At 48.5% G+C, this 141,195-nt stretch overlaps 8 protein-coding genes across 22 annotated transcripts in view; 3 read left to right on the top strand and 5 right to left on the bottom strand.

The window, feature by feature from the left end:
• Window positions 1–9,156, top strand: part of LOC103184676 (formin-binding protein 1) — a 114,196-nt gene extending 105,040 nt beyond the window's left edge. For 8 of the 9 annotated variants that reach the window (XM_007902826.2, XM_042337192.1, XM_007902832.2 and 5 more), the window contains 4 exons: window positions 120–252; window positions 3,161–3,279; window positions 3,587–3,726; window positions 4,283–4,933. In XM_007902826.2, coding sequence (XP_007901017.1) covers window positions 120–252; window positions 3,161–3,279; window positions 3,587–3,726; window positions 4,283–4,461 — 571 coding nt within the window. In that variant the 3' untranslated portion in view covers window positions 4,462–4,933. Of the gene's footprint in view, window positions 1–119; window positions 253–3,160; window positions 3,280–3,586; window positions 3,727–4,282; window positions 4,934–8,522 lie in introns of those variants that run through there. The other variant, XM_007902825.2, reaches the window with a different exon arrangement.
• A 7,922-nt stretch (window positions 9,157–17,078) lies between these two features.
• Window positions 17,079–44,890, bottom strand: sh2d3ca (SH2 domain containing 3Ca). Of its 3 annotated transcripts, XM_042337189.1 has the most exons (12): window positions 44,767–44,890; window positions 38,407–38,992; window positions 33,503–33,542; window positions 22,719–22,847; window positions 21,655–22,103; window positions 21,151–21,275; window positions 19,904–20,454; window positions 19,631–19,746; window positions 18,934–19,105; window positions 18,124–18,235; window positions 17,664–17,870; window positions 17,079–17,381 (listed from the first exon to the last, which is right to left on the bottom strand). In XM_042337189.1, the coding sequence occupies exons 1-12, from the start codon at window positions 44,783–44,785 to the stop codon at window positions 17,206–17,208; spliced, it is 2,682 nt and encodes an 893-aa protein (XP_042193123.1). In that variant the 5' UTR covers window positions 44,786–44,890; the 3' UTR covers window positions 17,079–17,205. The 3 variants fall into 3 exon arrangements, with proteins under 3 accessions (XP_042193123.1, XP_042193124.1, XP_042193125.1); XM_042337190.1 differs by lacking the exons at window positions 38,407–38,992; window positions 44,767–44,890 and adding an exon at window positions 37,287–37,351; XM_042337191.1 differs by lacking the exons at window positions 33,503–33,542; window positions 38,407–38,992; window positions 44,767–44,890 and adding an exon at window positions 27,971–28,194.
• Window positions 44,891–49,093: 4,203 nt separating this feature from the next.
• On the top strand, window positions 49,094–55,412 carry cdk9 (cyclin-dependent kinase 9 (CDC2-related kinase)). Its single transcript, XM_042337197.1, has 7 exons — window positions 49,094–49,343; window positions 50,148–50,229; window positions 51,443–51,533; window positions 51,630–51,796; window positions 52,115–52,286; window positions 52,603–52,751; window positions 53,959–55,412. Exons 1-7 carry the CDS (start codon window positions 49,231–49,233, stop codon window positions 54,322–54,324), a joined length of 1,140 nt encoding a protein of 379 aa, XP_042193131.1. The 5' UTR covers window positions 49,094–49,230; the 3' UTR covers window positions 54,325–55,412.
• Window positions 55,413–56,854: 1,442 nt separating this feature from the next.
• On the top strand, window positions 56,855–67,781 carry fpgs (folylpolyglutamate synthase). 2 transcript variants are annotated; one of them, XM_042337193.1, is made up of 16 exons: window positions 56,855–57,022; window positions 58,376–58,510; window positions 59,460–59,513; window positions 60,417–60,481; window positions 61,746–61,860; window positions 61,978–62,055; window positions 62,182–62,243; window positions 62,750–62,852; window positions 63,106–63,183; window positions 63,358–63,496; window positions 63,713–63,814; window positions 64,915–65,012; window positions 65,120–65,172; window positions 65,475–65,550; window positions 66,229–66,295; window positions 66,511–67,781. In XM_042337193.1, exons 1-16 carry the CDS (start codon window positions 56,873–56,875, stop codon window positions 66,945–66,947), a joined length of 1,812 nt encoding a protein of 603 aa, XP_042193127.1. In that variant the 5' UTR covers window positions 56,855–56,872; the 3' UTR covers window positions 66,948–67,781. The 2 variants fall into 2 exon arrangements, with proteins under 2 accessions (XP_042193127.1, XP_042193128.1); XM_042337194.1 differs by lacking the exon at window positions 56,855–57,022 and adding an exon at window positions 57,672–57,790.
• Window positions 67,782–72,780: 4,999 nt separating this feature from the next.
• On the bottom strand, window positions 72,781–110,520 carry LOC103184679 (endoglin). 2 transcript variants are annotated; one of them, XM_007902836.2, is made up of 16 exons: window positions 110,428–110,520; window positions 108,131–108,358; window positions 95,484–95,662; window positions 92,762–92,878; window positions 88,059–88,236; window positions 87,090–87,258; window positions 86,367–86,514; window positions 85,043–85,199; window positions 83,729–83,847; window positions 83,337–83,477; window positions 82,604–82,645; window positions 81,527–81,676; window positions 80,873–81,142; window positions 80,247–80,319; window positions 74,471–74,584; window positions 72,781–73,817 (listed from the first exon to the last, which is right to left on the bottom strand). In XM_007902836.2, exons 2-16 carry the CDS (start codon window positions 108,186–108,188, stop codon window positions 73,699–73,701), a joined length of 2,034 nt encoding a protein of 677 aa, XP_007901027.2. In that variant the 5' UTR covers window positions 108,189–108,358; window positions 110,428–110,520; the 3' UTR covers window positions 72,781–73,698. The 2 variants fall into 2 exon arrangements, with proteins under 2 accessions (XP_007901027.2, XP_007901028.2); XM_007902837.2 differs by lacking the exon at window positions 110,428–110,520 and adding an exon at window positions 109,774–109,878.
• Window positions 110,521–115,046: 4,526 nt separating this feature from the next.
• cel.2 (carboxyl ester lipase, tandem duplicate 2) lies at window positions 115,047–124,318 on the bottom strand. Its single transcript, XM_007902904.2, is given in 12 exon segments — window positions 115,047–115,212; window positions 116,125–116,322; window positions 116,934–117,137; window positions 117,953–118,145; window positions 119,305–119,422; window positions 120,211–120,318; window positions 121,178–121,308; window positions 122,234–122,431; window positions 123,052–123,171; window positions 123,596–123,682; window positions 123,685–123,742; window positions 124,250–124,318. Coding segments are annotated over 12 exon segments (1,650 nt in total).
• A 3,492-nt stretch (window positions 124,319–127,810) lies between these two features.
• Window positions 127,811–136,263, bottom strand: gtf3c5 (general transcription factor IIIC, polypeptide 5). 2 transcript variants are annotated; one of them, XM_042337196.1, is made up of 11 exons: window positions 136,223–136,263; window positions 134,728–134,959; window positions 133,895–134,093; window positions 132,998–133,193; window positions 132,623–132,727; window positions 131,936–132,050; window positions 131,299–131,379; window positions 130,504–130,601; window positions 129,984–130,066; window positions 129,155–129,297; window positions 127,811–128,650 (listed from the first exon to the last, which is right to left on the bottom strand). In XM_042337196.1, the coding sequence occupies exons 3-11, from the start codon at window positions 134,089–134,091 to the stop codon at window positions 128,502–128,504; spliced, it is 1,167 nt and encodes a 388-aa protein (XP_042193130.1). In that variant the 5' UTR covers window positions 134,092–134,093; window positions 134,728–134,959; window positions 136,223–136,263; the 3' UTR covers window positions 127,811–128,501. The 2 variants fall into 2 exon arrangements, with proteins under 2 accessions (XP_042193130.1, XP_042193129.1); XM_042337195.1 differs by lacking the exon at window positions 136,223–136,263 and adding an exon at window positions 136,061–136,093.
• Window positions 136,264–138,349: 2,086 nt separating this feature from the next.
• The window catches only part of tsc1b (TSC complex subunit 1b), a 24,127-nt gene continuing 21,281 nt past the window's right edge, over window positions 138,350–141,195 (bottom strand). For both annotated transcript variants that reach the window (XM_042337187.1, XM_042337188.1), the window contains 2 exons: window positions 140,922–141,068; window positions 138,350–139,798 (listed from right to left, as the gene is read on the bottom strand). In XM_042337187.1, the coding sequence (XP_042193121.1) occupies window positions 139,318–139,798; window positions 140,922–141,068 (628 nt within the window). In that variant the 3' untranslated portion in view covers window positions 138,350–139,317. The remainder of the gene's footprint in view (window positions 139,799–140,921; window positions 141,069–141,195) is intronic.

The raw sequence follows: 141,195 nt of genomic DNA, 5'->3' as shown, positions 1-141,195 counted from the left end.
AATCAGCTTCTACTGTATTTTCACATATTAATATGTAAAGATTTATTTCACCTGTTCACTTCAAACTCAGTTAGAATTGGCACAGTATTTCCTCATTGTCGTCTGTTTGATATTCTCAGAGACGCTTTAACGAAAATGAAAGACGTCTACATAAAGAATCCTCAGATGGGGGATCCGAGCAGTGTGGATCCCAGACTGGCCGAAATCGGGCAAAACATTGAAAAACTACGACAGGAGAGTCAGAAATTTGAGGTAACCTTTATTAACGGGGGTGAGAAGCACCTTTGTAAATTTCATTTCTCCAAAGTAGCTCCAAAGTAGCTCCGAGGCAGATTTGTGCCAGACCTGTGACAGACAGCCACAGTACAACAACAACTTGCACTTATAAAGCGCCCTCCATACAGGACAGCTTCTCACATCGCTGCCCAGGCTGGTATAAGGATATTTATAGTCTCCGTTTATTCTGTCTCTCGCTGTTTGGCAACCCCTTACAGTTCTCTTTGTTTTGTGCTTTTCCTGCCAAGTTGACAATGGGATAAGAGAATTTGTAGCATTTCAGGTTGATAAGGGCCTTTTGGTATCAAGGCATTAAGTGAAGTCGTGCGTCAGAGTTCAGCACAAACTCATTCTATCCTCCCCCAGGCTGGCAGCAATCCCAGTGTTTGTTGCATGTTATCTAAATTGTTGAGTAGCCCTCAGTGATTCAATGATTACATGGCTGCAGCTACACATTGTGAATGGTACTGAGACCATCAACCGAGAGAGTCTTCATTCTCAGAGCAACTTTCTGCCCAGGTTAGAAACACTTTCTCCCGAAAATAGTACCAGTGAGGAGCAGTTCGTCCCCAGAGACAAATCAATGTCAGCCTCCTCAGCCGTGATCGACAGAATTATATGGCACGAGAACAGCCCAACTCATGTTTGTTTAGGGTGATCAAAACCTTGTTATCCCATTACAATGTCTAATATGTCTTAAAGAAATGATTTTTTTTAGATAATAGGATAGATATCACCACTTTTTGGACACCCTGTACATCACATGGGCCCCTCAACCCTCCTCATCCCCTCTATCCCTCTATTCCCTTCTCCCTCAAGTAAGCATCAAGTTTCCTGTTAAGGTGCTATATAAATGTTATTTGTTGTTGGCTCTTTTTGCTACAATAACAGCTTTCGGCAGTGAGTTCCACATTCTAACAACCCTTCACATGAAGAAGTTCCTTGTCAACTCTCTTTTAGATCTGTTACTGACTATCTTGTGTTTATACCTTTGTTTTGGACTCGCCAACAAGTTGGAAACAGCCTATTAACATCCAGCTTATCGAATCCTTGCGTAATCTTCAACACTCGTTCAGGTCCCCTCTCAATCTTTTCATCTCGAGCGAAAAACTCTGACCTGTCAAATCTTTCCTGATCGCTGTATCTCTTGTAAATCCATCCAATGTCCCAGTAGCTTCCTGTAGTGTAACGACGAGAACTGCACGCAGTACTTTGCCGTGCCCTCAGTGTGGGAAGCCTGTGGCGCATTTGAACTGTCTTATAAGCGAACCTTGTATTGAGTTTCTCTGAATATACCATTGGTCAACACCTTTGAAGTCTTCTCCATTTCCTCACTGCTCAAAGCTCCCTTTCCTCTCTATATAGACATTCATTTTATGTGCAAGGTGCTGTATCATTCACCTACAAATACACAACCAGTCACTAAATCCTGCGAAGCTCCTTGAGATGTTGTGATGGGGGCACTGTATCAAATAGAAGAATTATTACAAATGCAAGGTTATTATAATGGGAGATTAGAGAAACAGTGAGAGGCTGGAGGAACAACAATTTCAACAACAGCTTGCATTTATATAGCGCCCTTCACGCGGGGTAGCGTCCTGGAGCGCTCATCAAGGAGACTTGATGAGGACGAGATCATTCTAGCCACTAAGTGCCGGGTTAATACCAGGTTCCACTTATTTCTGTCAACTTTCCGATTGCTTGAAAGGAGAAACGGATTTTACCCTGAATCAAGCCAGAATATTATTTTGTATTGTTCCGCCACCTAGTGACTGAAAACTAAAAGGACATCTTTACAGATCCTGTAGCTCAGGGTGGCCAACCTTTTGGCTGCTGAGGGCCGGATGCTAGATTTGAGAAATGTCCGCGAGCCACATAAGCAATATTTTTGTGTTTCCCTTCCAGAAACGTAACCCGTGCGAATCATAGAAATCCTATGTTTTAAATTGTCTAACTATTATTTAATTGAACTGTATTTTAATAATAATAATCCTTGCATTTGATATAGTGGTTTATCACGTCTTTGAGACGTCTCAAAGCGCTTCACAGAATACACTGTCGAGTGAATTGACTCTATTTTGTGGGCAAAACGCAGCAGGAGAGAGAGAGACCCTTCTGCAATGATGGGCGTGTACTACTGACAGTTGCCACTAGAGGGAACCAAATGTCACACTTCTACATGTATAGCGTAGAAATGCGACAGAAGCTGCGACGGCTGCCACTGACATACAGTCTGAGTGTTTGGCACTAATAGTTCTTCCATTTGATTCAGCGCCTGATCACGTCTTGAAGACAGCCCAGAGCGCTCCACAGGATATATTGTAAAGTGCAGTGACTGTGTATTTTGTCGATGAACGCAGCAGCTAATTTGAGCACAGCAGCGTCCCACAAACAGCCTTGAAGGGAGTAACCAATTTTTATCTGGGGATTGTTGGACAGGACACTGGGAGAAACTCCCTTCTCTTTTCAACTAGTGCCGCGATATCTTTTAACATCCATCTGAAATAGCAGACGTTTAATGTCTCATCCAAAGGATGGCACCTCCAACATTCCCCAGCACAGCACTGGAGTGTCAGGTTAGACTGTGAGTTCAAAGTCCCAGCGTAGGGCTTGAATCTACAATCTTCTGAGTCTTGAGACTAGATAGCTCCCAAATGTGACACCTTCTATTATTTGCTTATTAAGAATAAAGACAACTGCGAATACTACAGCAGGAATCTTATTTTGTCTTCTAAAGGTGACCTACTTTTCTGTGTGTGCGCTCTCAATGTAAACTTTCCAGTTTAAGCAGACCTTGTTTTAGAATGCATTTGTTATCGCTTCAGAGAAATCAATATCCAACTTCAATATTAGCTGAACTGAGCTCTTGTCTTTCTTGCTGCAGGCATGGCTCGCTGAGGTAGAAGGCCGTTTACCCACCAGGCCTGAGCAACCGCGACGACAGAGTGAGATGTACGAGACACAGAGCACTGCCGTCAACAACTGCGCACAAGACAGAGAGAGGTACAGTGTCTGCTGACCAGGACAGGAGGCTGCGGGCTGTCTTGTTCCGTTTGGGGGTGGGGGTGAGGGGGCTGAGCCAACTCCGGCTGGGAGTTGCCACAACCTGACGCACGTTCCCAGGCTGCACGGTGCAACTTTGCTTGTATAATAACCCTAACCCTATGACGTATGTAAACTGTTGGGCTCGTTCCTCAGTGCTTCCGATAAATCTGACTTCTGATGTGCTGCTTGATTACTTTCATCTGGTGTCCTCTCCAGCAGTGGGTTCTGTTGCTCTAGTTATCACGTACCTTCCTTTTTTGAGCAGCCCTGATGGGAGTTACACCGAAGAGCAGAACCAGGAGCCACCGGTCAAAGTCGCAGCTCAGAACGAGTTTGATGATGAGTTTGACGATGAGGAACCTCTGCCAACAATCGGAACATGCAAAGCCGTCTACCCGTTTGAAGGTAAGAATTCCCCTGGTCCCGAGAGAGTATCGGGGGTGGGAGGGAGAATATCACCCCTTCACCTAGGGGAGAAAGTTTCCTATTGGTGGGCGAGGCTTCAGCCTCCCAACCTCTGGAACTCCATCCCACAGTCCCTCTGCCTCTCCCCTTCCCTTGCCTCCTTCAAGATCCATCTCAAAACCCTCCTCTTTGATCATGCCTTTGATCACCCTCCTACCCTCCCCGCCCTCCACCCCTCCTGATCCCAACCACCAGCTCAGATGTGGATCCCTGACTGTCCAGCGCCTTGGGATGTCCTCCTGACATGAAAGTCGCAATACACATGTAATTTGTTGTTGTTGCTCAGCTATTCACCCTTTTCTGGCTAAGGAAATTGTGTGCCAGGGAGCAGCCTGGAGGCAGACGGCTTGCTATCTGTCGGGGAATGGTATGAATGCAGAGAGGATGGTTTCATGCTTGCTTTGATTCTCCCCATACTCCTATCCTGCGGGAGGCGATGGGTTCCTGTGTGTCACACACCCGGCTGCCCCCAAACCAATCATTTGCTGTGATTCAGGTCACAATGAAGGAACGATTGCGATGGAGGAGGGGGAGACGCTGAATGTGATAGAGGAGGACAAAGGAGACGGCTGGACGCGAGTGCGGAGGAGCGAGGAGGAGGAGGGCTACGTGCCGACATCATATGTCGAAGTCTATTTGGACAGAAATGCCAAAGGTGCAATGACTTACATCTAGTTTAACGTCGGGAAGCAAATGTTTTGTCAGACAATAGCAGACAGAACCACTTTCTGTGTTACACACAGATCCGCAAGTGACAAAGTGCGGTGCACACTGCGCTCCTGTGAGCTCACTATTGTGCACTATAAAAACTATCAGACCTTACACGAGGGGGTGTGGGGGGATGATGTCGGGGAGGGAAAGTGCTCAGAGCTGAGAGTAATGAATGAGAGAGCATTTGGCAGGTCCTGGCATTGATAGCAATCTTTTGCTGTAACACTTTGGCCAATGTAACTGATTGCAGTTCCTGTACAAGGTCTGTATCTTAACTTATTTTTAATTGACTTGTGATCCAATGGAATAGGGTTAAATGGATCATGTCCTCAAAATAATCCATAATAATACTGCTGAGATCTTTGTTACATTTTACTGACACTGTATGTATACAGTTTTTAACATATTAAAGGGGCACTCCACGCTGTTTAATAAAACCACGTGGCAACAGTTACTCACCAGGTAGCCCTATGCCACTGAGCTCAGCTGACGTGTGTGTTTCACCGCCGAGGGTCTCTGGTCTGTCCGTCTGCTTCCTGTTCGTCACAGTCGGTCAGGGCCAGGTTACCTGTGAGAATAGAGGGAAGCCGTGCAGAGAGCTGGGTAAAATCCAGGGAGAATCTCGTGCTTTGAATAAGGAGCCTCTTTCTCTTTCCCGCTGGCGGTGTAACCATGTAACCATGCCAGAGGAAAGGAGGTTTTCCCCCACCCCACCCCCCACCCCAGTGAAATGGCAAACTACAATCTTTGGACAAAATTCTTCCTGTTAATTGTAGAGCTAATGAGGCTCTCCACCCCCTGGCTTGTGCTGGACGTCAGCTCACAGTGTTAATGTCTCTGTGATCAGCAAGGTGACACACGTCAGCCAGAGCTCCTGGTTTCAGCCTAAACACGTCAGACGTTTCTGGCCTCTTGTTTCTCTTTCACCGGCACTCGCACACTGGCAGTCAGCAACCATCCCCAGAAAACATGGACTGTATTTTAATTTGAATTTAAGGTAATATTCCTCTTTTAAAGTTTGATTCTTACTACATTATCTCACCCCAAGCTGTGGGTTTGCTGGATTCCGGTGCCTGTAACTGTACATTTTGATTCACTGTAAAAGCCCTCTCCAGAGGGTTTCAGATGTGATTGTTTTGATGAGGTCCAGCGTGGGCAGGGTCCCTGGTGTTGGCGGACTTGTTGTCCCCAGTATCACAGTGTTACAAGTTCTTGATGTGCTGACTGTGTGTTTGAGAGCACAGGAGCTCAGCGGTTGTCATCGAACACAGTAGTTTAGCAACATGCGGGCTGTGAGTGCGCAGTGTCGCTATGTGACATGGAGACCACTCAGCGGAGATGTCAAACTCAGCTCCAGTGTGCGACATTCACCCCGAGCGATTGGCCACACAACACAGTGTGCACCAGTCTATCTGACGGAGCTTGTTTCCCAGTATTAATCGAGATAAAGCTCTTAACCATTAACATAATATTATTTCCTATAATAAGGTTTCTCAGTCTTGGGAGGGAGAGAGTTTGAAACGCTAAATACTGTTAACTTTGTGAGTCGGTATTAGTTCGGACTTCAGTAGTGTCAACCTGTACATGTGGGACCCAGGTACGATCTGTTGATGGCAAGGAAATTAGTTTTGAATGACCTTAGTAAATTACGTCTGGTCGGAGAAAATAGAGAGGGTATTTTAGGGCAGTGTGGGGAGGGCAGCTAAGAGGAAGGTGGATGGGCAGAAGTTGAAGTGTAAGAAAAATATTATAATGATAATAGTAATAATAATTAGGTGAAGCCAATGAGAATGAGCTGAGAATTAACAGGAAAGGCACATTAATAGATTGTGAGAAAGGTTTAACCATTCCCCATTTTACCCAACTGCCTATTAAATAGTGTATTCAGTGAGAGAGTAGAATCATAATAACAGTGGGAACTAGCGAGGAACAGATTCCAACAAGTGCAGAGAGTGGTGTGCTGAATATTATTGCAGTATTTCTGTGTGGAGTCCCACGAGAGAGAGCGTCAAAGGAAGGCCTGTGGGGGCTTTGGTCGAATTGTATATTACTGGCCCAGGGATCTGAAACACTCGCGCTTCCTGATGATTATCAGATAGTTTTCGAAGGTGAGGGAGAGAGTGAGAGCGAAAGTGAGAAAAGGTGACGGGGTAAAGAGAGAGAGGAAAGAAAGTTTAAATTGGTTTAATTTGGATGGATTGTTTTCCAATGTGAATCCTGCCCAGTGACTGGTATCTCCAGTAATCCTGAAGTGAGTTCTCCCCATAATTTGCACTTTTATACAACAGCACCTTTCAGAGCGAGGACATCACAAAGTGCTTCCCACAGCTGTCTTGTTTGGGAGCCTTAGCTGGGAGAAGGGAGAAAGGTGGACAAAAGTGTAGTGGAAAAGATGTGTTTGAAAGCTGGGCAAGCCTGGGGAACTGCAGGATGGAGCTCTAAGTGGCAGTAGAAGTGGGGGAAGAATGGCATGGCAGCCTTCATGGCTCTGGGTTTCGATGCCCACCCTGTTAGTGGTAACGTTTGCCACTGACTGCTGTTCATGGCTGGTGTTAGTGGGTATAAAGGGGAGAAGCGGAGAATGGAAGAGACTTTTATTGGCACAGGATTGACTTTTATTGACTGACAGGAGCTCTGTGCGTTCCCACGACTGCCGCGACTTAGTGTGTGGATTAACGTGGTCCATGTCCTTCCCAAAACCTCTCTGTGTTTGCTGACAGATGTTTTTAAATGATTTCTGAAAATCCGAAAAATAAAATTGAAATCTGAACTCCCTGTTCTCTGGAGACCGGTTGAATGGTAGCACTCTGGGACACTACCCTGCCTGAGGGCCACTCTGTAAATGCAAGTTGCTGTTGTTGTTGAATGTAAGAGGCTGGTGTCAGTTTTGAGCTACTTATTGTTGGAGCTGGCGACAGATAGACTTATGCTGGTTTACATCAGGGTGTTAAAGATCACATTTCAGGTAAAAGAGAAGAACGTTTAAAATGTGTGAAGTTGAGTCGATGTTCAATGTAATAAGATTGTCTGAACGAGGCTTGTTTTCCCTTTGTGGGTTGTGTGATTGGCGTTTACTGTTTGTGCTGACTTTCTCTTGTCACTAACCCCTCTCTGGTTACACTAAAATCTGGCATCTCAGTCCAAGCCCAGTAAACATGGGATTGAGAAAATACATCACAATTGGTACTTAAATAAACACAGAGATGGGATAAAGTCTAAATATCGTTGAAAGTCACTGAGTGGTATTATTCATAATCCACGGGAGGAAATCTCCACCAATTTGTTCTGCTGGAAGAACGCACAATTCCATTCTTCCAGAATCTCTAGATTAAGAGACTTGAGGGACCCGACCTCGGCTCTACAACTGCTCTCAGTTACAGCGTCGCTCTGGCACCTAGTCTGAGGTATTACACAACACACAGAGCAGCAACATTTGAGAAACAATACATGTCATTTCCGAGCACTCGAGGCTGTGTAAATTAAACGGGAAGGTATGAGTGCTGCGTTGAAACCAAGCCAAAGGTTTTTGCAAGATCCAATTTATTATTTATCTGTAACCAGAGGACACAGATTTAAGATAATGGGCAAAAGAATCAAGGAGACTTGTTACGGTCTGAAATGCACCGCCCGAAAAGGTGGTGGAAGCAGATTCGATGATAGCTTTCAAAAGCGAATTGAATAGGAACTTAAAAAGGAAACATTTGCAGGACTCTGGGGTTAGAATGGGGAAGTGGGCCTAGTTGATAGCTCTTTCCAAGAGCCGGCACAGGCACAATGAGCTGAATGGCTTCCTATTCTGTAAATTTCTATGATTCTATTGAATTATTATTAGAGCCATGGAAGAGAATTACACAACGTTCTGTAGATCTGGATGGGAACTCAGTAATCACCCTTGGTTTAGGATCCTGTATGCCATTTCTTTTTCAAAGCAAAGTTATCACATTGGAATAATTCAATGGTGTCTCTTAACTCCGTTTCTTGTGTTGCTAACATGTGTCCCTTTCTCCTCTCTCTCTGGACTCTAGGTACCTAAGGTGGTGTGCTGGTCTGTCAGAATGGGCGAGCTGGTTTACAAGGACACCCTCTTCTGCTTATCAATTTTTAAAACGGAGGACTTACTGGATTATTGGCTTGGTTTGGTTTTAATGATCAAAAACAAAAAATGAACAAATGGTGCAAATGCTTGCTATTCATTTTATGGCATGCCACCTCTTGCTCTAACTAACTTGGCTACTTCTCCATTTTTTTAAAAAAAGTCATTTTCAAGATGCATGCCAAGGTCAAATCCCCTCCTCATTTTGAGACGAACAAAACCAAAAAAGAAAATCTTTAATTTCAAGAGCCACTTGTCAGATTTCAGGTACTTCGTGACCAACGCAATGGCTGCAACTGGTTGTAAGTAACCTTCATCCAAACACCAGAGCACATGGAGTTGACTTTGAGGACTGTTTTAAAGGGACTTGTCCAGGGTGATGGTGGGGAGAGAGACATTATAATTGCAATTAAAATCTCGTTGACCTTTCAATCATTTTGTTCTAATACGTTTCTGGAAAAAATCTGAGAATCCTGAACCCCGAATATTGCCAAACTAAAATGAAAGGATAAATTGGAACCACAATTGGAGTTTGTCTCTGAATAAAATCAAAATCGTGCAACTTGTTTTTGTAGCCAGAATGCTTTTGTCCTCAAAGTCTCAATTCCTTAACGCATACAGATGCCTCGGGCGTGATTTCACATTTTTAGTTTGTTTGCTGTGTTAATTTTATTTTTATAACTGGGGAGTTTCTCCTCACAGTAATATAGCGTTCATCAGAGCAGACCTGCTAACCTGCCACTTTTTGTCAGAATCCTTCCACGACCAACACCTTATCTCCTGACTATATTTGCTTTGGACTCTTTCTGGGTGCCATCCCTACTGAAAGGGAAGGTTATTGTCCGACAGACCTGTCCATCCCTCTGTCACTGGCTTCCAGGACCTCGATGATTCTCCCTCTGACTTCAACCTCCCTCCTGTGTGTGTGTGGATGTGTGTGTGTGTGTGCATGTGTGTGTGTGTGTCTGAGAGTGTGTGTGTGTGTGTCGGGAGTGTGTGTGTGGGTGGGGTGGAGGGGAAGACGGGGGAACCAGCCTTTGTCTAGCACGATACCAGAGCTGAGCAATGCCACATGTTGCCAGGAAACATCCCTCCGTTGGGCTCACTGGGTTTGGGTACTGTGAAGCCTGGTGATGGCTTTACCTTATGTACAAGAAACGTTTTACTGCCCCAAACAGTCATCTGACGAGCAATGCCACATGCTGCCCGCCTGCTGTACAAGGGGCACATAGTCTCACAACTCAAACTGGAACAGCGGGCACTCTACAGTCAGCTTAAACTTATTCTGACTGAACAGACCACCCAGACCACACCTTTGGGAGTTGACGGTTGATTTTAGGAAATATTTTACCCTGAAACTCACTTAAGAAACCACTGATTCATACCATGAAATTAACACAGCAGCAAGCGGAGTGGGAAATGATCTGCCAAGGCATCAGTATGCCCTCTCTTGGCCACCGGGTGCGTGTGACCGCAGGCTTTTTCCTGTGGTTCGTGGTCAGCTCCGGTCAGCGGTTTCTGGGATAGGGAGAGGTTACTCACAACGGCTTTGCTCCGTGCAGTTGTGGTCACACAGTACATTGTCTGTCTGCAGTTTCTCCATCATTCCGATGTCGGCAGTATTGCTGGCACCAAGCTCAGCTCAGCCTATGTTTTGCCTGCATGCTCGCTCGCCCTTGCTCTGCCTGCGCCCACCTTAACCAGGAGTCACTGTCCTGTGGCCAACAGCACATTTTTCCTTTTCTTTTGGTGTTTGGCTTTTCCAAGTAGATCTGCTGTTCGTGTGACACATCCTCTGCATGTGGCCCTGTGTGTGTGCGTGCGTGTGGAGGAGAAGCTGCTGAATAAAGCTGTCTTCAAGCTGCCGGCCGCTGAACTATTTCGGGCAAGGTTTCAGCTGTTGGGCCTTCTCCCTCCCCATCTGGGAGAAATCCCCTTTTGTTTACATTTACAGTACCTATAACCCACATTAAGGGGATCCGGTTATTGAGTGTGTGTGTGTGTACGAAGGGCTAATTTGGTTATCCTCTGATCAGTATATTGTTAAATCTATTGCCAATGTTTCTTCCTCCCTAAAGATGCCAGTTAGTCCCTCCAGGACCTCCCCAAGTGCCCAGGAACTCAGACCAGGGTGACCAGGGCTTTGGAAACCTGTAGTTTGATGCTATCACTTCCAGCAGTGGCAGCTGGCAGCTCCCCCCCACCCCCACCGACGCAGCAACAGTGAAAACGTAGCCCTGGGGTGGGAGCTGGTTCACACTTTCTCCCCACCCGTTCACCTGCCTCTCTTTCGTGGAGACCAGGGAACCAGTCGCTGCGTGACACAAGCTCATACACAGTACGTTAGAAAGCCCAGCCACCAATGTCAGGGCCCAGGTGTTCCCCAGTCACAGTGACACAGCCACAGGTTGCGGAGTGCAAGCCCTTTATCAAGTGATGCCCAGCATCACCTGGTCACTGCTACTGGCCGTTAAGGGTCTTTCGGTCTTTTTAGCTAAGCCACAAACTCACCCACAAAAGCTATTCCGATATAAATGTTGACTAAACGTGTAAGAAAAGATTCCAAATTATATTTTTCCATTGGAGAGAGGACTTGCAGAATTCAGCTGAAACCCTGCGTTTGCGTCTGTACGACAGATCCCAAAGCCCTGAATACCTCACTGATTGTTATAGACCAAAACCACAGCTCAATGTGAGATTCCTTTCCTTGTTCCAGCCCAGGATTTATTGTTTCACACTTGCGATCATTTCCACCTACTCAGTAAATTGATGGTAGTTCTATTCTATGTGATCGCTGCAGCCACCAGAGGGAGAGGGGAGGGGAGGGGAGGCAGGCCCAGTGCTGGACAGGAGCTTGTGGCAGACAGAATTTGTTGAATGATGTTTACCTCAGGAGGATGGTTTCATCAAGAATGGTTTCGGCCGTGCCCATAGTACAAAGACAGCCTTGGTCAACGTTACAATCGACATTCTGTCTATTTGTGACCAGGGCACTCTCGGTCTCCTCGTCCTTCTTGATCTCTCTATCGCCTTTGACACTGTCGACCACTCTATTCTTCTCCACCACCTCTCCTTTCTGCCCTAACCTCTGGAACGCCATCCCAGAGCCCCTCCGCCTCGCCCGCTCCCTTGCTTCCTTCAAGGTCCATTTCAAGACCTCTATTAATGCAATTTGTTATTGTTGAGCAGCTCCACGCATACAATAACACGATGGGTTTAGCTCATAGTTACAGAAATCAGGAAGGGAATGTGCCACAGGTTGATCATGACATCAGGTAGAATTATAACACGTCAGTCAAATCAAGTCACCCTCAAAATCCTCAGCAACCGAGAATTGGCCGAGCGGAACAGAGAGATCACTGCACCTGCTGTAAACACCTGGTCGTCTGCCTGTCTCACTCTGTGCTGCTCAGTTGTGTGTTTCCTGGTTAACTGTGTGTGTGTGTGGTTGGTGGGGAGGTGCTCTACTGAGATGTTGAAATTCACTCTGTCCAGAACCTTTTGGGTTTAAGAGTTCTGACTGATGTTCAGTTCAGCAGCACAGAGGCTGCTGGGCTCTGGGTGAGGACTCGCTTGGCTGGGAGCGCAGAAGCGTTTACCCACTGAATTCACACTCCACACTGTAATGGGCTGTGGTGTAAACCAAGATCAGGTGCAGTGACGTTTCATTACTGACCACCTAACATAGCCTTTACAACCGGTGGTGCAAGACAGCCAGAAGCAGCAAGAAAGCTAGAGAGAAGCCATTCTTTGCTATGATTTTTTTTTGGTCAGCCCGGTGTCTGACACATGGAAACCCATCACCATGCTTATGAGTATCCAAACCAGACCAAGAATGTGTGGGTGGGATGCAAGGAATTTCAGTTTGCTGTGGTCTAATGACTGACTGCCCATTAACACTGAAATCTGGTCTTATGTGTCAGACCCGACCCTCATGTCTGTGTTTGCCAACGTTTCCAGAGAAGCTTGCTGCTCCACAGTGAGTGTCTCCCGCACCGGGCTGGCACTGAGCCTTGGAATCTCGCTGCAAACTCTCTGAATTGTCAGGAAGATGAAACTTGAATCTGATTCTATAGATAAATCCGCTCAGCCCCGCACGAGTCATGTAACTGTTCATGTCCATGTTAAAGGCAGCAGGAGGTGAGGAGCAGAAATGGCAAGAGTGAGGAAGTCCCTGTTGCGTGTCTGAGGAGCGTCGCTCACTCTGGGATCAGACCAGGATTGTTCCCTCGGGCGGTTCCTTTTCCCTATCCTATAAATCCACTAGAACCGGGAATGTCGGGATCGAGTGTTGATCCCTTGTTGCTGTGTAAATATTTTAGAGCAGTTTTAACAAAACCTTTGAAAGTGAGCAAGAGTTCATTTGATTTTTAGTTATTCGTTGCTTCCACCTGAAATCCGTGTGTTTATAATGAAATCTTTTAGCCACTTTGATCTCCCGGGAGCTTTGCCTGTTCTCAACGCCGTGCACTTTTGTTTTGCCTTGTTTCCGAGCACTGAGTTTATTTGTTGAGATTGTTTTTTTTTTTACCCTGTGAAATGTGCCAACGTGAATGTCGCGATTTTATAAAGTGTAAATGTTGAGCTGCTTCTGTGCAGTGGGGAGGATGGGGGTGGGGAGGGAGGGCTTCGCAGTTCATCCTCCAGCTTCTCCAAAGAAAGTTACCGTGAGCAACGGGAGAGTATTGACAGTAGCTACCGACCGGGTGGACACTTACTGTTTGCCTCACCCGCTTCTATATAAAAACATTGTTTAGATTTGTACTAAGTTCCTTTCGTTATATATATATATATATGAGGACTTTATGCCACCACATATGTGTCCTGGGTGGCTCCCTCCCTCAGTGCATGCATGTGAGTCAGTGTGCGACTGCTTGCCTCCGTCCCTGCCCGGCTCACACATTGCCTCGCCTCGCCTCGCTGACATCAGCTGCCCTGCTCTAGGCTCAAGCCTGGCTTTGTCTCGGGCCAAATGGAGCAGTGCCTGAGGCGGTGCTGATGTTGCCCCTGCTTTCTTGGCTGCTTTTAGGAAGGCCAGACCACTCACTGGAGGCAGGGAATACTCCCACTTAGCTCCTGTTAACCCTTCAAACCAAAGCCCTAACGAGTAGGGTGATCCTAGCTGGACAAGCAGCGAGAAAGCTTGCCAGACAGTCCTTGCCATTGGTGTGTATGTGGGGGTGGGAGGGGGGTGGTATTTTACACCAGCCATGACGGGACGTAGGGTTTGGGACGGACAGACAGTGACCTGTGGGAACATCTGAGCCAAACCGAGCAGCTGGCAACCTGGCCTCACGCTCGCTCACTTGCAGGAGGCGAAATCAGGGAAAATGGGACAATAATTTTACGAGCCTGGTGATGAGTGGGTGGGGGGGAGCAGTACGGATACAACTAAGTTTTTAATATTTGAAATATCACTGTTTGCCGGAGCGCTGAGTGTGAGGCCGGCCTGAGCCGGGCAGTGAGTCCAGCCCAGCGACGCCGACTGTAACCCAGCCCCGTGCTGTCACCACAGAGCAGCGCTGTGATTAACGGAATCGTAGTTCTTTGTTATTAAAGCCAGTATTGCCAATCGTGAAAGAGTAAACACCACGGGAAATGCAAACCCGACTTTAATCTCCCTTTCTAAAGGACTAAAATCAGATCCTAGCTTGGAATAAACAACTTAAAAGCTTTAATTAAATGATCACTTTGAAAAGTGTAAACCTGGTTGTTTTGTGCTTTTTTTTTCCCTGTGTGCAAAAACATTGGTGGGGTGATGGCCTCTCCAGCCTGGAACTCGCCTCAAACACAGAGATAAAACAATTAATTAGGCAACACCCTCCCAGCGCTGCATTGGCGTGTCAGCTGAGACTGATTCCAAGTCCCGACGTGGGGCTTGAACCCACAAGCTGCTGACTCCGAGGCGAGAGAGCCACCACTGCGCAAGGCCTAACGCACACATATTTTAATAATTATAGTAAAAGACAATTTTGTGGTCGAAAATAGTGATTGATTTCCTTTTTTCTTGTGCGCTCTGGTTCTGATTTAGTGTAATGTGAGTGATTAAACCTTTTGTTGCCAGGAGGGGGCAGCAAGCAACCTGTATAGGATTACAGCTGCTCCGTGTGGGAGCGTGGGAACCTCATCACTCGTTTGAACATTGCTTTGGGACCAATGTTCCCTACTTCTTGTTAAAACGCATAGCATAGCGGTTAGTGCGTTTGCCTCACAAGCAAGCGGGTTCACTTCCCAAGCGGGGCGAAACCTTAGGCAAGTTTCCTTACTCCAAATGCCTCTGTTTACCCAGCGGTAATTAGGAATCTGGTTGTTAGTTGATTGACGGATTGCTTTCCAGGGGTAATGGGCTGCGTATCAGCCTGGCACTCTCACCTCTTAGTCAGAGGTTGTGGGTTCAAGCCCGACATCGGGACTTGGGAGTCAACTAGTCTAAGCTGACGCTCCAATGCAGCTTCATCAACGACGACGGCAGATTACATTTGCACAGCATCTCTCACGTCGGGAGGATGTCCCAAGGTCCTGGACAGTCAGGGATTTGGACCCGAGCAGTAAATTGGCTGCCACTTTTGACTACAAAATGACACAGTCACTCCACTTGTCACCCCAGTGTCTCTTGATTTACAGATTTATTTCAGTCTCGTCTCTTTTGTGACGTTCATTTTTTTTTCACACATTAAAAAAAACATTTGGTTTTGCCACCAGTTAACGCCAACAAGTGCTGACATTTGAAACGCTGATTTCATACACAATCTATTAATACAAATGGACACGTCACCATCAATGATCACACTCTGCAGGAAGCCGTGCAATTAGTCCTGTCACAGGAACATAAAATCTCTATTTACAGATCTCTATTTACATTGCACCAAACTCTTGGGGGGGGTTGGGCAACCACTCTGGACAGAGCCAGGACAGTTTTAACCCCCCCCCTCCCAACAGCACTGAGTCTCACAGGAATCCACTCCGATCACTCACATCAACACGGGGAGGCAGGAGAGAAAAAAAAATGAAATCCTGGACCCAGCAGTTAGATTAGGACAGGTCACTGGGTGTGGAGGAAAGAGTGAGGGAGGAGGAAGGGAAAAGCGAGGATGGAGTTCACCTCTGGACAGGTTAGATTTTATATTGAACAAATCGAAACATGGGGTGAGTGAGTGAGGCTGGGGATGAAGTGAAGGGAGGCCAGAGGAACCGCTCTAGGCTTTTCCGTTTCCAGAGTTGTCGAGGGCTGAGACTGGATTTCCTGCCGGTGCCTCTTCCCGCCCCCGCCCCAGCTCCCTCCCATTATTAATCCAGTGCTCACCTTGTCGTAGGTCAAGGAAGTTGTGCACTTAGTCCTGCAGAGCTTCGCCCCCCCTCCACCAGAAAACGCCACACTCTGTCACTCAGCTGAGTGTCTGAGCTGTGCTCGGGGCCGGGAGATCACACTCCACCCTCCTGATGTGTATTTCCTCTGGATGTAGATGTGGGCTGATTGCAGCCTGAGCCGAGATCTCACCTCAGGCCCCACTGTACAACACCCGCACACATTGACACCTTTCAGACCTTCACTTCAAAGGGAACAATCTCACACAGTAACTTACACTTTAATACTTTCATTCCAAGCCCTGGGAGGGAGGGAGGGAGGGGAGGACGACTAAAAGACTTTCTCAGAATGAAGAATCGTTAAATTTGGTCTCAACATAGAAGCTGTTATCCCTCCCCAAGGTCTTCAGAGAACCCACAGGAAAACAGCTTCAGAGTTGAGACTCAACTTAAGAATCAGTGAAACTCCGGCTTGTGTGAGAAGCTGGATTCAGGCTCTCTGCCCTGGTCCCTGCTCCACAGGTGTTAGACTCTCAGCTCTGTCGGTCCAGCTGCTTATTGCCATCTGCAGAGCTCAGCACACTGAGACGCTAACCTCTCTCCATCACTAATACTGTTTGGTTCATTATTTGTGTGTGTGAGTGAGTGTGACAGTGTGAGTGTCAGTGAGTGTGTGGAGAGGGGGGTGTGGGAGCAGGAATTCCTGAGTCTTTGAGGCCAACAAGCAACTCGCACACCTGCCCAGCCTCAAAATAAATATAAGCAATAATATTTGAAAGTAATAAATAATCCTCTCTCTGTCTCTCGCCGTCTCTCTCTTTCTCTGCCTCTCAGTCTCTCTGTCTCACTCTCTTTTCAGCTCTTGAATCAGTTAGCTGTCTTGTTCCCTCTCGAGTTTGCCAGCCCTGAGAATGGGCTGAGAACCCCATCTCCACAGAAACACTCCGAGCTCAGAGACATCTCATCGATCCCAGCCCAGGCATGGCCGGCCTGTGTGCTAACCATGTGCTAACCATGTGCTACCATCGGTGCTTCCAGTGTTAAACCCAGTACAGCTAGTGACACCGACAGCTTGAGAAGGCAGGCAAGGGTTAAACAGCGCTACACACTATTCCTGTTTCCAGCGCCTTGGGATGTCCTCCCGATGTGAAAGGGCGCTATACAAATGTACTTTTGTATTGTATTCTCTTCGAAGGGCGATTGATTTAAAAAATTTGGCCAAGATTAAACACAAAAAATTTAAGTTTCTGTTCAGAGATGATCCCCTTTAAAAGCCCCTTTTTCTTCAAAGAGGTATTTTTGCCCCCGCACTACAACTCGCTATGCCGGACTGTCGGCTCCAGCTTGTTGGATAGAGCGCTCAGCACTTTGTCGAACTTTTGGTAGCGCTCGGCCTGGCTGCCGCTCGCTCCTTTACACCCCCACAGCAACCGCATCTGGAACTCCGTCTGGAATATCTCCATGATCTGCTCGTTCTCCTGAAATCCTGGAGAGAAAAACGATAGAGGCTCAGCGACTCCGCGCTTACACCGTAACATGCCCTCTACGCTGTCCGTCAGGGTTAGAGGCACAGTAAAGCTTCCTCTACACTGTCCGTCCACACTCCCCGGTCAAGTGAAGCTGAGTTAGGAGTGGTCTTTGGACAGTTAACCCCATAACTCTGGATAACACCACCCAAGTGGGAGCACATAGGTAATAAGGAGGAGGGGGGAGGTGTGTGTGGGGGGAGGTGTGGACCCGGGGGGAGGGGGTTTGGGCTGATGCTGACCTTGCAGGCGGAGGTTGGCGTTGGTGCGGTACAGGCCACCGTGATGAGCCACCGTCCGGCCGGCCTCCAGATGCGCCATCACCACCTCCACGCCGCTCTCGCTGCTCTCCCACGGCTCTGGCCGCTGTCCAGTGGCCGCCCCGCGCTCCAGCAACGTCACCAGCGGCAGCACGTGGGGGAACGTGGTGTTGGTCAGCGGCGACAACTCTGTAACAGGAGGGACTCCGTCAGCCCTGAGCGGCCCCGCCCACCTTGGCCCCGCCCCAGCTACTCGGCTCGGCCCACCTTGGCCCAGCCACAGCCCCGCCCGCCTCAGCCCCGCCCCAGTCACTCAGCCCCGCCCCAGTCACTCAGCCCAGCCCCACCCTTCTAAGCCCAGCCCCCTCAGCCACAACCCCTCAGTCCCGCCAAGTCCCACTCGAGGGCTGAGACCCCCGGCGCCCCCTTTCCCGCTCTTTACCTTTCCCCTCGTTCAGGGTTTTCAGGAACGGTTTCAGTTTCTTCTCGTACAAAACCGCCCCCTCCGTGTGCCGCTGCCTCAGAGCCGCCCACGTCTGCTCCAACCGCGTGATCTGTGCCGGAACCAGAGCCAGAGTTACCCCCGGCCTCACACAGCCCCCAACACCCCCCACCTCCCCGCACAGAACCCCAACACCCCCCACCTCCCCGCACAGAACCCCAACACCCCCCACCTCCCCGCACAGAACCCCAACACCCCCCACCTCCCCGCACAGAACCCCAACACCCCCACCTCCCCGCACAGAACCCCAACACCCCCCACCTCCCCGCACAGAACCCCAACACCCCCCACCTCCCCGCACAGAACCCCCAACAGCCCCACCTCCCCGCACAGAACCCCCAACAGCCCCCACCTCCCCGCACAGAACCCCAACACCCCCACCTCCCCGCACAGAACCCCAACACCCCCACCTCCCCGCACAGAACCCCAACACCCCCCACCTCCCCGCACAGAACCCCCAACACCCCCCACCCCCCCACAGCAACTCCTACACAGAAACCCCTCACCCACACACACAGACTCACACATAGACACAAAGACCTCCCCCCACACACACACACACACAGACCCCCCCCCACACACACATAGACCCCCCCCCACACACACACACACACACAGACCCAACAGGAATTGAAGTGATGAGCACTGCGTTGTTATGATTTGAACCCCGCGTCGCCCTCGTCCCCCCCCCCCCCTCCCTCCCGCCCATCTCACCCCTTGACCCCCGTGCGCTGAGGCCCAAGCACTGACCTGGGGCATCTCCAGGGCTTTCATGATGGCTGCGAAGCCAAACAGGTTGCCCAAGTTACTCTTGAGCTCGGCGGCGAGTTGGATGGTTTTGTGCAGCAGCACAGCTCGCTCCTCAGTGCTGCCCGTACAGCCCAGAATATCCACCGTCATCGTGATAGCCATGGTGTTGAACCTGCAAACGTAGCAGCCAGACTGAGTCCACAACCCAGCACAGCCCAGCACAACCCAACACAGCATAGCCCAGCACAGCCCAGCACTACCCAACACAGCATAGCCCAGCACAACCCAACCCAGCACAGCCCAGCACAACCCAACCCAGCACAGCCCAGCACAACCCAACACAACACAGCCCAGCACAACCCAACCCAGCACAGCCCAGCACAACCCAACACAGCACAGCCCAGCACAACCCAACACAACCCAACACAGCACAGCCCAGCACAACCCAACACAGCACAGCCCAGCACAGCATAGCCCAGCACAGCACAACCCAGCACAGTATAGCACAGCACAGCTCAACAAAGCACAGCCCAGCACAACCCAACACAGCATAGCCCAGCACAGCACAACCCAGCACAGCATAGCCCAGCACAGCTCAACAAAGCGCAGCCCCTAGCACAGCGTTGCCCAATACAGCACAGCCCGGCCCGGCACAACCCCCTCCCCTTCCCCCCACCCCATCCCACGCTGCTCCTACCGTTCAATCAGGTCCAGGCGCAATTGGTGTCCGTGGGGGAGAGTCAGCAGCTCCAGACCAGATCCTACTCCCATCTGCTTCCTCATCTCTTTCGTCACTCCCAGGATCCTCGCCACCTGCAGAAGCAGCGGGAGAGACTTCAATCAATTGTCGCTCACAGTAATAACAGGCATTACTCTCTCTCTCACACAGTAATAACAGACCTCTCTCTCTCTCCTCTCCGCCATATGGCAGGGTCGTTGGGGTGAGTGGGGGAGGGGGCGAATGGCTTACCGTACAGTCCACTTTGGTGATGTGTTTGGCTATTGTTTTAGTGTCTTCCTTTGCCAGCAGCTCCTTGACTTTCTTCAGCACAGCCATCTCCAGAGGTTTGTTCTCCCAGGGGATGAGGAGCGAATGGAAGGCACTGGGCCTGAACGATGAGGTCAGCTCCACCACCGGGGGAGAGAACGTCAGCCGCTCGCCCTCCTTCCCGGGCACCGAGGGGAGATAGGTGTCGGCCTCCAGCCCGCTGCCCCCCACGCCAGGGCTCTCCTCCCCCCTCAGTCGTGCCACGTAGCTCTGGTGTCTCTCCCGCTCCGCGACCAACAGCGAGCTCAGCTGGCAGTATTGGCCGCCCTCTGGCTGCGAGGCGCTGAGCGAAGGGCTGGGGCCGGGGCTGGGGCAGTGCTGGGAGCTGGAGGATGGGGTGGGCCGCTCGGGGCAGGGGCCGGGGTCCTGGCTGCCGGGGCTCGGGCTGAGCTGAGGTTCGCTGGACCTGCGGAGCACTGGGGAGGACAAACCTGCCCGGCACGGCCGACCCAGGGAGCTGTTGTGCTTTAAACCTGGAGAGAAAATGAGACGCATCAGTTGCTCGTCCATCTTACTGTCTCTGTGTCCCCCTCACAATGGAGGCATTGAGGGAAACGAGACCGCTTTAAGCTTATAAAGCGCGTCTTTAGAATGGATTAAAGGTACAAGTGAGGGAGTGACTCGACTTAGCAGAGAAGGGGAATCTCTCTCAGCCGGTGTCGTGGCTAACAATCCCCACCCAGATAAAACGGGTCAGCGACGACATGGCTGTTTGCGGGACATTGCCATGTATAAACAGTGTGATGTGTGGAGTCCTGTAGCTCAGTGGTTAGAGCACTCGCTTTGCAAGCGAGAGACCTGAGTTCAGTTCCAGGCAGAGGGCGAAACCTTGGGCAAGTTTCCTTACTCCACATACCTAATAATAATCCCTCCAAAACCCAAAACAATAATAAATTGGTCATTTCAATCTACGACTGTTTGTGGGACATTGCTGTGCGCAATTGGCTGCCGCGTTCGCCCACAAATATGCAGTCAATTCACTTTACAGTATATTCTGTGAAGCGCTTTGGGACGTCTAAAAGACGTGAAAAGCGCTATATCAAATGCAAGGATTATTATTATTATTTATTAAGCGTCTTGAGACATTCCTCGCTATGTGAACGTCGCTGTATCAAACCCACGGGTTATTATTGAGCCGTGAGGGTGACCGGGGGCCGGACAGTACTCACTTGTGCTGTATTCTGGGGACAAGGCGACCTCATTGACTGGTGACATTGCCGAGTGCATATCCTTGATCTGATCCATGCTCAGAGCTACATTCCGCATCGCTTCCTTGTGGTGCGGGGATGGTGTGCTGGGGAGAGGGCAGCAGCGGGTCAGTGCCACCTTACCACAAGATGGTAATCGCAGACGCTTTATTGTGCTTCTCTCTCCCCATCTGTCTCGCCGACCGTGATGACCTCCGCACCCTCCTTCCCATCCTCGTTCCTCCACAAGTGCCGTGCATCGGGCATTGAGAGTCCGCAGATATTCACAGCCCAACCCTAACCCTCACCTGACTCCACACCCACCCCTCCCCACAATGAGGCATCCCTCGCCCCCCCATCATGGGGATTTCTCCCACAAACACAGCTTCCCCCACCCCCCTCCCCCCCCCACCACACACACACACAGCTCATCTCCCAAACTAGGAAAACCCTCCCCCACCCCCACCCCGGGAAAGCCTCGCTCACCTGTTGGAGGAGCCGTTGCTCTTGATAATCTTGTCTGAGGTCAACCCGTCAGTCATGGTCACACTGCGCCGCTTGATATAGCTGCCGCGTTGGGCGGGGGCCGAGGGGCTGGGGCCATGTTTGCTGCCGGACAGCCCGTAGCTGGCCTCCAGGTAGCGCAGCGGGAGGGTGCGATTGATGGGGGAGCAGATGATGGCTCCGCTCTGCTCGGACACAGGCTTGCGGTTGCCCACGTAGAAGCTGACCAGGGAGGGCACCGTGTGGAAGCTCTGGTTGTCCAGCAGGTACTGCACTCGGGTGTAGGCCACGCTGGGCTTCAGCAGTACTTTGCTGATGCGGAAATGCAGAGGGTCTCCCCGCCAGCGGCTGGTCAGCACGTAATCGCCCACGCTGGTCAGCGAGTCCCGGATCAGGAAGTCTCCGTTCTGCTGCACCAGGTTCTCGGACACCTGCTCCCGGGCCAGAATCAAGAGGGAAACCCAAGTCAATGGAAACCCAACTGCGGGGGAAGGGGGTAGTGTGTTGGGGGAGCAATGAGGTTTTGGGGGTAGTGTGTGGGAGTGGGGGTGGGGGCATTGTTAGTGGTATTTGCTAAAGGAAGGGAGCGGGCGGGTTGGTAGGTTTGAGGTGGTCGCAGAGTTAGGGAGGAGCAGCGCCATGGAGGGCTTTGAAGGCGAGGACGAGGATCTTGAACTGAATCCTCTGGGGGATGGGGAGCCAGTGGCTCCGGACGAGGGTGGGGGGTGATGGGGTCTTGGAGCCTGCAGGAGAAAATATGAGTTGCAGAGTTCTGGGGGGGTTGGGGGGATATTGGGGGACAGTGAGGAGGGGGGAAATGCAGAGGGGGAAGGAGGTGAGACAGTGTGGAGGGGGGAGGACTGTAATGTAGGTGGGGGGGGGGGAAGGACAGGGTGGAATGGGACAGTGTGGAGGGGAGAGGGGGACTGTGTGGAGGTGGGGAGGACAGTGTGGAGGTGGGGGGGACAGTGTGGAGGTGGGGAGGACAGTGTGGAGGTGGGGGGACAGTGTGGGTGGGGGGACAGTGTGGAGGGGGGTGAGCTGACCTCTCGGGGGATGTGGCCATGGTACCAGGCATGGCTCCGCACGTCATTGCTGCTCAGCTTCAGTTCCTCCTCCAGCTCCCACCGCAGCTTCTCTGGGCTCGAGTCCAGGATGTACTTGTCCTTCGAGAACTGCAACAACAGCACTGTCAACGCAGCAACCATCACAGCCCCCTCTCGCTCCCCACCCCACATAAACACAGCCCCACCCCCCAGAAAGGTCCCCCCCTCCCACCCCCCCATAAACAGCCCCCCTCGCCCCACCTTACACACACACTGTCCCCCATCCACACACACATAGACAGCCAACCCCCCCCACCCCCCCACGCACACACGGGTGTGGGTTATATATCGGACAGTACGGTAGCTGATTTGATGGGTTCCTGCAGTCTGAGCTCAGCCGCTGATGTCATGGTTTATTTTTATCACCGTTAAAAATGATTCCCCGCGGCTGCCAAACATCACAGAGAGAGAGAGGAGATAGAGGGGGAGGGAGAGATGGATGGGGGGGGGGGGGGGGCAAGATAGAGGGGGGGAGAGAAATAGTGGGGGAAAGAGATAGAGGGGAGAGTGAGATAGAATGGGGGAGAGAGAGATAGAGGGGGAGAGAGAGATAGAGGGGGAGAGAGAGCGGGGGGTGGGGGGAGAGAGGGAGGGAAGGGGAGAGAGAGCGGGGGGTGGGGGAAGAGAGAGAGAGGGAGGGGGAGAGAGACAGGGAGGGGGGGAGAGAGATGGGGGGGAGAGAGATGGGGGGGAGAGAGATGTGTGGGGGAGAGAGATGGGGGGAAAGAGATAGGGGGGAGAGAGATGGGGGAGAGAGAGATGGGGGGGGAGAAGATAGGGGGGGAGAGAGATAGGGGGGGAGAAAGAGGATAGAGGGGGGAGAGAGATAGCTCCACCATCCACAAAATCCAGTTAATCCAAAACTCCGCTGTCTGCGTACTGCCCGGCACTAAACTCCGTACCCCCATCGCCCCGGTTCTCGCCCAGGCTTGGCTCCACTGACTCCCCATCGCCAAACGGATCGATTTCAAGATCCTCACGTTCATCTTCAAATCCCTTCACGCCCTGGCACCTCCCTACCTCTCCCACCTGCTCACCCACCAAACCCACAACCCGCTGCCTCCGCTCGACACTGGGCTGCTTGTCCCCCGCGCCCTCTGTTCCACCAGCAGTGGCCGCGCTTTCAGACACTATGCCCCGAAACTTTGGAGCTCTCTTCCTCTATCCCTCAGCCTTGCCCCTTCCCTCCTTCCTTCCCTCCTTCCTTCCTTCCTTCCCCATCTTTATGTCTCGACCTGACATACACTGTGTGGGTGGCGCTGTGTGGTATATACACGGTGTGGCGAGCGTCAGGTACACAGGATTAAGTGAGAGAACAAACAGACTGCATTAAGTGGTTTGCTTCTGATTCCGATGCTTGTTTTACTAATAAGATTGTGATTTCTATCTCCCCCTCAAACATTCGGCGCTTTTAATAACCCGCCCGCAAACTCTCAGCCTTGCAATGTGTTTTCATTTCATTCAACTCTATTTTAGTAATAAATAATATATATTTTAGTCTGATCCATTCAGCTCCATCCCTGCCCTGATCGCTCTCCTCCTATTGATTAATGCCCCCATTAATGACCCTCCCGCAAACATTACCTAACCCAGTAATAAAGCTTCCCCTCTCCCCCACCCCACCCCCACCTCGCTCCCTCCCTCAGGAGACTCGCTCGCCTCCCTCCCCAGAGGGACTAGGCCGCGGGCTGGGCTGATGGAGGAGGCAGGGTCACCATAGCAACCGCATGATGAACTCCAGTCTGTAACCCGTGGCTCTGTGTCTCTGGAGCGGGATTTGCAGACCAGCATCTCAGTTGGTTACCACCAGCGCTTGCTCCAGCTCAGGAGAGGCATTCACAGCGAGCGTGTGCTCAGGGAACCCTCCCCCTCCCTCGGCCGGAAACGTCACCTCACAACAGGGATTGCGTCCCGAGTGCAAATCACATCACCCCACGTACATCATTCCATGTATGTCGCCATGTGTACTGTACCCTCAGGCACTCTGGGCAAACCTCTTTCAACAACAACTTGTGTTTATGTCTCGCCCCTCGCGCAGGCGAGTGTCCCAGAGCACTTGATTCCCTCCTTCAACCACTTTCAAACCTCATTCTCGTTCCCATTGCTCTCATTGTGATTTTGCTGTGAACAAATTGTCTTGATGCCTAATAAGTAACAATAATTCTTACATTTGATATAACGCCTTTCAAGTCAGGACGACATTTCAAGGCGCGTCACAGGATTCACTGTAAAGTGTAGTGACTTTGTATTTCTCAGCGAACTCAACAACAGCCCCACAAACAGCCATGGAGTGAGGGACCAATTTTATTTGGGGAATTATTGGCCAGGATACCGGGATAAACTTCTCTCTCTTTTGAATAGTGCCATTGGATCTTTGACGTCCACCTCAACAGGCAGACGGGACCTTGGTTTAATGGCTCATGTGAAGGACGGCACCTCCAACATTGGAACACCCCCCAGCACTGCATTGGAGTGTCAGCCTGGACCCTATGAGTTCCAACGTGGGTCTTGAACCCACAGTCTTCTGACTCAGAGGAGAGCCAGGCTGACACACAAGGATGCAAGGATTGATGAAGGAGGGAATTCAATACAGATCGCCCTGCAGTCCCAGAATCAGCTGCTCACACCCTCACAGCACAGAAACAACTGCAGTCGTGGCTTCAGAATTGAAGAAAATCCCTAAATCGAGTCTTAATTTGGAGATCAGATTTCCGCAGATCTTGAAAATCGAGCGGCTTCCAAATAGGCCACTAAATATAGGCTCGATCTCTAAACTATGCACCATCTTACACATCAAGACACAAATGATGGTTGGTCCTTTGCAACTGAGACTGGGTGGCGTTTCAATTTCTGGTGGTGAAAGTGTTAAAGCTGTTCCCCAGGTTGGAGCCTTCCCCTCCCCAACTGCATCATGCTTTTGGGTTGGCCAGAAATGAGCTCATCTCTCTCACAAAGCATTGGTCCCCAGCCTCTCTGTGCTGAAATGTCAGATTTCACACCTCACCGCCTCCCTGAGAGAGAATGGAGTGATAGAGAGAGTGAGGGAATAGAGTGACAGAGAGAGTAAGAGGATAGAGTGATGGAGTGAAAGATAAAGCAAGAGGTAAAGAGTGAGAGATATAGAGACTGCGTCGAGAGTACGTGTATAGTGATAGTGTTGCTGGAAAATCACCCTGTGTGTGTGTGTGTAGTGCTATTATCCTCCCGCAAAAATCATAATTTCATAAGACTTATAATCTTATTATAATCATAATAAGACTTATTAGACATTGTAATGGTATCACGACTTTTTGGTCACCCTGTATAATGCCTCTCTGTATATAACATCATCTCTATACAACTACCTCTCTCCATATATACACACACACATCATATACATATAAATAAAACACCCTATATATAGCCTCCCTCTTTCTATACACGTTAGATATAATATATATACTGAACATAAATATAAAGAGTTGCTTTATATTATAGTTAAAACTGTTCAAGTAACCACCCCTCCCCATTCAGCAATAACAATAATAATCCTTGCATTTAATATAGCGCTTTTCACGTCGGGAGGACGTCCCAAAGCGTCCTATATATAAAACACACTCTACATATAGCAGGGAGACAGAAGACACCCCTCTCTCTGTATATCTATTTAAAACAACAGCAAATTGCATTTATATAGCACCTTTCGCGCTAGGAGAACGTCCCAAGGTGCTGGAAACCCTTTCTCTCTGTAACATCTTTTCCATATATAATTCTCTGTCTCTAAAGGGGGTGGGGGGCAGTCGATGAGGCTGTGATGCTGAGCTGCGGTCTGGGTGCAGCTGCTAAGCTTGGTCTCTAGACTCTGGACACAGTGGGGAAGAGGCACGATGAAGTGAATGAAATCCTCGCCTACAAATTCCAGCCATTACATCATGGATAACCTGACTGCTTGGCATCATGAGCTGGCAATGAGCGTTACGTAGATCAAAATAAAACCCATGTACAATTACAGCGAGAGAGAGAGAGAGAGAGTGTATTACAGAAAAGAGTGTGAAGCGGAAAAAGAGAATATGTGTGAGAGCGTGTATGTGTGTGAGTGTGTGTGTGAGAATATGAGTGAGAGAGGTGTGAGAGAGAGCGAGTCGGTGTGTGTGCGAGTTGTGTGTGAGTGTGTATGAGATAGTGTGTATGAGACAGTGTATGTGTGACGGTGTGTGAGAATGTGAGTGAGTGTGTGTGAGTGCGTGTGTGTGTGTGAGAGAGTTGGTGTGTGTGTGTTTGTGTGTGAGTGTGTGTTTGCGTGTGAGTGTGTTTGCGCGTGTGAGAGAGAGCAAGAGAGAGAGAGTGTGTGTGTGACTGAGTGTGTTTGTGTGTGAGAGAGAGAGAGCAAATGTGTCCGACAGCTCAGGTCTACCTGTGCCATGGCTTTAGCTGTGTTGCTGTATCTTTGCTTTGTTTGTGTGTTTCTCTCTCTCTCTCCTTGTAATTCATTCTTTCTCCCACTCTGTCCTCCTCTACGTCTCTTTCCCATTCCTGGTCTCCCCTTTCCTCCCTATCTCTCCCCACTTCTCTCTCTCTCTCTCACTGTCTGTCTCTCCACAATCTCTCTCTCTCTCTCTTGCTCTCTCGGTGTCTGTCTCGATGCGGTGAGAGCTCACATCTCTGTCTCTGCACCACGCAGGCAATCTATCATTTTGTTGGTCAGCCGGGTGTGTCTGACACACGCGGAAACCCATCACCATGGAGTATCCAAACCAGGCTGAGATTTTCCATGCATCCCACCTACACATGGAAATCCCTATTGACTGGGTCTCGGTGCAGTCAGTCCTATCGCATCCCCCCCCACCCCGAGGAAATTCATTCAAGAAAAACCGCTGAAGGCTTTCCACGCGCTCTCGATCTTTAAGAACAAACTTACAGGAAAAACAATGGCCATTTACCCCCCAGCCCCCTGCGGCCCTGCCCTGACTCCCTGTGTCTGTCTCCCTGACTGTCCCTCTCTCCCTCCTTGTGTCTCCCTCCCTCCCTCCTTGCCTGTGTGTGACTGTGTGTCAAGCAGGTGCAGGCAATCCAGCTGATGGGCTTCCTCCAGCATCTCGAGGGCAGGTAAGGAGGGAGCGGGGCAGGTGGGGGCAATGAAGGGCAAGAAGGCAGCGGAGGGGCAAGGGGTGGTGGGGGGGGGGGAACAGCTCCCCTTCCCCAGACAGACTTACCTGAACCTGCATGAAGGAGCCGCGGTAGAAGCAGCAAGCGGCTGCCGAGATTGCGCTCCACAGACTGCATTTATCTGTCATCTTCTTCTCCCGTCGTCGTCGTCTCCTCTTCTTCTTCTTCTTCTTCTCAGATATATTTATACTTATAATAAAAACCACCAACAGCAGCAACAACAGCAGCAGCAACAACAACAACAAAGCCTCAGCTGTAGGTGGTGGCTGTAAATCCTGGGGATTTGGAGGGGGGGTGTGGGGGGGGGGGGGGGTTGTGTGTGGGGGGGTCTTGCTCCTGGGGTCTTCTCAAAGCTTCTCAGCCCCCAACTACCCCCATCACCAGCATCAGCTGCTCTTTTACCCCCAGAAACGCCTTTGCAACACAATAAAGATGCTCCGGAACGCCACCAGAGGCTGAGCTGCTGCTGCCTGAGGATGGAGTGAGTGTGTGAGTGAATGAGAGAGAGAGAGAGAGAGTGTGTGTGTGTGTGAGAGAGAGAGAGCTCATGAAAATTCAATCACATTTCTCTTGTCTACTGGCAATTGGAGAGACAGAGCCACAGTGGGTGTGTGTGCAGATCCCCCCCACCACCACCCCTCCTTTCTCTCTTTCTATCTCTCTCTCTCTCTCTCCTCCTCGTTCTCTCTTCTTCTGTCTCTCTCTCTCTCTCTCTCTTTGCTGTTCTCTCTTTCTATCTCAATCTCTCTCTCTCTCTCTTTCTCTCTCGTGTCTCTATTTTCTCTCTCTCCCCTTCTCTCTTTCTCTCCCCTTTTCTCTCCCTTTCTCTCTCTCTCTCCCCCCTTGTTTTCTCCCTCCCTCCCTCCCTCTCTGCCTCCCTCTCTGTTTCCCTCTCTCGTCTGTGCACACAATTTAAGAATTTTCCTAAAATTCTGCACGATTTACAATTGGAGGATAAAATGGTCCTGAAGCTGAGACCATGAGAGCTCTACGTGATGCTCCTGGTACCCACCAGCCTCCCCCCCCCCATCACCACCCCCCCCATCCCAACACACACACCCCCCCACTCCTCTAATCAATCAATGACTTTGACAGAGAATCTCTGACTGACAGAAACCTCCCCACCCCCCCCCCCCCCCCAGTGAAATACAGGAGGTGGGGACTTGCAGTCTCACTTTGATGGGATGGGATGTGGGGCGGGGGGTGTAACCCCCTCCGCTAGCCTCCCTTCCTCGCTCCCCCACCACCCCCCATCCACTCTCCAGAACGAGCAGCTGTGTAGCCAGCGGTGCAGTTTGGGGTGGAGGGGGCGGCGGTGATGGGCAGTGTCATTAGTGAGCAGTCTCCAGCCCGGTAATTAATGCGAGAAGAAACCAGCGTTAGCTCAGTGCAAGCAACGCACAGGCTCCCCTCCCCTCCCCTCCCCTCCCCTCGCTGGGCAGCCAGAGCCGCTGGAACAAAAGCAACCGGGTTTATGTCTTTTAACTGAACCAAAGTCTTAACTCGCTTTCCAAGAGACATCCCACCCCCCCCCCCCAACCCCCACCCCTCGCTCACTCACTCATTCACTCCCGCCAACCCCAGCCCTCACCCCATCACCCCACCGCCACCCCCCCAATATGGGTCATTTGGGTAACACTAGTGTCTCACGTGGGCCGAGTCATCACAGAGTGGCCAAGGTCTCTGATTCCATCCAACAACAACAACGTGCATTTATACAGCGCCCTTCACGCAGGGTGGCGTCCCAGAGGGTTTCGGGACAATCCTCCGCTCTGTGCTGAGTGACCGATCTCAGCCCAGAGTGGGTGGTGCAAAATTTGGGGATGAGTTTGAGGGACGAGGAGCAGGAGAAAGACTCAGCGAAGGCGGGGAAGGAGCTTTACACCCGCCTGAATCACAAGGCAGACGGGACCGAGGACAACACAATCAGGGGATAGGAACCGCTATCGTGAAAATCCTAAATTGTTCAGAACACAGAGCGTAACTGATGCAGCAGTTATAAGGAATCCACTGACGCTGCAGTTATAAATTACTTTCTGAGCGTTTTTGGGGGGCATTTAACGGCGACACGTTCCAAACAATGACAGACTGCCTTTAAATGTTATTGCAAATGACACCCCCTACCCTCCCTCCTTCCCCCATCACCCACCCACCCCATTCCGATATGAGCAGATCCAATGAGATGATGTCATGCGGAGAAAGCCTGGATGACATTCAGCTCACAAACATCAGAGGAACAGTCCATTCCTCAACAGGGTAGAAGCTGATCGAAGCAATTTTATTGTCACACACATTCACTCACCCCCCCCCCCCACACACACACACACACGCGCGCTCACGCACACAGCATTAAAGGGGATTGACGATATTCAGCGCATTCTCGCTGGCTGGTCGCTGACACGAGCCGGGTATCGGTTTCCTCACGCTATGACACATTATACAATGTCATTTTGCTGCTGTTGTCGTCGCTGTTGTTGGACAACACTTGAGAAAAGTGGTGGTGTCCGGGCCAACAATTTACCCCACGTAAATGGCTTATTTCCTTCATGAGTGTTCGCGCGCCTTTGCTGTGTGCAATAGACTGCTGCACAAACTGCACAGTCACTACACTTGACAGCAATTGCCTGTGAAGTACTTGGAACCATTTGAATGTTATAGGCTTTGAATCCTATCAGGGACTCGTATAGTATAGTTGGTATATGCAGTGTATGCGATGATACACACAGTATAGTAGATATGCTATTACAGTGGTCCAATCCTACCACACGTCTAAATTCTTCTCTTTAAAGCGCTGTCCTCTCAACCCATTCCACACTGGTAACAATCACAAATATAATCCTCACTGTTCTCGTTTCTTTTGAATTTACTGATCTGAGTCGGGTCAGCATTTGGACCATCAGAATTCATTCGAGTGAGAGAGAAATCGGTCAAGGTTCCCACTGCTTGTCACAATCCATAGACTATTCCCCCCTGGAAAGACAACAACTTGCATTTATACAGCCCCCTTCACGAGGGGTAGCATCCCGGAGCGCTTCACAGTGGCGGAGTCTGACCCCGAGCCCGGGGTAGAGGGAGGACGGGAGCTGACCGTAAGCACGGTCAAAAAGGAAGGTCTTTAGGTGGGACTCGAAGGTGGGGAGGGAGGAGGTAAGGATTGCAGGAGAGAATTACAGAGTTTCAGGGCGTAGTGGCTGAAGATGTGAGGGGCGAGGGTTTGGTGGGGTGGGGGTGAGGGTTTACCTTGGTGCCCCAGCCATGCTTATTATCTGTCAACCTAAAGATAATCTACATTCTCCTCTGGGTCACAAGATCATGGCTTCAAGTTTGTGTCAGGACTTTGAGCTCCCAGTCTATGCTGACGTTCCAGCGCTGTTCTAGGGGAGCTCTGTATTTTTGTGGGGCTGCCATCCTTTGGATGAGACATTAAACCGAGTTCCTGTCTGTCTGCTCGGGTTAAAGATCACACGCCACTCTTGGAGAGGAGAAGGGAGTTTCTCCCGGTGTACTGGCTGACAATCCTCCCTCATCCAAATAAAATAAGAATGTTTCCGTTCATCTGTTTCCGTGGATAATAATAATAATAATAATAATGCTTGCATATGATATAGTGCCTTTTCACGTGGTTGGGACATCTCAAAGAATATACTGTAAAGTGTAGTGACTGTTTTGTGGGTGTTTCGAATCGGTGCTGTGTCAAATACAAGTGTTATTGTACAGATTGATACCGCAAAGCCTGAAATTTCACCTAATCGCAGCTGCGAGAACGCTTGCCTTAAAATTAAAGATAGGAACAGAATAGTGAAGCGTTATCTTCAATTCGGTTGTAATTTGGGAGCCAGGTTGCCGCAGTTCTCAGTAAAAGCTTCCAGATTAAGACTGAATTTAATATATTCTGCATTGTTGTGTGTTTCCATCTTCAGCCTTAAGACCACGCACAGTATGTGTGGCCCGTGTCAGGAGACAAGGCAGAAAATTCAAGTGGAATTAAAAAAAAATAAAGAAGCTTTACTAAAAAATATAATCTAAAATCAACTCTCTCCCGGTGTCCTGGCCAACAATCCCCCCCCCCCCCCCCCCCCCCCCCCAGAGAAAATTGGTCACTCACCAATTTGGTTTGTGAGACATTGCTGTGTGTAATTGTCTGCCGGGTCTCGCCTACAAAAGACACAGTCACTCCACCTTACAGTATATTCTTTGAGAAGCGCTTTGGGGGACGTCTCAACGACTTGATAAGGCGCTATATCAAATGCAAGGGTTATTGTTATTATTATTATTATTATTATTATTGTATCTGCAGAGGCAGCGAGGGCTGGATGGGAAGCTGGGGAGAGTTAGATTTCAGCAGCGGTGATCCTCACTCCGACTGTGCCAAGGTTAACGCGGCGCTCTCTTTCTCTCTTTCCAGTTTATTCAGCATGTTCCGTCTGCACAACATCAAAAGCTGATCCAGCGGAACAAAAGACCCCCCGCCACACCCACCCACCCACCACCCACCCACCAACCTCCCCCCTGCGATGAGATGCTCAGCAGCTCTGCTCATTTAAAGGGGAAGCGATCAGAGAATGCAGAGTCTTTCGATGCTGAGGACAAAGGATATTAAAATAACAGAGAGGGAGAGAATGTGTTGAGGAGACCCCAGAGCTATCTTTGTCACGCTCCCGTCCTCCCCCACACACGTACACCTTCCTTCCTAAAACACTGTGACTCATTCTTGCCGTGTGCCTAATCTCCAATACCGGCAACTCGGGAACCACAGTCGTGCTCAATCTAATGAAATGCCACCCGCCCGCCCGCTTGTCAGTCTCCACCCCCACCCCAGCTGGCACAGATGAGGTACTAGTGACCCCTAGTGTCTGCCGTTAGATTGCTGTCAGCTCTGTCAGGCCACAAACGGCAGTAGGTTCTCCGCCCAGAGACGCCCTGACCATCACACCGAGTGAGGACAGGTGAGACACAGTGTCAGTTGAGTGCCTCCAGCGGGCAGTCTAATACAATTTACATTTATACAGCATCCTTCGTGTCAAGAGGACGTCTCAGAGCACTTATTGGGTGATGCAGGTTTTGGCCTGAAGGCTGACCACCTGATGGTAGAAAAAACATCCTCAATGCAAAGCGGAGTGTGGACGCGGTGGGACCAGGTGTTTTTTCTGGAGAAAAATGTGTTGTTTTTAATTGACTTTCCATCCAACCATGAGGAGGAGGAGCCAGGGGTGGGGCTGGGTATGGGGCTGGGTGTGGGGAAACCGAGGACGAGCTGTGTTTGGCACTTACTGTGGGGTACCAGCGTGGGTTGCCCTTTTAAGAGAATGCCAGTCACCTTGGCATTGGACCACTCTCACACAGGGCAACAGAGGGTCTCCTGCTGTCCTGTGTATGAGCGGCGGATAGAGTGCTCCAATCATCTCCGCTGTGTCCCAATCTTTTCACACACTCCCATATCTTCACCTCTCTGGGAAACTCGTACAAATACCTTCCCTTCTTCCCAGTGTCAAAGGAAAAGCAGATGTCTTCACTCGGAGACTGCAGAGAGTGGCTGGGCTCACACACTATACCCAATGCCCGCTCCAAATACCACTTACCTTGACATACTCCGATTTGGAATCCATGTTCTGCAGGTTGCTGGAGAGAGGGAGAGAGAGCGATCAGTGATTTACACAGAGAAGGGACGAGAGGGAATCAACAAGAAATCATAGGATCGATCAGATAAAAAAAGACCCTTCGGCACATCCAATTTCATCTCTGGAGAAAACCCAGTCTACCATCCCCCAAACACTGCATCGAGCTGCTTATTAAAGAGTCTGGTAGATTCCTGGCCTCAAACAGGTTACCATGAAACCACTTTTCCTGGTAACCTACGCCAGTTGTTAATTACCCTCTGAGTAAAGAATAACTTCCTGGTTTCTGTCCTGAAATTGCTCCATTTACAACTCTAGATCTGTATCCTCTTGTTCTATTCTCACGCTCGCCAATCGCAGGCCTCGCTCTCTAATTAAATGGTGTGTTTTACGGGTTACTCTGGTAAACTTCCCTCTTTATTTTCCTGTATCCTCTTTTCATTGCCAGTATGGCGTGATTCCCAGAGCTGGAGGTGGGGGGGACACTGATTACTAATCACCTGCCTGGGATTACAACTCACATCCGGCCATTCACACACTAATCTGGGAATGGAATCCAACCAACACTTTGGACCAAATCATTTCCTCCTGAGTTTCCTGGCCAAACATCTAGTGTGTGTGCACGGTTGGGGGGGGGCAGGGGGGAGGGAGTGGGGGGGAACCATCATTTAAAGGGCTATTGCTGTCTTACATTAATACAACAATCCTTAAATTTCTGAGAGCACCAATAATGTGGCAAAACACTTCACTGGTAATTCTGTCATCAATGCGAGGTCCTGCCTTCCACAGCAACGACCTGAATGACCAATTTTATTTGGGGGATTGTTTGGCCAACAGTGCAGAGGATCTGTGGAGTCCTGTAGCTCAGTGGTTAGAGCACTCGCTTTGCAAGTGAGAGACCTGAGTTCAATTCCAGGCAGGGCGAAACCTTGGGCAAGTTTCCTTACTCCACACAGAGCCTAATAATAATCCCTCCAAAAACCCCCAAAAAAACAATAATAAATTGGTCATTTTCAATCTACGATTGTTTGTGGGACATTGCTGTGCGCAATTGGCTGCCGCGTTCGCCCACAAATATACAGTCAATTCACTTTACAGTGTGTTCTGTGAAGCGCTTTGGGACGTCCTCCCGACGTGAAAAGCGCTATATCAAATGCAAGGATTATTATTATTATTATTATTATTATAAAGTCCACCTGAATAGACACAACAGATGGGACTTTGGTTTAAATGAATCATCCGAACGACAACACTTACAACATTGCAGCAACACCACCACCACCACCCACCCACCCACCCCCCAGCACTCCATTGGAGGCTTGAGGTGGTCTTGAACCCAGAACCTCCTGAGCCAGAGGCGAGAGTTGCCTGACTGGGTGACGCTGCTTTTATTGTGAGTTTTGTGAGTTTCGTAACGCTCTTCCTCTATCCCTTTGCCTTGCCCCTTCCTTCCCCATCTTCAGGCCACACCCGAAGACCTTCCTGTTCGACCGTGCCTACGGTCACCACACCCTCCCCCCCAAGATTGCCATCGTGCTCCGCCACTGTCAAGCGCTCTGGGTCGCCACCCTGCGTGAGGAGCGCTATATAAACACAAGTTGTTGTTGTTGTTGTTACTCTCTGCTCACTCGTCACGCATTATAATTTGTTTGGCATTGTTAACCTTGTGTTAGTTATACAGAATGGAGCGTTTGACCCAAACGTGTCCAAACATCCTCAAAAACGCCCTCCTTGTTCCGTCCAGGCTCTCAGATTACTCTCCCATCTCTAACCGGTCTTTCCTCTCCAAGGTACTGGAGCAAGTCATTGTTTTCCTCTTTCCTCTCCCTGCATCAACCACTGTAATTCTCCCTAACCCTAAGCGCTCTGAGACGTTACCCTGTGTGACGGGTGTTATATAAATGCAAGCTGTTGTCGTTTGGTTGTCTGTTTTTTGCACAGTCCTGACCGACTGCACCAACAACATTCTCTCCATTCTTGACCAGGGCTCTCTCTATCTCCTCGTTCTTCTTGGATCTCTCTGTCGCCTTCGTTACTGTCAACCATTCTATCCTTCTCCACCGCCTGACTTGCGCACGGTTGTGAGAAGGTGGATTCGGGGGTTGGGGGTTTCCAGGGAGGCTGTGTCACTGTATCGCTGGTTCCCCTCGGCCCCGGGACCTGTCAGCGGAGGACGTGGCTGTGTGTGACATCTGTTTCCGCTGTATGACATCTCCTTAAAGGCAGGAAGCAGGGAACGGACGGGCCATATGCATCCTCCCAGCCCAGCCCAGGGCCACTCCGCTCAGCCAGCTCACACAGCTTAACCCCTTCAGCCCTTCCCCGTGCTCTGCCACAGCCCTGCAGTCCCAAGCCTGTCAGACCATTTGCACAGAGCGACACAGCCACGCAAAGAGGCCGTAATAATAAATAATCCTTGCAAGTGACACAGCACCTTATCACGTCTTCGAGACGTCCCAAAGCGCTTCACGGAATATAGTGTAAAGTGAATTGACTCTATATTTTGTGGGCGAAACGCGGCAGCCAATTGCGCACAGCAGCGTCTCCACAAACAGTCGTGGATTGAAGTGACCAATTTTTTTTTGATGGAATTATTATGTCCTACGCCCACTTTACTTCCACCCTACCCTATGTCCACCCTATGTCCAACATCCTGGCCTAAACCACCTGTCCTGGTCATCTGTTCTAGTTGCCGATCCCTCACTGTCTAATTAAATACTTCCCGGTTTCTGTCCTAAACCTTTCCTCGCTAACACAGAGCGCTGTGAGGATGTGGAACCCTCGGCCCTAGAAAGCTGTTGAAGCAGATTTATTGGGAGGTTTAAAAAGAGGAACAGTGACTTAGCCAGCAGAGATATATCAAGGGATATGGGGAAAGGGGTGGGGCGCTGGGATTACGCGATCAACCAAAATCTAATATATGATGGAACAGGTTTGAAGCTGAATATAACAATAATAATCCTTGCATTTGATACAACGCCTTATCACATCTTCGAGAACGGCTCAAAGTGCTTCACCTAATAGACTGTGAAGTGAATTGACTATACTCTGAATGGCCTCCTTCTGTCTCGCTGCTGTAAATCTGAGCATATTGCCATGCATTTACTGCCTCGATCTCATGAAGTGCCTTACAGCAGGCACTCAGCCCAGACCGCCCGTGCTCCTGCTTTTCTAAATCACTGTTCATTCATTTTTATGAATACCACTGTTCAGCTCTCTCTGATGTGAAAGGCACCCTATCAAAGACAAGCAGTATTATTATTATAAGTGTTTCTGTCTCTCTCTAACTCCATCTCTCTCTCTGCTTCTGGTGCTGTCTGGCGCGGTCTCTCTCTCTCTCTCTCTCTCTCTCTCTCAGTTTCTCTCTCTATCTGTTTCTGTCTCTCTATCTGTCTATTCCTCTCTCTGTCTCTCTCTGTTTCTCTCTCCCTGTCTCTGTCTCTCTGTCTGTTTCTGTCTCTCTCTCTCTGTCTCTCTCTCTCTCTCACACACACACGCAGTGAATTGGGTCTTTGGCACCAGTACAATAGCTGAATTTTGCTGTTTTAAGATTTATTAAAACCCACCAAGGCTTGAAACTTCAACAAAAGTTCGGGGTTATGTCCAGGCAACTCATTTCGATGAGCAGAGCAGCTGAGTGCACACATCTGTCAGAGTAACACCTGGACCAGCCTCACTCTTGAGCAAACTGAGAAAAAAGGTGCAGAGAACGCGCACATAGGCACATATACACACACGCAATACATACCCGAGAGGCTGGTTCCACAGCACATAGGCTCTTCCCGTCATCTCAGCCCCGGCTCCCTCCCTCCCTCCCTCACTCACTCGCTGCTGCCGCTCACTGGGAATGTCGAGTGTCAGACTGTCACCAGTTCCTGAGCAGAGCAGCAACCGGCATTCCGAGCGAGCAGAGCAATCTCCAGGGGGAGGGGGGGGGGGAATGTAACAATTCCCAGCCAGAGTGACAGGCAAACTCCGCATCCTCTACAACAACAACAACAACTTGCGTTTATACAGCGCCCCTCACGCAGGGTAGCGCTCCAGAGCGCTTGCTCTGGGACGCAACACGGTCACCCCTCCCCAAGTGCCAGCCTCACTGCCCCTCGCCTCTCACTGTGCCCTCCCCTCACTGCCCCTTGCTTCTTGCTGTGCCCCCTCTCACTATCCCCCCTCACTGTCCGCTCCCCTCACTGCCCCTCGCCTCTCACTGTGCCTCCTCACTGTCCCACCCTCTCACTGCCCCACCTGTCACTGCCACCCCTTTCTGCCCCCCTCACTGCCCCTCACCGTTGAATACTGTAAAGACTGGATACTCAACACAGCTCAGCCTCTCAGCGAGAGACCAGTCCAGCAGTGGAGCTCGATGACAACGACAACAACAACAGCAACAGCAGCAACAACTTGCACTCATACAGCGACCTTCGTACAGCGCCTCTCGGAAAGCTCAAAGCCATGACGCCAGCCATGAGTGCTATCAACTGAGTCAAGCTTACAGAATGTCTCAATAATTAGTGTGTGTGTGTGTGTGTGTGTGGAGGGGGTGCAGGGGGCGGGAGTGGGGGTGGAGTTCGCTACCATAATGTCTCCTCAGTGATGGTTAGTGTAAAGTTGAGCCTCACAGTGTCTGGTCATATCAGTCGCTGATCTCAGCCGCGCTCTGTGCCGAGCGGCTGAGATCAGCGGCTGATCTCAGTCTCGCAGCTCTCACGGTCTCATCAGCAGCGCTCGTGTTCGAAGGTCACGGGTGACCGGCCTCTGGTGTAACATCTCCCAGCAACAAGTGAGCGCCCACAGGAGAGAATCCGCCCCCCCACCCACCAATAACAACACAACGTCCGAGGCGAGGCAATGGCTAGCCGGGTCTTTACCTGTCCATCGCCGTCTCCTCTTGGTGTCTGCTCGCGGGCGACCCCTCCTCTGCTCTGTCGCTGGGAGCAGCGACCTCATCCCCACCTCGGTGATCGCTTGCTGTGCCCGGCCCGTCCTGGTTTGGGGGTCCAACTGGTTGGGTTGGGGTGTGTTTGGGGGGGTTGGGGCTGGAGGGCTGAGCTGGACTGCCCACCCTGGGGTGGGTGTCTGGCTGTGCCGGAGCTGTCTGCTGGCTGGGAGGCTGGGGTGGCTGCTCACCGCTGTCCGATGGCAGTGGGGGCAGTGGGTTCTGCCGGACGTTACCCTGGTTTTGGCCATTGGGGGGCGCTTTGCCCAGTTTCTTTGCCCGGTTGGAGTTGCACCGAGGCATGGTGCCCATGTGTGTGTACATCTCGTCAGAGCGGGCGTAGCCTGGGCTCCGTGGCACCGTCTCCAGGTCGTCCATCGTTTCATTGTGAACCGACAGACACTCGGGCTCCCGGCCTCGCCCTCGCTTCCGGCCCTCGGTCGCACTGCTCGACGATCGCCGCAGAGACAGGCTCCGCGGGAGGTTGGTTAAGCTGCCAAAGTTAAACCGCAGGAACTCTGCAACAGGGAGACCAGAGACACAAACATCATCACAACCTCACAGTAATAACAACAACAACAATAGCAACAACAGCTAACGACACTTGTAATGTGGAGTCCTGTAGCTCAGTGGTTAGAGCACTCGCTTTGCAAGTGAGAGACCTGAGTTCAATTCCAGGCAGAGGGCGAAACCTTGGGCAAGTTTCCTTACTCCACACAGAGCCTAATAATAATCCCTCCAAAACCAAAAACAATAATAAATTGGTCATTTTCAATCCACGACTGTTTGTGGGACATTGCTGTGCGCAATTGGCTGCCGCGTTCGCCCACAAATATACAGTCAATTCACTTTACAGTGTGTTCTGTGAAGCGCTTTGGGATGTTCTCCTGACATGAAAAGCGCTATATCAAATGCAAGGATTATTATAATAGCGCCCTGCACATCAGAAAGACATCCCAGAGTGCTGGGCTGTCAGGGGTTTTTGGACCCTTCCCACCTCCTCCCCTCTCTTCTCCTCCCTTCCCCACTTCCTCTCCTCTTCTCCCCTTCCTGTCCTCCTCTCCTTCCCCCACCCCCTCCTCTCATCCCCACTTCCCCTCTCCTCTCCATCCTCCTCCCACCTTCTGTCCTCTCCTCCCCACCTCCTCGCCTTCCCTCCTCCTCTCCTCTCCCCCCCCATCTCCCTCCCCACCTCCTCTCTTCCCCTTCCCTCTCCTCCCCTCAGTTGGTTACTCTATTACAGGTGTTGCTATCTAGGATCACCAGTCACCTTGGAGGCTTATAGTCATTCACTGAGCTGTGGGGGCACCATTGTTGGCTAAGATGCTTAAGGTTGTACAGAATTGTGAAAATCCTTAAATCCACTTTAATCTGAAGCTGATTTCTATTTAAGAACGGCAGAAAATCGGCTTCCACACTAAGTCGGTGTTTAAGGACTTTTCACAATCTGTACGGTCTGAAGACGGATTGTGGGAGCGGGAGAAGCTTGGCTGTGATAGCCCAGGGACACTGAGGCTAGGAAAGCGCAGACTGGGGTGGGGGTGGTTCCTGACCTGCCACCACTTGAGCTGTGACTCTCCCCTCCCCTCCCCACCCCCGCCTCAACTCGCCCCAACCCCCCACCACCACCCCCACCCCCTCACAGCACCATTTTTAAAATGAGTCCAGCGTCCTGGCCTCGAGCACCTTTCCTGGCAACTCGTTCCAGTCTTTGATTCACTTCTAAGGACAGAAAACCTGGTGTCTGTCCTAAAATTGCCCCAATTACAACTAACTCTAAACCTGTGTCCTCTTGTGTTCTACTGTCTCGCTTCACCCTACAGTATCCATCTTGGTTTACTTTTTCAATCCCATTTCAAAAATGTATACACCTCTACGAGGTCCCCTCTGAATTATCTTCTCTCAAGACTGAAGAGCCCCAGTCTTGTCTAATCATTAATGAGAGCAATAATTTGCCTTTACATAGCGCCCTTCACGAGGGGTAGGTCCCGGAGCACTTCACAGTGGTGGAGTCTGACAACTGAATCACTAGAGGATATAGTTCATTCCTCTACCACTGGGGATGATCCTTTACACCACCTCTAAGGCCTGGGGAGCCCTTTATGTCACAGTGACCAGGACTGTACAGCCTGAGAATAACTTCTGGGGATCTGAAGGCACTTTCACTTGGGAAGCAAAAGTATCTGGCTGGCGTGTACTAGCGCATACCTTACCCTTTACTCTCGGTGCTCCCGGGGGAAATTGGTGGGGGGGGGGGTGCGGGGGGGAGAGAGGGAAAGGAAAAGCAAACATTCTCTGGGCGACAGCAGCTTTATGGGAACGGGGAAAAATGTAAACGTTCCCAGCTATTTCTGGCTCGCATTCCAAGCGAGCAATGTGGTGTTGATTATGGGATGCTCAGCGCAGTTTCACTCCAGCACGGCTGGGATACAGTGACAACTTACACTAACAAACAGTTGGGGGGTGGGGGGAGTGTGTGTGTATGTGGCGGGGGAGCCGTTTTGTTCTCTGGCTGACAGGGACTTTGCTGTATAACGTCTGTTTTTCCAGCAATTGGTAAATGTGATGGGGTCGGCCTGTTCCCAGCCCTGCAGACAGGAGCTCGGGGCAGACAGTGAGGGTATGAGGCGTCGTTCCCACACAGACTGGGGCAGGGAGTCAGTGGTCTGATCCCTGACAGACAGACACACTGACACACAGACAAACACACAGACACACAGATAGATAGATACACCAACACACAGACACACACTAACACACAGACAAACATACAGACACACAGATAGATAGATACACCAACACACAGACACACACTAACACACAGACACACTGACACACAGACAGACACAGAGATACACTGATCTACAGACAGACACACTGACACACAGAGAGACACACTAACACACCGGCACACAGACAGCCGGTGTCACAGTCTGGCTCAGCACCGGGCAGGAGGACGTTGCCTCTGAGCCGCAATTCTCCCCGTCTCAGCCGTTGTCTTTAAAGTTTAAGGTTGTGCGGAATTGTGAAAAATCCTTAAATCCCCTTTACTCTGAAGCTGATTTCTAGTTAAGAACGCCAGGAAATCGGCTTCCACGCTAAGCCGGCGCTGAAGCACTTTCCACAATCCGCACGGACTGAAGATGGATGGTGGGAGTGTGATAGCCCAGGGACACTGAGGTCAGGCACAGTGGGGGCCCGAACATTGACAATCACCTGCCATTCTCACTCCCCCCAGGGCGGCAGGTACAACGTCTCTCACTGGGGCAAGTGGGGGTGGATGGGTGAGCTGAGTGCGAGCGTCAGCAAGACTTCTCCTTCCCTTCCTCCTACGCTCTACAGGGTTCTAACCACTTGTTTAACCTCACAGCCCTCTGTGACTTCTCTCGACCTCTCTCTGCCTCTCGTGAAGTTCGTTTGTGTTCTGGTGCATTTTGTTTCTCAATAAATAAGACCTCACATCGACCGATCTCACTTCCTCACAGCCACATACGATAAGAGTGTGACTGACACACCCGGCCTGGCTGAGGCCTTTGCCCTCTTTGGTTAGTTGAGTCGGAAACATCTTGTCACATTCAGGAGGCCTGAAATAGCACCTTGCCTTGCGATGGCTGCCTCTCTCCCCGCCCTGGGAAGCCTGATCTCAGAGAACTTTGTGCAGAATCGTGGAAACTCTGTTTTAAAACCCGTTTTAATTTGGCAGCCCTTTTTCTGTATTTCTTGAATCATGATAACCCCTGCATTAGACACGGAGGCTTTTCACGTTGCAACGTCTCAAGGAATTTACTATAAAGTGCAGTGACTGGGTATTTTGTAAATGAACGCAGGAGCTAAGGTGAGCACAGCAGTGTTCCACAAACAGCCATGAGAGCGAGCGACCAATCTGATTGGATTCAAACGCAAATTACTGCAGATGCTGGAAAGCTGACTCACGTTCCTTTCTCCATAGATGCTGCCTGACCTGCTGAGTGTTCCCAGCGATCTCTGTTTTTGTTAGCTGCGAGATTGTCGGTCAGCACACCAAGAGAGAAAGAGAAAGAGAGAGAGCGAGAGAGAAACGTCCATCTCTTTTCGAATAGTGACATAGGATCTTTAACGTCCACCTGGACAGGCAGACAGTGCCTTTGAGATAGAAGACTGTGAATTCAAGTCAATTGTGCACGCTGGGGCAGCACTCAATATCGCACGTTCATTGTACGTCTCTATATTTAGATGCAGTGAGAAACCGATGCTTCTTGATTTGTGTGGAGTCCTGTAGCTCAGTGGTTAGAGCACTCGTTTTGCAAGCGAGAGACCTGAGTTCAATTCCAGGCAGAGGGCGAAACCTTGGGCAAGTTTCCTTACTCCACACAGAGCCTAATAATAATCCCTCCAAAACCAAAAACAATAATAAATTGGTCATTTTCAATCTACGACTGTTTGTGGGACATCGCTGTGTGCAATTGGCTGCCGCGTTCGCCCACAAATATACAGTCAATTCACTTTACAGTGTGTTCTGTAAAGCGCTTTGGGACGTCCTCCCGACGTGAAAAGCGCTATATCAAATGCAAGGATTATTATTATTATTATTGCAGACTCGGCAGCTCAGCAAACTCCTCTCCACTTCCCGTTGACCCTACCCCAAACCTCCCGCCCACCCCCACCCCACCCTTGCGAGCCTCACCCTCACCACATCCCACTGAGCATCAACTCCCAGGAACTGATACTCAGCTTGTTGACTGCACTTGCTTCACCCTGAGTTGGTGCCAGCACCCAGGTCCTGCTCAGTGCCTTATTCTCAGGGTTGGGGGGAGGGTGCAGACCACACTGTGGTGCAATCAAGGCTCTGAGATACACAGAGACAAGCTCCAGCGCTGGGAACATCAGTGTGATATTCCACATCCTAAACACTGGACCCTATCACACGACCACTAACTGCACACTCCCCCCACACACACACATACACTGAGCACAACCCCCATCAGGACAGGGAGCGTGAGAATGACTGTGAAGCAGGGGGTGGGGGTGGGTGGGGCATCCGAGAGGTAAACAGAGTGGTTGTGTTTGGATTTTGTTCAGTGCATCCTCATCCGTACACTCACACGCTCTCTCTTTCTCACACACACACTCACACACGTACAATCACTCACACTCACACAATCACTCACACACACTCACACGTACAATCACTCACACTCACACGTTAACACGAACAATCACTCACACTCACACGCTAACACGAACAATCACTCACACTCACACGCTAACACGAACAATCACTCACACTCACACGCTAACACGAACAATCACTCACACTCACACGCTAACACGAACAATCACTCACACTCACACGCTAACACGAACAATCACTCACACTCACACGCTAACACGAACAATCACTCACACTCACACGCTAACACGAACAATCACTCACACTCACACGCTAACACGAACAATCACTCACACTCACACGCTAACACGAATAATCACTAACATACATTCACTAATTCACATATCACGATCACTTGGATACACACACACACAAACCTACTTATTCACACACTCACTCATTCACTCACACTCATACATGGATCACACACACTCACGTAAATACACAGGTTCACACACCACATATACGCTCACACACATGCATGCTCAACACATATGTTCGCAAACTCAATCACTACACTTTACAGTAGTAAAGTACAATAGCTAAGCTCTCTGAGACGCCGTCCGGCGTGGAGGGCGCTATATAAATCCAAGTTGTTGTTGTTGTTACAGTGGCGCATTGACATGTGATAAGTTTCTATATCGAGAGTAAGGATTTTTCCTTTCCTCCATTACATACAGTGTTAAAGCTCCCTCTACATTGTCTGTCCACACTCCCAGATTAATGGCAGCAACATTTTAAACACAGAGTAAAGCTCCCTCTACACTCCCAGGTCAGTGACATTAATGAATGCATCACTGGGTATCACTTTAAATTGTGAGGTCTAATGCAGTCTGTCTGCAGGTTACAGCTGGAATGATGGGAGCAGAGAAAAAGAACAGAAAGCGAACATTTCTAAAATATCCATCCCTACCTCACGAGTGACTGAGAAGCCACTGATCATGTTAAGTCACATATCACATTAAAGTCACGGATTGACAGTGAACATGGCAGTGTGTGCTCTCAGTTCAAAAGTCACTGTTCCTTTAAATAGTTTGTGCAGTTTGATGTTCAGGGTCTTATGTCAGCCCAGGCTCCCTTTACACACTCCATAGCCCCCTCACCCGCCCGTTCCCCCCTTCTCCCCCACCCCATCAAACTTACTGAACTTCTTCAGGCTCATGGTCACCCCTCACGCTGACCCTGATGTGTCACCGGTGGTTGTTGAGCAGCTGGCGATGGAGAGAGAAAGAGAGAGAGAGAGCTAGATTCCCCGGCAGTCAGTCAGTCAGTCAGTCACATTAACCAGTGCAACCTTTCACATCAATAAATAGGACTTCCTGAAAGCTGTCATTTGCCTTCACGTCTGTGTCAATCTGTCAGTTCCATCGTACATCTCGTATGCTACAGGCGGTAGATGTCATCACACCTTCATCATATCAGCTCACTGGTTTGCTTCCTCGCAGAAAGCCACTTCCTCTGACAATTGCCCAAGACACATCTGCATTCATTTCACCACTTGGGCCAATTGCCCATTAACCCCATCAGACGCCGTGTCTCAGATGTACATGTTTCCGGGCTCAACAGAACCAGACGGCAACCTCTCCTGGTGCTGGCGAGGGTCACTGAGCTCCCCCACACCCGCACAGCAGTACCTCCCGCTGGACAGCCCACCCCCACACCCAATACCCTCACATTGAGATTAACACTTCACTCTGTCTCTTACCCATGCTGAACCTGAACCTGAGAGCGTAGAGAGACAGTGTAGATGGAAGGATCTGTCCTTGGTCCTCTCCTCTTTCGCATCTACGTGCTCCCGCTCGATGATGTCATCCAAAGCCCCCTTGCTCTATAAGTGCAAGTTGTTGTTGTTGCTGTGTAAATGCAATTTGCTGATGTTGGTACTCTGTCTCTAACCTGTGCTGTCACTGACCTGGGTGTGGACGAATAGTGTAGAAGGAGCTTTACTCTGTCTCTAATTCTGACCTGAGAGTGTGCATGTACAGTGCAGAGGGAGTTAGTAGTAGTTCATTTTGTAACTTTGCAAAAAGCACCTTATTGTTTGCGGTGACCTTGATTCGTATGTAAGTCTTACGGGCGTGTTGGCTGATTCCCTGGGACAGGGTTACACTGACCGTCCGGTAATCGCCCTCTATACAATGGCTCTCAGAGACCCTCACGTACACGAGCGATTATCCTGGATTAAGGCCGGTCTAAACCTAAGATTACATATTGATGGTGAATGAAGTTTTCTAATCAGTGACCAGACAAACAAAACCCAGAAAAATGACCGAGATCACACAAGTGTGAATCCACTTCCTTGTGCTCCATACGTGTGGTTTGTGTGTTAGTAACATGTGGACACGGTAGAGGCCAGTGTACACTACACAGCAAGCAGCTGGGAGCCGCAGGCAATGACTGCCATCCAGGGATGGTGCCAGCTCAGTGTGGGAGACAGCGAGGTGTAGTGACTGAGAACTTAAAGCGTTCTGAGACGCTGTCCGTCGTGGAGGGCGCTATATAAATCTAAGTTGTTGCTATTGTTGTCTGCCAAGGGACAGGCGGAACGCAGCAGTGTGTGTAAGACACAGTGAGTCGGTGTGTAAAACAGTGAACGGGTGTGTAAGACAGTGGGTGGGTGTGTAAGACAGTGGGTGGGTGTGTAAGACAGTGAGCGAGTGAGTGTGTAGACCCAGTGAGGCGAGTGAGACACAGTGAGCAAGTGTGTAAGACACAGTGAGTGGATGTAGGTGTCTGTGCAGAGCTCTGCGGTCTCTCAGGCTCTGTGATGAGAAGCCACATGTTGTTTACCATTTCACTCGCTCGGAGTGTAGCTGGTTCAGCAGGTGCTGCACACAGGAAGTCGCTCGCTCTGCTCTCTCTGACCAGGTTTATCTGGGAGATCATTGGCCAGGACACTGGGAGAGGGACTCACTTCTCTTTTCGAATAGCGCCACAGAATCTTTTACAGAGCTCGGTTTAACGTCTCAGGGAGTGAGTGGGGTCATCGCAGGTTTTTTTAGGGACTGCGACAGATCAGCCAAGCTCTGAGCAACTGAGTCAACAACAACTCTGTTCCCCGTTGTCTCAGGATCTCTCACATTCTTGTGTTGTTCCCGCCAGGGGTCACATTCCCACAATCACATGGCCTGACACAGTATTCTGGGTGGAATTAGCTTAAGGCTACAGTTGGAGTATTGCTTGCAGTTTGGAAAGTGAGGGGACAGTGGAGTCTTACTGACAGACACCAGGACCCAACGCTCCAGAGACTGAGAGACATGGAAACATTGTGAGTGTTTCCACTGAGAGAAAAAGGTCATGGGGATTGTAATTGAGGTGATTAAAGATGTCGAGATAGACTCTTTCCATTGATCAGCAAACTGAAGCTCAGCATCTGATTCCGTTACGCACACGCAGTAAGTATGTAGATGTCTTACCACAATCGGCTGGTGTTTAAAAGGGAAATGCAGCAAAACATGAGGAACTATGGATGTAGATCAGGGTGGTACAACCCTTTGGCTGCCGCGGGCCAGATTTCCTATTTGGGAAAAGTCCGCGATAAGATAGGACAGACACCAGGAAGGTTTTCTTTACCCAGAGGGTAATTAACAACTGGACAAGGTTGTCAGGAAGGGTGGATGAGACCAGATCACTGGGATTCATTTAAAAAGCAGTGATGGTGGGGATGACAGGGCAGGGATTCTGGCGGGAGGAGATCAGAGGGGCCGAAGTGACCTTCACTTCTTAGGCATCTTCCCTTAAGATTAAGAAAATGTGCTATTGGGAGGACTCCTGTGGGAGGACACCTATTGGGAGGACTGAGTGGGGAGACTCAGTGGGAGTACACTTGTTGGCAGGACTCAGTGGAAGGACTCCTGCTTGGGAGAACTCCTGTTCGGTGGACTGTAACTCCTGTGACAACCCAAAAAAAACTGCCATACATTTGTTGCAGAATTTATTAGTAGAGATGTATCTCTTTAGTAAGGTGTGTGCTTTCCTCTGTTGCTACCATGCAAACCTCATATTTTGGGGCTTAAATTGAAGCATTTTTTTTAAATATAGCTCATCAACGATAGGAGATCCCTGAAAAAAAAATGCCCAAGACATTCTTGCACACAAGACCTTTCCGATAAGGTATTAATCATGTGTCTACGTCAATCGGTTACTGCGGTATTGGTGGAAACACACAGACACTTTATTTGTCTTTATTGGTTTAGATACTGATATGACTCTACATTCCCTCACGAGCCCTCTGCTGGGATTCCGCAGTATTTCTCTCATTAATATTAGCCACAGGAGAGGTCACTTCACATCCACCTGAACTACAGCAATAATAATAAAGACATTTAGATCAGTTCCGGTATTACTGTGAGCTGGAGTAATAGCAGAGCAGATAGTACTATGAGCTGGAGTAATATTAGTTATTACTGTTGGAAGGGAAATGCAGGGATGACATCAGACTACATTAGGGGCTGGTTATACAATGTGACGTGTGTCCCAGCAACCGTCTCCAGGTCTCATCTCCTCCTCCTGAGAAATGTCAGGCCCAACAAAGATCGCTGTGCTCTGTCACAGTCACAGCCACTCACACTCACTGTCACACTCACTGTCAACAACAATTTGTTGATACAGCGTCTCTCACACTGGTAGGATCTCAGAGCACTAATCAGTGTTGGACTACCAACTCCGAGCCAGGCAGAGAGCAGAGGTTACACCAATTCCGGGCTGACCTCTGCCACCGGCTCTGGGATTCACTGGGTTTGTTGGGGTCAGCCGGGTGTCCGACACGTGCGGAAACCCATCACCGTGCTTAAGAGCATCCAAAAGCAAACTGAGAATTCCATGCATCCCACCTACACATGGAAATTCCAGAGATAGCTTGTTGGATTGGAATACACACTCTCTCTCTGGAGTCACATCCTGCTCACCTAATACCAGAGAGTATTAGGCGCAGGTTGCCAAGGCTTGAGGACCCCAGAGTGTGCGTTGGGGTAACTGCTGGGAGTCCAACCAACTAAGATCACATAGTTTGCCATTGAGAGCACTGTCCCGACAAGCTTTCCCGCTGCTTGTCCGGCTGGGACCACCCTACCCATTGGGGTTTCGGTTTGCGGGGTCAACAGGAGCTGAATGGGATGAGTCCAGTGACTGGTCGGCCCTTCCGGGTCCTGCTGACGAGCCAGGCCGGGCCGGGCCGTGCTGCCCTCAGCAGCGAGCGCCCTGGAGTACCCCGGACCCTCTCCGGCTCAGGAACCGGACCAGAGGCCATTCCCACGTTCCGTTGCCAGGCGTGTCACCTTGGAGCCAGTTCAGCTCCGGGGAGACTCCGCTTACTTTAAGCGCTCTGGGACGCTCCCCTGCTTTGGGGGGGAGGGGGGGGAGGGGGGCACTATAATAAATGCAAGTTGTTGTTGTTGTTGCTGCTGCTCCCCTCACCCCCCACCCCCCCCCCACCCCCCAGGTTGGGTCTCACAGTCAGAGAGGGACAAGTTGCTGTTGCGCTGTGTGGCCACAGGGTGTGAGTCTCGGAGCGGACGGCAGGTGGCGCTGTGAGCCCAGGCGGTGGTGCGGTGGTGCGGTGTTGCCGGGACCGCAGTCGGTGTCGGTGTGAGGGCGGAGGAGCGCGCGATGTCGTTTCGGATGAACACCGATTTGCTGAAATGTTACGAGTTGGATTTCCAGTTTTGCGACGAGGTCTCCAAGTACGAGAAGATGGCGAAGATCGGGCAGGGAACCTTCGGGTAAGGGGGGCCACCAGGGCCCGCGGCCTGGGGTGAGGGGAGGCCGGGGCCGGGGGTGAGGGGAGGCCGGGGCGGGGTGAGGGGAGGCCGGGGCCTGGGGTGAGGGGAGGCCGGGGCCGGGGGTGAGGGGAGGCCGGGGCCGGGGGTGAGGGGAGGCCGGGGCCTGGGGTGAGGGGAGGCCGGGGCCGGGGTGAGGGGAGGCCGGGGCCGGGGGTGAGGGGAGGCTGTGGTGTGTGTGTGTGTTTGGGGGTGGGGGGCTGTGTGTGTTTGGGGGGGTGGGGGCTGTGTGTGTTTGGGGGGTGGGGGCTGTGTGTGTTGGGGGGTGGGGCTGTCTGTGTTTGGGGGTGGGGGCTGTGTGTGTGTGTGTTTGGGGGTGGGGCTGTGTGTGTTTGGGGGGTGGGGCTGTGTGTGTGTGTGTGTGTTTGGGGGGTGGGGCTGTCTGTGTTTGGGGGGGTGGGGCTGTGTGTGTGTGTTTGGGGGCTGTGTGTGTGTGTGTGTGTTTGGGGGGTGGGGGCTGTGTGTGTTTGGGGGGTGGGGGCTGTGTGTGTGTGTGTGTGTTTGGGGGGTGGGGGCTGTCTGTGTTTGGGGGGGTGGGGGCTGTGTGTGTGTGTTTGGGGGCTGTGTGTGTGTGTGTGTGTTTGGGGGGTGGGGCTGTGTGTGTTTGGGGGGTGGGGGCTGTGTGTGTGTGTGTTTGGGGGGTGGGGGCTGTGTGTGTGTGTGTTTGGGGGCTGTGTGTGTGTGTGTGTTTGGGGGGTGGGGGCTGTGTGTGTTTGGGGGGTGTGGTTGAGGCTGTGTGTGTTACAGGGAGGTGTTTAAGGCGCGGCACCGCCAGACGGGAAAAAAAGTGGCTCTGAAGAAAGTCCTGATGGAGAATGAGAAAGAAGGGGTGAGTGACCCCCCGCACTCCCAATCACACACCGCACCCCCCCCCCCACGCCCACACACGCATTGACCCCCATACACACACAATGGACCCCCCCACACACACACACATTCACACATGCACCCCCCCAATACACACACGGACCCCACACACACGCTCAGGTTTGGCCTCAGTCCCTGTGTTGATCTCCACAGCAGCGTGTTGTCACCTGTGGCCAGGGCTCAGGTTTGCCCGGGGTACGGTTGGCAGGTGGGCAGCGTGCAGTGTGCACCAGGTTCCACCGAGTGGTTGAGGCGTCCTACTGACGTGAGAAGGAGCTATATCAAATGTAATTCTTCTTTTATTGTTGTTGTCTCAGTCACGGCTCCAATTGTCCCCTGGGGTGAGAGCAGCCAGGCAAGGTCAGGCACCCACTCCACATCATTAGCCAGAGACTCCCTATGAGGCTGGAGGGCTGCGATGCTCCTGTGGTTAAATATAGCAATGATTTAGATTTACAGGGTGACCAAAAACAACAACGACAAGATTGCATTTATAGAGCGCCTTTCACGTCGGGAGGACGTCCCAAGGTGCTGGACAGTTGGGTCGGGATCCGAGCCTTGGGGGGGAAATGGTCAGGGTAAGGGGAGGGAAGGGAGGGAGCGAGGAGGGGGTAGAGAGTTGAGAGGGGAGCTGAAGGCACGGTTGAAGAAAAGTCATGATATCTACTCCAAACGCAAAATACTGCAGTTGCTGGAAATCTGAAATAAAAACACACGTCACTGGGAACACTCGGAGGATCAGGCAGCATTTATGGAGAGAGGAAAGTGAGTTAACGTTTCGGGTCGATGACCTTTTCTTAGAATGAAAATTCATCGACCTGAAACTTTTAACTCACTTTCCAGTGCTGAGTGATATCTACTCTATTATCTTTTTTTAAAAAATCATCATTTCTTTAAGACTTATTAAACATTGTAATGGTATCACAACTTTTTGGTCACCCTGTATATACTGTAGCGCCCTTCAGGTCAGGAGGACATCTCACAGGCTGCACACCTGGCTTGACACCCAAGCCTTGGGTGGGAGCTGAGGAGGGGAGGGGGTGAAAAGCTACATCTTCAGTCCGGCTTTGGGGTGGGGGTGTGAGGACTGCCTTCTTGATAAGCCTTCAGGACGGCTTTACCATGTTTTCGTGCTTGGTGTGACTCACGGGGTTTTGTTGCTTTGTTTCTGCCAGTTTCCAATCACAGCCTTGAGGGAGATTAAAATCCTGCAGCTCCTCAAACACGAGAATGTTGTCAATTTGATAGAAATTTGCCGGACCAAAGGTCAGTATTCACCGGGGATGAGTCTGTATAGCCTGTGGTCACTGTGGGTGTTTCGTGGACGTGGCACTGATTGTTTTTTCTGTTTGGTGGCGGCAGCCACACAGTACAACAGGTACAAGGGCAGCATCTACCTGGTGTTTGACTTCTGTGAGCACGACCTGGCCGGGCTGCTCAGCAACGCAAACGTCAAGTTCACGCTGGCTGAGATCAAGAAGGTCATGCAGATGCTGCTCAACGGCCTCTATTACATCCACCGCAACAAGGTAGAGGGGGTGTGCTGGGTGGGGGGGTGGGAAGCTGGGGGGGGGGGGAGATGTGTGTGGGGTGAGAAGCTGGGGGGGAGATGTGTGTAGGTTGGGGGGGTGGTGATGCTGGGGGGGGATGAGCATGGGGTGTGGGGGAAGGGGAGGCTGAGGAGGGGTGACCCTGTGGGAGGAGGTATGGGGAGGAGCGAGCCTGGGGGGGAGGGGAATGCTCTGAGATGAGTGGGTTGCCTTGGAGGTTGCAGCACGCTGGAGTGAGTGCTGGCAGCAGCCTTGCTGGTCTGAGCCGCTCACTGTTTGCTCCGCGCGTTTTCACAGATTCTGCACCGAGACATGAAAGCCGCCAATGTGCTGATTACCCGGGACGGCGTGCTCAAACTGGCTGACTTCGGGTTGGCCCGAGCCTTCAGCCTGGCCAAGAACAGCCAACCCAACCGCTACACCAACCGTGTGGTCACTCTGTGGTACCGCCCGCCGGAGCTACTGCTGGGTGGGTCTCTGCACTGCTTCAGGTCCCCTGCACTCCGCCCCCCACTATTGGTGGTCGGGCATTCAGCATCTGTACCCCCACGCTCTGGAACTCTAGCCCGCAATCCCTTCACCTCTCTCTCCCTGGCTGATGAACTTGCTGTGTCTTCAGTGTTAGTGTTTCAGTCAGCACAGAGCGTGTGGCCGGCTTTCCCAGTGCCCATCAATGTCTATGCATTAATACCTCACAGTGTTTCACTTGAATGATCCAGCCCTCTGATGCTCATTGACGTGGATTGCCCTACTGACTGAAGTTCTATTTCCCTTTCTGACGGCAGGTGAGCGAGATTACGGGCCACCCATCGACCTGTGGGGTGCCGGGTGTATCATGGCCGAGATGTGGACTCGGAGCCCCATCATGCAGGGCAACACTGAGCAGCACCAGCTGACACTGATCAGCCAGCTGTGCGGTTCCATCACCGCAGAGGTAGGTTGGCCTGGCCACAGCACAGCTGCTCGCTCACTCTGGGCAAGTGAGCCCCGTGCTGAGCTGTTCATGTTTCACCTGAATGATCTAGCGCTCTGATTATCATTGTCGTGGATTGATTGCCTATGCTCGGCTCCCACATAGATTATTGTGAGGTGCGGAGTCATTATGTCTCCTGCAGGGAGAACTCTGACCTTCAATTCTGATTTTCTTTGCTGCTCATCTAACCGAGTCCCTTGGATATTATAAAGGGGAAAATGTTTCTAGTGACTGAGCGCTGCGTGTTTAAACCTTATGGTTTTAGGTTAAAGCTCCAGGAGAGGGACAAGAGACATTGCTCTGGAGAGAGACATTGCACAGTGTACAATGTGTCTTGACAATTTCCATTCTTTTTAAACAAATGATCTGAATTAAACCAAAACACGCCTACGTGCTAAAATTGTTCTAAACTTTGAGCTAATCACGTTAGCTGTGAGATTGCAATCTTCTCCACACAGCCAGCACACTGAGATCTGATTGACAAGCTTCTGGTGCTAGACCCCACAAAGAGGACAGAAAGAATTAGACTTGGAATATTTAAAAATGTTAACCTTGGGAAGTGAGGATATTCAGAGATTCGGCGAAATGGAGGAAAAATGGGAAAGATGTGATACAGTGGCAGAACAGGCTATGTGGGCTGAATGGCTCCCGTGTGGCTCTCGCTCTGATCGGTGCATAATAACAGAAGAATTACCAGACGAAAAAGACCAAGCTCCATCTAGTTTGCCTTCTACCATCCTGGTAGTCGCCTGCTACAATAATGGAGATGTTGTTAGCAATTCTGTATGGAACAGAGTGGAAACAGAGTGGAAAGCTTTGGGAACCTTAGATCCAAAGTTGCCTGGTTCTTCCGAGCATAATATTACTTACTATAATGTCGCGTCTCAAATTACTCATATACTGTGTCCCAAAATATTATTTTCTAAAAGAAATCTTATCTAATTGGCATTTGAATGAATCAACACTTTCTGCTTCCATCGTTTCCCTCGGGAGCCTGTTCCACAGCCTGGCCCACTGACCCCATGTCTTCTTAAAGCCTTCGCCCACAAAATGCACAGTCAATTCACTTTACAGTCTTTAAGACGTCTAGAAGACATGATAAGGCGCTATATCAAATGCAAGGATTATTATTCTTATCAGTGCCCACTGAGCCAGTGTTTGCTTACAGATCTGGCCCAACGTTGAGAAGTATGAGCTGTACCAAAAGTTGGAGCTGCCCAAAGGTCAGAAACGGAAGGTGAAAGACCGTCTGAAGGCCTATGTGAAGGACCCGTATGCCCTGGATCTGATTGACAAGCTGCTGGTGCTAGACCCCACCCAGAGGACTGACAGTGACGATGCCCTCAACCACGACTTCTTCTGGACGGACCCCATGCCCTCCGACCTCAAGAACATGCTGTCCACACACAACCAATCCATGTTCGAGTACCTGGCCCCGCCCCGGCGCCGGGGTAGTCACATGCCACAGCAGGCGGCTAATCAGAATAAGAATCCCACCGCCACCAATCAGACTGAGTTTGACCGCGTGTTCTGAATGGTGGGAAGGGGGCTCTGTGTGTGTGTGTCTGCGTGGGAGGGAGGGAGGGAGTGGGGGGGCACGACAGTGGCTCTCTCTTCAGGCACAGTTTCCACGTTGCTGTGACTTAATGATCAAACAGGGAGTGAGGAGGCTGGGCTCTTGGTTTCCTTTAGGCATGGCGTAGTGTGGAGCTTCAGTTTATCATTCCCCTGTTGGGAGTGGGTGCGTTTGCCGTTTGTAATCATTCCATTGATGCTCTTGCCAGTGGCTTACATTGGCATGGTTGGTGGCACACGTCACCTCCCCTGTGGTGAGTTACCAATCTTGGCCAGCAGCTCATAGCCTAGACATTCCCACAGTCAGGAGGTCAGAGGACTGAGGCAATGCTGATCATTCTCTTGATCCTTCTCACTCTCCTTCCCTCCCCCCACCACTTCCTCCCACCCCCCACCTCCATTCTCCAGTGGCTCGTCCTCGCCTCCTAGTGGACATTTAGAAAGGAGCAATGTGAGGTGCCTGGTTCTAGGTTTGGTGTGTGGCAGGAGATGTTCATGGTTGGTTTGACAGAATCCTGTGAGATTTTCCAGGATTTAGGAACCATTTTCCTAAAATGTTCCTGGACTTCACAGAGGTTGCAGTTCCTTGGCTTAACGGTGACGGGTTTTGAGGGGGAAGAGCAGGTGCTGGTGGATTTCCGAAGTCCCTGTTCGATCAAGTCTGCGTTGGAGAAGATTCCCTCATTTATTTGGGATTCTGTTTATCCTATTTACGCTCAGACTGGAAGCGATGAGAAAAAGTGTGTGGTTTTGTTCCTTCACATGGAACTCCTGACATCACCCCCCAGTCCAGTTTTGTTACTTAACGTTAACCGCTCCCTTGGTGGGAGGAAGCAAATCTTCGAAAAGAACTTCCATATCTCATCTGTTGAGAATGTGGCACAATTGCATTCCTTGTTCATTAATTTCCTTACTTGTGTAATGTCCCTTTGCAGAATATTATAGAACAGCCTTGGGTGAGTGACAACACATTACAGAACAGCTGTATTGAATGTGTAACCCTGTTCAGTTTTTTTTTGTAACTTTTCAAATAAAACGCTCAAAAAATCTCATGTCTGGTTTACATCTGATTCCCACTTCCAGTCTCAATGGCTGGAGTTGCGCCTCTTGGCCGAGATCAGTTAATTTGGTACTGATCTGTCTTTACTTACCAGCTTAGTCATCAGGAACACATTCAAACATCTTCACGATCAGCCGTAAAGTGACTTTTTTTAATCGGGAATTGTTGGCCCTTTTTTAGTACCATAGGACTATTTGAATAGGCAGACGTCTAGGACCTCAGTTTGCGTCTCATCTGAAAGACGGCGCCTTTGCCGTCCTCTCCCCCTCTATTGTACTGGAATGTCAGCCTACAACAACAATTTATGCTTGCAGGTGTTTTGTGTCAACGTTGGAGGCAGAGGGTGTGGGTGGGAAGCAGAGATAGAGTGAGTCAAGGTGAGGACGAGGATCTCGGATAATTTGTTGGGCAATGGGGAGCCGATGGAGCTGGGCATTGCTGGGTTACAAGGCTTGTGGAACCTGGAGTGGCAGAGACGAGGAGCTGTGAGGAGGCCGGTTGGCAGAGAGCTGGTAAGGTGCCAGAAGCCTGGCCTTTTGAGTCTTTGGTTGTGACGGAGGGAGGGAGGAGGTACTGCAGGTGAAGGTTTGGCTGTGATAGAAACAAAAGTTGCTGAAAACACTCAACAGGTCAGACAGCATCCACGGAGAGAGAAAAGTGTGTTAACGTTTCAGGTCGTCAAGACGTTCGTTCACCCTCTTAAGTTTCGCCTAAAAACACACGAGTCGCGACACTTTACGGTGTATTCCATGAAGCGCTTTGAGACGTCCTCTCGAAGTCAAAGGCCCTCTATGAATGTAATTTTGTTGTTGTTGTTGTCTCGAAGACGTGATAAGGCGCTATATCAAATGCAAAGATTATTATTATTACCCTCCCTGCCCTCCAGCGCCCTGAAACATTAACTCACTCCCCTCTCCCTCTCCATAGACGGAGAGAGTCGGGAGTCCTGTAGCTCAGTGGTTAGAGCACTCGCTTTGCGAGCGAGAGACCCGAGTTCAATCCCAGGCGGGTCGGGGCCAAACCTGGGGCAAGTTTCCTTACCCCACCCGCAGCCCCTAATAATAATCCCTCCAAAAAAAAAACAACCCCAAAACAATAATAAATCGGTCGCTTTCAATCCCCGACTGTTTGTGGGGACGTCGCTGCGCGCGATCGGCGGCCGCGTCCGCCCACGAATATGCGGTCGATTCACTTTACAGTGTGTCCCGTGAAGCGCTTTGGGACGTGTTGTTGTTGTTGTTGTTATTGGATGCCGTCTGGACCTGCGGAGTGGGCGTTCCCACACACCTGTGTTGCTCTGGCGAGTGGGGGCACCTGGACCTGGACCCGCCCACGTGACGGCGTGAGCGCGTTGCCAGTATGAAAGATGGCGGCGGTGCTGGCGGGCGGGCGGTGACGGTGTCGGGGGGGGGGGAGAGCAGCCGGGGGTCAGGGGTCGGCCGCGGCGATGGCGCGCTGGTGCCGCGCGCTGCTTCAGGGGCTCCTCGGCCGACGGCTCGTGTCCGCGGCGCCTCCCGGGGCGGCGTGTTCCCGCCTGTCCGCCTTCACACCCTGGAGCGCCGCCTCGGCCCCGCGGGCCGGCGGGATGGACTACTCGGTGCGTGAGGGGGGGCGTCCGTCCCGAGGGGCTGTGTGTGTGTGTGTCTGTGTGTCCCCGGGGGGGAGGGGGTGCTCTGTGTGTGTGTGTGTCCCCGGGGGGGGAGGGGGAGCTCTGTGTGTGTGTGTGTGTCCCCGGGGGGGGAGGGGGAGCTCTGTGTGTGTGTGTGTGTGTCCCGGGGGGGGAGGGGGTGCTCTGTGTGTGTGTGTGTCCCGGGGGGAGGGGGTGCTGTGTGTGTGTGTGTGTGTGTGAGTGTCCCGGGGGGGAGGGGGTGCTGTGTGTGTGTGTGTGTGTCCCGGGGGGAGGGGGAGCTCTGTGTGTGTGTGTCCCGGGGGGGAGGGGGTGCTGTGTGTGTGTGTGTGTGAGTGTCCCGGGGGGGGGGGAGGGGGTGCTGTGTGTGTGTGTGTGTGTGTCCCGGGGGGGAGGGTGTGCTCTGTGTGTGAGTGTCCGGGGAGGGGGGGGGGGCGGGTGCTCTGTGTGTGAGTGTCCCGGGGTGTGGGTGTTGTGAGGGGATGGCTGTGTGTGTGTGTGTGGGGTGGGGGTTGTCCGGATTCTGCTGTCCTGACCCAACTGTCCAGCGCCTTGGGATGTCCTCCCGACGTGAAAGGCGCTCTATAAATGAAATCCTGTTGTTGTTGTGTTGTGTAGTGACTGTTTACTAGGAACTGGATGGTGGGGATGGGGGGGACGGTAGTGGATCCTTAACAGGTGGCAGGAGTTTTACATCTGTACAGTGCGGGAACAGAGTGAACGTGGAACAGTCAGACTGTAATAACACAATAATAATCTTGCATTTGATGCAGAGCCTTATCGCGTCGTTGCGACGTCTCAAAGCGCTCCAAATGGAATGGGTGAACAGCGCACGGCAGTCAGAGGCCCCGCCCGAACCACAGCCGGGGTCACTAACCCAGGGCTCCGAGCTATCGGGAATGTCCGCTTCCACCGCGAGCTGCCTTCGTGTCCATTCGAGGGGTTGCTAACGATGCTGTGGCGCTGGGGCTGGAATTTGGGGAATTTGTTCCCGGTGACAGGTATCCAGCCATCGGGCTGTCTGCGCGGGGCCCCAGTCTACAAAAGTCTGTCTCCGAGGCAAGAGTGAAACTGGCTGACACGGGGTGTGGGGTGTGGGAAGGAAACAGAGAACAGCACGATGGCCGAGTGACTTACAAGTCTCGCATTCTATGGGCGGTCGGGGTGGGGGGGAGGGTTAGAGATAGAATAACGCATTTCAGGAGTCAGTTACAGCCCGGAATCTAATCCAGGGTTTAGATTTAGAATACGGAGTCCGGGGGATCGCTGCTGTGTTGTTTGAGGAGAGCAATGGGGCTGAGATCTCTTTCTCCGCGACTACAGGATGCAGTGTGGGCACTGAACAGCCTCCAGACCAATGCCAGCGTGTTGGAGAACGTCCGGCGGGATCAGGCGCGCGGGCAGTCCGAGGACACACTCAAAGCCATGAAATCCTTCCTGGAGCGAACTGGATTGACGGTGAGGTTAAAGTGTAATATTGTGGGCATTATTCTGGGGTGTTCTGGGGGAGGCAGTGTGTACTGCCTCGGTTCTGTGATTGCCTGTGCACCTTATACAACAGCAACTTGCCTTCAAACAGCACGTTTCAAAACAACAACTTGTATTAATATAGTGTTAAGCGAATGTGTCAATGTTAAGCGCTCCAAAACACTTAGAATTATACAGCACAGAAGGAGGCCATTCGGCCCATTGTGTCTGCACTGGCTCTTTGAAAAGCGCTACCCAAGTCAATCCCACTCCCCCGCTCTATCACCATAGCTCTGCAAACTTGTCGTTCCCAAATAATACTCTCTTAAAAATTGTTATCGAATCGGATTCAACTTCCCCTTCAGGCAAAGCATTTCAGCTTCTAGCGTTTCAGAACACTTAACTGTGGGCACAGTTTGATGATGAGCCGAGGAGAAAGGGGAGGTGACCGCAGTCACGGTCGAAGAGGAAAGTCTTCAGGTGTGACCTGAAGACTGGTCAAGAGGGGGGGCGATTGAGGCAGAGAGTTCCAGAAGGTCAGGGTGAAGTGGCTAAAAGCATGGCCACCGATGATGGAGAAGAGGGGTAGGGGAGCAGGAGGTCAGTGCCGGATGAACGAAAGAGGCTGGCAGAGGAATGGGTGTGAGCAGGTTGGTGAGAGAGGGAGGTGCCAAGACGTGAAGTGATTTGTAGGTGATTGTGAGGATCTTGAAATCAACCTGTTCGCTCTGAGACCCTACCCTGCATGGAGGGAGCTATATAAGTACAAGTTGTTGTTCTGTGACAGAGCCAGTGGGGTCTTAGTTGGATCCCCTGCGATACTCAGTGTCTGGCCTCGCTTATGAAGAACAGAATGGCTGCTTGGCGAGGAATTTGTGAGGGTGGGTTGGCTGACTGCTGAGGTGTGGAGTTAGTAACTGATTGTCTCTGTCCTTGGCAGGTGGAGCAACTGGATCAGCTGTCTGTCATCCACGTCACTGGCACTAAGGGCAAGGTCAGTGTATCACTGCGAGGGGAGTGCTGGCCAGGGTATGACCAGGAGCCTCACCACTGCCTCGCCCTGGCTCCCTCCCCAGTGTCGGTTGATTGTCACTTGATCTATTTGGATCACGGTGCTGCTGGCGAGATTTATTTATAAATTCTTCCTTGGATTCACTTCTAGCTTCTTAGGAAATGTTATTGATGATCTTTATACCCTACCTCACCCCTCAACCCCTCTCCTCTAACCCTCTATTCCCTTCTCCTCTATGCCTCAATTCAATTCTCCCTCAAGTATGCATCCTTTTAAATATGTTGATGCTTTTTGCTCCAATCACAGTTGCCAGCAACGAGTTCCACATTCTCACCATCCTGTGCGTGTGTGAGATGTTCCTCCTAAACTGTCTGTTACTGATTTCTATTTGGACTCTCATTTTGGACTCTCTGACTCTCTGTGGAGTCCTGTAGCTCAGTGGTTAGAGCACTCGCTTTGCAAGCGAGAGACCTGAGTTCAATTCCAGGCAGAGGGCGAAACCTTGGGCAAGTTTCCTTACTCCACACAGAGCCTAATAATAATCCCTCCAAAACCAAAAACAATAATAAATTGATCATTTTCAATCCCCGACTGTTTGTGGGACATTGCTGTGCGCAATTGGCTGCCGCGTTCGCCCACAAATATATAGTCACTTTACAGTGTGTTCTGTGAAGCGCTTTGGGACGTCCTCCCGACGTGAAAAGCGCTATATCAAATGCAAGGATTATTATTATTATTATTAAATTAGAAATAGTTTATGAACATGCCCTTCGTCAAATCCTTTCATAATTTTAAATCTCAATCAGGTTCTTGATCATCTCAGCTCTGAACTTTCCTGAATGCTGTAAACTGACACCTGATGTCTGACTTTTGATTTATTGCCAGGGTTCCACCTGTGCCTTTTGTGAGAAAATATTGCATAATTACGGATTAAAGACTGGATTTTTCAGGTAAATCAACGTTTTAAATACCAGTCAGCCACGAGGCACCACACCTGGCTCAACACCAAACTCGAGTCTTGGCTCAGTTGCTTGCACTCTTGCCTCTCTGTGACACTTGTGGGTTAAACTCCCAAAACTGGATTTGTTGCTTTCTTGAGTGATAATTACCTCTGGAACACGATCCACCAATCGACTAACAACCGAGATCCTACTTACCGCTTGGTAAACAGAGGGGTGTTTGTGGAGTAAAGAAAGTTGCCCAGCGTTTCGCCCTGCCCGGGAATTGAATCCAGGGTCCTCTCACTTGCGAGGCGAGCGTGCTGAGCACTACCGCTATGAAACTCTGCAAAATGAAATAATAATAATTTAAAGTGCCCTCTGTGTGGATTGCCATGTTGTGGAGTGGGTGGGAGCAAGAGTGAGAGGCGATACAACAAGAGTGTGAAAGATAACAACAACAGACGGCATTTGTACAGCGCCTTTCAGGTCAGGAGGACGTCCCAAGGTGCTGAACAGTCAGGGATCCGCACCCAAGCTGGTGATTCGGATCAAGAGGGGCGGGAGGCTAACCGAAAACACGGTCGAAGAGTAGGGTCTTGAAACTCTATATAGGACACTATATAACTACAAGCTGTTGCTGTTAAGACAGTTTACCTATTGTGCGGCGATGGCCTGCCAATTTCCTCTCATTACAGCAATTGACAAATCTCCCAGTTGGGAATTTTAAGTTAATAAGTAGTTTATTTATTAAACAGCGAGTCACAAGGTAGTAATTCAATTACTACATCAATGTACCAAATGCAGTTCACAAATTCACTCTTCCGGTCTGCTCCTTTCACTCTGTCCCTATGTTTGTCAGCCTTTGTCACTATCTCTGTGTTTGTGGCTCCAAAACTGCAAACATTGTGCCAGCTGCAGCTGAACCATCTTATAAAGAAGCAGTTTTATCCACAGAAACAGTCACTCCACTTTTCAATATATCCTGTGAAGCGCTTCTGACGTGAAAGGCGCAGTACCAAATGTAAAGATGATTATTTTTCAATGAAATGGCTCTGCATTAAAAAACATCTCTCTCTCTGTATATTTCTGCCTCTCTTTGTGAATCTGTGCATCTGTCTCGCTTTCTCTCGGCTTGTATCTGTTTTTCCCTTTCTTTGTATTTATCTCTGCCTCCCTCTATATGCGTATCTGTCTCTTGTCTGTGTGAGTTTCTTTCTGAGTGTCTCTCACACGTGTTGCAGACATGTTATAACCACTCCTCTCCTGTGATCAGCTCTCCACACCTGGTGCAAGTCCGGGAGAGAATCCGAATCAACGGTCAGCCAATCAGTAAAGAGTTGTTTGCCAAATACTTCTGGCAGGTTTACACCCTTCTGGACCAGACCAAGGTAGGAGGGGGTTTGGGGAGGCGGGGGGGCGGGGTGGTCATGTCCAGACTGGTGGGGTGGTTTGGGGTTGGTTCTTGGTCTTCACTAACTCTTCTTTCTCTGTGCTCCTGCCGACAGGGAGAGCATGCGGACAGCCTCCCCGCTTACTTCCACTTCCTCACCATCCTCATGTTCCACATCTTCCTGCGAGAGAAGGTAAAGAGTTTGTTAGCGTGGGGTGGCGGGTGGGGGATTGTGTGTAGGGGGGAGATACTGAGGAGAGTGTGGAGGTCGAGACCTCATTTGCTTCACTCACTCTGATACATTGCTTCCTGTGCTCAGGTACAGGTGGCGATTGTGGAGGTTGGTATCGGCGGAGCCTTTGACTGCACCAACATCATCAGGTAGGAGACAGCATCAAGGCAGCACCAACCCCCCCCCACCTCCAGAACATCCTCTTGTGTGCCCCTCTCTCTCATTCTCGCTCACCTCCCTCTCGCTCACAGACCCCTCTCTCTCTCTTTCCCCCCAGCCCCCAAGGTTCTGGTCTCTCTCTGTTATGCCCCTCCTTGAGCCCCCCACTGTATTATGCTCTGATTTAAAAAAAATTAAAAAATATTAAAACTTTGGTCACTTGACCAATCTACGACTGTTTGTGGGACACTGCTGTGCGCAATTGGCTGCTATACTTCGCCCACAAAATATACAGTCAATTCAACACCAACAACTTGCACGTATATAGCGTCACTCTTCTTTCTCTATGTTCCTGCCGACAGGGTAGCGTTTCAGAGCGCTTAAACAGTATATTCACTTTACAGTATATTCTGCAAAGTGCTTTGAGACGTCGCAAAGACGTGGTAAGGCGCTATATCAAATGCAAGGATTATTATATTATTATTTACCATCTCAGACGTCCTGTCGTGTGCGGAGTTTCGTCGCTGGGGCTTGATCACGTGGCTATCCTGGGAGACAGTCTGGAGAAGATCGCCTGGCATAAAGGAGGAATCTTCAAGGTAGAGAGCAAGCGTGTTGGGAGCTTTATTCCGTATCAAATCAAATTATAGCGTACCCAGGAGTGTGGACAGACAGTGTCGAGGGAGCTTCACTCTGTCTCTAAGCTGTGCTGTCACTGACCTGGGAGTGCTTCGTGCTGTGGGATGGAAATGGATTGTTGAGTGTGGTTTGTTACTGGTTTACTGCCCGGCTGATGGTGACTTGATTTAGACGCTGTGATCCTGACTGATCGCCACTTCCTTCCCCTCACAGCCTGCAGTCCCGGCATTCACGGTGACGCAGTTCAGTGGACCAATGGGAGTGCTGGTCCAGAGAGCTAAAGAGATTGGGGTAAGTGGCGTTCACAGTTTGAGAGCTTCCTGTCCACCCCCCTGAGCCTGTAGGGGTGGGGGGGGTGGCACCAGGTGCAGAGAGCAAGACCTGGGTCAGGGGTGCGGGGGAGCGACGGACCGGGCTGGGGAGCAAGACAGGTGGTGACGTGGATGCTGTTTCTCTGCTCTGCAGTGCCTGCTGCGCCTGTGCCCAGATTTGGGGGATTACCCCGTGGAGGGCGGGAAGTTACACCTGGGCTTGGTGGGAGAACATCAGAAACACAACGCAACTCTGGCCCTGCAACTGGTCCAAACCTGGCTCCGGCACCACGGTAACCACAGGGGAGAGGCTGGGGCGGAGGGGAGGGGTGGGGGCGGAGGGGGAAGTGACTGGAGGGGAGCTGGGAGCACTGGGGCAGGTGGGGAGGGCCAATGAGCAGTAGGGGGTGCTGTGTGAGGGGCTTGGAGTAGAGGGGCTGGGGCAGGGTGGTGGGAGGGGCTGGCTGTCGCGGGGCTTTTCCTGTTACAATTGTTTCCTGTTCACACAGACTTGCCCTCGCTCCGAGGGTCCATGCTGCCCCCGGGGGAGTACGAGCACGGGCGCCCTCCGGCCAGCTCAGGGTTCCCGCTGCCGGCCCCCATGGTGCAAGGTAACTGATCTCACCGACTTGTTGGGATTACAAGGTGTCAGGTCGGGAATCACCTAACTCATGTGAATGTTGAGTGGGAAGCTGGGATAATGTGTGGGATTGCTACGCACACACACACCCAAACTGTCCTGGTTAGAGCACTCGCCTTGCAAGCGAGAAACCTGGGTTCAATTCCAGGCAGAGGGCGAAACCTTGGGCAAGTTTCCTTACTCCACACAGAGCCTAATAATAATCCCTCCAAAACCAAAAACAATAATAAATTGGTCATTTTCAACCCATGACTGTTTGTGGGACATTGCTGTGCGCAATTGGCTGCCGCGTTCGCCCACAAATATACAGTCAATTCACTTTACAGTGTGTTCTGTGAAGCGCTTTGGGACGTCCTCCTGACGTGAAAAGCGCTATATCAAATGCAAGGATTATTATTATTATTATTATTATTATTCCACACACCTAATAATAATCCCTCCAAAACAAAAAGAAATTGGTCATTTTCAATCCACGACTGTTTGTGGGATATCGCTGTGCGCAATTGGCTGCCGCGTTTCGCCCAAAAGTATACAGTCAATTCATTTTACAGCATATTCTGTGAAGCGCTATATCAAATGCAAGGATTATTGTTATTATTCAAGCAAAGCAGTCACCCTGATACACTCGTACACAACCGTCTCACACACAGATACACACCAGCCACAGTCACTCACACTGTCATGCATGCACTCTCTCACACATGCACACACTTGCTACCTCACACTCAAGCATCGTCTCTCACACACACACACGCCTTCTCTTACTCAAATATTGTCACTCCCCCCACACATACGCACTCTCTACCCCACACACACTCTCCCTCTTTCCCTTACACACACACTTCAGTCCTCACACAATGGTTCAGGTCGGGACCCAGTAATCGCTGGCGGTGGGGGGGAGGAGGAAGGAGGTTGTTGACCTTGGACTTTTCCGAGTGTTTGTGATGAGTTGTTAATGTGTTACTGGAGAACGTTTCAGGCAGGACATGAAAACAAGGAGGGGGCGGGGGCTGTGCTGTGCAGTGGCACTGACCGGTTGAGCCTCTGTCTGTTCTTTCCCACCCCCCACAGGCCTGCAGGACACGGTGTGGCTGGGACGCTCACAGGTTATGAAGCGTGGCCCTGTCACCTACTACATCGACGGAGCTCACACCATCGAGAGTATGCAGGTATGTGCCTCGGGAGGGGGGCAGGGTGGGGGGAGCCGGTGGGGAGGTAGGTGGGGGAAGGGCCGGTAGGGGAGAAGTACAGCCATTGACTCTGGTTTTGTTCCCAGGCCGGTGTCAGGTGGTATCGGGAATACTCGCTGAGGGAGGCAAAAGCAGTGGAGTAAGTAATCCGTGGGGGGGTGGTGGGACAGGGTGGGGGCAGAACAAGGGCGGAGAGGTCAGATTGAAGGATTGTTGGCTTGCTGTCGCTGAGCGGATGATGGCTTCCATTAGCTCCTTAATTTCTCACTTCATTTACATCGCTGGCCCCTTCCAGAACCTGGTCCCACCTTGTGCTCCTCCAGTAACGCCTCTCTCTCCTTCCTCTCTCTCTCTCTCTCTCCTTCCTCTCTCCTTTCTCTCATTCTCTCTCTCTCTCTCCTTCCTCTCTCTCACCTTCCTCTCTATCTCTCTCTCTCTCAGCGGCCGGTTGCTGCAGGTGTTGCTGTTTAACACGACTGGAGAGCGAGACGCTCAGGCGCTGCTGAAACTCCTGTTGGTGAGAACAACAACACATTGCATTTCATGTCGGAAGGGACGTCCCTGAACAGTGACCAGTTTGCACCCGAGCTGCGTGTTGGAATTGGGAGAGGGTGCGGGAGGGAGGGTGACTGAAAGCCCAGTCGAAAAGGAAGGTCTTGAGACTGGCCTTGAGGGAGGCAAGGGAGGGGGCGAGGTGGAGTGGCTCCGAGATGGAGTTTCAGACAGGTGGGCAGAAAGACTGATTAGCCCGATGGTGGAGTGGGCAGGGCGGGGGGACATGGAGCAGCCCAGTGCCCGAAGAGCAGACGGAGAAGACAGGTAAGAGAAGAGCAGGACCGTGGAGGGCTGAGTGTTAGGTTGGGGTGAGGACAGGGTTTTGTTGTATAGTCCCGTGTGTAGATCACCGCCACCCCACACCATCCTCATCGCTGTCGCAGCCCACCCGGCCCCGAATCACCATCGCTGGCCCCTGCCCATTAAATGTTTTAAGATGACATTAATTGGTCGGTGTGTGATCCCAGCAGCCGACAGGCGAGGGCGATGCTTTACACAGAACATAAGCCTCCAGAGAAATAAAAACAAGTGGCTGGGGACACTCAGCCGGTCAGGCAGCATCTATGGCGAGAGTAAAGTGAGTTAACGTTTCAGATCGATGACCTTTCATCAGAACTTCACTGCTTTTTTTTTGTTGCAGCCGTGCCAATTTGATTTTGCGGTTTTCTGCCCCAATCTGACGATGGCGACACAGAGCATGAGTGATGGTGAGTTTGGCTGCTGTTAACACTTCTCATACATGCCCCCATTGCTTGAAGATGTCAAGAGTTGTGTCTCTGGGCCTGAGTGGTAAACAAACAGAGAGAGTGAAAGAGGAGGTTTGGAGTGGGGAAGTGAGAGGTGGGTGGTGGGGGTGCAAGAGAGTCGGGGATAAAGTTGCCAGCGACTGCTGTGGATTGCAGTCTTTCTCTTTTCTCTGCAGATCAGACAAATTACACGGTGTCGCTGGAGAATGTGCTGACCAATTGCTTGACAAACCAGCAGACGTGGTGCCAGTTGTTGCAAGGTGGGCGTGAGGAGAGCTGGCGGGCGTCTGGTGACAGGCTGGCGGAGTCTGTCAGACTGGTGAAGGGTGGGGGCCGGGATCGGGGGCTGCTGCTTCTCCGGGAGTCCGAGGGCTCTGAGCTTGACCAGCCGGAGGCGCGGGCGCTGGTCTTCCCCTGTATCTCAGACGCCCTCCAGTGGATCACACAGGGGCGAGACCCTGAGCTGGGGCTGGGGGCTGCTGGTTCCCCCACACTGCATTCCGCTGGGGCCCGAGCCCTCCAGGAGGCTTCAGCCATTCAGATCCTGATCATAGGCAGTCTGCATCTCATCGGCGGTGCCCTGAAACTACTGGACCAGTCACTGTCTGAGTGAGGCAAAGCTCTGCTCTTACTCCCCGCCTCCCGTCAGGGCTCTCTCGGGCACAGTGGGGGTCAGTGTCCGTCAACAACAACTAAAACATTTATAGAGCGCCCTTCACACAGGGAAGCATCCCACAGGGCTTGCCCCAGCCTCCAGCTTTGCTCAGCCAGAGCAGCTCAACAACAACAAATTACATTTGCAAAGCACCTTTCAGGTCAGGAGGATGTCCCAAGACCCTAGACAGTCAGAACCACCTTTTAGTTGTCCGAGTTTAACCTCTCTGTGGGGGGAAAGCGGGGTGGGGGGAGGCCAGAATGTCACAGCAACATGATAAAAGTAATTGCCAACGTTTTGTCATTTTTTTAAAAAAAAGTCTTAATTTTGCTTTAAAAAATTGTCTTAATTTTTAAGAATAAACAAGGATGGTCAATCTGACAACATCTCTCTTTCCCTCCCTCTCCCCTCATTAATTCCTGGGGGAGAGGAGTTGTCTGCCTTGGGGAAGGGGTGTCTGTTCTGGGAGTGGGGGGGTCTAAGGCTAAAAGTAATGTCCCAGCTTCGGGGAAGGGGGTAAATTGGAGCTCGGTCATTGCACCTGAGTGGATGTTGCACACTCACCTGGAGGTTAGAAGGTCGTGAGTTGGGATTTGAGTCTAACCTGGTGGAACCCAGGGCAACGCTGGGGCAAGTGCCAAACTGTTGGAGGTGCCGTCCTTTTGGCAAGATATTAAACCGCGGAGCTATCTGCCTATTCAGGTGAATGTTAAAGATTTCTGCCTTGGGGAAGGGGTGTCTATTTAATAATAATAATAATCCTCGCATTTGAATATAGTGCTTTTCACGTCGGGAGGACGTCCCAAAGCGCTTCACAGAACACACTGTAAAGTGTATTGACTGTATATTTGTGGGCGAACGCGGCAGCCAATGGCGCACAGCAATGTCTCACAAACAGTCGTAGATTGAAAATGACCAATTTATTATAGTTTTTGGTTTTGGAGGGATTATTATTAGGCTCTGTGTGGAGTAAGGAAACTTGCCCAAGGTTTCGCCCTCTGCCTGGAATTGAACTCAGGTCTCTCACTTGCAAAGCGAGTGCTCTAACCACTGAGTTACAGGACTCTACATTTATACTATTAAGTGCTTTAAGGGGATCTCAGTCATTTGGATCTTTCGTCTAAAATTATGAATGTTACCAGTGGCCGTGTGTGAGGCTGGGCATCAAACTCCACTGTCGGTGGCAATGCCTCCTCCTGTCACACGGACTCTGAGAACTTCTCAGTTGCCAAAGAGGGTGTGTCTGTCTGTGATGTGGAGTGCAATAGATCTTTATATTTCACCACAATTTGCATTTATATAGCATCTTTCACAGTGGGAGAACGACTCAAAGTGCCCACTGAAAGTCTTTATAACAAAGAAGGTTACATTAGACACATATAGTTGTTACCCTTTTAAAAGGCAAGCTTATGTGTATTTTCTTCTGGTTATAAGAATCAGCAATAGAAAGAAGTATTTTAAAAAATTGAAGTCAAACGTGTTTTTAATTTAATGTTTTTTTTAAAAAGTGTATAAAATTCCTGCTTAGATTTTTATTCTTTCTCAAAAAAAACAAGCTGTGTGTTGAGAAATGGTTCAAGTTTGATGCTGCCATTTGTTGCGTGAAATCATGTTTTTGGGCCGAGGGCTAACACGTGACACCTTGTGAACAATGCCCACGTTTTTAAACGTTTTACTCTTGATAATTCAGAAATGCTTGCCCGGAGAGTGCTTTAAAGGAGAATTATGTAAAGTGGCTGAATAAATGGGTGAACAGAGTGTGAGGTTTGGTGTCTTTAATTCTTTTACAGTAAGTATCTTTAACCAAATCTCTTCCCCCTTCTCCCCCCACCCCCAGTCCTAATGCCCTGGCACTAACCCGTGTCTGGATCTTCTACTCTTTCAGCCCCAGTGAAATCCCTCCCCCCCACACACACACACACACACAAAACCGAGATTTGAGGGGGAGAGGGTTTGAGAAATGGAAAAATAATAATAATACTCTTTACTGAGCACAGAGTATTGAACTCACGAAGAAGCAAAGGGTATTTTCTGACCCCGGATGGTATTAAACAAGACATTTTATTTGAGTCACTGTCAACATTTACATTACAAATGCTACGGTTCCACGGTACAGAACATAACTGAACACAGGTAACACCGTCACGGGAGATCAGCTGCAGGTTATCTGGTGCTGCTTTGCTCTGTGTTGAGCCTCGTCCGTTCGTCTTGGTGAATGTGACGCGCTACAAACGCCCAAAGGAGTGACGCTGATTATTGATGGCCCCAGCCCGACCTTTATTAAAGGTATTTATTATTTCCTGGTCTCAACCCATCTTGTACCAGTTCCTCCTCCCGCTACTGCATAAAAGCCACATGGCTCCCAATAACATGGGGGAAAGGTGTGTAACAAAACATTTCCTATCTCTCTGTAACCCGTGTTTTTACTATTTTGTAACCAGTCATTCATTGATACTAAATGTGGCTGTTAGTTCTCTATATGAGTTCTAGATTGTTTAACATTGGGTTTGAGTTCTTTTCCATTCACCAAGTACAGGTACAACAGGACTAACCCAGTCAGCTGTTAACCCATAGCCTACTCTGCTACAATCAAAGGTCCTGTTCAATTCTCAAATCATTTTTATTCAGAACAACTTCGTATACAGTACTCGGAATGCTTAATGTATTTTTCCAATAAAGTAGCTGGTTTAATTTGCAACGGAACTATTTGTCTTATTGATACAAATTTCCTGGGAGAAACAGCTTTGTGCAGTTGTTTTTGCCAATATTTGTGACAGAACCTGTCAACGTGCCAACATTCAAATTGATTTCATATGAAGCAAACCGGCATCAGGCGTTTCGAATGTCTCGTGATTGAGGTTGGAAGGTTTCCAGCTCACATCAATCACAAAGATGGGGACAGAATGGCTCCATCTTTTTTGGGATTGAATCGAACACTGTCGCTGCTCAGAAATATTTTTGATCTAAAGGATCTTTACACGTTTTACAGGTTGAAGGCTGCGCTGAAGTCCTTTCTGTGATCTCTGAGCAAATGTGACGTACATTTCTATTCCGAAACAAAACAAAACAATGATTACGAGCTAAATAGATTAACTTGAAAAGGCTTTGGCAAAGGATGTGCGAAACAAGCGGATTCCTGGTGACTTGTCTGGGAAATTGTCAGCCAGACAATTCCCAGGATGTGCATGGGGCCTGTGCTAGTTGCCAGGAGTAGATGAGACTAACCAGACACCGGGGGCTACGCAGCAGGATTGTAAAGAAGCAGAAAAGACCAGTGCGTTCCCATCTGGCTGATTAACAAAGTTAACGCGAATGATGCCCTCCATCGCTCAGATTTCTGCACCAGATAGCCAGCTAATATAGAGAGGAGCGCCAGCTAATTTCCCTCTCAACCCAACCCTGAGTGTAGTCAGTGACTGAATGGAAAACACTACCTCTTTTCCTGAGTTTTCTTTTTCTTCATCTCAGTCACTGGCTCTTCCCAAACCCGGGCTGATGTTTATGGGGATTTCATTTGCGTCCAGGCGGAATCATGGCTCACACGCTGGCAGATCAAGGATGATTCAACCCCTGACCCCGATGGTTAATGGAGGAGAAGCTAGCAGGTAGTGACTGAGAACCAGAATCGTCTGTTCGTAGTGCAGGAAGTTTCTGACAGTGGATGTCGGATCGTCATAGATAAGGAGAAGGGAATCGAAAACTTTTTATCGAGGTGAGATCGAGCTAGAGGCGAGAGAATGCTGTGTCGGACAACAACAACTTGCATTTATATAGCGCCCTTCATGTGGGGTAGCGTCCTGGAGCCAGGAGGAGAGGGAGAGAGAGGGGGACGGTGACCGTAAGCATGATCAAAAGATGTTCAGGCAGGATTTGAAAGTGGGGAGGGAGGGGGCAAGGCGGAAGGATTGAGGGAAAGAATTCCAGAGTTTCGGGGCATAGTGGCTGAAGGCACAGCCTCTGATGGTAGAGCAGAGGGGACGAGGGACAAACAGGAGGTTGGAGCCAGCCGAGGGGAGGCAGCGGGTGGTGGAGTCGAGGGGTAAACAGGTCGGAAAGGTAGGGAGGTGCCAGGACATGAAGGGATTTGAAAACGATTGAGAGGATCTTGAAATCAACCCGTTAGGTAACTGGGAGCCAATTGAGCCGGCAAGGACTGGTGTGACGGGGCCAGAGAGAACGTGAGGAACCCACGCAGCTTACTCTCAGAGCTGATGTACAGATGTGTGAGCGACCAAAACTTTCCATCGTGTTTCTCTCTCTCCACGCCCTTCACCAGTTAGTCCCCCTGCGTTTTGTTTACGCTTATTTTCGATGCTAAAAGAAGGTCTGAGTATCGGAAAGCCAACAAACAGAGCATTCGCTTTCCAACACGTGCAGGAACTCACTGAGTTCAGCACAGACGTCTGAGCAGTGTTCAATAGGAAATCACCACAATGGTTTTGTCATCAGTAAAATTCCTTTAACGTCTGTGTCTATTAATAGTATTGTATTAATCTTGAGCTATAATATGAAATACAGTATTTAATGAACTAACTCTGTACATAATCTGATTTTAGGTTCTATATATGTTTAACTATGTGTTTTACAGTAGTTGTCTATCTCAGCTCCTAGATTTAAAAAAAATGCTTTATAAGTGACTCACCCTCAGTCACGGGCTCAGTAACTTAACTCAGTGATAAATCCAGAGCTGATTAATCAATCAATGCTCAACAGGCGCTTCTCATTGTGTTTGTTGGTGATTTTATGGAATTTATTAAGCTAAACTGGAATGGAATATTGCCGACTTTGGGTTTGGTGCAGACTAAACTCCCTCGGTGCCTCCCAGCACCCAGTGTCAGGGCCCCTCATCACACCTCACAAGCAGCGCCGTTAGACCATTTAGATAGTGATTGGTGGTGGCTTCACCTCACCACACACACACAGCCAAGGAATGTTACGATGGCTCTGACCACGCGGTGTGACAACAACAACTTGCATTTTTATCGAGCCCTTCAGGCCGGGCGGTGTCTCGGAGTGCTTAAATACACTGGGTGATGGGGGGGGGGAACCTGGCAAGGGGAGTGTCTGGGGAGGGGCCAATTGGTGGGCAAGGTGGGCACACTGTGGCTGGCATTGAGTAACACAAACAGAATGAGCCATAAAACAAAACCGAACCGGCAACACATCGCCCAAAGGCTGCCCAAACCTCACATACCACCAGAGGACCATCCCACAACAGGTGCAGATCTGTGAGCAATCTACTGTAAGGACACAAGTAAAGCTGGGGAGATACTGTTCACATCATGTTTTCTTTTGGGGGAAAAAGCAATGACTGAAGGAGTAACTGGTTATACGAATAACAGATGAATAAATAAATCTATTACTATTGTTCATGTGGGTTTACAGGTAAACTTGTCTGAGGTTGCTTTCCATGAACAACACCTATTAGAAAGGTATAGTTCTGTTTCCTTCAAAAGAATGCACTCATACACTCACCCCAAGCTGCAACCCTTTGAACACAGCTTGATTATTAATGATTGCCCAGATCTGTGAGGACACTTCAAACCGTGACCTTAACATCTTCCTCAGTCAGTGAAAAAAAATCACCTCCTTTCTGAGGACCTTCACACTCGCTCACAAAGCCTCGGGATTATTACCCCAGAAAGCGATCCACTAATCGACTAAAAATCGGGTTTCTACTTAGTACTAGGTAAACAGAGGTGTGTGTGGAGTAAGGAAACTCGCCTAAGGTTTCGTCCTGCCCCAGAATCGAGAAGTTCCCCATCCCCCAGGAAGGTGGAAGGCGAACTAGATGGACCTTGGTCTTTTTTTCATCTAGCATTTCTTATGTTCCTGTTTGTGTGAGGAAGGAAGAGATTTGCTACAGCTTTTTACGGAGATCGGAGGGTATATGTATAGGAATGCATTCTTTATTAGTTTTATAGGTTAATAATTCTGTATATTAATATATTAAGGCATAAACTGTATCCATGATTTCTTTACAAAAAAAAAGCAAATAAAGTAAGAATCTGTGTAACTGCTCCGGTTTTCTGATCATTTCCTGGCAACAAAGCTCGTTCATAAAAACATTTCAACCACAGAAGCTACAGTATTCCACGTCTCGTAGTCGGGCTAAAGCCTTGTTGCTGCTGATGATGGAATCTCACACATACTGGGTTCAGAATCCCAACAGTTAACAGCACAGTAACTGTTGGATATACATCAGGTCGTTATTTACTAACCCATTATTCCCAGTACGAGTGCCATCACCCATCAGTGACAGCACCCCATGCTCAAACATGTCCCAAACTCAATACCTCCCACCCCGCTCCCTACACACACGCACGCGCACACACACACACATAAAATATCCAAACAGTACATGGGATGTAACCAGGCAGAGACCAGAGCAAAGGCTTTAACCTCACCTTGTGGAGCAGACATTACATTAACATCAGACCCAGGCTCTGTGTCTGGTTCCTGGAGTCTGCTGAACATTGACTTAATAAAGACCTTGTGGTCACCCGTAGGGTCCGTCATTGTCTATCCGTTGGCACCAGCTGTATCAGGCAGTGCTGCTGTCAGGTACCTTTACTGCAGATGGATGTTACATTAGGTCAACGCTGGGAGTTTTGCTGCTGTTCAGAATGCCGAGGAGTGTTCCAGTGGCCGGGGCTGCCGGTGTGTCGCGGGTGGTGGTGACCGGTCACTGGGGGAATGGCAGTGAGGGCTAGGCCATGCTGCTGGTGGAGCAGGGAGTGCTCTGGGTGCTGCCGATGCTGTGGTTGGTGCTGCTGGCCTCAGACGCTGGTGGGATAGTGGGGACGGGTTCCTTCTCCACAGACGCTCCTATAAGATTCGCATAAAAGCCACTGATTAACATTTCGCCCTCCGTGAACCAAACACATCCACCGCCCTGCACACACCTGCACCTCCCTCTCCACAGGAGCTGTTAAATCACACTAAACCACTGGCTCTATTTGTGGATGGTTAGGGTTCTGGGTTGATACAGTCGGAATGATGCAACTTCTAAATGACACTGAGGGGATGAAGTGCAGTGCGGAGTTGTGAGGTGAGATGTGAAACTGAGATCTTTTCTGTCTGTTCAGGTGGATGGTACAGATCCCACACTAGTTTCATTCAGAGCAGGGAGTTCCTCCAAATGTCCTGGCCGAATCCTTTCCTCAACCAAATCCACCAACTGATAGACAATTTCATTGCTGTGCGTGGGATGTTCCTGGCAGAGGTTAGCTGCTGTGACTCTCTATACAAATCCCTAGAATCTCAACGGAACTCTTTGCGTGAAGCGCTTTGAGACGTGTCGACGTACGAAATGCAAGTGTTATCTATTATCGTTGATGAACCCACTACACTGACAGCCTCTGTTCGGCCAGTAGCTCGCTTTATACTCTGGAAACCAAACCGTGTATATACAGCACTTCTCTCGAGACGATTTGATCAAATATGCGCTGTTGTATGACGAGACGTCCCCTGTGACTCACCGGTGTGTGAATAGATGTACCACAGCGCTGCGGTCAGCAATGCTCCAATGCAGAAAGCACCAAATGCAATTCCTAACACAGCTGCCATCTCCAGGCCCTGGGTGACTATTGTATCTGAAGCAGAGAAAGGAGAGTGTCTTAGTTACAACCAACTGGCTGACAGGAAAAAGACCACTTTACTAAAGGCTGCCACCGATGCCTATCGGGCAATGGCATTGTTGAAATGTCCCCTTTACGGAGCTCCACATGTACCCATCGTGTGAAACTGCCCATACACACCCCACGAGCATCAGTGAGATCTTGTAACCTGGTCCAGTTGAGTCCTGCAGTCACACTGGGGAGAGACTGACACCCAGTGAATGAGAGTGCATTTCATCGGCTGGTTTTGAAGAACCTTTACCACTAACCAGTGAAACAACAAAACTCTTCACCAATAGAACTTCATAACCATGTATTATTATATAGATGAGCAAATCTGCAGCAGAGTTCAGAAAGGTGCAAAACCAATAGAGTAGTGATAATGGGGGACTCCAATTATCCTAACATAGACTGGCAAAATAACTGTGTAAAGGGCAAAGAGGGGGAAAGATTCCTGAAATCTATGCAGGATAACTTTCTGGATCAGTATATTTCCAGGCCAACGAGGAAGGAAGCAGTGCTGGATCTAGTTCTGGGGAATGAAGCCGGTTTCAGTAGGAAAGCATCTGGACCACAGTGATCACAACATCGTTAGGTTTAGAGTACTTATGGAAAGGGACAAGGAGCAATCAAAGGTGAAGATACTCAACTGAAGTCCCCGGTATTAAAGGGACAGCGGCAGCGGATACAGAACTGTCTGGGAGACAGAAAGCAGAGAGTGGTGGTGAACGGTTGTTTTTCTGACTGGAGGGAAGTGAGCAGTGATGTCCCCCAGGGGTCAGTATTAATCTGTATAAATGACCTGGACTTGGATATAGGGAGTACAGTTTCCAGGTTTGCAGATGATACTAAGCTGGAAAAGTAGTAAACAGTGAGGAGGATAGTAACAGACTGAAAATGGACATAGACAGACTGGTAAAATGGGCAGACACGTGGCAGATAAAGTTTAATGCAAAATGATGCATTTTAGGAGGAAGAATGAGGAGAGGCAATATAAGCTGATGGTACAATTTTAAAGAGGGTGAAGGAACAGAGAGATTTGGGGGTTCACATAAGTAAATCTTTGAAGATGGCAGGACAGGTAGATAAAGCTGTTAAAAAAGCATACGGGATACTAGGCTTTATAAATAGGGGCATAGAAGACAAAAGTCAGGAAGTTATGATGAACCTTTATATAAACACTGGTTAGCCCCCAGCGAGAGACTGTGCTCAGTTCTGGGCACCACACTTTAGGAAGGATGTCAAGGCATTGGAGAGGGTTCAAAGGAGATTGACCAGGATGGTACCAGGAATGAGGGACTGCAGTTATCAGGAGAGGCGAGAGAAGCTGGGATTATTGTCCTTGGAGCAGAGAAGGTTTCAAAATTATGAAGGGATTCAATAAAGTGAACAAGGAGGAACTATTTCCACTGGGGGGGTGGGTCGGTAACCCAAGGACACCGATTTTAAATAGTTGTTCAAAGCAACTGAGGGGAAAGTGAGGAGAAATGTTTTCACACAGTGAGTTGTTCGGATCTGGAATGTAAAGAGTGGTGGAAGTCGATTCGATAACTTTTAAGAGAGAAGGAGATAATTATTTGGGGAGGACAAGTTTGCAGGGCTATGGGGAGAGCTCGGGGGAGTGGGATTGAATTGGATAGCTCTTTTCAAAGAGCCGGCACAGACACCATGGGCCAAATGGCCTCCTTCTGTGCTGTATAATTCTATGATTCTATGATTTGACTGTAAGCTTCGTTCGAGAGAATCCGATGAAAGGTCATCGACTTGAAACATTAACTCACTTTCCTGTCTCCATAGATGTTGCCTGACCTGCTGAGTGTTCCCTGCGACTTCTGTTTGTAACTGACTGGTTGTTGGGCATAATTTTAGTTTCAACTGCTGTCGGCAGGTTTAACACAGAACCCTTTCTTGGGAGGATGAAGATTTAATCATAAGGTTTTGGTACAAAAGCACTGATTCTAAGGCAGAATTGATCTAAACGAGTGCAGTAACTGAAGGGACTGTGACAGGAAGGCAAGATCAATAGGTATTAGGGCCTTCTCCAGCACAATCTCTTGTGATCTTAACTATTGGTTTCATTTTCTCTTCGACCTTAATTAACGTCCGCCCAGTGTCTCGTTTCCCAAAGAAATTATCCTGCTTCCGTCTTATGAATCGGACGCATGTGTTGTGAACCTCAAGGTCCATTCTGAAGAGCAGTCTATCAACCACAGACTTTGTTGTCTGAGCTTTGGAGGGAACTGAACAAACAGAGACAGGAAACAGGACTGACTGCAGGTAATGGGAAGAGCACAGCTCAGGCTGAGCAGGAACCAGCAGGAGGGATGCTGGCGGACTCCAGAGAGAGAGAGAGCGAGAGAGAATTGAAAGCGATTAAAATCCAGGAAGGAAGATCACGTTTTTAACTGGGCCTGACACAATAACACTACAAATATAAATATTTCAGCACCTCTCCTGAACAAACTGAGACATTTATTGCCGTCGTCATTTCGCATTATTTTTAGAAGTCATTTTTCCATCGCTCTCGTACAGAGGAAAGACAGCAGTTCAGCTCATTGTCAGAGGTGACCGAGGGGTGAGAATTTGTACAATTCTGAAGAGGAATAATAAACTTTGTAAATCTGTTGATCCACACTGCAAAAGCCAGTACTTTTCCCTGACAGAGTGTTATGCAGCTACCGGAGTGACTGTATACCCCAGATTGGGTTTGAATCAGCCATTTTGCCCCCTCTCTCTCTGGAACTCCATCCCTCCAACTCGCTCCCTCCGACTCCCTCTCTCACTCAAGGTCCATCTCAAGACCTATCTCTTTTGCCATGCTTCTGATCACCTTTCCCCCTCTCCACACCTCTGGCTCCCACCACCAGCTCAGTGCCCAGCCAGAAGTGACAAGCCCTTTGAGAAGCGTCCTCTCGGTATGAAAGGTTCCGATAACCCTCTGCACAAAAACACTTCTTCTGGTGATGACGCTGAGCTTAACAAGATGCCCCTTGTTGCGGATTTGAAAGTGAGTGGGAATATGTCAGACCCAATCATCTCAAAACCTTTCACATTTAGGGCTCCATTAGATCACCATTGTGTATCAGCCTGGCTCAGTAGTAGAGCTCTCGTCTCTGAGTCAGAAGGTTGTGGGTTCTAGCCCCACTTCGGAACTTGGACTCACGTAGGCCAGGCTGACTCTCCAATGCAGCGCTGGGGGGGTGGTGGGTAGGGGGTTGCATTGTTGGAGGTGTCGTACTTCAGGTGAGACATTAAACCAAGGTTCCTCCTCTGCCTGTTCAGGTGGACGTTAAAGATCCCATGGCACTATTTGATAAGCGAAGGGAGGTTCTCTCTCTCCCAGTGGTCTGGCCAACGATCTCTCAAATAATATTGGCCACTCACTCCATGGCTGTTTGTGGGACACTGCTGTGCCCAATTGGCTGCCACGTTTCGGCCACAAAATTGAACAGTCAATTGCCACTTTACAGTATATCCTGCAAAACATTTAGAGAGGTCCTGCTGATGTGGAAGGTACTATACCAAATGCAAGGATTATTATTACAACCCTCTCTGCTACAGTACAACAACAACATCTCGCATTTATATAGCTGCCTTCATGCCGAACCGAATCTCGGAGCGCTTAAAAAGTGTTTGAGCAAAATCTCTCCATTGACTCCCTCACCCCGACCTCCTCTCCTGCCCCCCCCTCCACCACCACCACTGTGTGTGAATCTCTTCGGACCCTGTGTGTGGACCTCATGTCTGTTGAGGTCCGCTAATTGTAATTAATATCCATCACAAATGATATCTAGAATAACAGTACTGTAAGCTCTCTCCACACTCTCTCTTTTGGTCAAACGTGAGCACGTTTATTGGTAACCATTTGTTGACCTTTTCCCCACCCGAGTGTAAAATCTAAATGGTGAATAAACCTTCCTATAAGCTTTGGTATCAAAGTGAATTCATGAGGGCCAGACAGCGAGTTCACAAAGTCGTCAACAGGAAATTTGCTGTTACACAAACTGTACCCAGGGTCAACGTCTGATTTCTCAAATGTCTCCTGACATAAGCTGTTCTTTCACAGACACTCCTCTTGGTAATTTGCTGGACAACTGTTCAGATTGACGACTGAAATGCCAGCTCACAGGCTTCCGAGGGGGAAGTGAAGCTCAGTCATTCTTCAGAGTAATTACTTTCCTGTTAAAGATCAGAGATTTTTCGGGAGGATTTTTCAGGGAGTAATTCTGAGTGGCGTCACCACCATTTCCACTGCGCTACCAAAGTTGAAAGGCTTAGGTCGAGCCAGCAAATGGTAAGTATCAAATCCCAGTAAAATACAATCTGCTTTTGACGAACGTTAGCTGCACCCAGATGAGGTTCTCAGAAATGAACAACATAGACTGCATCAGACTCAAGTAAATAAGCGAAACAGTCAACTCTAACCTCATTGTTCAAAGTCAGTTCTGTACACATTTCACTTTCCGCACATCTATATTTCGGTGTTCAAAGCCACGGACCGTGTGTTTGCTCCATACACCCTTTTAAAATGGAAACTTTCCCTAGAGCGACTCCGGACAGAAGACTCGGGGATTTTTCTCCCTCGTTACACTCGCTGCGTCCGTCCTTCTTTTACAACCGGACGGGATAAGTCCGACTGAGAGATACTGAAAGCGACTTAAGTCATGTCAGTATCTACCATCAAAGCTTTTGAGATTTTCTCAAAATATTTCTGAACAGTCAAGAGAAAATCAAGGCCACATGTTATTGTGTGTGTGGGTGTGCAGAGTGGGGGGTTGGGGGTTGGGGGGAGAGCTCGCACTGACTCTGAGCTGCACACAGAGATGCCCGCGATGGACGTATGGATGTGGATCTCCCAGGTGAGCTCACTGTAGGCAAGGGCGTCCCTGTGTTTGTGGGGCAGCTTCCCAATGGTTTGTTACTTCATTCTCAATGCTGACGAGAAGATCACTGACCCTGGATGGGAAACTGCACAAAACTGCGGAGGTCTGGGCTTGCCAGGACGCTTGTGATTCAATCCCCAAAGGTCTCGTTTGCTACAAAAAATATCAATCATTGTTGTTCTTGCTCTTGTCACATTGCGATTAATGTCTCTGTTTTTCTTGGCTTCCAACCACACACGTCGCAAACAATCATCACCAATCCTGAACAACCAGTCAGGTCACCATCCATGCTTCCCTCAGGACAAGTCCTCCCACAAGTTGGCTCGTCACCACGGCAACTGGAATTTTTGTGGCATTTCACCCCCAAAATACACAATCAACTCACTTTACAGTATATTCTGCGAAGCACTTTCAGACGTCTCGAAGACGTGATAAGGGGCCGTATCAAATGACAGGATTATTATTATTATTATTAAATTATAATTACAGGACAAAGTGGAAATGAGGTGTGCTGGAAGATTGAGATCAAATGGGTTAAACAGCCTCTTTCATTCAAACCAATCTTGTGATCTAATGTCAACTCTGCACCAGCACCAACACTCACTGTGTTAAACTCGCACAGGAATAATGGCCGCTCAGGCCAGCACTTGGACGAGGTGCTGCAGGGTGATGTGCAACTGTGAAAGTGTCGCCAGGAAAAGGAATAAGGAGCTTCAGCAGGGAAGAAAACTGGATGAAGAAATTGTTGTACTTACTAGATCTGCTGGAATGATTCTTGTCAATTTTCAGTGTTAGGGAAGTTGTTTTTTTTTGGTCCATGCAGTTATCCTAGGAGTAAGAATTCAATGCAAGATCACATCACCTTCTGGTCAGCTCATGTATACTAATCTCCAAAATCACAACGGACACTAAACTAGACAGCGCGTCGAGGCTGGAGAATGCAGAGAAGCTTATTGATGCCTGTCTGTGTGAAGCTGCTCAATAGCAGATTATGGGTCCAGGACTCAAGAGGTCTTATCTCAGCAATGTCTTTATTATAGGGAGAAACGGGGTTGAGGTCAGGTAGGACCTCGCTCTCGTGCCCTTCCTCAGCCCTCAGCCTGAGGCAATTGGCAGATGCCGGAGAGGAGAAGGGAGGGGAGGGAAAAGCACCTTTAGCACCTGGGCTGCACGAAACAGCGGAGGGTGCCCGAAGGCTCAGTTCAAGTAGAGGGCTTTGAGACGTGCCCTTGAAGGAGGTGAGGGAGGGAGGGAGTGAGGCAAAGCGAATGTGGGATAGGGTAGGGGCAGAGAGGCTGAAGGCCCGGGAACCTGCCTGATTCTCAACAATGTTCAGCGTGAAAACTTCAGAGAAATTGAAACCAAACATCGCTGAACTCACCATATTGAAACACAGATTCAAAACACATTGCATGTCCATCTCCTCCACACTGGGGCCCCACAAATGGCGGAACATAAAGCGGAACCGTTTGTGGAGAATCACTGAATTGTTGCAGTGGCTGGTGTGCTCTCCGAGATCAGTAGAAGTCACTGACACGTTGGCAAAGCTGTGGCCCTTGCTTACTGAATGGATGGGAATTCTCGGGCTGAGATGACATTCCTTCAGTCTGATATGCTTAAAAATCCCAGCTCCGAAAGACAATAATGTGATCTGTGAAAAAAAATAGGACAATCTTAATCAAAGCAATAAATTGCACGATTTGGTTGGTTCTCTGGAAGAAATATAATAATCATCATCCTTCTAATGTGATACAGCGAGCTTCGCATCTGACTGTGCATTTTGTTGGTGAGCACGGCAGCCCCATTTTCACGTAGCAATGTCCCACAATCAGCCAGGACCCATTTTATTTGAGGGAGTGTTGGCCAGGACACCGGGAGACACTCCTTTGTCTTTTGAAAAAAATTGTACCAAATTATACCAATCGATACCTTTGCACTCACTCGCAAAACACAACGTCAACTCAGTTCACAGCCCTATCGAAATTGTGAAATCGGATTACAAATATTTTAGACGCAGAAATGAATTGTTTTGTACCTCTGTGAAGGCAGAGCTGTTGTTGAAGAGGGTTAAGGATAGGACTTCAAAGTCCAAAGATTTAAAGATTCTCATCTGAATGCCATCGGGTTCCGAGGAACTTTTCAGCCGGAGGATGTCGCACGGTTTGCGGATACGAGGGCAGGACACCTGGAGCGGGAGCAGAAATCAATCAATCAATCAATCAGTCAGTCAGTCAGTCAGTCACAAGAAACAAGAACTTTGTTGAAATTAAATCTCAAATTTAATGACAATAATAATCATTATTCTGTGTGGTAACTCATTCTAGTGATTACTGGACCTGATTCTAGGTTTAAATCGTAGCGGGTCAAAATTAATAAAATAAATACTATGGTAGACTCCTGATTACTTGACCCTGACTTAACTTCGTACTATCACTTAAGTCACCATGCTGCCAATATCCCAGCCGCATTTGTACCTATGTCTAACTTGTCACTGAGCGCTTTTCCCTTGGAGCAACAAGTTATCAGAATTTTATTGTGCAATAATAATAATAGTATGTTATTATTTTAGAATTATTTTTTATAATTATTTTATTATTATTTTATAATATTAAAATGTCTAAAGAGTGGTCGTACTGGGGTCGCTGTGGGTGGGATGGGGTGGGGTGGGGTTGGGTGGCAGGATTAAAGAATCTCTTTGGAGATACGCCTCACGTAGAATGAGGGGATGGGGATGAGACGGAGAGATTCACGGAGGTTAGGGGCTAGTGTAGGTTAGCGTAGGCTAACCCTTGTTAGATCTGAGTGGATACGTGTGCCAGTGGTGCACAGTGTACGTCTGAAATCCCCCAGCCATCATTTATACCGAATGCAGCACAAATAATACTTTGCTACCATGTGCTTCTGTTCTCGATTCACTCTTGAATCACTCTCAAAAACTATTGATCCTGCGCCGGTCGTGAACATCACTATCCTTACACTTGATACAGCGCCTTTCACATCCGGGCGGACGCCTCAAAGCGCTTCACAGGATTCACTGTAATATGGAGTGACGGTGGGTTTTGTACACATATATATACAACTGCTGTGAAAAGTGCCCGAACCGGTTACTTACGTCATAATATCTTTCAGTTTTGTTGCTGAACTTCACCTTCAGCTGTGGAGAAAGCACAGTGTGTTAGAGTTGACCTGAGTGTAGACGGATCAGACCGAGTCGGTTTGTTACAGTGCTTGGGGTCCGCAGTAACGAGGACCAATTGTCGGCCATCTTGTGCGTGGAAAGCATGTGCAGCAAACAGGAAGTGATGTCGATGGCGACCCACTGATCTAAAGTCGGCCATTTTAACACAAAAGTCAGCCGGACGCAGGAAGTGACCAAGCGAGCAAGGCGGGCGGGACTGCAGACGTGCCGTGAATGGGGGGGTCCACACCGTAACCCCCACTGTAACTGAATTTACATTCCAGTGGAGCCGTGTTTTATACCCTTAATACTTTTGTTCACGTGTTTTTTTTCTTAGTTCTCTATTGTACTGAAGTTTTTTTCTGTGGTTGAAAGAGTTTTAATAATAACAATAATCCTTTGCACACAGCAGTGTCCCACAAACAGTGGTGGATTGAGTGACCAAATCATTATTTTTTTTTTTGGAAGGGATGATTATCGCCGGAAAAGTGATCCGCCGATCGACTAACAACCGGGTTCCTAGTTATTGCTCGGTAAACAGAGGGGTGTGGAGTAAGAAAACCTGCCCAACTTTTCACCCTGCCGGGAATCAAACCCAGGTCCTCTTGCTTGCGAGGTGGGTGCTCTAACCACTGAGCTACAGGACTTATCTGTAACGTGCGAGTACCTTGTTCACATATTGATGGCCATCCTGACTTTCAGCAGTTTTACAGTTGGTGAAAGACGAGAGCTTCAGGTAGAAGTGAGTCCCATTGTTTCTTGCTATGCAGTTTTCGTCCAATAACGTGATTTCCTGAATCACAGAATCCTTTAAAAGAAAAACCAGAGAGAGCGAGGATAGATGTAATCAGGAAAATAACCAAGTCAATAGCTAAGAAACAACAGAGACGGCATCAATCTGCACTACATCTCACACATCCACACTCACCGCCGAGGTTCACACACGGACAATAGCCACCATTATTATTATTATTTTTAACATTAATAATAATCTAGCTGAAATGAAAGGAGAAACCACAAATGGCGCCCTCCTTTGAGAGGTGGGCGTTGGATAGTTACTTTGCCGGTTGATGTTCGGTAGTAAATCTCCATCCCTGTTTCTCCGCAGTGAATGATCTTGGAAATATCGAGCGGCGACTCTGTTTGTACGTGAAAGGGTATGGGATGCTGCGTGCTGCCTACAGGGGAAAGATAAAGAACTCAATGTTAGCCTCACTTCGGCACAGCTGCTGAACGTCCTCTTTACAATGGGAGCTCAAACATGTGCAGGTCGGGAAGAGGAATCATCTCTTTCTCTCTCTCTCGCTCACCATCACTGAAAGGGGATCACCTTACGTTACAGCTTGTGAAGCTCTTTGAGGCGTCTCAAAGACCTGATAAGGCGCTACATCAAACGCAAGGAATATTGTTATTTCACATCAATATTTCTTTATTAATTTAGTCAAGCCCAACCCTCCTTTTATAAAGGATGTCAAGACCACGTAGAAGAGATTGCTGACTCTTTATTGAGCCTGCAACTTGCTAACTTATTAATGAAATGAATCTGAAAGAATTCAATAACAATAAATAATAATCCTTTCATTTGATATAGCGCTTTTCACGTCTTCTAGAAGTCTCAAAGCGCTTCACAGGGTATACTGTAAAGTGAATTGACTGTATATTTTGTGGGCGAAATGCGGCAGCCAATTGCGCACAGCAGCGTCCCCACAAACAGTCGTGGATTGAGTGACCAAATTATTATTGGGTTTTTTTTCTTGAGGGATTATTATCAGGCGTGTGGAGTAAGGAAACTTGCCCAAGGTTTCGCTCTGCTGGGAATCAAACCCAGGTCTCTCGCTTGCAAGGCGAGAAGTGGAGCCAAGTAACGCCCACAGCTCAAAACAGATGTGGTACTCTGGTTACCTTTACCATTAAATCCCAATTTAAAATGTATCTCGTCAACCGTGCCGATAGTCACCTCCCCCTTCTCCCTTGCTCAGTGTCCAACCCCACCACTGTACAGCACTCCGAGGTGCTATGCTGTGTGAGAGGCACTGGGTGAATGCAAGTTGCTGTTGTCGCTGCTGTTTTCAACCTATCCGCTCCCTCCGCTCAGTGGGCTTCAGCCTGCTCCCTGTCCCCACCCTTATGAACTCCATCCCACAGTCCCTTCACCTGGTTCCCTCCCTTGCCTCCTTCAAAACACGTCTCAATACCCTCCTCTTTGACCGCGGTTTCGGCTACCCTCCTACCCTTACCCTTCCTGCCTTCCACCACTCCCGACCCCGACCCCGACCACCTGCTCGGGTCCAAATCCCTGACTGTCCAGCGCCTTGGGACATCCTCCCGATGCGAAAGGCCCCGTGTAAATGTAATTTGCAGTTGTTCTCTTACCATCTCTCCGGATTTGAAGGTGAACCTGGTCAGCCAGTGGAATCTCGGTATAGGACGTCAAAGGGAGAAGGTTCATGTCGGGCCATTCCTCACTGTAGTTAAATGTATGTGTTTTAAACATGTCGTTCAGAAACATAAATCTGGATTCATGAGGCAGCTGGGAAAGAAACACAATATTACTCAACTCACTTCCTCCATTTAATGCCGTAACGATTTTGTGAATGGAATATTTGCATCAAGTATCGTAGCCAAGGCCTGGCCTGAATGAAGGCTAATACAATATTATTTCTGTTTGATACAAGCGCCTATAATGCTTCACAGCTGATTGCTGCAAACAATAATGACCGTCTTTTGCAGGTGAACACGGCAACTGATTTTGCACACAGCAATATCCCACAAACAGCTGTAAAGCGAACAAATTTATCTGGGGGATTGTCAGGCAGCTCACCGGGAGAGAGAAACTCTTTTGACTAGTATCTTTGCAGGGTAATTGCAGTGTTATTTGAGGTCTGACCAGTTGATCTCGGCTCTTTCTCCAAGAAATGGAGCTTCCATTCTTGGCAGCAAAATGGTCGTTTATCGCCATTATCATCAGCGCTCTGAGACGCTGTCCTGTGGCAATGGCATTATACAGGGCAAGTCCAACATCCTTACTCGTAGGTCTATGTGAGATGCTCAAACTGCGGGCTGCGTAGATCTTTACACATATCAACTCGGTGACAAAAATGTTCACAAAACATGAGGTAAGACGTCTCGTGTAATAGCTGCGCGTGCTCAACCACATCTCAACAGTTCTGGCCCAGATCGACTTCAAGATCCTCACACTTTGTGTTCAAATCTCTTCACTCCCTGGAACTTCCCTAACTCGTCCTGGAACCTCCTCACTCCCCAATCCACCACCCGGTGCCTCCGCTCGACTGGCACCGGCCTCCTGCTCGTCCCTCGCACCCTCCGCCCCATCATCGGAGGTCGCGCTTTCAGCCACTACGCCCCAAAATTCTGGAACTCTCTCCCTCAATCCCTCTCTCCACTCTTTCAAGTCCCGCCTGAAAACCTTCCTGTTCAACCATGCTGATGGTCACCTTCCCTCCCGCCCCATCTCGGAGTCAGACTCCGCCACTGGTAAGCGCTCTGAGACTCTACCCTGGGTGGAGAGCGCTATATAAGCACAATACGTTGTTGTCTTAAAAATAGAGAATAATTAATTAATAATTAAAAGCTCTATGAGTAAAGCCTGCTGATTCACCCTGTATAAAGGCAAGCTGTTGCTACTATTCTCCCAAGGGATCACTGACTTCTGAACAAATGATTTGAATAACTTTACCTTAATGTTTATCGGTGGATGAGCTTCCCCGTCGATGTGTACAGTCACAGGCTGTTTGATCTCTATGCTGAGAAACAACTTGGGTATCTTATAGTTTCCCCAGTCCTTAAATCCAATGTAGATGTTGACTGTTCTATTCACGGAATCACTGCATCACAAACAATGGGAAAATCTCAGTGTCAAACTGCACGATTTACAGTCACAATATTTAATAATAATAACACTTGCATTTGATATAGTGACTTATCACAGAGTTGAAGACGTCTCAAAGGACCTGTTAGGATTGCTCTTTAAAAGAACCAGCACAGACACAATGACCGCCTTCTGTGGTTCCAGGTGTACGTATTAATAGCTTTCAGTTCATTAATATTACATAAAAACAGATTTTAAAAACATGTTACAGCTGTGTTATTATAGTTATAAGAGGCTGGCACACTGTTGGTTCACCAGCTACACACCCAACATCCTGGAAGGTTCCCTTTACACTCCAATCTCATCAACCCCCGCATTGTAACAAGCATTTAACTGTTTAAGGGAAATCCTTATATTATATAACATTTTAATTGTGTAAGGGAATCCCTACCAAAGGCAGACATCATCAAACCTGCTCGTGTCCCACTGAAGTAACACTGGAAATCTTCTCTCTTAACTTCTTTTCTGTAGTCTTTTTTACACACACACAAAGCAAATGAGCAGCAACTGCAAAGTCTGGCAAACCTTTACCTGAAGTAAGGCGAGGGCTTGAAACTGATGACGTGGGTTTGGATTTGTCTGTCCGCGTGCTCATCAGACTCTGTGCAACCGATCAGCTGTGGTTCATTGAAGCTGTAGTGTAAATACCAGGTGCTAGTGACAAGAGGCTCTTGTCCAGATGTCGTGGGAAGCTTCATATCTGATCAAATAAAACGACAAATTAAATAAATGAAGGCATTTACGTTTCACTCCTGGCCCCAATCAATCAATCGATCCATCCATCAATTAATGCTCAGAATCAATTTTTATTTTAGAACTATAGACAAAATACCGAGGATCCTGGAAATCCTGGGGGCTGTTTGGGTTTTTTTTTGGGAAAGGCTAAAAGCGCGGACATAGAGGCTGGTCCCGTCTGCCTGTTCGGGTATTTGTTAAAGATCCCTCGGTCCTGTTCGAAAAGAGAAGGGAGTTTCTCTCTCTCTCTCTCTCTCTCTCTCTCTCCCCGTGTCTCGGCCAACAATCCCCCAAAATAAAATCATTCACTCACTTCACGGTTGTTCGCGGGACACTGCTGTGCACAATTGGCAGCTGCGCTTTGCACACATAACACACAGTCACTACCCTCTACAGTATATTCTGTGAATCACTTTGAGACATCTCGACAACGTGATAAGGTGCTATATCAAAGCAAGAATTATTATTATTAGGTCTTGATTCGAACCTTGAATGAGGTGAGGGGGGGGGTGGTGGTGGGGTCTGGGATGGAGTTCTGGAGAACGGGGTAGAATCTGAAAGGCACTATGTTCCCTTTGTGCCATTTTATTGCCATTTGCCCCATTATATGGAATGAGAGTAAAGGTCTATTCACTTTATCTTGGTGGGATCCCTCTTTCACATCTGCTAAAATCTCTTTGTTTGGCTTCAACCTTTCAAACTGTTTAAATAGAATTTTTGCAGATATTCTGAGAGAAATGAATAAGAGAAGTGCACACCACTCACCTTCTCTCGTTCTGAACGTGACATCCATCGGCTTCACAAGCTCTGTGACAGAGGCGATTGAAGGAAAATTTTTTCTGGCTGTCTCCAAGAGATCTTTACTGGTCGAAAAGGGGGGAAATGTGAATAGAGTCACCTCATTCTCTATTGTCCCACAACACAGCTTGCTGTTTGAAGATAACTGTGAAACAGAGAGGTGAAGCAATTAGAAAAGCAACTCCATTCTGCAAACCAAAAATAATAGTTTTAATTAGGAAGAGAGGCCGAGGCCAGGATGCTGGACTCATTCAATAATCAGCTTGTTGCTGTAACAGAAATTTGGAAATTCTGCAAGAATCAAATCAAATAAGCCAAACAGTCTTCTGCACCTGAAACCTCTTACCCATGGTGTCAGCCTGGCTCGACTGGTAGCCCTTTCACCTCGGAGTCAGAAGGTTGGTAGGGTCAAGCCCCACTCAAACAGTTATTTGAATTGATTTTGCCTTTTAAGCCTTCTGGAACAGTGCATTCTACATTCGTACAAGTGTCTGCGTGAAGAGGTTTCTGATCTCACGTCTAACCAGTTTTGGTCTAATTGTAAGGTAAGAAATATCCTTTGTTGGTATCTCTGTGGCCCAAGGGTAGAGCTGTCCACTATCCAGTCTTTCTTGATCTGATTACTCCACACCTCCTCAACTCTAACCCTCCTTCCTCAGCCTCTCACCAATGCTAAACACTTCCTTGCCACTCCTGTATTAATCCAGTGAATTATTGTTGCAGATCCTCCAATCCTAGTGTACCCTAAGATTGGATCCCAAAACTGAACACAATAAGTAGACTCCGGTCCCTTTCCCTATCTAAATCAGATCTGACTGAAATAACTGAGATCTTCTTAAAGGTGAATGAAAATACCACAGAAGTTAATTCCTAACATAAGGAACCTATCAAACAGAGTAATTGTTTATTTCCCAAGAACGAACAACAAATTGCACTTATACAGTGCCATTCATGGATATTAATATCTTGGGAGCAATTTAAATGGGTTGGATGCTGAGCAAGAGAGGGTGGGTGGGGGGGGGGTGGTGACTAGAGGCATGATCGGAGAGGTAGGATTTAATAATAATAATAATCCTTGCATTTGATATAGCGCCTTATCACATTGTTCAGTGTTCCTGATAATAATAAATAATAATAAGCCTTGTATTTGATATAGTGGCTTATCGCGTCTTCGAGACGTCTCAAAGCGCTTCACAGAATATACTGCAAAGTGAACTGATCGTGTGTTTTGTGGGTGAAATTTTGTGGACGGTTTGGAGTGGAACAAAGATAGATAAAGAGGGGGCGAGACAGAGGGGCAGAACAAGGAAACTCCGGAAGCTCGGGGGAAGGATCTGAAGGCTCGGCCACTGACGGTGACATTAGAGAGAGTGAGGGACACACAGTAAGCCTGGAGTAGCCGAGCAGACAAGGTGAGAGTAGAGCAGGTACCCCAGCCGTGCTCTCGTGTAGACCATTCATACATGAGTGAGAGAGAGAGTGAGAGAGAGAGAGAGAGAGAGAGAGAGAGCTGCCAAGCAGTGACTAGCAGACTTTTTATTCTGGGATACAATTAGAAAAAGAATGTTTATTTTCACAACAACCCCCTTCAAGTCTCAGCTGAATACACTGGTGCCAAACGTCTTCCTGAACTTCGAGAGGGACAGGAAACGAGACCTTTTTAACTTCTGTGCGTCAGCGGCCAAGAGTCTAACCTCTGAAAGGCCCTTTGATGGCCCTGAGCCAATGAGCAGAGATTGAAGAGGTTTATTAAGGTGATGGCCGCTGAGGTCGGTGGAACTGCCACAGTCACGGACACTCAGCTCCATCTCAGTGCACGCACAGCCCTCACCACGCTTTGTGTAATGAGCGCTGTCTCTGTTTCATCCGCTACGCTTTCCTTCCCCACCACCCCCTTTAAACATTCCAATTCATTTGGTTTCTCGTGCTCTCGGGAACCGAATCAATCAAAATCAATTGGAATTTCAATCGGGAATAAAGCTTTGACCATCACTAATTTTATAAAGGAGCCACATGTTTCTAAAACCAGTCGTCTTTTGGTAGCCCTCAATTACTGCTGATTACTGCGTTCATCTAAAACACATACACTTGACTTGCGAAGCGCTTTCAGACGTCCTCCTGATGTGAAAGGCGCTCAATCAAATGCAAGGATTATTTTTTTTTACGTTCCAACGATTCTATTTCAACGACAATTGTTTTATTTCAAAGATAATTGTTTTATTTCAATGATAATTGCCTTATTTCAACGATAATTGTTTTATTTCAATGATAATTGTTTTAATCAGGGCAGGGCTACTGTTTGTTCTGATCTCAGTCTGACTGCAGACTGACGAGTACCATATATAAAGCTGTTTGTTGGTTGGAGCACCCACTGCCTTGTCCCCCTATCACTCCGACTTCTTCCTGTCCGGGAATCCGCGTTGAAAAACAGCACTGGTTATAAACAATGTGATTCCACAGACAAAACAGGGGGAAAATGTGATGATCCACTGCAGCAAATGTGTTTCGGAAAAACACAGACCCACAACTCAACGAGAGATTGGTCTGATTAAAGGGCTGCCAAATGTATTAGAGGAAGTGTCTAGTGCCTAGGAAGTAACAGTGAGAAATATAACCAGTGATGCTGGGAATCGAATACAAACATTTCCACTTTAATAATAATAATAATCCTCGCATTTGATGCAGCGCCTGATCACGTCTTCGAGACATCTCAAAACGCTTCACAGAATATACTGTAAAGCAAATTGACTGTATATTTGTGGGCGAAACGCGGCAGCCAAATTTGCGCGGCAGTGTCCCACGAACAGTCCTGGATTGAAGTGACCAATTTATTATTGGTTTGAAAGACTTTCCTAACCTCGCTGGGTCTGGCTGCTGTGCTTCGGGTCACCTCCTCTGCCCCTGCACCCTCCACCCCCCCCAACCCCCACCCCACCAACCCAGGCTCAGCATCAGGCTCTGCCACTGTTAACCGTTCTGAAACCCTGCCCCACCCAAAGGCCGCTATAAAATGCAAGTTGTTGTTGAAGGCAGTGAAATTGGAAGGTCTTGAGACCGACCTTGAAAAGGAAGTGAAGGAAGGGGCAAATGGCCTGTCACATCAGGACGTCTCAAAGCGCTTCACGGGATTTAAAGTGTAGTAACTGTGCGTTTTGTGGGCAAATGCCTTCTTCCCAATGTGAAAAACTCGATACAACTGCAAACTCTGCACTCTTTACTCTTTAACAGTGGTTGTTGCTTGGAACGGAAATGTTTTTTTTTTAAAAAAAGCCACTTGAACCTTATTTCTTGGTGTAGCGTTTTCATTTGCTTTTCAGAAAAAAAAATCCGATGGTTTCATTTTCTTTAGCTGGGAAAGGAATGTCCATCGAACCCAGGAATTCAGGATTCCAGGCGGAATCCTTGTCTCCTCTTTAATCTCGGAAATCTCGGAAGGCAAATTGCTGTTTAAACTTTTTGTTGGCAAGGAAAAGCATCTCTCACGAGGGACTCGTCAGTGTATCTAGTGTGAATAACACTGCAGCCAATGGAAAGGCCGTGGGGCTGTTTATTGTCACATTATCAATGGTCATTGCTTTGGGTTTATTCTGTCACAAATTCACAACTGTTGTTCAGTTCATGCTTATAGGCACTTACCATTGACTTTAATATGAAATAAAATGAAAGGGTTCGCTTCACAACAATCACAAAAGAGGTTTGAACGGATGAAGTAAGAGACTTTGGCCCATTAGTTCTCATCCTTACCCTCCCTACCGTTTTACAATCACAGCATCAAGCTGTCTCTTACAGCCCTGACACTCTTCCTGGTGACCTGCTCCTGCTGTCAATTAGGGATTCTTCCCACCCAGTTACTGTAACAAGGCCGCTATGGCCAAGGTTTCCACGTGTGTCAGATTCCCGGCTGATCACAGTGACGGGTTTCCACGCAGCGGGAAGACAATTTAGATGGCAGTAATTCAGTCTGTTTTCTTTGGTCACCAGATGTCTGACACACGTGGAAACCTGTTGCTGTGATCAGCCGGGAGTCTGACACACGTGGAGACCCGTCACTGTGATCAGCCAGGAGTCTGACACACGTGGAAACCCATCACTGTGATCAGCCGGGAGTCTGACACACGTGGAAACCCATCACTGTGATCAGCCGGGAGTCTGACACACGTGGAAACCCGTCACTGTGATCAGCCGGGACTCTGACACACGTGGAAACCCATGCTTACGCCTATCCAAATCAGACTGGCGATTGCACATATGTCTGGCACCTACACATGGAAATTTCTCTGTGTCTGGAATGGAATGCGCACTCTCTCCCTGGAGGGACACATCCTGTTAACCTAATTCCAGAGAGTATTAGGCGCAGGTTGGCAAGAGCCAAGGCTTGGGGACCCCAGAGTGTGCGTTGGGGTAATAGCTGGAATCTCACGTCAAAAATGCATAGCTTGCATTGGGAGCACTCCCTGGCAAGTTTTCCTGCTAGGATCATGCTATGTCAGGGCTCTAGCCCGCAGGATTAACAGGAGCTGTGTGGAAATAAACCCTGCTCGGAATCACAAAATAAATTTCCCGTAATGTTTGTGGCGTTCTATCCCATCAATTGTACTTTGCTATGGATTTTAAACAATGTTCATTACAGTAATCAACCGTATCTAAGTGCAAATAAGACTAATACTTACATTGACTATAATTGGAAATCTTTGTGCATGAGTGATGTTCCAAATCAATGCAATCTTGCTGTTGAGCACGAAGATCATTGTCTGAGTGTCATTGACATGAGTCAAATCCAACCTAACCTGCAATTAGAGCGAAGAAGAGCATCACCAAACCGTACATTGGGGAAAAGCATTACAACAGCCCCCAGCAATAAGCAGATATAGGGATAGGGATAGAATCAGGAGCAGGAGGAGGCCATTCAGTCCATCAAGCCTGTTCCAGCAGTTTATTGGATCTTAGAAGATCTTTTATTCTCAATTCATCACCCTTTTGCCATACCCTCAATCCCTCCACTGCCTCAGAGTATCTGTCTGTCTCTCCGTTAAACATCTCTATTAATTCAGCTTCTAACGCTCTCTGGGGAAGAGCATTGCACACCTTCACAACCCTCTGTGTGAGGAAATGCTTCTGGACCTCAGTTTGGACCGTGGTATCTCTACGACAAATACCCAATAGAATAAGGAAAACAGAGAAACAAATCCCTGTGGCTCAGCGGTGATGACTAACTTGATGAGGCGGTCAGTGGCACAAGGCTGAGCGGGAGAGCATTGTTACAGGCAGTTGCTCCACTGAGTGAAACTTCCCTCAACGTCCAGGTGGCCACAACCCTGACCGCTCACAGGAAGAGGGAAGAAGAATGGAAAAGTCCAACTTAAGTCACTGAAATCAGCACCTCGTTGATGACTGTACAGATAGAACCCAATTTAGTTATTTACTTAGGTGTAAAAATAACATTTGGAATCAGTTGTTGTATTGAAAGCCACTGCGGGAAAAGATGGTCGGATTTGGTACGTTATTAACTTGCAAAGTCCCATTGGTTATACACAGGAGGTGCGGGAAGCTTGCCGAGCAGTGATCGCAACGGCGAGCTATGTGGTTTAGACTGGTTGAGACTCCAGCAGTTATCCCAACAAACCACCAACACATCTGGAGAGAGTTTTAAAAATAGAAAGCCTCTTTCTCGCTGTGCACCACATTTAATGTCCTTTCCAGACATTTCCTGCAGAGAATTCTTTTTATAATCTTGTGAGCTGGAAGGCTTTTACCCCAATAAACCTGGAGAGAGTTTATTTTTTGAACTAACTGATGTCCACGCTAATGTGTCCGTCATCTGGAGGCTGTCTCCTGCAACGGTCCATATAGAAGTCATTAACGTCCACGCAGTCTTTGCTAACAAAACAATTGGAAATATTGGGCCCCCAGTTCTATTTTTGCTTGTGTTTCTGGCAGATACAATTGTTTTCTGTTTGATCAGAGGTTTTTTTTTTCTGCTTTCATGCTCTGTGCTTATGTAAGTTGATTTCCCTCTATTCTTCAATCGCAGTTTAATAGTTTAATAGAGCTGTCGCCATGCTGTGCTCGGCAGCTAGCCAGCTATGTCCCTGCCAGTCCTACGACATCAGCCATGCCCTGGACATGTAATTATTCGCCTGCTTGCTTGTGTACACAGTGCGATTGCAGCATTACAAAAAGTATGGCATTCAGGCACAAGTCCTGAGAGCAATGTATTCTCTATGGCGACTGGAACAACAAATATTGTGTATTAATCCTTACCTCTGATACAACGCCTTTCACGCTAGCACCACAAATCAAAACGCTCCACAGAATGTACGGTAAGGTGTGGTGAATGTATTTGGAGGCGAATGCGGCAGCCAAAAATTTGTGCAGAATAATATCCCGCAGACTGCTGTACAAATACGATATCAATTTGCCTTGCACCATCCGCAGGACGTCCCAAGGTATTTGCCGGTCCTGGCTGAGCACTTGGGCTGAGAGTGTGGGGTGAGGGCAAGTGGGGAGGGGACAGAAGGCGTGATCGGAGAGAACAGTTTGAGATAGACCTTGAATAAGGAGGAGTTCCGACTCTAACTCAGCCTCCTTCCTCACCTCTTTTCAGGATGGAGTTCCAGAGAGGGGGGAAAGATAGACTGAATGTTGGATGGGCTGGTGCCTGCTGAGCGGAGGGAGCGGGCGGGTTGGGAACATTTGAGGAGGTCACAGAGGTAGGGTTCCCCCGGGATCCCATTTGGTAATAGCAATTCCCAAAAATCCCAGGATTGAAACCCCGAGTTCCATGTTTTGCCTGAAATCCCGGGATTGCAACCCTTACAAGGAATGCTTTACATTGAGCTAAAGTTCTGCTGGAACAGCCCCTGTTTCCCCCCTTTATCGAAGACGTGATAAGGCGCTGTATCGAATGCAAGGATTATTATTAATATCATCCCTGAAATGGCCGTTAATGCATTTATTAAACTGTACGCGATACACGTCACTCTCCATCCTCAACAAGAAAAATGAGGAACAACCCAAGAAACATTTTGCATAAACAATAAAGAGAAATAATATTCATTGCATTTGATATAGCGTTTTATCACATCTTCGAGACGTCTCAAAGCGCTTCACAGGATACACGATGTAAAGGACGTAAAGTGAATTGACTGTATATTTTGTGGGCGAAACACGGCAGCCAATTACGCACATCAGTGTCCCACACACAGTTGTGGATTGAAGTGAGCAAATTATTATTATTTATTTGGATGGGATTATTACCCCTGGAAAGAGATCTGCGTTCGACTAACAACCGGGTTCCTACTTACTGCGAGGTAAATAGAGGCGTGTGCCGTGAGGAATCGTACCCAAAGCTTTGCCCTGAAAATTGAACACTGAATATTGCTGTGTGATTACCGTTGGCAAGATGTTGGTGTACTCCACATGGATGACGTGGACAGTCTCTTGAGCAGTACTGCTGCAGTTCACACAGTTCTGTAACGCATCCCCTCTCTGCACCACCTTCAGCTCAGACACGGTGATGGGATGGCTGGATGAAACATTCGTGAGTCGACATCTATTGCTCTGCGCGGCAGCTGTCAAAACACAAAGAGTCATATTCGCTTTAGTCGAGCAGTGTGCAGCGTTTACCCGGTGATAAATTACACTGATTGTCACCGCGGAGAAACCAACCACAACAATTTAGATTTATGTAAATCCATTCACGTTCAGGAGGATGTCCACAGCACGAACTACAGGGAGGGACGGGAGGGGGCTGAGGAGAGTGTGAGGGGTGGGAATAAGGTGACAGAAGGAACAGTTGGGCTTTAAAGGTGGGGAGTGAAAGGGTGAAGTGAAGGGACTCCAGGATGGAGTAAAGTAATACGTGGATAGTTGCCCAGAGAGTTTCCCAGCGTGCAAGGTGACAACTGGTCTAGGGTTTCGATGTAATGTCAAGCAAGCAGTGTGTGGGCTCCAGGAAATGCCAAGCTGAACCAGCAGGCGTTGGGATGCCTGTGACTTCAGTTGGCGTGCAAAAGGCTGTAAACAACTGAGAATGAGGTTTGTGGATGCTTGGAATTGCCTTCTGATTGCCGAGAAAAGCATTTTAATCTGGTGCCATTAACGGGCAATTGCTTCATAGGAGAGAGTGCTCGTCTCCTATTGTCGCGCTCTTCCCATTTTGTTTTACTCGTTCCTTCCTGTTTATGTCCCACGATGCCGAAATTGGTACAGCAAGCGGTGAGACACAGTGCCATTCCAGTGATGGTCGTATTGATGCTATCTGCAGCCAGAATGACTGACAGGAAGTTCCAGGAGCTGGGGCTGGGGCTGGGGGCTGGAGCCAGCCTACAGGAAATTGTCTCTTTTACAGTCGAATGGGTTTGCAACTGGCAACAGCGGCAACATCTTCCTCGGAAGAAGATCTCGGAACGGAGTGATTGCGTGGCTTATTTACAGGGCGCGATTCACAATATCAACTGAACTAGCCTCAAAATCGAGAGAACGTAATGGCCGATAATAATAACAGCACTTTACATCCACATCAGGCGGATGTCTCAAAGCGCTTCACAGGACATTACTGAAAGGGAAGCGACTGTGTATTTTGAGGGTGAACGAGGCAGCTAATTTGCACACAGCAACGTCCCACAAACAGCCATGAAGTGAATGACCAATTTGAATTATTGGGTATTTATTGGAGGATTGTTGGCCAGGACACTGGGAAAAACTCCCTCTCTTTTCGAATAGTGCCATGGGATCTTCAACATCCAACTGTGCAGGCAGGTGGGACCTCGGTTTAATGTCTCATCCGACATCGCAACACACCCCAAGCACTGCACTCGAGGGTCAGCAAAGACTCTGAGCTCAAAGTCCTGACGTGGAGCTTGATTAACACAACCTTCTGACTCAGAGATGAGAGTGCTATCAACTGAGGCAGACTGGCAAACTAAACCCTGAACAGTCTAGGCTGGATAAGCAGATAAGACGAGGTAGTCTAGCTTCACTTGATTTACCTTTGGAGAACTGTTCGCAAAAACATTCCTCAGCAGATTAAACAGATTGAGCATGAATCCTTCTAGATAAGCAGAGGATGAGTCTCTCCAGGGAGAGAGTGCCCGTTCCATACCAACGATCTATCGCTGGGATTTCCACGTGTAGGGGGATGCATGGAATTCTCAGTTGGGTTTGGATACTCTTAAGCAACGGTGATGGGTTTCAGACACTCGGCTGATCAAAGAAAAATGATGGAATAAAGGAACACAATGACAATGGGGTCTAACTTGCAATATATCTGAACAGATTTCTTCCTGACATTCTGGAGTGATTCTGCTTTGGAATACTTCCAAGTGTAGATCAGCACCAACAATTTGTGTTTCTGTAACGGCCCTCACACAGGATAGCTTCTCAGAACACTGAACAACCCCCCCCCCACCCCATCCTTTATTTTGCATCATTAACAGTTCTTTGTCCTCTGTCCTCTACCCTTTGTCTTTGTCTCCTTTGCCTTCCTGGGCCTTTTCTGTTAGCCCTTAAAAGCCTCTCCCTCCCAACATGCCCCAGTTCTGACCCGAAACGTTGACTCACTTTCCTTTCTCCATAGATGCCGCCTGACCTGCTGAGCATTCCCAGCCACTTCTGTTTTTGTTGCATTTTGTTTGTGGAGTCCTGTAGCTCAGTGGTGAGAGCACTCGCCTTGCAAGTGAGACACCTGGGTTCATTCCCAGGCAGAGGGCGAAACCTTGGGCAAGTTTCCTTACTCCACACAGAGCCTAATAATAATCCCTCCAAAACCAAAACAATAATAAATTGGTCATTTTCAATCCACGACTGTTTGTGGGACGCTGCTGCGCACAATTGGCTGCCGCCTTTCGCCCACAAATATACAGTCAATTCACTTTACGGCCTCTTCTGTGAAGCGCTTTGAGACGTCGAGAAGACGTGAAAAGCGCTATAGCAAATGCAAGGATTATTATTATTATTATTATTATTATAATGGTGGGGTTTGGACAGTGAGCGAGGGGGAGGTGACGTCACCGTAGGGATACGTTTTAAGGAGGGATTTAAAGAATAAAGATAAATCCCCTCAGGTCGGCATTATGTACTCTGATTACCAAAGGTAGCCTCGATTTGTGAAAGTGCGGGTTCTTATTAAGGAATCCCTTTAAAAAAATACAGCAAATTAGACACCAATCCCACTTGAGTTGCTGCTTCTACTCAACTGATCCCTCCAGGTAATGTGCCAGCAACTACCGTTCTTCCTCAGCTGGGCCCGTAAACATTCAGAACGATGGAATCAAACCAGCCTCGTAACCTCACACTGAACACGGGTAAATGTGCTCCCCAGGGGATTGAGGCGTCTGCAACAATTTGCTAAAAACTGTGGAGCGGTTCGATGGGATGAATGACCTCCTGTCAGATGAGGTTGATAAATTCGTTCGCCCACATTTACACAGTCACCCCGCTTCACAGTAAAAGCCTGCGAAAAGCCTTGGGACATCCTCCCGACACGAAAGCTGCTGTGTGAAATTTAAGGATTAATTATTATTATTATTATTATCATAATAAATCGATTTGAGTGTTCGTGATTTATGATCTTGATTTATTCTCGGACACAATCCAACCAGCATCTCCTCGTCGTGTGAAATTGGACAAGTTTTTTTTGAAAAAAATAACGGATCATATCAGGGCCCGTTTCTTACCCAGCACAGAACAACTGGGGACTGACACTGTCTCGAATTCCGAAGGTTTATTGGCCAATTTTCTTTGGGGGAAAAACAGTTTGTACATTCCCTTGTTCTTATCTTTGAAGAGATTCACAGCTTCCTGTACTTGACTCCTTATTCCTTTTGTTTTTGTTGTGGTTATATCATACTCCCGTGAGAATCCACTGCCTCCGCAAATTGTGTAAGAGTCCCAGGCTGTCCTCACCCAATTAAGTTGATCTGATCTGAGGATTTGCGTCTTCAAACAACTTTCGAAGAAAATTCTAGAGATTGTGCACATGTTTATTGCTTTAGGAGAAGCGTTTTATATAAATAAGAGTACATTGCTGTCTTCTTGATTTAAACATCCCAACATGATTAGACCGACCATTGCATAACATTATTACTTTCATGTAACATTCCAATCAAATGTCGCTAACATCCGGATTTCGCTACAGTGCTCTCTCCCATTCGAGCCCAGGAGAGAAGACATGCTTCGAACGCAGTGCAATACTGTCTGCGTTTCAGTGTTCAGCCATACACTGTTTTGGAGCGTATGTGATTTTGTGAATTAAAAAAACGACTAAGTTGCCATTTCACTGTTTGCGAGTGGGCCTCAGTCCCAATGTGTGGTCCTCAGATGCTCAGTTGATGTGTTAAATGATCTGTAGCTACTGCAGGACACAGGAATCAGCCGCTCCCAGCCTACCATGATTTTTCACGACCAATGGTAAATCGTTCGACCACAAGAGCTGCAGACAGTGACCCACTGGTTGAAGAGGGATAGTGTCACACTGCTTAAGAGAGGGGGGGAAAGAGCAATAGCACGAGCTTGAGGCAGTTTCGATCTTGGATTATATTTATAAAAACAGGGAGGGACACTGAGCTTCTCCAGCACCTTGGGACGTGCTCCCGACGTGAAAGACGCTGTACAAATGTAATGTTGTTGTTGTTGCTGTTCAGTAAAACAGGAACGGCTGGATACTGGCACTGCGCTCACTTGGGACTCAGATCTGTGTGATTTCTTCTGGATTTTATTGGCATTTCAGCAGGAGGCAATGAACTGCAAACTGATATTTAACTCAGAGCTGTGAAAATGTTTGGCTTAAAAATGACAGGAAGTGCAACACCAACAGCATAGTGCCAACGCTTCAAGTTACATCTTTCCTGTGATTTCCTATGATTCCTTAGGAAAACTGAGCTTGGGGAGAATTGACCCTGAACCTATTCTAGGTCGGAAACATCTCTTAGGAATGAGCTCTGATCCACAAGGATGGAATATCCTCAAAATAAAGAGGGGAGTTAGCAAACCGTGCTGGCCAGAAAACATTGAATATGCCTCTGGATTTCAACTTAAAACAGGCCTTAATATTCACCACTTACTCTCGGTCTCTTGAAATTCTCCTTCACTGTGCCTCTGACCTGCCATTTCCCTGCCTCCCAAATCACTCTCACTTTCCCTCCTTGCCCACTCACACACCGCTTTCTTTCACTCGAGGATCCCATACAGTGAGCGAGAGAGAAAGAGAGAGGGAAGGGCAGAAGACCTTGAGGCAGCAGCAAAGGAAATCTCAAAATGACTCGGTGTGATGATCTCAGACGTGGAGTAGGCAGGAAGGAAACCTCAGGGGCCAGGAAGGCGGCTGAAGATGTGCAAGGTCAAGGGGAGAGACTCAGGAGGCACAGGAGTGGATATGGGGAAAGTCGGAGGCATGGAAAAGGGGTAGACTGTCAGAGAGAGAAAGACAAAGATAAAAGGAAACAGATCGAGTTGATTGCTCGGTGTGGGCTCGCTGGCTGTTTCACGTCATTCCTCTGGGATTCTAAGAAAAATATGCAATGCAGACTTCCTGTTTGCCCTTCTCCCATTACGCATCAGCACCGAGCATTCCTGCACCTTTGAAGGTTCCTGTTTCAGTCCACAACTGCTTCACCTAGTCCTTATCACACTTCCTCCAACACCACCGCCCGCCTCAATGTGCCCGTCTAGGGCACCAGTGCCAAGCAACACTTTTAAAAAATAATTTGTTATTTCGAATGAAAGCCATTCCACATGAAATATTCCATCTTAATGACTCGCTTCACTTAAATATTTACACAAGCATTTTACAGACAGGCCAGTCAAAGGGATGCAGCACAGACAGAAAGACTCGAGTCTGATTCATGCAGACGTTTTCTGTCTCTGGAAAGACGTCTAAAATCTCAAGGGCTCAACAATTGAAAGACATTTTTCAATCCAAGGGCATTTTAGGACTAACCTTTGCGCCTGTCTTTCGTACACACCTATTGTCCTTCACTTCCTTAGTGGACAAGTCATCAACCCTGAATATTCAGCAATGCCTTTAACATAAACAAGTTCTTATCAGAGGCAAACAGAAGGCCATATCTATCCTTTCCTGCCCTGCTCTAGCTTATCCTTCTATACCATTGTATAGTTACTCTGGCGTGTGCAGCGAACTCGTAATTTTAGAAAGCTCAAGTTCTAATTTGGTATTCATTGCCATGGGGCACGGAATGTGTGTTTGCAGACACTCACCCCCACCTCCCCCACTTGTTCCACCCTTCCTCAAAGTCAGCAGTCTTCGTTTTCCTGCTTTGGCTCGCTCAGACTAAGTATAGATGTCTAGCTTTCAGGAACAAGAAAGAGAGCTGCTCTCACAGAAAGCAAAATGAACATAAGAGCCTTCACATTCGCAAAATTTATCAATGGCCTTTTCCAATCTTGTACGTTCCTCTTTTTAACTGTAACCGATCAGCAGATTTCTCACCCAGCACTCTGAGACACTACCCTGCATGAAGGACGCTATATAAATGCAACTTATTATTGTATCTGGCCCTTCAGAACTCTAGATTGTATCGCCTCTGCCTCAATCTCTCCGTCTTGCCCCCTCTCTCCCCTTCTTCAAGTTCCGCCTGAAAACCTTCCTTTTCGTCTGTACTTAAGACCATCTCCCCCCTCCCGCCTCCCCCAACCCGGCTCGGAGTCAGGCTCCGCCACTGTTAAATGCTCTCAGACCCTACCCTACGTGGAGGGCGCTGTACAAGTGCAAGTTGTTGTTATTGTTCAGCACACTGTCAACGTAAAGACCTTTTAACGTATTATATATTTTCATTCATAATATAAAATGACTCTAAAAGTACGCAACGATACACGGTATCAGGTATCAGTAAAACCCGTTGATTTGATCTGTATGATTATGCAGAAAGTTATCCCATATGGTTTCTTCACAATTTGGGTTATTATAATAATAATCCTTGCATTTGATACGGCACCTTATCACAGTCTCAAAGCACTGTAAAGTGTAGTGACTGCTCGGTATTATGTGAGTGAAACTCAGCAGGCAATTTGCACACAGCAATGTCCTACAAACAACAACAACAATAACTTGCATTTATACAAAGCCCCTCACGCAGGCTAGGGTCCCAGAGCGCTCCACAGTAGCGGAGCACGACTCCGAGCCGTGGGGGGGAGGGGGTGGTGACGGTAGGCACGTCGAACAGGAAGGTCTTCAGGTGCGACCTGAAAATGGGGAAGGAAGGGGCAAGGTGGAGGGATGGAGGAAGAGTGTTCCAGAGTTTCGGGGCATAGTGGCTGCCAATGATTGCACTTTCAGCCACTACAAGTAGTCGGTACAAACTCAACCAGCCATGAAGTGAGTGACCAATTTTATCTGGGTGATTGTTGGCCAGGACACTGGGACACACCTCTTTTTATAGTGCCACGGCCTCTTTAACATTCACCTGAACAGCCGCACGCAGGACATCAGTTTAAATGTCTCATCTGAAAGACTCAACCTTCAGCAACACAGCCCTGCCCCCAGCGCTGCACTGGAACGTCAGCAAAGTTTGTGAGCTCTTTTTTTGGGGGGGTCAGCCGGGTGTCTGACACATGCGGAAACCTATCACCGTTGCTTAAGAGTATCCAAACCAAGCTGAGAATTCCACCTACACATGGAAATCCCAGAGAAAGGACATTGGAATGGAATGGGAACTCTCTCCCTGGAGGGACTTATCCTGCTTTCCTAATGCCGAAAGTATTAGGCATAGGTTGGCAAGAGTCAAGGTTTGGGGTAACTGCTGGAGTCTAACCACAGAGCTTGCCATTGATACTGGTGTCTGGTGAGCTTTCCCGCTGCTTGTCCAGCTAGAACCACCCTACCCGTTAGGGCTTTGGCTTGCAGGGCTAACAGGAGCTGAATGGGATGACTGGTCTTGCCTTTCCAGATCCTGCCGATGAGCCAGGCTGACTGTGCTACATAGGCGGAGGAATCACAATGCTTGAGGGAGAAGGGGATAGACGGGTACAAGGGATGAGGAGGGGGAATGTGGAGTATAAATTACATAATGATATAACAATGAGTGAACATACAATAGGTTGGAATATGCAGTGTTAACAGTAAATGTATACAGATACCGGTAGGAATCTGTCTGAAAATAGAACAAATGTATTTGTTTAGGTTATGAACAGTTATTACTTCACTGAGGAAGCGGGCTGGGACGAACTATCCAACAGTGTGAGGGGCTGAATTCTCACCATCTGGACAGTCAGAGTAACATTAGAATTGCCAGACGAAAAAGGCCAAGGTCCACCTAGTCGGCCTTCTACCATCTTGGTAGTCGCCTGCTACAATAATGGAGATGTTGATAGCAGTTAGTTCTGTATGGACTATTAGTCATTAGTTTAAGGTGTTTCACTGATCGTCACTTCAACACACTAATTGATGGAATCAGGAGGAACAAAGGTGGAGCAAACTTGATACTTGAGGGAGAAGGGAACAAGGGTGTAGGAGGGGGGAATAGAGGGATGTAGGGGAAGGGAATAGAGGGGTGTAAGGGAGGAGATTAGAGGGTGTAGGAGAGAGGAATAGAGGGGTACGAGAGGAAAATAGAGGGGGTACGTGAACGGAATAGAGGGGTGTGTATGGAGTATGAACACCAACACAGACTAGTTCGTACAAAATTCTATGGAAGATTCTGGTTTTGATTCATCTGGAACTTAATGCACAGGACGGAAAGGTTGGGGACAATTAGTATAAAGAAAGTAACCTGATACTAGCTCTGTCCTTGCTGTATATTCCAAACATACTTTTCACTCATTTCTATCTCCAGGTCCTTGTTACTATTTCACTGCTGAGAGCGTGACTTTCTGTGGCAGCTTTAGTATGCTTGGAGCTTTGATTAAGCTTTGCAAAGGATCACTTGTAACGCTGGCAAACATGTTGCTTATCCCAAGCGTCTAATTTCACAACCTGACCTATAGTAGAGGACAAACAACAAAACCTTAATCAGCACAAGTATTTAGCTGGATTCCTTACGTAGTCTGGCTACAGTCTGATTCTGTAGCAAGCTTTCTCAAGAATTGGCATCAACTAAATGTATTCTTCTGGGACTGTGTTATTTTTACAAGAAACGTAATGGGGCATGAAGAATTTAACCTAATGCTTACCAGCTGGGTTTACAGATTTCTCTGAAGTGAGTCTAGTTAAGGACTGACTTTTCTTATATAATGATTCGGTCACTCAATCCACGACTGTTTGTGGGACATTGCTGTGCACAACTGGATGCTGTCTTTTCGTCCACAAAATATACAGTCAATTCGCTTAAAGCATATTCTGTGAAGCACTTTGAGATGTCTCGAAGAAGTGATAAGGCGCTATATCAAATAAAATGCCAGGATTCTATATATACATACCAAATCTAGCAGTGAGCAAGCATGAAGTGCAAAGTGAAGCTGCTCAGAAAGATTTCTGAGAGTAACTCAGAGTAACTCTTCTTGTCAGCATTGGTGTCATCAATTAAATCTGAATGATATCTTTGCTATTTTAATTTTGTTTTCAAATCTTCTACTTTGTAAACAACACTGTTCATTCTGAAGCTATTGTTTATCGTTAAAGCAGAAATAATATATCCTGACATTTGGTACAATGCCTTTCATGGCGTGAGGACATCCCAAAGTGCTTCAAAGAATAAACTGTTAAGTGCAGTGACTGTTTTGTCAGCGAACCCAGCAGCCAACAACGGTAAAGCTGCTTGTACCCCAGTGATGACTTATCCAGAGTGGTGAATCAGACATATGTGTAATAATAATAATAATAATCCTTGTATTTGATATAGCGCTTTTCACACCTTCGAGACTTCTCAAAGTGTTTCACAGACTATACTATAAAGTGAATTGACTGTCTATTTTTGGGCGAAATATATACATATATGTATAAATACATAAATAAATGCCAGGATATTGACAGCTTGATGACTTAAGTGGCAGTGACAAGTTAAGCTAGGGTTGAGTTATCAGGAGGTCACTGTAATATTAATAATAATCCTTAGTGGTTTTACATCAGAAGGACATCTCAAAGCGCTTCACAGGATTCACTGTAGAGTGTAGTGACTGGGTGTTTGTTGATCAACGCAGTAGCCCCAATTGTGCACAGCGACTTCCCACAAACAGCCCATTAAACGAATGCCTCATTTTATTCGGGGATCGTCAGTCAGGACGTCGGGAGAAATAAATTAGGAGTGGAAACAAACAGAAACCTCAAAGAAAACTCAGATTCTAACGAGGAGAAATAAGGAGCCCATTTCAATGAGCTTAATCTTGCAGGAAAATAACTTTGTGCCAAACCTGTTGGCTGGCAGACAGCTGGGCAGCGCTGAGGGGTGGCACTAAACATACCACAAACTCTTGGATGTGAACCATAACGTGATATTTAAATACAAAACGCAAAAAAAAAAAACAAGGCGAGACTGGCTGGCAGCAAAGAGGCCTGCAATGTCTCCCAGTTGGCTACACGGAATGATTCCTATCTCTGCATTAAGCATGTCTTTAGTTGGCTGTGATATTGTAACTGCTGAATAAGGCCTGGGGGCTCTGTTAAGAGCAGCTGAGTGGCTGACAGTCTGCCAGATTATTGTTGACGAAGCCAAATCAAGTTGATTACAGGACAAGTTTGTAAAATAAACTCTAGATCGACAGTTAAAAAAAAAACCAAAGTGGCAAATAGAATCTCACTTCAACGTCCCCTCTCTGAGAAATAAAAGGGGACGAGAGAGAGAGACACTGAGAGACCGACCAACAAGAAATCACAACCTCTTATCATGCAGTAACATCTGGCCTGCCAAATGGACAGCGTTTCGAATGCGAGGTTGTTCGAATGTTTTAACGTTGTGCTGTTGGTCGTTGTCCAAACGCCACATCAGCTCCACAATTGTCCAAACGCATTTGCCAAAGAAGCAACAATAATAATCCTTACAGTTAATCCAGCGCCATGTCACTGAAATGTCTCAAAGTGCTTCACAGGATTTAATAATAAAGAAATAATCTTCGGATTTTTGATACAGCGCCTTACGTTTGTATTTTGATATACTTCCCGCCTCGCCTGCCGCACAGCGTTAAAGCTAAATCTCTCGTTTTTATTTTCTGTATGTAATAATAATAATCCCTCCAAAAGAGTAATAATAATAATAAATTGGTCACTCAATCCCACGACTGTTTGTGGGACACTGCTGAGCGCAATTGGCTGCCATGTTTCGCAGACAAAATACACAGTAACTACACTTTACCGTATATTCTGTGAAGGGCTTTGAAGACGTGATAAGGCGCTATATCAAATGCAAGGATTATTATTATTATATTGTATTAACATGTTGGTCAAGACGTCCCAAGGCACTTCACAGGATTTACTGTAAAGTGCAGTGACTGTGTCTTTTCGAATAGTACCATGGGATCTTTCACGTCAGCCTGAACCGGCAGACGGGACCTCAGTTAACGTCAAATCGCAAGGACGGCACTTGTGACGATGCAACACAATCACCAGCACTGCACTGAAATGACATCTTAGACCATGATCTTAAAATCTCAATATGGGTCTTGAACCCAATAAGAGAGAAAAATAATAAGAGGAAGAAGAACAAAGAAAGCAACAAGTAACACATTTATTAAGAAATCTGTGTTGCTCAGTGCCACAATTCTGTTTTAAGTGATGATAATAATAATAATCCTCATATTTGATCCAGCGCCTCATCACATCCTCAAAGAGCTTTGCAGGAACCGCATTTGGGGAGCCTGAGCGTATAAAATCAGGAGTTAAATTCTGAATTTCCAAACTTCCTCTTTGCTCATCTCTATGTTTCTTCGCTTCCAGCCGTACCATAATAATGGCAGTCAGTCGGTCAGTGAGTGAGGGAGTGAGTGAGTCAGTCAGTGAGTCGGGTAGTCAGTGAGTGAGTGAGTGTGTGAGTGAGTGAGTCAGTGAGTGAATGAGTGTGTGAGTGAGTCAGTCAGCCAGGCAGCCAGCCCAATGCCCTGCCAATGACACAGGCAGCGGAGAGCACTGCCCTGCACAGGCCCACAGCTTCCTCTTCTTCTACACATCAATGCTTGGGGGAGAGCAAACGGACTCCCACGTATGCCCACAAAACACAGTCACTGCACTTTACCGTCTCTCCTGTAACCGCTTTGGAACATCCTCCTGACGTGAAAGCCATTGTACCAAAAGTATGGACTGTTATTATTATTTTATTACCTTTATGACGAGGTACGTGGAAAATCTACACGCTTAAATATATCTATTATGTTAGTTTCCTTGATATAAATGAGATTAACCTAAATGTAGTCAAATGCTTTTTTAGTAAGAAAACACCGTTCATAGGATTGGTGTAAACTAAGTCTAAAATGACATTTTCAACAATTATTTTCAGTTTTCAAGCAACTTTGAAGACCTTCCTCTTCGACCGTGTCTACAGTCACCTCCCCACTTCCCCCCTCCCCCTCGATGTCGAACTCCGCCACTGTCAAGTGCTCTGGGACCTACCCTTTGCTTTCACTTTGGTTGAAACTGCAATGAATGTGAAGAGGCTCAGTATTCACTGAGCACAGGCCACTGGCCTTCCATTCTATAATCTCCCATTTTACTGATGAAAATTGCAGTCTGCACCGTTTCGCTTTCAGTATAACTTTCCTCTCTGTTCTCCGAAACATGGAACTGAAACTGCACAAGTTGAGTTACACGTGTGGCAACATCACATCATTCAATCTGCCCCAACTCTGAATTCATCTTAGATTTGAGAACCAGGAACAAATCACAAGTCTGTGTTTCGTGTTAACAGGATGGATTCAATCAATTGCTGTCACACTCGAAGGTTAAATTTGCCCTCAAATATTCATCTAAAAATTCTGGTATTAAAAATGAACAATGTCTTCGGAACTACAGTACAAAAATCACCACAAAATCTATAAATTATACATTGGGGTTTTGAGGGTTGCTGTTGGACTATCTAATCCACTAACAAACTCCACTCATCACAGGAATAGATCCTGCGGCTTGCGTGTCCGCTAGCTACAAATATTCAAAACTGATTTACCTGCTTGTATCCATGACCCTAAAGTGATCAGGACCGTCATGAGTAGAATTGCTTTCATGGTTCTAATCTTTAACAGTTGCTTCTTTTATCCTGTATCGAGCAGGCGGGACGCTGGATTCTGTCCCTCTCCCAGGGAGGCAGTGATGTTTAGTGAATGCAGATATGGAGATATCTCCAAATGAGCAAAGATCCCACACCGCAAATCCAGCCTTGAGACTTGTTAGTGATCTGTAAGGAGTGAGACAACAAAACAGCATAAAACATAAAAGTTGAGCATAGCCGATGAAACTTTATTGGCCTCTTTTTCTGAGTTAGTTTTGCCGCATTTCGCCCCCAAAATACAGTCAATTCACTTTACAGCATAAGCGCTTTGAGTCGTCTCGAAGATGTGATAACGCGCACTATGTCAAGTGCAAGGATTATTATTATTATGATTATTTTAGCTATAGTTCAGAAAAACCTCCCTAGGGGAGGAACATCTTCCTGCAAATCGATGTAATCCCAACTACAGTACTCAATGTTTTCTCAAACAATGTGCTCGAATTGTTTGTAAATAATTTGTTTACTAGATACATACTAGACAGATACATTCTAATGTATTCAGTAAATTCATTGTTTATGGAGAAATAATTATCTTGGACGCATAGAAATGTCTGGCAAGCGTTCCCGCTGCCCGTCCAACTAGGAACACCCTACCCGTTAGGGCTTTGGCTCGCACGGTTAACAGGAGCTGAGTGGGATGACTGGTCTGCCCTTCCAGGTACTGTCGATGAGCCGGGCCGGGCCGGGCCGGGCTGGGCTGGGCGGTCATCAGCAGTGCCCTCGAATACTGTGGACCTACCTGGTTCAGGAACTGGACTACCGAAACCACCACAGAAGGCTGGCGGCTCGATTCATTGCCAGGCACTTATAATAACAATAATAATAATCCTTGCATTTGATATAGCGCTTCACTTCACCAGGGAGCAAGCTCAGCCATGGGAAGATCCCACATACCTTCTGTTCACCCCCCACCCCCACGTAACAAGAAGTATATTTTGATAAAGAAACTGACAATCAAAAGTGTATACAAGTTCATACATTGCTCTGAACGAAAAAGAAATCAATGTATCGTATTGAGGTTTATTTTAACTCAGTATAAATAAGCACACTTCAGTTTGTTTACCAATAAAATAAATGGAAATCTAGCATAACAGAAATATATGTTAATAAAATGAGCAACTGTACCATCTGCTGACTCTAACACTGTACACATCCACTAACACCTTATCGATAGACCCTTTCAATGAAATTAACTGTCTACGTTTGAACTCAGCCATAAAGTGACAGATAATCTGGACAGCGGGGAATTCACATTGTAAATATTGTTGCTTTCTCAAGAGGATTCCGCCCTCAATATTCTCAATATTCTCCCTCAATATATTTTTAGATCACAACAGATTCACCCTCAGCAGCTCATTTACAGTGAGTGTCACTGCTTGTCACTTACACTTAGTAAGAGTCCTACCCAACCCTCACTCTTACCAAATATCTCCTGTTCAATACCGTTACGGCCCACAACCCCCCACCCCCTTAAAAAAAAACCATCAAACACCTACAGCAGAGGCCGATCTACAATACCATACGATGCTATTTGTACCCACAATCTTAAAGATGGAGAGAGATTAACCGCATCATCCTCTTAAGGGTCAATTCTCCTGCAAGACTGTATTGATTGAAGATGATGTCCTCAAAAAAAAAGTCGCTGCCTTGCCACCTTAGAGAAGTCCTGTAGCTCAAGTGGTCAGAGCACTCGCCTCGCAAGCGAGAGGACCTGGGTTCGATTCCCGGGTCAGGGCGAAAAGTTGGGCAAGTTTCCTTCCTTCCTCCGCACGCACTCCTCTATTTACCCAGCGGTAAGCAGGCGCCCGGTTGTTAGTTGATTTACGGATCGCTTTTCCAGGGGTTAGCAAACCCTTCCAAAAATAATAATAATAATAATAATAATTTGGCCGCTCGATCCACGACCGTTTGCGGCTGACTGCTGCGCCCGCCCGGCTGCCGCGTCTCAGCCCCGGCCGAGTCGCTTGCTCGGTGCAATCTGCGGGGCGCTGGGAGACGTCTCGAAGGCGTGAGGGTGAGGCGCTGTGTGTCAAGCCCGACGCCGATGGTGAATATTATTATGCCCGATGATGACGATGATGATGAATATTATTATTATGCCCCCAATGATGATGATTAGGATCATTGTGATGGTAATTACTGCAATGCTATTGTGCACTGATGCTTCTGCTGAGGCTGATGGAGAGGGTACTCACAGTCAGGAAGGATGATCTGCTCAGTCGGTGCTGTCCTCAGTGCTGTCTGTGGACACTCAGCGCTGCACTGGAGACGATCCCACACATAACTTTGGATGCAGCTCAGAGCGAGTGGTGGTGGTGGTGGTGGGGGCGGGTCAGGCTGGGGAGGGGGCGGGGCTCAAACCCCATCCCCGGCCGCTGATTGGCCGCCCGAGCTGTCCCTCCGCCATCAGGGCGGGACCGCCCGCGTTGACGGACGCGCCGGCCGCCCAATCAGACCCAAGCGCCGGACCACTCCAACCCCGCCCCCCCCCCCCGGCCGCGCGGTTCAGCCAATCAGACGCGGCGGGTTAGGGAACGGTGACGTCACCCCCCCCCCCCCACCCACTGGTCCTCCTCAGTGAGAAAGGAGGAGGAGGAGGAGGAGAGGGGGACAATGGATGGAGCCATCGATCGGGTGGTCTCCGAGCGATGGGGTTCAGCCGAGTCCCGTGAACGTCTCTGTCGCCGGCCGCCGTGTCCGCTCGGCCGGAGCGCGAGGATTGGCCGGCGGGAGGGGGACCGAGGTCCATCCGTCTGACCGCCCGCCATCCCGGGGGCGGCCGCCGGACATGTCGCGCCCCCAAACTCTGCGCCGCGGCCCCAAGATATTATTTCCCGGCGGAGAACCCGTCGCATTGTTCGTTCGGGAAACGGACGACGCTTTCTCTGCCTTCGCCACGTTCGGGACTTGGAGCTCATATGGGTCTAAGCTGACACTTTGATGCAGTGCTTAAGATGAGATGTTAAACGCGGTCCCGTCTTCCTGTTCAGATAGATGTTAAAGATCCTGTGGCACTATTGGAAAAGAGCAGGTGGCCAATCATTTCTGAAATAGAATTGGTCCTTCGCTTCATGGCTGTTGGGACAATGCTGCGTGTAAATCATTTGCCATGTTCACCCACAAAACACACAGTCACTGCACTTTACAGTATAACCTGTGAAGCGTTCTGGGATGTTCTCCTGACCTAATAGGCGCTGTACCAAATGAAAGCATTATTATTATTATTAATTCTTGATTATTCCTTTGCTTCAATAACAGGAGCTTTTTCGTGTAAACAGTCTTTCCTCCACATTTAAAATATCAAACAGCTGTATCCGTCCTGTCTCCACTTCTCCCTTATCATTGGTTTCCATTTTTCATGAGCTGCATGTCTCCAGTTTGCTTATCTCTATAAAATTCCTGTTGGATGTTTCAACCTTTGTTGTTTGAATTCTACATCCACGTGCTTTGCTAACCACAACAACAACATTTTGTAACTTACATTTATATAGCGCCCCTCATGCAGATTGGGTCTCGGGGCACAATTAGAATAAACATTTATGCAGCATTAATGTTATCTATCTGATTCAACAGAAGACAAGCTGGACTCCAGAGCCGTAGGAAAATAATGAATTTGGAGATGCTACTGCTTCTCCATCTTAGAATCATAGAATTATACAGCATAGAGGGAGGCCATTCGGCCCATCGTGTCTGTGTTGGCTCTTTGAAAAGAGCTATCCAAATCAATCCCATTCCCCGTGCTCTCCCCATAGCCCTGCAAACTTGTCCTCCCCAAATAATTATCTACTTTTTTCTTAAAAGTTGTTATCGAATCCGCTTCCACCAGCTTTTCAGACAACGCATTTCGGATCCAACTCCCTGTGTAAAAAAAATTCTCCTCACCTCCCTTCTGTTTCTTTTAACAACTATTTTAAATCTGTGTCCTTGGGTTACCGACCCACCCGCCAGTGGAAATAGTTTCTCCTTGTTCACCCTATCGAATCCCCTCATAATTTTGAAAACTTCTAGGAAGTCTCCTCTTAACCTTCTCTGCTCCAAGGAAAATAATCCTATCTTATCTCGCCTTTCCTGATAACTGAAGTCTCTCATTCCTGGTACCATCCTGGTAAATCTCCTTTGCACCCTCTCCAATGCCTTGACATCCTTCCTAAAGTGTGATGCCCAGAACTGAGCACAGTCTCTCGCTGGGGGCTAACCAGTATTTTATAAAGATTTATCATAACTTCCTGACTTTTGTATTCTATGCCCCTATTTATAAAGCCTAGTACCGGTATGTTTTTTTAACAGCTTTATCTACCTCTCCTGCCACCTTCAAAGATTTACTTATGTCAACCCCCAGATCTCTCTGTTCCTTCACCCCCTTTAATGATTGTACCATCAGCTTACAACTTAAAGGTGAAAAGTCACCTGGAACAACAACAATGACAACATGCATTTATATATATATATATATATATATAGTGTCTCAGAGCGCTGTAACAATTCCTATGAACTAACACAACAAAGAAGGTTCAGGGGTGACCTGATCGAGGTCTTTAAAATAATGAGGGGTTTTGATAATGAATAGTGAGAAATTATTTCCACTGGTCAGTGAGTTAGTAACGAGAGGGCATCAGTGTAAGATTGTTAGCAACGCTAGGTTTTGCCATGGCTAGTCTATTTCTAAAGGTTTTAAAAGCTAATTTTAGTTTTATGAGGAGGTTAGATTTCTACACTCTTGGGTCCTAGGATTGAACGAGGTGCTACCTAGAGTGAAGGGCGCTATAGAAATGTAAGTTGTTGTGTGGCTTATAGTTGGAAACAATGGAAAAATATGTCTTCAGAATCAAACAATGTGAAGCAAGTCACCTCTATGTAGAGAATTCACCCCCCACCCCCACCCACCCACCTCTCCATCTCCATAGAAAATCTGCCCGACCCAGGGAAGTGGGTAAGATATCCATTAAAGTCAATTAAAAAGTAATTCAACATCCTTTAGGAGGGCCACGTTAAGGTCAAGGAACATGCTCCTTCTCCTCTCGTCTGTCAGCAAAAGGGTTAATGGAGATTGCTGCTTACAGAGTGAAACCGTAAGAGTGGAGCGAAAATAAGATAAATAATTACAGGGAGAACGAGAAATGGGAGGGTGGAGGTGGGGGAGGTGGGTGGAACTAAGAAAATACTTTGTATGTTCACAATAATATTACTGACTTCGTTCAGGGTTTACTTCAGGATAAAGCACAGTGAGACCCGGCTGCTTTCTCCTGCAGTGTGCTACCGCCCTCCGTGCCCTCCCGATAACTGCCCTTTCTGTCCCTCTGACTCCAGTCAGATCGTACAGTGATAGACTTCAGTCTTGTCTGCTTCCTATTTGCTGAGTTGTTTGGCTGTGTGTTTCTATCAGTTGCTCTCATACCTTCCTGTGTTATTTTTGTAAACGTCTGCGCGTCTGTTTCTAGTTTCAAACAGCACCGTTCTCTCGCCTTCTGGCTGTTTTAGATATAAAACTGCTTCGTAATTTTCCTGACATATGCAAGTCTACATTTTTTGTTGTTTTTTATTGACGATTTATGTGAGTACTGACTTACACCTGATATAATATTTACAACCAGACATTGAAAAGGGACCTAGAATGCTGGGTGGATTACGGGTGGATTTGCTGCAGATGCAGACAGCAAGCTCCTGATAATACAACTGGTCACTTCAATCCACGACTGTTTGTGGGACACCGCTGTGGCGCAATTGGCTGCCGCGTTTTGCCCACAAATGTACAGTCAATTCACTTTACAGTACATTCTGTGAAGCGCTTTGAGATGTCTCGAAGACGCGATAAGGCGCTGTATCAAATGCGAGGATTATTATATTTTTATTATCTTAATACTTTCTGGAATTGGGTAAGCAGGATATGTCCCTCCAGGGAGAGAGAGTGCGCAATCCATTCCAACTATCTATCTCTGGGATTTCCAATGTGTGGGTGGGAAGCATGGGATTCTCAGTTGGGTTTGGATACTCTTAAGCAACGGTGATGGGTTTCCGCACGTGTCTGACACCCGGCTGATCCAAAACAAATTATTCCTCTTTCTCTGTCCTGTCACAGATGGCCACCTAGTGACTTGTCTGGAGAACTGATTGCACGGTAGAAATTCCAGGAGCCAAACCAGTTAAAGGGTAAAAGGAAAGAGAGGGATATTTGCACCAGTTCAGTTGTGGAGAGAAATACCACAGGCTTCGCTCAGTCCCGAGAGCACAGTCCAGCAAGTGGGAAGGGCAGCAGCCAGTAAAGCCTGGCGTATGCTGGGGTCCCGTAAATGCTCTGGGACGCTACCCCACATGAAGGGCGCGAGATAAATGCAAGTTCTTGTTGTGTCAAGGTCAGCTTTGTGAGCCCATCACCCCCATCGGCTTCCCATCTCCCAACGGGTCAAGTTCAACTTCCTCGTTCGCATGTTTAATTCCCTCCCCAGTCTTACCCCACCCTACCTCTGTGCCCACCCACCCGCCACCTTCACCCATACCATCCCAACTGTTTCCTTCGCTCAACCAACACCAGCCAACTCCCCACCCTTTCCCCACCCCACCCTGGCCTCTCCCTCTGCCCAACTAGTGAGAGGGCTTTCGGACACTTGTTTTTAAAAAAAACCTAAAATATATATTTCTTTGTGGATAAAATATATATTTGCACTTATCTCAAAAAAAACAAATCCGTGATTTCTAGGAGGAGCAAAACGCGACATAAAATAATGGGCCGAATGACTTCCTTGTGATTACAAATGTGGATTTATTTCCAGAGGTACGCAGCGTAACTGTTAACTTTACATCAATGTTAAACCACGGTTTAAAGCTCAACGTACGTCTGGTTCCAGAAGTGCACAAAGTCAGCGCGGAGCATCTGCTTCATTGAGTCCAAGTTCACTTTACTGTTGATATCCAGGTAATGGGTGGACATGGAGCTGTATCGAGTCCAGGGAGTGGGCACTTTGGAGTTGCCGTTACTGGGATCACTGAAAAATCAATTCCAATGTTTCTGGTTACTCTCTGAACCCCTTAAATCCCTCTCCCTCCTCCCACCCCTTCATCCCAGCCATGTTATCAGTCATCACATCATCAACATCCATGGAAACTATAACAATTCACTGCCCTGTTACCCAAACCTGCCGTTGCTTTGTTTGCCTTCTGTTATTTATATAAATACTGTTTTTTTTTCAAGAGGTAATTTTGTACCTTACCTGAAAACAATATTACAATATTGTAGTTTAGGATTTGCAAAAAGTATTTTGCATCGAAATCTGCTGTGTCAGGGCCCAGGGAATCCTCCCACTCACTCAGCTCCTGTTAACCATGCAAGCCGGAGCCCTAATGGGGAGGGTGATCCTAGCTGGACAAGCTCTCAATGTGGTTGTAGTTGGTTAGACTCCAGAAGTTACCCCCAACGCACACTCTGAGTTCCCCAAGCCTTGGCTCTTTGCGAACACGTGCCTAATACTTTCCAGAATCGGGAATGCAGGAGGCATCCCTCGGGGAGAGAGTACGCCTTCTATTCTAATCTCCAAACGCAGGTAAGATGCGTGGAACTCTCAGTCTGGTTTGGATAGTCTTAAGTCAGAGGCAGCCAGTGATAGGTTTCTGAATGTGTCAGACACCCGGCTGACCCAAAACAATTGCTAGTCTTGGGGTGCAGTCGGGTACAGGAAAACTCAGGGAGAACATCTCGTTACGTATCAATTCTCCACCTGTACAATAAGGACGTCAATTTACCATTGCTCTGAGAACATAAAGATATTACACATTAAATGTAAAACACCCACAGACTGAGATAAAGCAGTCAGGAGTGCCTCTGGCACTGGGCCAATCTCTCTACAACCATCAGTAATTTCAAAGTCTGATATTGAGTCCCCATTCCCCTGTCTCCTTACCCAGTGTAGGCAAAGTTCGTCCAGTAGGCAATGAAGTAGTCCGTCACGTCCCTGTCCCGGGGCCAATACGCCAATGGAGTCGCGTACGGTTTTCCAAAGACGTATTGCAGGTCATCGGCATGGTCAGCCCCTGTCCAGCTGGGGAATATTGGAGCACGGGAGGGGTGGGTAAAGACATAGCTATACGTCCGTGCTCCCCTGAGAGGACAAGAAGGGACCAGACAAGGAAAGAAAGGAATGAGGAAAAATGGTCAACATGAGGAAAGAGTAAACCCACAGGTTCGGGATTCGGAAACTAGAAAGCTTGATTAATGTACAAATTGGAACCAAACCCCATGTGAATATGAATGTGCAGGTATCAGGTCTCCATGTGATTGTGTGTGTCTGTGTCTCTCTCTTTCTATCTGTGTTTCTCTATCCTGTTTTCTGTCTGCCTCTCTAACTGTCTTGCTGTGTCTCTTTTTGATCTGGATCGTCTCTCTCTAGCTCCTGCTGCTCAGGCAAAATCACAAACCTGTACCATCACAAATCCAATTATATGGACTATATGGGTTCCAAGTCCAGATGTGAGGCTTTTGACCACAATCTTCTGCCTCAGAGGCGAGAGTGCTACCACTGAGCCAGGCTGACAACGATGGCCCGAATGGCCTGATTCTGAACCGTAAATACGTTGTGCGATTTTATGATATGAAAATATTTCCAAACGCCTACACACGCACAGTCAATATACTTAGCGGTAATGACACATTAAATGCTTTGACACATTTGAATGGAAGAAAGCCCGGGGTTACTATGATCAGATAACTTACTGAGCATGTTTATAGTGAAGCTCCAATGCCAGTTGAGTGGGGATCAGGAAGAGTATGTCCGTCTCCAGGTTCACCACCGTCTGTTTGATGGTGTCCTGGTTTGGATTGGAGGGCCAGCTCTTGGTGTACTGAGCGTAAGTCAGATTGGCTCCTTGTTCTCCCTTCTCCAGAGTGAAACTTTCAATGAGATGATACAGGTCCTCCCTGTGAATAGCAACAAACATATTGGGCCACTTACAGACTTAATGTCAGCGTGTTCAAACATCCTTCCAATGTGAAAGGCGCTTTATAAATATAAATTTGCTGTTGTTGTTAATCATAAGCCTGCAAGTCCAGTTTGTAGTTGAGAGCATCACCAAGCAAGTTCACAACACATCAGATATTATTGTTGTGCGTGCGTGTGGGGGGGTGGGGGGAGGGTTGGACTTCAAGAGAGAGACAGAGCATTATAACACAGGGGATGTGGAGCAGGCTGGAGCCTGCTGAGCGGAGGGAGCGGACAGGTTGATATGGGGTTAGCAGGTTATAATGACTGATAAATACATAATTCGAGTGGTGGGTGTTGAATGGCTTCAGATTCTTGTGGTGGGTAGGACATCCTCCAGACGTGAAAGGCACTGTATAATTGTGAATTGTATTATATCGCTCCTTTTTGTTGTGGTATATTTAGACCCTCTTTGTACTGATCCCGATCCTCGACTGTTCACCGCCTTGGGACGTCCTCCCGACATGAAAGACACTTTACAATTGTAATTTAGTTGTTGTTGTTGTTATACTGCAATATGTATTTAGCCAGGCTGCTTCCACCATCTCTCCTGGTGGGTCTGGCACAGCAAAGTAAGAAGTTCCTCTTGTGTGCTGGCTGCCCTATTCTCTGGCCAACTGTGGTATCTGCCCAGGACTCTAGAGGAGGGCAGAAAATTACATTTATTTATACAGCGCCCTCTGTCCGTGTAGCGTCTCAGAGCGTTTCGAGAATAAGAACAAAACAGGAATAAACAACAAGGTCTTTGACATACGGATAGGTCTTTCCGATCAAATTAGGCTGATTGATTGTGTGAACATCAAAGCCTACGAAGATATGTCCATCCATGTCGTTGACTCCGGCGATGTAATCGATGGTGGCAGCATTGTGGTACAGGTTCTTTGGGTCATCAGGAATAAAGTCACCGTCAATGACAGGAGACCAGATCAGGTAGTACGCAAGTGGTTCTGCAGGAGAAGGTGGTCAGTCAGACTCCCAAGGAAAGTCTAAATATAACTTTCATTGTTAAACGTCCTGTCACCAGAGGGAGAGAGATTTAAGCAGCCACATGTCCTGCTACAAACCACAGCGCATTGAGCAAAATAAGTCTACGTTGTGTACACCTAATCACACTGAAACATCTCAAAGTCATTCACAAGGGAGTATTTTCAAGTGTAACGAGTGATATTAATAATAATCCTTCCATTTGATGTCTCAAAGCATCCTGAGCTCCAGAGAAAGCTACCGTGGCCCCTCGGCTCTATAAACAAACAGCTGCAATACCATCCAGGCACCCAGTAACTGGAATATTGTTCTGAGACTTTGGTAAGCACTTATTCTGTCTTCCATAACCAAAGAACAGCCTGACGATCATTGCTTTTAGTGATTCTACCTCACATAGGTGATCTGATGGGACTTAGACAACATGTCTGCTGGTTTATCAATTTATCTGCCCAATAAAAGAGTTGTGTAAACATAGTGATATCTAGAGTTTCCCATCACAAAACTAGCTATGTATCTGTGTGCCTGGGAAACTACATTTTCTAAAGTGCAAAACTATATTTCCGAGCAGACCACACAATAGGCTACAGAGTAAGCCTACAGGAGTCCTATAGCTCAGTGTTTAGAGCATTCGCCTCGCAATTGAGAGACCTGGGTTTGATTCCCGGCAGGGCAAAATGTTGGGCAAGTTTCCTTACTCCACACGTCTGATAATAATCCCTCAAGAAAAAAGAAATAAATAATAATTTGGTCACTCAATCCACGGCTGTTTGTGGGACACTGCTGGGCGCAATTGGCTGCTGCGTTTCGCCCACAAAATATGCAGTCAATTCACTTTACAGTTTATTCTGTGAAGCGTTTTGAGACGTTTAGAAGACGTGAAAAGCGCAATATCAAATGCAAGGATTATTATTATTATTATTATAAGATGCCTTCCTTTGGTTTTTCCTTTGGTCAGTGTAGCCAATCAAGTTCATTTAGTTATTTACATCCTCGACTGAAGCTTCATCTCCTCTTCTTACCGTTGTTTCTCCTGCCGATCCAGTCATTGTGAAAACAACTGCACCTTGTAAGGAAGGTTTGAGTTTATAAAATTCCAACCCATCATCATCTCGTCGCTCTTACGTTCTAAGTTGATAAACGGCAGTGGAATCGCCAGCGTGATAGCTTTGGGGTCGGTGGTCCTCAGGCAGGCCATCATGGTAGCATTGTTGTCTACGGGGCAGCCAACTTTCAGCGCAACCTGAAAGATAACGGTAAGCTGATCATTTCCAGGCAACGTAATACCTTTCGCTTTGGGCACTGGTAACCACATCCGGCATACTCAGGGGTATATAGCGGGTACTCCCTTCATTCTTTCTGTGTGTCAGCCTGACGTAGTGGTGGTACTCTTGTCTCGGAGTCCAAAGGTTGTGGGTTCAAACCTCACCACGTCGGGACTTGGAATCACATCGTCTAAGTTGACGCTCCAATACAGCGCTGGGAGGATGTTACGTTGTTGGGGGTGCAGTCCTTCACATGAGATGTTAAACCAAGGTCCTTTCTGCCCGATCTATGGCAAAGCTACTCTGTGACAAAAACACATGGCAACGTTGACCACTTTTTGCCAGATTTAGAGCTGATCATGACCACAAATCTATCCTCCATTTTGGTGCTTTGGAGCAATGACAGTCTGCACAAGCTCAGCTATAGCTGACCCTTCAGCATTTGCTACGACCCCAACCTCTGTTACGATGCAGCGTCTTTTCATTGTTCGTTTCTACGTTCTTACCTTTGAATTTTTTTTTTGCTCAGCCGGGCATCTGCCGCATGCGGAAACTCGTCACCGTACTTAAGAGTATCCAAACCAAACCGCGCTCTCTCTCTTCTCCCCAGAGGGACGCATACTGTTTACCTAATTCCGAAAAGTATTAGCCACAGGTTGGCAAGAGCCAAGGCTTGGGGACCCCCGAATGTGCGTTGGGAAATATTTTGTCTTGTCCAACCAATCGCTTGTAACTGGTAAATGACACAACACAAGGTTGTCCTCACCTCCTCTGCCCATTGCAGAGGGCTCCTCTGAATCGACCAGGGACATAGTGCCACTCCACTCTGCGAAATCGCTCGATTTATCAGTCCTTTGTTGTAGGGTGTCAATGTCTGTAGGAGGAAGATGAGTATTAGAAATGCCTATTATTAATCCGGGCATTGCATTCACTGCGGAGTCCTGCAGCTCAGTGGTTAGAGCGCTCGCCTCGCAAGTGAAAGACCTGGGTTCAATTCCCGGTTGGGCGAGTTTCCTTACTCCACACGCGAAATTGGGGGTTTAATAATTCCTAAAAAAAAATGCGGTCACTCAAATTGGCTGCCGGCATTTCACTTTACAGGATATTTTGTGAAGCGCTTTGAGACGTCTCGAAGACGTGATAAGGCGCTATGTCAAATGCAAGGATTATTATTATTTTTTATATCACAGGTCCCACCACAGGACAGTGAGACTGGAAATATAATCACAGGATCACAAGATGGGTCTGAATGAAAAGGACCCTTCAACCCATCTGATTTCACCACTCAGGCACACCACTCTATCATCCTCCATCACAGCATCAAGCTGCCTCTTAAATGAGTCCTAGTGTCCTGGCTTTAACCTATTCCAGGCAACCCTGTTGCAATTGCTAATCACCCTCTGAGTGACGTCTCTCTATATACAGCCACAATTATCAGGAGAGACTGCAGAAGCTGAGTGTGTTTTCCTTGGAGCGGACAAGGTTGAGGTGGGGCCTGATAGAGGAATACAAAATGTTGAGGGGCTTTGACAGAGTAAATAGGGAGAAGTTATTTCCATTGATAGGGTAGGCAGTGGCCAGGGAGCAGTTATAAGACTGCCACAAAAATAGCAAATTTAGGAGGACTTTTTTCCCAGTGAGTGGCGGAGGCGGAGTCCTTTGTAGCTTTCAGGAGTTGTAATTTTCAGAACAACAAAACTGCCCATTTTTGGACCGATCCTGAAGAGATTTACCTGAAGGGAGACACTAGCGCCCCCTGCTGATTCTCCAAAGAGAGTGATGTTCTCTGGATCCCCACCAAACGCTGCAATGTTTCTCTTCACCCAACCGATGGCCATGTGCTGGTCCCAGAGGCCGTAATTCCCTGGTTATAACAACAACAACTTGCATGTATAAAGCACCCTTCACGCGGGGTCTGACAATGAGCCAAGGGGAGAGGGAAGGGGGGAGGTGACCATAAGCACGATCAAAAGGAAGGTCTATAGGTGGGATTTGAAGGTGGGTTGGAGGAGGCAAGCCGGAGGGAGCGAGGGAGAGAGTTCCAGAGTTTGGGGATGTAGTGGCTGAAGGCACAGTCACTGATGGTGGAGTGGAGGGCACGAGGGACAATTAAGAGGCAGGAGGCAGCGGGTAGTGGAGTGGGGCGTAAGCAGATCAGATAGGTATTGAGGTGCGAGGGAACTATGTGATATGAAAACGAGTGAGAAGATCTTGAGGTTGATCCATTCAGTGTTTGGGAACCAGTAGAGCCTGGCTAGGACTGGTGTGATGGGGAGTATTAGAGTAACATAGATATTAAGTACTTGGGACAAGGGAAGGCCAAGCTGAGCTACCCCATATCTAGAAATGTAAGGACCGGATGGTGCTGAGACATTAGACCAGTAGTTTTAAACAAGCAATGTGAGGAATCAATGCCCAACACATCAGGGGGCAAGCCACTGGAGTATGGTTATGTGTGGAGGATTACACATTACATTTCATGACATCGCAAGAGTGGCTCCTGTTCTTATCCCCAGCATTATGTGCTTGTCTCACGAGGATCATCCTACCATTATAATGCTGCGCTCCCCCCACACTGCGCTGGAGTGTCAGTTTAGCCTATATGAGTTCAAGTCCCGATGTGGAGCTTGAACTGACAACCTTCTGATTTAGAGGCTTGTGCTGGCCACTGTGCCAGGCTGACACCCTGAATGAGCATTGATGAGTCTTTCCTTTGCCTCCTCTCTGTAATCAAGTACGGTTTATCACCCATTTTGGATTGTTATGATTTCATTGCCTTTGATACTAACCGGGTGAGTTGCTGTCTCCGGTGCTCAGGAATCCCAGGGGCCCCACACGGTAGCTAAGAGTCACCACTATGACTTGGCCGCGGGTGGCGATCTCAAAGCCATCATACAGGTAGTTACTCAGGAAGTTAGCGCCCTGCGAGGCTCCAGCTAGGAACCCACCTCCGAAGATCCACACCATGACAGGCAGATTGGTGGACACTGAGGGTCACGATAAAAGAGAAGTTACTTAGATATCTGTCTGGCCAGACCAGACTGACCCTCACAATTAATCTGGTGGTCATCTGCCTTCAATATAGTGGGAGGACCATTACAGGACAGCTTGTGACTTGCTAGTCACCTTGATGTTCTCGAGGTCCAAGTCCAATGCCACGTACCAGGCTTATTCATACCAGGTCCTCATGGGAGAGGCCTTGGCAAATAGAGAAGCCACCTCTGCCTCCAGAGTACATAGCGACAGGTAAATAGTCAAATCAAGGAGCAGATTGGAAAACAATAGGAGGATTTGATCTTAAAACACAGGGTGAATCAGCAGTCGTTACTCATGGAGTTTTCGATTATTAATTAGGTTCTTTTTATCTTTTCTTTCAGGATATTAACAGATAAAGGCTGTCAGATCGTGATGACTGCAAACCTCAGTTCGTGAACGTTTTTGTCACCGAGTTGATATGTGTAAACGTCTACATGGATGGCACGCAGTTTGAACGTCTCACATAGACCTATGAGTAAGGACTTTTGATTGATCCTGTATTGCCAGAGGTTAACCCTGTAGGCAAATTACCCATTAAAATACAGTGTGGTGATATTGGAGTGCATTGTACCTGAACTTCCCTGAGGAATCCAGATATTCAGGTAAAGGCAGTCCTCACTCCCACGCACATCGGTTTGTCTCAATGTCGTCTGCAAACATCTGTCTTTGAATTTTTTGGTTTTCAGCACATCTAGTAACAGAGAAGGAGCAGATCATTAAACAGAAATCCAGATAGTGCGTTCTGCACCTGTCCCACAGATCTCCCTCCCACTGCGCTGAGAAACGGTTCCATATGTGTCCTCATGTCTGAGCCTACATGTGCTTTTGGATGGTGTCTTCACCCATGGAGAACATCACCCAATTCTCACCCAACAAATATGCACGTTTTGCGAAAGTCTAATGTAAGATCTGAGGAAGAGCGCAAGGTCTCTCTCCCTTCTCTATGGGTAGCTCTTCCTACATAGCAGTGGCTTCCTATTCTGGCACAGCTTAGCTTAGACATTCAGTCTGTAAAGGATCCCACACACTCCTTGACCCTTCCCCTCCGTAGCTGAGCCTGTTATCTCTGCTCTTGTTTTATTCTAAGACAAAGAGAAAGAGAGGGAATGCTTTACCGTTCCAGCCAGGATGTGGCTCAGCTTTCTCAAACCTCTTCGGAGGGGCAGCAAAAGGAATCCCTCTGAAGATATCCACAGACCTGAAAGCCCATCATTTTCCCTGGTCCCTTCCACAAAACCGCCTTCGGTGTGTACCACACCCAGCTACAGTGACAAAGAGAGGAGCACAAAGTTAGCACAGCACCTCAACCTGATACTCTGACCCCAGTCCCCAGTGTAGCTGTGAGCAGCTTAACATCTGCGATCAAGTGTAGAGGATAATCAGATCGTTTGTGGTGCATTGCAAAAGATCAGAGGTTCTAAAGAAGAAGGTATCTAAAAATATTGTTCTGAGTTTGCTTTCCTTCCATCCACTGTTTAACAACAAATTGCATTTAGATAGCGTCTTCACGCTGAGCAGAGTCTCAGAGCGCTGGGTTAGGCTTCAAACATTGAATACCCACAAAACGGTAAGATTAAACTACCCACAAACTCAAACTGTTGTACATTCTCTGTGCTCGCAGCCCTCTGCGTGTGACAAGATCCAGGCAAAATACTGTTTTTCTCAGTGCTAACACATCTCTTTCCTCGTGGGTACCCAACAACTGCCTACCTCCCCCAGCCCCCAACCCTCAGTCCCCAGCCCGACACGGCGTTTCAGACAGAACTCACTGTGGCACGACCTAATGCTTCTCCCAGGTGACTGGCGAGCACGAGGCACAGGAACACCCGACAACTCATCTCAGCGATCTCAGCACACGGCTGCCAGCGACACCACGTATAAAGACTGCCTGGCTGCCAGCCCCACCCATAACACAGCAAAGCACAGGGGAAACGACCAGAATGATTAATTATTTTTCACGTACACGGACCTGTATGTGAAAAATAACTAATCAGTAATATAATATAAAATTAATAATTAATATAAGCCAAAAGCTGCCATCAAGGTTAGCTTGCAGTTATATATGTTACACGAGCAGTTGGCGGAACCCCAGCTGATGGTGAGCTTTTGAAGGGAGTGCGTCTGCAATGTAGCATTGGGGCAACCATCCCCCCCAAATAAAATCAGTCACTCACTTCTTGGCTGTTCGTGGGGCAATTGCTGCCATGTTTACAAATAATAATCCGCGCATTTGACATAGCGCCTTATCAAGTCGTTGAGACGTGTTTGCCTACAAATACAGTCACTACGCTTTACAGTAAAATCCCGTGAAGTGCGTTGAGTTGGCTCAACGATGTGATAAGGCGCAAATTCAAATTCAAGGCTTGTTATGATTTATACATTATTTTATTTATTAGCTTTCTCTGACTGTGCTTGTGAAATTGAGGTCCAGTCAGACAGACATCCACAAAGTACAATACAATCATTGAATAACATCTTAAAGCGCTTCACAGATTATACTGTAAACGTGAAATTGACCGTATATTTTGTGGATGAAACTTTTTTTTCAAATCAAATAAAAAGATCATTTTGGTCTGGCAGTTTATCAGATATGGAACCTGTAACAGCAAAGGGTAGGATTGACTTATTGAAAGGCTGATGTGGATTAATTATCACATTAAAAAAATTATGAAAGCATATTCCTGCTGCTGACCTAAGCCCGACTGTGTAAACCAAGGCATGTGAAATAGTGAGAGTAAAGGTTCACTTACATTGTCGCTGTTTCACTCCCCCTTGTGAGACCTAACTTTGCGGATTAAACATCACTGGATCCAAAACAGTAACAATGCTTTGAGCTGAGCTGGAATTGGTTTTATTGGAAGATGCTATTCGATGCCAGACGTAGGACATTTTTGATAGCAAATAAACAAGATCGACAACTTGCATTTATGTAACAGCCTTCAGATGGGGTATGTAATCTTTCGGAGCACTCTGTAACTGGAGTACAGGAGCAGAGGGGCTCGGTGAGCAGATCTACAGGGCATTAAAGGTGGCAGAGACAACATAAATCACTGTAAAAGGGAACATGATAGCTGGCTGAAGAGGAACGTTAACCAGAGTGGAGAATGAACAGGAAAGTAGGATCAGATAAAGTGACTCATAGAATTGTAGAATATTACAACACAGAAGGAGGCCATTTGGCACATTGTGCCTGTGCCAGCTCTTTGAAAGAGCCACCCAATCAGGCCCACTCCCCCGCTCTTTCCCTATATCCTTGCAAATGCTTCCTCTTGGGAGTACTTATCCAATTCCCTTTTGAAAGTTGTTATTGAATCTGTTTCCACCAGCCTTTCAGGCAGTGCATTACTCATGTGGACAAATACATTAGTACAGACGTGATAGTCTTTGAGACGCCCATCTAACTCTATCTTGTAAGCCGGGTCACCTTTGGAGCTCAACGGCATCAAGGTGACTTGTTTGGTAATGGGTTGTCAGAATCAAACCCACCCTCTCTGACAGTCTTGGTAGTCTTCTAAGCTGGGCATTTATATAGCGTTCACCTTTCACGCTGGGAGGAACTGTTAACCTTTTGGGCTCCGAAAAATGCTCTAATTTCTCAAGTATATCTCTATTTGTGTTCAACACTGTTAGCTCGCTGAGTTTGGTGTTTGGCTCAGGGCAGTCCCAAAGATCAGGAGCTGAGTGCTACCACTCTCCCTTGTGAGACCTAGCCTTGTGGATTAAACATCACTGCTCAGCTCAGTGAGGTAGGCTCCCTCTTTGTCTCACTCTTTAGTTCACTTGGAGGGAGGGAGGGGAGGGGAAGGAGGGCAGATAGTTGTGTAAATCGTAAGAAAATAAGGTGCTCACAAACAAGGACCTGGATGAGGAGAGGACGTTGAGATGTGAACCATATTTCTGGAATAGATTCTTTATACTCCAAGCACCTGTTTGCATGAGCCAGATTTTCCTGAATTGCGGCCAGTTTTTCTTGGCAGCGACTCATTGGAACTACGTCAAGCCTGATATCTCCCGGTCTGTCACCTGGGCCATTCTCACTGGTTACATCAGCCTTTGGCATCACCAGCCAAATGCGTGTGCGCGCTTCAATACAAGAACTAAACTGGGACCGGCTCGCACCCCACTCCTCTACCATCCCCTTCGCTCAACCGGCTCCGGTCTCCTGCAGGTCACACGTCCCCTCCGCTCCACCACCACCACTACGTCCAAATGTCTCGAACTTCCGGCCTCAATCTCTCTGCCTTGCACCCTCTTTACCCGTCTTCACATTGCATTCTGGAGACAGTGTATAGTTTGGGACACGACATATCAAGCGACTGCCGGGATGGTGGAAGGCGAACTAAATGTTCTTATGAGATTTTCCTCTTCTTCCGAGCCTACGGTCACCTCTGCCAGTGTTAAACACTCTGTGAGACACTAACCCGCCTAAAAGATGCTGTATAAATGCAAGTTGTTGTTGTGGCTCACTGCAACTAGAAGGAAGAGGGAAGTTAGTCCACTCTGGTCCCACCAGGGCCGTTCTCCTGCTCGTTCCTCACATTCTTCAATCTGCTTTTTCGAGTATCTATTTGATCTCCTCTGAAAAGAATTCATGGCCTGAGCAGTTATGTGTAGCAGAGAATATTCTGTATTCCAACCACCCTTTGCGTTAAATATTTTTTATCTTTCTTTTCATGTTTCATGAATATCTTCAATATCTTCAAATCCGTTACAGACTTTACAACAAGTGGAAATAATAAATTAATGTCTAAAAACAAATTAATATATTGTTTACCCCTTCATAATTTTGAACTCGGTCAGGTTTTTTCAGCTGAGAGTTTCCCAGGATTAAGATTATCTTTTCTTCAGTCAGCGGGTGCCTGACATACGTGGAAACTACATAAACGTGATAACTGGGTGTCTGATGCCCATGGAAATCCATCACTGTGATCAGCCAGGTGTCTGACTGCCTTTCAGAAGAATTGATGCACTCTACTTCAGTATGTTTGTGGTATAGCTTCCACTTCCCAACCACTTTCTATATGAAGACATTTTTTTTCTAATTTTACTTCTTTTTATGAATATCTTAGATGTGTGGACTCCAGTTATTAACTCCTTGACCAGTAGAAATAATCTAGACGTTCAAAGCCGGAAGTGAGAAGACATTGGCGGGAGCCGAGTAGAATTACTTTGTCTTGTCCATGTTGAGAACTGCGAGAAATTGTGGGTCATCCAAGCCTTTGTGCGGGACAGGCAAGTGGGCAGAACATCAGAGGACTTGGGAACAAGAGTCAAAACCGGAGGTGGAAATGTAGGTCTAGGCATCAGAACATGGGAGAAAAACAATCATGTTTGGAAAAACAAATGTGTAAATTTATTACAGATAAAGTACAATAAAAAAAATTCAGGTACATCATCTCGTTTTTCATTTATATTTTGTCACGTCACTTTGTTTGTGCCACTGGAAAATACTGAGACACAGACAAAATATAAACCCCTCAGGGAAAGGTCAAAGGCCTATCGATGCAGAAAGCCACTAACTCCAAACGGAATCAGCTCAAGGCAGTGCTGCTAACACTGGGAAAGCAGAGCGCAGTGCAGGTGCACTCACACCTCTACTCACCCTGTGATCTGCAGCAGGCCTGCTGTAATTACTGGCCTCCCTAGTGGAGGATGTCACGTGAAATAAGTGTGAAATACACACCAGATGTTATTATATTAATCTTCACAGTTTATACGGGGCCTTTCATGTCTAAAACGCTTCCCAGGATTTACCGTAACCTTCAGTGACTGTATTTTATGGACCAACACGGCAGACACACACAGCAATGTCCCACGAATAGCCATGGAGAGAGCGACCAATTTGATTTGGGGGGATTGTTGGCCAGGGCATCAGGAGCGACAAACTCCCTTTGCTTCTCGAATAGCGCGGTGGGATCTTTGAAGTCCTCCTGAACAGGCACAGATGGGACTTCGGTTTAATGTCTCATCCGAAGGATGGATGTGAGTATTCACTCCCCATTTAGGATGATTGCGACACAATCACATGTAGTCCAGGATTTCAGTCTCCATTTCATTTTCACTCCCATCTGACGGCTGATATTCCTCCTCCTCTTCGTCCTCCCCAGATTCACCCGCCACTCGCTCCGTTGGGAACGAAGGCTTGTTCCCCGCACAGATTGACACTGTCCCTGAAAAGAGACCCCCAAAAAAATAATTTACAAAGTAGCAAACAATTTACAAACGGTTGTGAAATGCTCCCACCTCCCCTTAGGCGAGTCTCGTCTCCCCCCAACCCAGGCATGTGAGAGGGAAGTGGTGCGGAGGGAGGCGCAGAACTCTTCCTGGACCCTTATTAATCTCATTGGAAGAGAGTGCGGGCACCACACACACACACACACACACCAGACATACATGGAACTTTAGTTTGGATTTTCTTAAGCATGGTGATGGGTTTGCCAGATACTCAGCTAACTACAACAACTTGCAAACTAGTAAACAAATCACTCATAGACCTTCTGTGAGGAAGGGAAACTGGTGCAGAAGGGGCCAGGCTTCCAGTGGCTACACTGACCAGGGAAAGTGAGGAGAGGGGTATAAAAAGAGAGAAAATGGCCCTAAGAATGAGAAGGAGTGATTAGGTACCAATCAGACAGGACAAAGAAAGTCCTAGTTGGGTCTCTGATCAGTCTCACCTGGTCTGTTCTTGCGACATATTTCTTTGATCATATTCGCCATCCGATCGCGCAGCTCATCACTGGTCTTGGGCAGACACCACCCGTCCCGCTCACTGCACTCCACCTCCTGGCCCTCGTTACGGTGAATGATCACCTGTAAGCTAAAAAGACAGCAAAAACTTGCACTGATACAGCGTCCCGGAGCGCTTGGAACCGAGCAGGAACTGTCAAGGGAGAAAGCCTGACTCACCAGCATTACCCTATAAACTCAAGAGCAGAGTTAAAATAAAAACAGACCCAAAGATAGTAGATCTGGAGAGGTTTTGAGACAGCAGACCGGTTGCTGAGTGTCCCTGCAATCACCATCATTCACCCTGACATTTGATGTGCCTTTCACGTCGGGAGGACGTCTCGAAGCGGGTGAGGGTTTGGAGCTTGCCTTCGATAGAAAGTACTTAATAAGCAGATACTGCCCCAGTCATGCACTGTTCGAGAATGGAAATTCCTCCCGATTCATCCTCAAAACAGTCACTCCAAACCCTCTCTCAATATCAGCTCTGCTACACATGAGAGTGGGACAGAGAGAGGTTGTTCCCTCTCCCTCTCTCTCCCTCCGAGATTGAGAAACTGAATGGGGAAGCTTCTAACAATTAAAAAAAATTCTGTTGGAAGTTGTAAACTCGATGTTTTAGGAAGGTATAAAGGGATTCAGTATAAACTGTATGTGACAGTCATTTCGTTTATATAATCAGATATCACTTCTCTGAATAAACCCATCAAAACCTGAACCTCTCAATGGCCATGTGTGTGTGTATGTGGGGGGGTGACACACAGACTGGTGCTGTACCTTTCTGCATCCAGGTCACACAGCTGGTAAAACATCTGCCGGTAAGGTGGGAGGGTGTCCTCATGGAATTTGTAGGCAGATTCCTGGAATGTACAAAAAGAGATGTAAGGAACAACAACAGCCACATCCTGTCCCTTCCTCTCCCCCTCCCTCCAGCCTGTTCCCTCCACTCCTGTACCCTGCACTCCAGCTGTCCCTCACCTCCCCCCTCCCAGCCCAGCCTGTCCATCACCCCTGGATTATGACTTATCCTCTTACAGTAGTGTAACAATACAGCGCTAAACCTGTCTTGTGCATTGGAATAAAATCAGAAGTGGCTGAGAACACTCAGCAGGTCAGGCAGCATCTATGGAGAGAGAGTTAAAGTTTCAGGTCGATGACCTTCCATTAGAGCCAGTCAACTCACTTTCCTCTCTCTCCGTAGATGCAGCCTGAACTGCTGAGTTCCCAGCCACTTCTGTTTTTATTTCAGATTTCTGGCCTTTGCAGTAATTTTGTCTTTTGTGCATTGGAAACTTACCTTGAGTTTGTACCGGCAGGAGCTGGGCCACACCCCCTGGGAGTTGGTGGGAGTGCGAGGAGCCTGGTTCAGGTCCTGTATACTCACCACCTGTGGGGCTGAGAGGGGCAAATGCACATCAAAGCCACGTTGTGTGGACCACATCACACGATCTCAAAATAATGGTTCCTCATTAAAGAAGCATGTTACCTACATTGCTACCATACACAATTACATTTGTAAAGTGCCTTTCACGTCAGGAGGACGTCCCAAGGGCCTGGACAGTCAGGGATTAGGACCTGAGCGGGGGTGGGGGGGGGGGGGGGTGTTGGAAAATCAGGGAGGGTGGAGGGCAAAGAGGGTGGCCGAAGGCACGAAGAGGAGGGTCTTGAGGCGTGCCTTAAAGGAGGAAAGGGAGGGAGTGAGACGAAGGGAATATGGGATGGAGTTCCAGAGGGTGGGAGCAGAGAGGCTGAAGGCCCGACTGCCGATGTTGGGGCGGGCCGGGCTGGGCGGCGGCCATGAAGCAGGCCGGACAGCAGGAAAAAACTTTGCAAGGCAGCAATTTGAGATATGTCGATATATTGACATGGCCAACGGTACCTTTATCCGTGGATATTACTGGAAATAGAATCCCTCCTAATTTTCGGTGCCACTGTGAAGCTTCTATATCTTTCCCAGAGCACACACCGTCTGAGCTGGGCAGGGCAGGCAGCTCAGGCCAGGCAAAGCTCCTCTTAAACCACGCTAACTACGCTAATTCTCAGACAGCGTATGAGTGAGAGCAGGTTACCTCGCCTGCCCAAGCTCCTTTACCTGGTTTGCTGACGGTGATGGGGAGGCTGTAGTTGAACGTGCTGCGTTTGGCCTTTACCGGCATGTCCGATGGCAGGTACCCTGCAGAGTAAAACAGTGTGAACACACCTTCCTCCGCCTCACACAGCAGAAAAAAACAACACTTTCACTGGAAACAGCACTTACTCTTATTTTCCTTTAGAATTTTTTTTCCCTTTATTTCCCTTTGAGATCCTGTCCTCACTGCAGGTTGGGGGTATATTAGGTTGAAAGCCCTCCCATCCCCACCCACGCACACACACACACTTCCCTATCCATTAGCTAGAATTCTGCAGAAAATGGGAATTAGATTCCTTCTGCGTATGACTGATTGGGCAGCTCTTCCAAAGAGCCGGCTCAAGTATGATGGGCCAAATGGCCTTCTTCTGTACTCTAATATTTTATGATTCTATGTCTCTCGAGAGGTGGGGGGTGAAGAGAGGACAGGGACTCAGTAGTAATGGGTGCAGGTCACCCACATACATGACCAGCCATAGAAACAACCTCGGAGATTGACCCGTGGAGCTAAATGAAACACACAATAAGCACACTTTGCTGTCCTGGTGCAGAGTGTGACTTCACGCCAGCAGTGACTACAGGGAGCAGAGACTTTAGTTACCATGTTTGGTGCTGCATCGGAGCCGGAAATCCAACACTTGGTAAATCTTGGCTTTGGAGTCTTTCCTTGGATCGTAGCCAAACCTGACCCAGAGACTGCGCCAGGGGCCGGTCAGCTGCAGCAAAGCCGGGGACAAAACAGGAGAGATATAAATCTTAATAGTTGTGCACTCATCGGCTTTCACAGTGTGCGTCACATCAACCGAGCAGCCTCACTCATTAGCAGGACTTGGAAGGGCAGATCAGTCACTGATGGCAGGGATTGTTTCAACTCAGCTCCTGTTTACTCTGCAAGCCAAAGCCCTATCTGACAGGGTGGTCCTAGCTGGACAAGCAGCAGACAGTGCTATCAATGGGAAGCTATGCAGTTTTAGCTGGTTAGATTTCAGCAGCAAGTTTCTGAGTCCCCAACCAACCGGCGCATTATACTCTCCGGAATAAGCAAGCAGGATGCATCCCTCCAATGAGAGTGCAGGTTCCATTCCAGACAGAGTGACATTTCCATGTGTAGGTTACTCTCAGTCTGGTTCACTTTGAAGCACGGTGATGGGTTTTGTATTTGTCAGACATTAGCCTGACCAAAACTAAAACTGGATAAACCAACTGGACTAAAGAGAAAGACACAATTGCCCGTTTGTGATACTCATTATATTGTTTAAACTGTAACCTAATAGAGAATGTGGCTCACCATGTAATAGGCAACAAAAGGCAGCAGCACCTTCAGCTTGTCGGGGTGGATGTCGATATTCGCCTTCACAGCATTTCGTGACCAGATGGGTCGGATCTTGAACAGCTGGGACACAAGACACACACAGGATGATGTGGGAAACACCTCACTATCTGACTTAGATGATTGCACTGAATGAATTGGCCACGAGGCAACAACAACAAATTACATGTTCACGTCAGGAGGATGGCCTAAGGCACTGGACAGTCAAGGATTTGGATCCGAGCTGGGGGTTTGGATCATGAGGGGAGGAGGGCAGATAGGGTGTGGTTAGGAGGGCGAGGGTAGGAGGGGTGGAGGTAGGAGGGTAGGGGGAGGAGGGTAGGGAGACATTACCTTGCCCAGGTCGTCCTCGGCCCTGTTGTCCGCAGCCTGGGTGTTAAACTTCCTCCAGTTCTGGACGGCGGCTTCCAGAGGCTCGGACGGAATCTCAGGGTCATCGAAGTTCACAAATATAGCGTTGTGCGGGCGCCGGGCACGGCCCAGCCCGATCAGGTTTTCATTAGACAGTTTGGGAGGATGGTAGCCCTCCCTGGGGAAACAAGAGGATAAACTTTGTGGGTAACATTCCCCCTATGTCCATCACACAAGACTTGGAACACAAGACACACATAGGATGATGTGGGAAACGCCTCACTACACTTCCTGATGTGCAGAACAGCATGATTCAGTTCCTCTGCCCTCTCTCTGTACAGAGCTGGGAGGAGGCATTGCCACAGACTTTACCGCAGACCGCGCTCCCAGGCGATACCGCACATGAAGTGCGTTAATTAAATGTAGGTTGTTTTTTTATGCAGAAGAGAAGGTTGAGGGGTGATATGATTACGGTATTTAAGATTGTGAAGGGACTAGATTATGTGGACCATGATAAGCTGTTTTATCTCTCCCTCAATCCCTTGGCCTGGCCCCCTCCCTCCCCACCTTCTTATCCCACCTAAAGACCTTCCTTTTTGATCGTGCTTACGATCACCTTTCCCATCTCTCTGCCCCTGGCGCGGTATCAGACTCTGCCACTATTAAGCGCTCCGTGACATTACCTCTCGTGAAGGGCGCTATATAGATGCAAGTTGCTATTGTTGAATGTGCAGTAAACAAGGTGGAGTCTATGGTCCTGCATCAAGTGTTTGAATACATTTTAAAATTTACTGCAGATTTTACTGTAGGAACTGAGAAATAACTTGTTTAAAGGGTAAACCACTAGCAGAGATCACCTTCAGCGCTGTGTATACTGACCTGTGCTGGATGTCCGGCCGGTAGAAATAATCCACGGGGTTATCCAGACGGGAAAAGATGGGAGGAGGCACATACAGTGGCAAATCCTGGTCAAAAAACTCCTTGTGCTCCGGTTTCCGCAGGAGAACTTTATCATACATGGACACTGAGGATCCATCAGACGCACTGTGTATGCCCAGAAACTGGAAATCTGACATTCCTGTCACACAATCAAACACACCTGACATAACAGTGCAATCACACACACACCTGACAGGACACCGCGCAGAGCATTGAGAGATTACACAACCAGAAACAATTCACAATTCAGAATCTTAGACAAGGATAAATTGTCACATACATCACAGACAAACGTCAGCCTGGCTCAGTCGCTTGTACTCTCACCTCCAAATCAGAAGGTTGTGGGTTCAAACTCCACTACCGAACATTTCGAGCTCACAGTTTAGGCTGACATTCAAGTACAAAGTGTTGACAATGTCGAAGGTGCTCTGTCTCTAACCTGTGCCATAGCTGACCTGGGAGTATGGACGGACAGTGCAGAGGGATCTTTACTTTGTCTTTAACTCAAGAGGTTACTGACATGGGAGTGTGGACGGATTGTAGAGGGAGGTTTCCTGCTCTGCTTTACCCTGTGCTGTTGCTGACCTGGAAATACTGGATACAGAAGTTGGGAAAGTACACAGGATGGGAAGAGGCTCGAGTCCTATTCATTTAAAAATGAAACTTTCCCATCTCCACTTTGTATAGAACCAGTGAGAAACAAATCAGAATTAAAAACATCCACGAGTCCCGCACTGCAAACAGCAGATTGCACAGAGAAACTAACACCTCACCCTGAAATTTATACGTGGTCCCGATAAGCCCCAGGATTTCCAGTTCGTATGTAAAGTCTCCGTCCCCGCTGTGGGGTGAGGCTGGGTCTCCGGGACCCTCGGCCTTGTGTCTGCACCTGCGGACCCTGAGCAGCAGGCTGGTGGCAGGGAAGCGGTTGGCACACACCGGGTGGCAGTACGGATCCTTCGGGCGGAAATAAAGCTCCAGCCGCCTGGTAGGGTCTGCGTAGGTCTTCATGCAAACAATTTACAATGATTATTATTGCTCTGCCTTCCCTCACCTCCATAACATCGCCCGACTCCGCCACTACCTCACCCCTCAGGCCGCCGAAACTCTTGTTCATGCCTTCATCACCGACTATGCAAATGCCCTGTTTGTCGGCCTTCCCCACTCCTCCCTCCACAGGTTGTAGATAATCCAGAACTCTGCCGCCCGTGTCCTCTCCCGCACCAAACTCCATGACCCCATCTCCCCATTCTCGCCCGACTCCATTGGCTCCCTATCCTTCAGAGGATCCAGTTCAAGATCCTGGTCCTCACCTACAAAGCCCTCCATGGCCTCACCCCACCCTACCTCTATGGCCTCCTAACCCCCTACCAACCCGCCCGCTCCCTCCGCTCAGTCGGCTCCTGTCTGCTCCACGTCCCCCGACCCACCCGCCCCACCATTGGCGGGAGAGCCTTCAGCCACTCTGCCCCCAACCTCTGGAATTCCATCCCCCGGTCACTCCGCCTCGACCCCTCCTTAGCCTCCTTCAAGTCCCTCCTCAAGACCCTCCTCTTCAACCATACCATCGGCCACCCCCCTTCCTCCCCCCCACCCCCCTGACCCCCCCCCGACCCCAGCGCTCGGGTCTGAAACGCTGTACACTGTCCAGCGCTTTGGGACGTCCTCCCGACGTGAAAGGCGCTGTACACATGTAATCTTGTTGTTGTTGTTGTTGTTGTTGTATTATGGACAGAGTCAACTGTGGGGGAGGGGTTGGGGGGAGGGGTTGGGGGCAGAGGGAGGGGCTCACCCTGGACACGCCCTCCTCGCCCCCCAGGGAGGCCAGGGCGGCGGGTACACTCCTCACCACCCCCGGGTATTCGGCGCAAACCAACCGCCGGCGCGAGTCAAACTCCAGCTGGAAACTCGGCCCCGGTCCCCGCACCGGGCCCGGGCCTCCCGCCGCCCCCCGCACCGGGCCCGGGCCTCCCGCCTCCCCCGCACCGGGCCCGGGCCTCCCGCCGCCCCCCGCACCGGGCCCGGGCCTCCCGCCTCCCCCCGCACCGGGCCCGGGCCTCCCGCCTCCCCCCGCACCGGGCCCGGGCCTCCCGCCGCCCCCCGCACCGGAGCCTCCGCCGCCATCGCCCCGGGGTTTGCTGCGTTCCTCTCCGAATCTCGTCCCCCGGACACCCGCTCCGCCCGCACAAAGGTTCCGGGCACTGGAGGGACGGTCTCACACACACACACACACACACACATTAATAATAATAATAATAATAATAATACCCGCGGCCTTGACGGTGGGGAGTACCGGCATTGGTCAGTCCGGTTTCAGTGCTTTTGAAACTCTGCGCGAAACAAAAACGGTCTTCAAAGGGGAAAGAGAGAGAAAGAAGCATTTTTGACTTTTTTTGAAATGAATCAAAAATCAGGTGTTTTTTTTCACGCACAAACCCGACCCCTCCTCCTCCTCCACACCGGGAGTGGCCCCTCACACACACACACACACACACACCGGGAGTGGCCCCACCCCCTCCACACACAGGGAGTGGCTCCTCCCACACACACACACACACACACACACCGGGAGTGGCCCCTCCCCCCCCCACACACACCGGGAGTGGCCCCTCACACACACACACACACACACACACCGGGAGTGGCCCCTCCCCCCCCACACACACCGGGAGTGGCCCCTCACACACACACACACACACACACACCGGGAGTGGCCCCTCCCCCCCCCACACACACCGGGAGTGGCCCCTCACACACACACACACACACACCGGGAGTGGCCCCTCACACACACACACACACACACACACCGGGAGTGGCCCCACCCCCTCCACACCGGGAGTGGCCCCTCCCACACACACACACACACACCGGGAGTGGCCCCTCCCACACACCGGGAGTGGCCCCACCCCCTCCACACCGGGAGTGGCCCCACCCCCTCCACACCGGGAGTGGCCCCACCCCCTCCACACCGGGAGTGGCCCCACCCCCTCCACACCGGGAGTGGCCCCACCCCCTCCACACCGGGAGTGGCCCCACCCCCTCCACACCGGGAGTGGCCCCACCCCCTCCACACCGGGAGTGGCCCCACCCCCTCCACACCGGGAGTGGCCCCACCCCCTCACACCGGGAGTGGCCCCTCCCCTCTCCACACCGGGAGTGGCCCCACCCCCTCCACACCGGGAGTGGCTCCGCCCCTTCATTGGGTTAACACTTTTTTATTAGTTTTTTCTGGTTTTATTACACCCTTTGAGCTAATACGCCGACAACTGTGTTAAGGTTCTACATTAATCGTATCCGGGTATCAGTTATTATAATAATCCCACATTTAGTGCAGTGCCTTTCACGTGGGGAGGATGGTCTCAAAAGCGCTTCACCAGATTTACTGTGAAGTGTAGTGACCGTGCGTTTGGTTGTAGAAAATATTATTGCTTTAGATATCAACACTGAGCAGAGAGGAGACGCTTGGTTTTTGAGCGCTACAAAAGGAGCGTGAGATTCGGAGGCATTTTTCTTTTATATGAACAGGTTGTTTGTCCTAAACGATATGAATCTCTGCTTTCGCTGCAAGTCGTGTGTAAAATTTAAAGTCTGTCCGGCTTGCTGGTTTTTAAACTGCCCTCAAGGCTCACCAAATTATAATTTTACATTCAAAAAGGGTTTTAAAACAATTGCCTCTGTGCTGCGCTTCGTCTGAGAGGAGCGGCCCCTCTCCGCACAATTCACATATCTGTATTAAAAGTTATATATCCCATACGTGGGCCTGATCTGATATTAAATTCCCCTCTTTGCAAAGTAAATGCCACTCTTTGCACACCTCATGGACAAAGTCTAATGAATACATTATAACTAGTATAAAAACAGACGTCACTTGGGAACACTCAGCAGGTTAAGCAGCATCTACGGAGGGAGTTAAGTGGATAAACATTTTAGGTCGATGACCTTTCATCAGAACTAGTAATCTGTTCCAGGACTGGCAATAGGGAGGAGACTCACATAGAAATAAAGGTTTGCAGCAGCCATCTGATCTCTGATCTTTAACATCCACCTGACAGCAGCCTGGACCTAAGGTTTAATTGTTTCATCCTGAAGATGGTGTGACTGGCAATGCAGCACTTGCCCAACACTGCAAAGCATCAGCCTCAACTGTGATCAAGTCTCAGTGTGGGGCTTCATACATGCAACCTGCTGACCCACAGGCAAGAGTGGTGTGAGTCTGAGTTAGGGGCAAGGGGAGAAGAAAGGAACAATGGCTAGTGGATAGAAACTCTTAGGTGATTTCCCCCTCTACCCTGAGTGTTTACTCAGATACTGTTACTAACACCACTGCTGTGGATATGTGGGAGGTTCCATTTAGAGGCTTAAGATTGAAAGCATGAAGACATATGCAACTTGTAGATGGTAGCCCTTTATTAATCACTGCGCCTCAACCCAACTCAAAGCCCAAGACCAGACCACCCACACTACGTGAGTTACCAAAGCCAATCACCCTCTCACCTCCCACCCCCACCTCCAACACCAACACACAACCATTGAGCAAGGGCACTTGGGGATAAATGATAGCCGTACGCGTAGTGTGCGAGTGGGTAAATCAGTGGTGTGTGGGGGGTGTGGACGAGGGGTAATACAGGCATGTGGGGGGGAACAAGGGGTAAATTACAGGTGCGGGGACAGGGAGAAGGGGAAGAGTAAATCAGTGGGGTGGGAGAGAGGAGAGTAAATAACTGGAGGGGAGATTGCGTAAGTCACTGGTGTGGAGGAGGGAACAACAAAGAGTGGTAAATCAGTGGTGGTGGTGTGAGGGGGGGGCGGTGGTGAAAAACAGGTGAGGAGAGCATTTCTCTTACTTCATAATAATAAAATCTCAAAGTCACTGTGGGATTGATAAGAGAAAAACAAAAGTCAGTCCAGCCTTTTGAAAACACTGGGTGCTGCCCACACAGAACACCACAGGGTCATTCTGACAGGGTCAGTCACCAAGCACACTTCGGGGGGGAGGGGGGGGGGGCAGGGAGCAGTAGAGGAGGGGGATAATGGTCTAGCCCGAAGGCCTGGGGGGGGCTGTTACACAAAGACACATTTTACGTACAACGTTGTAGTGCAAAAACATTTAAGAGGAATTCTTTGTTCACAGTTACACAGGTATTTGTCAGCTTTTGGAGGGCACGAGGGGGGGGGGGGGGAGAAGGGGAAAGAGTTTTTTTTTAATATATAAACATTCCACTGAAGAAGCACATGGTCCTTAACTGGATTGTACCTTTTTTTTTCTAAAACAGAAATGAACTGTTGTGACATGCTTACAAAGCAAAGCAGCTGTAACCGCTCAGCGTAATACTGACTGATTCTTTTTCCGTCTCTTCCGCTCAATTCTGCTCCTGATGGGTCTCGTTGTAGTCCATGATGCTGAGCTGCCGCACATTCTCCGAGCTGATGGCCCGAGCTGCCATGTGCTGGAGCTTTGGGGGCCCCAGGGAGCTGCCCAGCTCCACGCAGTACTCGGTTTTGAGGGAGTCCGAGAGGCTGTGTATCTTGGGCCGTTCGCTGTCACACTGGCTCTCGCTCTTGTTCCTGAACAACTTGCGGGCTTCCATCCCAAGAAAGCTCCTGGAGCTGGGATAGGAGCCGACAGTCACTGGGGCGGGGGGCTGCTCCAGCAGGATGGGGATCCCAGATTCCGCACTTCCGCTGAGCAGTTCCAGAACTCCGGGGGCCTGAGATGCTGGCTTCCCGACTGGACACTGGTCACTCGTGCTGGTGGCCAGGGTGGGGGTCTGCGCTTCTCTGCTGCTCGCGCTCTCTGTACCTGGGCTCTGGTGATCTGAATTGGCACTGATGTTCTCAGCCCTATATAAAAGGAAGAATTAATTGTGAGCAGAGACTCTGTACTCGTTTCCCCAGACGTCACTGCTCTCCATCAGTCGGTTTCAGAACAGAGGCGACCCCGGGGGTAGCCTGAATTCTGCACCGAGCCATTGGCAAGGCAGCTCGCCCACATCCTGCTCCTGTAAATCCACAGGTGATGGCAGCACGGACAGCCCGGTTTCTCCTCAGTCTGATTCTGCACCAGGTGTACACCAAGTGTGGTTCAGTAGCAGTTGCCAATGAGTCAGCCCAGACATTCAAATGGTTAGAAATACCCAGAAAACGTGAAGTTGTGACACAAAAATAATCCTGATTTTCAGTACACATCACAATGTTGTCTCAAAACACTTCACAGGATTTACTGTAAAAAAAGTGACTATTTGGCAGGTGAATCACAGCAGCTATTTTGCCCACAGCAGTGTCTCCCAACAACAGCCATAAAGCTAATGTTATTGGTTTGTTGGCCAGGATACTGGAAGAAATTCCCATCTCTATTCAAATAGTGCCATGGGATCCTTTTAACATCCACCTGAACAGGCAGAGAGGACCTCGGTTTAATATCTCACTGTAAGGACAGCACCCTTGATAATGCAGCATACCCTCAGCACTGCACTGGAGCGTGAGCTTAGACTATATGAGCTCAAAGTCCCGACGTGGGGCTTGAACCCACAACCTCCTGACTCCGAGGCAAGAGCCAGCTGAGACGCACTATCACCAAGGACACCCGAAGGATGGGCTGAGCTTCACTACCATGTTATCGTGAGAATGTAATGTGGGAGAAATGGCTGTTGCAAAACATGGGAGACCAGAGACCATGAACTGAGATGCTGGCAGACTGGAGGGGCCCATTCCATCATCAATGGTAGGATCTCATCTTCCAGAGGTGAAAGGATACAGTGAGTGCACGTGAACTCCACCCAACTATACTGAGCCACTTAAATAAAAGTTGTTGAGAACACTCAGTAGATCATCGACCTAAAACGTTAAACTCAGTTTGCTCTCGCTATAGATGCTGCCTGACCTGCTGAGTGTTCCCAGCGATTTCTGTTTATATTTCAGATTTCCAGCATGTGCAGTATTTTGTGCCACTTAAAGCTGGCCTCACCTGCTGGCCTCGGGGCTGGCCGGGGACAGCTTCTCTGGAGGCTCAGAGTGCTCGATCTTGCTGTAGAGTTCCAGGATCTCGGACTGCAGGGTTTGCGTTATCCTTTTCTGGGCTTCGTAGCGACTCTCTGCAGCCTGCAACTTCCCACTGAAAGGTCAGACCCAACAACACTCAAACACACAGCATTTTCAGCTAGTCCTGACTCGCAGGTATATCAGTTCTGCCAGACATTCACACACCACACCGTTTTAAAGCCCTGGCCTCGTCTCTCCCC

This window comes from Callorhinchus milii, unplaced genomic scaffold, assembly GCF_018977255.1.
Source record: "Callorhinchus milii isolate IMCB2004 unplaced genomic scaffold, IMCB_Cmil_1.0 Scaffold8, whole genome shotgun sequence".
NCBI lineage: Eukaryota > Metazoa > Chordata > Chondrichthyes > Chimaeriformes > Callorhinchidae > Callorhinchus > Callorhinchus milii.
Note: the sequence above shows the minus strand (reverse complement) of the source record. Positions and strands in the feature narration are given on the sequence as shown.

Coding starts and splice junctions, on each gene's coding strand:
- sh2d3ca (XM_042337189.1), bottom strand. Junction 20,455..21,150: donor GTCCCCAGAATACAGCACAA/GTGAGTACTGTC, acceptor TTTTCTCTCCAG/GTTTAAAGCACAACAGCTCC. Junction 17,871..18,123: donor AACCCTGAACGAGGGGAAAG/GTAAAGAGCGGG, acceptor CTCCTGTTACAG/AGTTGTCGCCGCTGACCAAC.
- cdk9 (XM_042337197.1), top strand. CDS start 49,231: ATGTCGTTTCGGATGAACACCGATTTGCTGAAATGTTACGAGTTGGAT. Junction 49,344..50,147: donor ATCGGGCAGGGAACCTTCGG/GTAAGGGGGGCC, acceptor TGTGTGTTACAG/GGAGGTGTTTAAGGCGCGGC. Junction 51,797..52,114: donor ATTACATCCACCGCAACAAG/GTAGAGGGGGTG, acceptor GCGTTTTCACAG/ATTCTGCACCGAGACATGAA.
- fpgs (XM_042337193.1), top strand. CDS start 56,873: ATGGCGCGCTGGTGCCGCGCGCTGCTTCAGGGGCTCCTCGGCCGACGG. Junction 58,511..59,459: donor TGGAGCGAACTGGATTGACG/GTGAGGTTAAAG, acceptor TGTCCTTGGCAG/GTGGAGCAACTGGATCAGCT. Junction 62,056..62,181: donor ACATCTTCCTGCGAGAGAAG/GTAAAGAGTTTG, acceptor TCCTGTGCTCAG/GTACAGGTGGCGATTGTGGA.
- LOC103184679 (XM_007902836.2), bottom strand. CDS start 108,188: ATGAAAGCAATTCTACTCATGACGGTCCTGATCACTTTAGGGTCATGG. Junction 80,320..80,872: donor TGAATCTGTGTTTCAATATG/GTGAGTTCAGCG, acceptor TCTTACTCCTAG/GATAACTGCATGGACCAAAA. Junction 74,585..80,246: donor GAATCATTCCAGCAGATCTA/GTAAGTACAACA, acceptor TCTCTGCTTCAG/ATACAATAGTCACCCAGGGC.
- gtf3c5 (XM_042337195.1), bottom strand. Junction 132,051..132,622: donor CTTTTGTTGCCTATTACATG/GTGAGCCACATT, acceptor GCTTTGCTGCAG/CTGACCGGCCCCTGGCGCAG. Junction 128,651..129,154: donor ATGTCGCAAGAACAGACCAG/GTGAGACTGATC, acceptor GTCTCTTTTCAG/GGACAGTGTCAATCTGTGCG.